Here is a 121,896-nt window from a genome sequence, read left to right on the forward strand (position 1 = left end):
TACACTTACACATACACATACACAATGTAACAAAACACAATGTAACAAAACACAATGTAACAAAACAAACACACAACAACGAAAATTCATAAATATATCAAATAAATTGTAAATGGCTACTGGAGAATGGCAAAGAATAATTTTACTTCATAAAACTATTCTTTTAAAGGGGGAAGGTGTAATAGTCTGAACACCACTGCATTCCCAACATACCCATTCACACTTATTTTCCATTTGTATTACCATGCCCGGACCTCGCACAACAAGACCAGGTTTTGTCTTTCAAAACACAAACCCTGCCTGGCTGTAGAGCCCACACACAGTTAGAACCACTTGGCGCAAGCATAATTGCTGATGCTTGCGTATAGCCTTTTTCGAACCATATTTCGGTTCATCGACAATTGGCCGGGACGCTGACTCCTGCTGAGCCAGCGCAAGGGTTCAACCCAGTACAAGCCAACTCCAGAAGTCTATACTGTAGCACGTAAGTGTCACCACTCAAATTACATGTGATGCAACAAATTTGACTAGTATAAATACCCGAGTTCAAATAAACAAAAATCAGTCTTTTCGGCTGGAACATCAAGGCGACTTGTCTACTTTATTTCGAGCTCCGAGCTGGTTACTGCTCCTCGCAGTCTACCACACCTTGGATAGCTCTTAATGCAAAGAAAGTCCCTGCAGGTTTCCCCGCGGTAGTGCCGAACGTTTTTTGAGATATTACATTAGACACCGATGTCAGAATTGCCAAGGAGGAAATACGGAAAGGATTTGTCCCCCATTTCAAGTCAGCAGTAGCCGAACACATCATCAAGGAGAAACATAACATCACAACTAGCGACGCGGTCATCTTAAGACACATCACGAACCCATCGAAGCTTGCTGTCGCCGAAAGTTTGGAAATTTTCAAGGCAGGCAACAAACGTTTACTCAACAAGGATTCAGGTAACGGCTCAACGTGGCTGTTTAAGCTGTTACCTATACAGGCACCAAAGAAGAACAAGGAGGTAGTACCTACAGTAACTACAAATACGGATACACCAGCGATGAACCTTCAGTCGAGAACAGAACACTGATGAAGTCTGCAAGTAGTAGACGAAATACGTATCTGTCAAGATATTAAAAATATATAGCGGAATTAAAAGGAACAACTCGTCTCTTTGTATTCATAGTAATGCATTCTGCTAAAACGCTCAACCAAACCACAATTTTTTAAAATGCTTGTAAAAGGAATAGCATAACTTTAATAAAAGTGAAAATAAACAGAAATGTTCACAAAAAGTTGCTCTACTCGTTGGTGTACTTGGTTTTACTGAATTTCAAGGAACACTCCAGATTATCCTGCATCATTCAAACAAGACCGCTAATTGGGCTAAAATGGGTTTATTTCCCCTAGTTAACCAAACGAAATGTGTTGGTAATTGTTTATATTGCGTGCTTTTTTTTTATTCAAGGTCAAATATTAATATGCGTTGCGTTTGGATGTTGATAAAAAACGTTACTTAATCCACCTTTAGGTGGTTGGTGCCTTCCTCACATTTAGCGGGTAATGCTATCCGAAATAGACACAAAAGGGCGGACCTTTCAATGTTCAATCAATTTCGTTCTGTATACCATCAGATTGGGTATTCAGATCATCATAATTCAGGGCACTTATGTGCTTACAACTTATGATAGGGTTGTCATATCTTCAATCTATTGAACACGTTAGAAAGGTCTTTTGATTACCTATTCAACGACAGGTCGCATGAAAGATCCGGTCAAAATATCTAAGATCCGGGCTCCGAAAAGTGCATAAATAACACTTTAGTGCTTATAACTTTTGATAGGGTTGTCTAATCTTTAATATTTCGGACTTGTTGGAAAGGGGTTTTGAATACCTTTCTAAAAATGCATAACACACCGGGTTTTTTTTTACAAAAACCACCCTTTTACAGTCTTCCGGACTTTTGTTTAAATCGTTTTTTAGCATAACTTTTGTAGTACTTAACTAAATTTTATAATTTTCAATAGCGACCCCAAGACGGATGGAATGAGACCATAACAGACAAAATCGGTTGAGCCAATGCCGAGATAATCCAGTGCATTTTTTTTTGATCAGCATCCCACCACACACACAGACATTTGCTCAGAATTTGTTTCTGCGTTGATATGTATACGTGAAAGTGGGTCCGGAAGTCAAATTATGCCAACAATCTGTGAGGTGAGGAAGGCAAAAATGCATCTGAATTTATCGGCTTTGACTAAACGAATTTTGTCCGGAATTGTTCCATTCGGTCCAGTTTCGTGTCCAATTGCTTGATATTGATAATTTTAAAGTTTAGTTAAGTTAGCCAGTAGTTTTGCAAACAGATTTTGTTTGGATATTAAAAAGGGTTTTGTTTCAGATAAACACCTTGACATTCGAAATCTTAACACTGCCCTTTTTAAAACTGATCAATTTTTGAAACAAATAGTACATATGACGGTACGTAATGAAAACTACTTTTTTGGGAAATGAGTTATTCTATGTAATGGGATAGAACCCCTAAAAATAGATCAAATGATTGTTCGAACATTAGATCATACTAACACATAGAAATTATTCCGATTTACTTATATCTATCGCCTTAATGAGTTGTATTATGGTATGTAATGTTTATATTTTTAATTAGTGCAAATAATTTGGGCACATCGTTGCTGTAAGCCTTTCCAAATTTAAAATCCATTGCCAACCAAAACCCCATCCCACAAAACATTGTCTATTTTCGGGCGCGTGTGCCACAAAATGAGGATGGCCCTGTGGGTGCCAATGTGGCCACTCTTTGCCATCTGTGCCACCATGAACATCAGAAGAGGCCCTGTTTCATGACGACAAATTTTGGCCACAGAGTTGTGTCTCTCTGCAGAGGCAGAAGCCATTACCTTAGGGTGAAAAGAGCGCCAGACCCACCCAGAACCCGATAGAGCATCATGATGTGGCGTGTGCGCCCAAAACACAGACGCACAGACACAGTCTGTAAAAACAATTTCTGCTACTTAAAAGTTTCTGATGCTGTTATTGTAGATGAAATTTTGTGGCTTTGTTGTTTTTAGGGAACTTAGTTCTCTATCGAATCGTTTGCTCTTTGTGGCCCACGATGTCGGTGCCGGCGGAGGATGGCAGATTTTTTTTTCTTTTTTGGGTTCTGCCAAAAATGTGTGCCATTTCAAAAGTGTGTCCAATTTCGAGTGGGGTGGAAAAAATTTGAAATTAGTTAGGGTGGCTTGAAAATTGGTCTATCAATTTTACTGTACACTGGTTTGAACCCGTTTTTAACATTCAAAAATCTGATAATTTTACTTTAGAATCAACTGGCATTTACCGAAATTGATGACACAATGAGCGAAGGCTATGCTCGCCTACGACTTGAACAACCAAACTTTCATCATTATCACCGTTTGCCATTTGCCCAGTTCAACTTCGAAGCAGCTGTGGACCGCCAACAAACGGCCGGTCACGAGTCCAAAGTTCGAGTGGCTTCAGGGAGGATGTTCGTCGAAAAAGTGTCCCCAGGGCAGCACTCCGCATCAGTCTCTTGAGCACTCTGGGTAAGACCCAGCTCGGCGGAGCCAGGTCGACGAAATTAGTCAATTTGTACACCACAAGAAGCACGACGACAAACACTTGGGAGAGTTTTGTTTTGTGGTGGTGGTTGATGATGATGAGGGTTAAAAATACTCGACAATTGACGAGGTAATTAATTTTTCGATTGAATTTATTCTAATTACATTACAAATTCAGTTTTTTAATAATCTGATACGAACAGTCAAATTAATCGTAATCTTCATAGATTATTTACTTCCACAGCTACCATCTGAAAGCATTATTCTCATAGGTTCATTTTACAAAAAGTTCACCTATTTTGGCATTTTGCTTCCATACAAGTCTCCAAATAGCTGTCCATACAAAGAAGTGCGTTAATATTCGAGAATGTGTATCTTGGGAAGGATAAGGACAATTCAGCACTAGCGTGCCCAGCTCATTGAAGAAGCTGGGGCAATAATACAGAGTTTTGAAAATTACTTCATTTATGGACACCCCCTGACCAAATTCATAACAAATTTCTAAGGATGGTGGGGCAGTTGCTCCACCCTGTGCACGCTGGTGCAATTCAGTAATATATAAAATATTATATAAAAAATTTACCCATTTTTCAATTAACGTTCTAACTTTTTTTACAACCGGATTTTTAAATCTTTATTATTTTTAGCCATTTTTCAATGTAAGACTTAATAAAGATCGTCTGGAAAATTTTGAAATCGTTTCATTTTTTAACAATAAAAATCAGACCAATAATTTCTGAGATATCGTCAGTTGAAAAATCATAGATAGGAAAACACTTAGAAAACTTAATATTTCTTATTTTAAATTCTTTGCAATCCAATTATTTGGACGATTTTCAAAGACTAAAAACAAACATTGTAGATCATATTCTCAACCAGGGTTACCAGGCCAAAGTTTGAAAAATCTGGCAAAGTATCGATAAAAAATCTGGAAAAATCTGGCAGACAAAAATCTGGCAGACAAAAATCTAACAATTCTGAATGGTGAAAGAGAGAGAGGATATGGATTAATTCTAAAGTTAGTAGTATTCAGGTGGTTGAAGTGATTTTATGCCCTCAAAAGTGTTAAAATTATGTTTTCTTTAAGAAAATAACATTAAATTTTTAAATATTTTCGTTCATTTTAATCAAAAAGTTATTCAAAATGGGCATTAAGTGAAAAATCTGGCAAAATCTGTCAATATCTGGCACAGAGAAGGATGAATCTTTATTCTGGCTGACACTTGAGAAATCTGGCATTCCCAGACCTGGCAACCCTGTTCTTAACCACTCGAAAAAAAAACAGGAATGGACATTGTTAACATTAACAAAAATCCAACATTTAAATATTATTACCTGAATGTAACCCTCAAATAGCTTTAAACCTGTAAGTGAAGCACGTTATCGACAAGGTACTTTGCAACCGCAAAATTCATTTGATTTTAATTTAAAAAAAATTAGGAAAAAATAGCCTGCATCTTTAATGTTTTTGTAAAATCATGAATTTTTCGAAATTTATATCTCCGTGATAAACACATTTTCCATTCTTCGCTGTTGCTTAAAAGTTAACTTTCCAAATACGGATTTTGGGAATTTCACTTCATAATAAAAAAGTTATTTAAAATAATGAGTTTTTTAAGCGTAACTATTTGTTTCTAAATTTTTATCATCATTACCAAGTTACAAATTTTGGAGTATTTACATACTATTTTTTTATGAACAGCTGCCAAAATTATATGGAGACTTTTATGTCAAAAAATACAATATATAAATACAATACAAAATCAGAAATTAAAATTTCTAGAATTCGGCCAATCTCTGATACAAATTACCCAAATTTTCTAAGAAAATTTACTTTTCATAATATATAAAGTAAACTTCGAAAATCGCAAAATTTTAAAGGGGTTTTTACAACACACAATTTTTTTTATAACATTCTCATAATCTCTCAATAATTCACGTTTTCAAACCTTTTTTTTAATTTAGAAGATGTTTTTTGTGTTTTTCAATATTTTAACACATTTAAAAAAAATACTTTGATGATGAATTTGGCTGGTATTTTTTGTTTTGTTCCAGACTACGTCTACAAGTTATATGGTAATGGTATCATTCTATAGTAAAAAATGTGAAAAACAAGCAAAAAATCAAAAAGTACTGTTTAAAGAAAAAAAAAAACTAAAAACGCAAAAGGAAGTGCTAGGAGATTGTAGAACTATCAAAAACAAATATAAACTAAACGAGATAGATTCAAATAAAAATATCAAAAAAGAACAAGAAAAAAATACAATTCTATTTTAAATCTGAGCAAAAAGGAGTTCTCTCAAATTCAAGTGTCGTAATCTTAAACCCATCTCAAAACAATCAACTGAGAGTTAATCCAGATAGAACAACATCTCATCGCTTTAAAGTACCACGTAAGGAATATCAAACAACGCGCTACTGTGTAATAAAAGCCATAAAACCCGTCATAAAAACAAACACCCTTCTGCCGCTTTGTGTAGCATCGGTCTTTAAAATTGACCGATCATTTTCTTTGTCGGCAAACACATTGTGCGTGAAATGACCACACGCACATTTGACTCTCTGTACCGAAAGATGCCGAAAAAGTCGGTAGAACAAAGTTCGATCGAAGGACTATAAATTTTTATGATCTGCCATTGAAAACAAAACGATATTGAAACGAAAAATTTACTTTAGAATAGTGCTGGCAACACTGCCCGGTACTATTAGGCAAGAGTGATGGCAGAAACAATCATTTCGGTGTGACAGTTATGTATGTACTGTAAAATAAACTTGGCCAAAATATGCGTACAATTTTGTGTAAAATTTAATTGACACAAACGAGACACAACGCAACGGAAGATTGGTTCCTCGGGTGTCAACCGAAATGGCCAACCGCGGTCGCTAATAGTCATCAGCCGGAAAGCCATAATTTTGGTGCACGAGAAAGAAATTAAAATAACACTAACGTGTCAATCAAAATAAACGACACTTTGTTTACTCTAACCGTCAGTGAAAACGAATAAAAATGGCGCGCGCGACGACGACGACGGCGTGAAGAGTTGCTGGCTGGCAGTTAATGGTGGATACTTTTTCCTCCGTTTTTTGACTGATTTTGACGATCCCCGCGAGTGGTTGAGGAAACCCATTCAGCCGGTTAAATTTGTTTCAATCTGACTTTTTTACTTGCTCTTGATGGCTACCAACAACCGAGCCACTCCCGGTTTGTTGAGGCTAACTTCCCCTTAAAGGTTTGCTTTTGTGATTCGCTTTTACCTTAAACCGGTTCACGCGGTTATCATTCGAGAAGACCATACAAATTTTATTTAAACACTATTTAAGGTTATTTTCATTTTAATTTACTTTATATAAAAATTACAATATATATTTCAAAACGTCCAATTTTGCACCAATTTTATCTATCCCCTTCAAACACAACCATTATTTCAACCCAACAATTCACCCACTTCAAGTACGCGCTGTACCTTAACAACGCCAGTTCAACCATTCTTGCTTGACTAGACCACAAAATGGTATCTATTTTTCATACAATAAATTGTTATTTTAATTCAACTCCCGCCAGCTAGCAGCTGTGGGAAATTGAACCATCTGACAACAATTGGTTCTGCCCGCTCTAGGTAGATACACTCTGCCAATTCACCAAAGCATCAACCATCGAAAGTTCTGCTCACCATCATCACCCTCGTCAACACCGTCATCGAGGATTTCGTTCAACGAAGGATGGTACTTTAACCTTCTGTGGCCGTTACAGAATCAAAATTTTGAAAGCTAATTGAATTTCTACCGAACAAGTTGTTTCAGCCATGATGGTTTGCCATTAAAACTTGGTGATTTCACATCGAGGAGGAACAAGTTACAGATTTTTACAACACTTGGACCATTGCAAATACGAATATTGCATTGGCAAGGCTAAGATTAGCCAAATAAATTATTTATGGAACAATTACGGAACCGTTGCTCAACAGTATTAAAATTGATGTGTAAGTACAAAAGGTCTTAAATCCCTATATTAGTTTTAACCTTTATTCGGTAAAGGGGTCCCTTCAGCATTTGTGAAAATAACATCGATATAATTACAAATAAAAGATTTTAATGCAGTGCCATCTGATAAGTCCCTTCCATAGCTCTACCGCGCGGAAGGCACGCGTTCAAATAAAAAAAATACTTTTAAACATGATCTTACCACTGGCCGTGGCCAGCGCCGGTGTTGATCAGGAGCCTTTGAAATTTGGACAGTTTTACACTTAGTACTGTTGAAATTATTTTTCTGTTTAATGTTTTGAGGGTTATACAAATATTTTCAGATTTTTAAGGCATTTGGAAGAACAAGATTATGAAATGTTAGTTAACTTAGCTGAACAAACATTCAATTGTTTTTTTTTAAGCAAACATCTAGAGCTTTTTTGAAAAGGTCCTATAAACATATGAAAGGCAAATTAAAAAAAAAACTCTAGACATTAATAGTAAAGGTCAATTTTAAGTAATTCAATTTGCAAACTTTCAGAATGAAATTTATCACAAAAATAGTGACTATCAAAGTCACCTCTGTTTATCAAAATATCAATTTTCAACAAAGCAATTTATTTAAGCACTATTAAAAAAAAATGAAAAAAAAGCACATGGACATTGTGTGGCCTACCCCAGTGCATGTTTAAAAAAGAGTGGTTTTTGTTTTGTTATTGTTGTTAGAAAACTAACTTAACATACTTTTATATTATTTTTTTATTTCTAAATTAATCATTAAAAATAACCATGCTAATGGGCTATGTAAGATAATAAATTCAATACCGTCATAAGAGAGGGAATGAGATTTGATCATACAAAAATGCTGAAATTTGTATAATCCAATCTCATCCCAGTCCCAATGTCAACCCTGTTGACGGTATGCTGAATTTTAAGCTGAAATTTGTAACAAAAATAGTGACTATCAAAGTCACATGTGTTTGTTTAAATATAAATTTTCAACAAACCTATTTCCAAACCAACATTGAAAACACTTTTTTTTGCATTTTGTGGCCTTTTTCTAATTCAAATTTAATTTTCAAATTCTACCAATGTCACTACAATTTACGATAGTTCTTTATTTTGAACATATAACCAGAATTGCTCGAAAATATTTAAATTACTACATGATAAACATTCATTTGGTTTTTGAACGCATCATAATTTTCCGAAAACGTCTGAAATATAGTAAAACCATTTTTTAACTGAAGATAGTAATTTTTCAAATTTTAAAACAAAAAGAATTTCTTTACTTTCTTTTCATTTATTTGATTATTTCTATAAAAAGTGTCTTTTATAAGCCAACAGTAGTCATGATCAGTTTCGATAGATGATACTTCGTATAGTAAAATACGTTACGGCCATAGTCTCACTATTTGAATGCAAAAAGTGTTTTAAAATGCATTTTACACTAGTTCAGTTGTTTTGTAATCATTAGTTTTCAAAAAAAAAAGTTTTGACGAAAACAAAAATTTTAGCGAAAAAAAACTTTTTGCGATACTAAACATCGAAAATTTTTAAAAATTCAAATGATTTTTAAATCAACCCAAACATGCTAAAAATGATTCTAAACGCAGGGGAATGCAATTTAAATTGATTTCAGCTGATTGCACTTGAATTTTCATTGAAATTTTGAAGTTTTTTGAAAAAATATTTTTTTTGCCCCTGATTTTTCGGGCCAATTTCGAAGGGGATGTGACAAAAACTGTAAATAAAATTTGTACCAGCCTTATTATCATTTAAAATTTGTGTATACATTACAGAACACATTCGTTAATTCCAAAAGAACTGAATTTGAAATGGAACAACTGACAGCTGTCGAAAGAACGAGTCCAAGTGTTTGGAAAACGAACGAACAAGGGGTCAAATGAGTCCTTTTTAATTCGAATACGTTTGAATTAGCGGACATTCGAAGCAGCGGAATTTGGATTAACGAATCCGCTCTGTAAAACAAACATAGCATTTGTCCAAAATAATTCAAAGGAACTATTAACAAAAAAAATATTTTTTTAACTCCACCAAAAGTTTTATTTTAAAAATGGCTTGCATTAAACACTTTTTTTAAATTTATATCGCAAAACTCTTTTAATAAAAAGAAATCAATTCATTTGGCATTTTATTGTGTTGATTGAATAATATTGTGATATTTGTTTATATGTTGTGTATTTTTTTATTAAAAAAATAATCTAGAAATTGAAAAGTGTTTTAAAATGCGTTTTACAAAACATATAGTTTTTTTTTCAAATTGTTTTATTTCCTCAAAAAAAAACTTTTCGCGAAACTGTACATCGAAATTTCATGAAAATTCTAAATATTTTAAAACAACTCAACCATGCTAAATGTTGTTGGAATCGCTGGAAAAGTGCATTTCAAATGGTTTTCACTTCATTAGACTTTCATATTAATTATATATTGTCGCCTGATTTTTCAGGCCGATTTGGAACGGTTTATCAGTCGAAATCCTGATTGTTTCCAGGTTTTTCCCGCCCGACTTTTCCCGGTTTTTACTGGGAATAAGTCTTGCAAACACAAGAACATAACGAAAGATTTTCAGACATGGAGGCACCACATCGCTCATCAATCACCCCATGACCCCGGTGCTAGCCCAGTTGAACACAGTGGGAATACCCCCTGCCATCGAATAACGCCTCCCCATGAAAAACTCATAAACCATTCATTGTTGCTTCCACCCAATCAGCACTAGCACGCCCACCGCCTAATTCCATCAATCATCACCCAATTAACACCTCCTACAGGGGGCAATCTGCGCCATTTCCGGTGACAAACTGCGCCTGCCATTTCACAAAAACCGGCGTCGCTTTTTTTTTTTGTTAAGTAATTTCACGTCCATCTGGAAGCGGCGTTCCTGTTGCCTCCTACTACTAAATACCTAAATGGACTTCCTGTTTGGGTGAGGGGAAATCGAGCAAATTTTGATCGATAGAGAAAAAAACAACATCACTTTGAAGGCATCAAAGAAAAACAACAGAAAATCTTCACTTCTGGCCGAGAAATTGCTCTTAATTTACTTACTTTATTTAGCTTAAAGTTACTTTTTGGTTAGATGAATGGCTTTAAATTTTAATTTAAAATTCAGCATAATTTTGAAAAATAAACAAATTTCATGAAATTTTTCAAAAAATCGGTTTCTTAACTTGTAATTGGCGCAAACTTTTGTAAAATAAATAGTAAATTGGAAAACCATCTAACCTCTGCTAGGTAGATACATTTATGACACCTCAACGTCTCAGAACGGATTACAGCCATGTTGCTGGAATGAATGAATCGATCAGCGGAAAAAAAGAAACCAGCGCCAAAATTTATTAACTTCCTCCATTTTCAGCCCAGAGTGGTGGGGGTCACTTCCGGTGAAGCTTGCTAAACAGTTGCAAACGGTGCGCGTATAAATCAAGATCCACGTGGCCATCGTACCGGGAACGCGGGAACTTTGCATCCGATTTGTTTTTTTTTTTTCGCTGCTCTAAATCTACTCGTCCACCGGATTGTTTAGATTCTGGTCGAAGCCAGTGGGCGATAATGTGTATTACAAGACACACCGTGATTGGAGCCGTGGGGAGAAATCGGGAGTGGGGAAAGTGTTTTAAAGATATTAAAGCAATTTCCGGATGCATTAAATGCGTGTACCTTCCCTTGGCCTCCGGACGATTTTACCGAAAACCAAGCTGCCACGTGGCTTGGCGGAGGCAGCAGCAGCCGGTTCGATCGTCGTGATCTTGCAAGACGGATAGACTCCACTGTTCTAATGGAGTGTTAGCTTATTTATAGACGGCGTGGTGCCCCTTCCCGGGTGGCTGCAAGCGAAATCTAGGAATGGTTTTTTAATTATTTTACAGCACTGTTGGATCATATTACATTTAACACGTTAATTTTATGAGCATAACTAAAAATTGCTATTAAAAAAAATCAATACATAATAAAGCACACAAATCAATAAACAATCCATCACACGGAAAGGGGATCCATCGCTAAAACGCGAGAAATTTCTGCTTGTTTTGATAAGTTTTCATACAAATTACCCTTTATACTATGGTTTTTGTTCACTTACGCGTTGAAATTGTTGACTTTTTTGATAATCCAGCAGATTATTATTACTTCACTACACAAATTTTGTTTCTTTGTTTCGCTTAGTTCAAAAGCTTATTGTGTTCCGTCAATCAACTCTGAGATGAAAATGACAACTGTCATTTCTGCCAGAGTAGTAGAGAACTACGCTGAAAACAGCGAAAAATTTCGCTAGTTTTTCTGCTGTCAGATATTTTTGGCAGTAATTAGCAAAAACAAATCAGCACAACAATTTTTTTATTTTGCTCAGCTGCTAGTTTTGGCAAAAAAAAATCGCTGGTCTAGCGAAATTTTTGGCAAATTCTTGATGATGGATTCGCTTTTCACAACCAAACAGACATAAAACTTTGAAAAAAGTAAAAAAGAAAATAATGTATATAATGTCAATAAAGGCAAACTAAATATGCATAAAAAAGATTTAGGAACGCATTATCACATAGAAAATAAAAACAAAAACCAAAAGAGAGAGAGGAGAGAGAGAGAGAGAGATGCAATAAAAAAATCATCCATTTTGTCCCATTTGTCTCTGAAAATCAATTTTTCAACTAATATGAACAAAATAGAGCAAAATAGAAAATTTTCAAGGTTTTTAGTGGTCCACTGGATTAAAATATCGCAATTAAATTTTTAAGGATTTTTTAACACAAATATCATTTTTTTTTTGTTTAAAAGCCCTACCTTTTAAACAAAAAAAAAATGATATTTGTGTTAAAAAATCCTTAAAAATTTAATTGCGATATTTTAATCCAGTGGACCACTAAAAACCTTGAAAATTTTCTATTTTGCTCTACCTACATCGGTCCATATTTATTAAAATTGAAAAATAATTAAATGACAAATGATGAAATGAGGCAAAATGAACTCTTACTTCAATCGATTGGTTATGATTTTTAGTTTTTAGGAGCATTTAAAAGTTTCAGATCTAAAAATAGGTGTACATTCAAAGTTTGCCGTCACCTACGTACGGCTAAAATCCGCTTTTTTTTTCTTTTGAAAAGTTTGAAAATAAAGTTTTCTCTCACATTGAGTTTCGTCAATTACTGCCAAGATGAAAAACACAGCTGAGCAATTCTCAACGAAATCGGTTTTTTGATTGTTTTTTTTTTTTTTTATTTTGCTCAAACTTTGTGGGAGCCTTTCCTATGACCAAAGAAGCCAGTTAGTTTCATTGGTTTATTCAAACTTCGGCAAAGTTGTAGGTATTGATGAGGACTATTCAGAAAAAAATGTTACACGGATTTTTTGCGAATTATTCAATATGTTTTATTTTTACCAAAAAAAACAATTTCTAGAAATCCGTATCTTACTTTTTTTTATATTTATAATAACGAGTTTGCAATCGAAAAGTACTTTACAAACATTTTGAAAGTACACCGTTTTCGAAATATGATCACTAAAAGTTTGGTTTAACTAAAAATTTGCAGTTTTTCGATTTATTTTTAGTGGCTATGAAGACCATTTCTAGAATACTTTTTCGAAAATTTCCGTCTAGGAAACATTGGAAAGATTGGACCTCTGGTTGCTGAGATACAGCGAATAAAATAGAAACAAACATGAGCATTTATGTTTTCAAAGTCTTACCCAAGTTTCACCCAAAAAACCCCAAATGGTCCAATTTCAATGCTAAAAATTAAACATGTGTTAAATTTTCTTATCTTTTCGAAAAAAAATATTAAAAAAAAATTGGAATTAAGACTAACCTTTCAAAAAAGCCACATATAGAATATATGACTATTTTAAAATTTTAGTCTTAATTCCAAAACTAAAAAAAAATCTCAGCGATCAGAATATTATACAAATATTTCATTTTTCTAACAAAAATTGTTTCCAAAATCATAAAATAAAATCCGATTTTTGAAACAATGTTTTCGACTTTCAAAATATTGACTGCAAAAGAAAATGTTTTTTATAAACATTTTTTCATTTGATTTTTGTTTTTCTGTAAGTTTGCTTAAACAAATCGTTCAATTCACATCAGATAATGAAATCTAGCTACAGTCAAAGATATTTATTAAAGCCGATAAGAGTTTTTTTTTTAGAACTTTTTAGTGAAATATATGTGTAACTAAACCATAACATATGAAAAATCGATTTCAACAGTGAGTTTGAGTAATTTGTACACAATTTCCTAGAACATAGCATATTTTTTTACACACACGCTGACGCGATACAGACCAAGGATCAAATATCCCCACCTTCCTCTATCTAGTTGAATTTAAATAAGGAATTGTTCTCAATATATCATATATTTCCAGGCAGCCAGAAAAAAAGATTGGTGTTAAATTTTGTTCGATATAATAATATTTTCTTTTCCATCGCTTTTTATACCATAATGAATTTGAATCTATTATTAAATACTAGGCATTATGTTAAACTGTTTTGCGGTGCACGTTACACAGATACGAATCCTCAAAGAATAGCGCATAGCGATCCTTCTCGAGTCCAGTTGAGTGAAAAAGCTTACAATTTACACAGAGAGTTGCGAACGAGAAAATTCATAATTCACACAGCAGCTTCCGTCGATTTTCCTATACAGAGTAGCTTTCCTGACGTTCAAACTTTTAAAATTTCACGTGCTGAATATATACAAAAGAAGTTTGGAGTGCGGCGGCGCGCTTCCCGCCAGTTGCATCTGTTCCGTTCCCGACCGGTCCCAAAGAGGGAGCCGAAGCTTGTAAACAAAGAAATGGAAATTAGGCCCGCACAAAAGATTCGCTTCGGTTTGGTTTTTTTTGCGCCACCAAAAGTATCTTATATGTATGTTCCGGATGCGGTTTCTGCCGCTGTTGACGTGCACAATTTCACAGATTCATCACTTGATTTTTTGCCTCTTGACTTTACCTTCTTTTTTTGCTAATGTACAATCGGTCAATTGGATTGTTTTGTTTGTTTCAAACAGAAAAAAAACCTTTTGCACGTTCAACTAATCGCTAAATTGTTTGTTCATTCCTTCGTTATGATGCTTCAAGTTTGAGTATTCTTTTTTTACATAAAGATAAGCTTGTTCGATTGCAAGTCGTCGATATTCTTTCTACTACTGAGCTATTCACTACTATGTACAAATTGCGTGTTTTTGAAAAATTGCTACGAGAACACGTACACTTTGCATCGGACATACTTTTAAAACCGTGCAGACATTTACAGATTCCAATGGAAAGTGTGTCTATTGAACAGTTATAACATATTTTAAAACTGTTTTATTTATGCAGATTCTACTATATGCAGTTAATAGCTAGAGGTGGCATATGTTTGTGTGTATGGATTCAGGGAATGAGATGTTCGATTTAGATGCCGCTTATCACTTAAAAACGTAAAATGGAAATAAATTAAGCTCGCGTCAGTCCATTGATTCAAACCTCACACCTGTACAGTTTTCTAGCGCGTTCCCACCATTCGTTGTTTACTCTCTACTTCGATCATGAATTGAATTCCAACGTTCCGTCTGATCGTACAGCGATTCAAATAAATAAACTAGCTAATCCACTCGGAACCCTACCAACTTTGGCCAAAGCTCCCACGGAAATATTTGCCAAGGCCAGCCACGCACGGCGAAGTGGCCCCTCGAGCTGGAGAGCACCTGGTCTAACAAGAAATTTCGACGAAAAATCTCAAGTCTTCTTCAATCCGTGAGAGCTCCTAGCGCTGAGTGCGAGATCTGAACATCGCTTATAGCCTAATATCGCGCGGGTACCTTTACACGCCGTACTTGATGCCGCAGTCCTGGTAGTAGCCGACGTGTGACCGATAGTGTCCTATGTGGCTGAGGTTCCCGGCGGACAGGTGTCCGGCAGCGGCGGCTGCCGCGGCTGCTGCTGCTGCGGAGTTACTCGTAGATCCCGGAATTACCGGTGGGCTGGCAGAGGTGAGACTGTTACTGGGACTACCCGTATCCATTTGGCAGTTGACCTGGCTGTGATCGAACACCATATCGCGGAATCCAACTGAGGTGGGCGTTGATGTTGGGATGGTTGGCGTCGATGCACTGCCTCCGGACGTGTTTCCGATGGATTCTGGTGGAGTTTCCGGCGTGTACCAGCCACCATGTGGTGGTGGATGATGGGCCGAGCTGTGGTGGTGACGAAGCTGACTCGATGTGGTCACCAGGTTGTCCTCGTTGAAGTGGTAGGGGTAGGAGGTATGATGGAGACGTGGATTGTAGACGTTCATCAAGGAATCCACCGTGAAACCGTGATCCGTGGCGGACAGATGGTTCATCTGGCTGGCAAGCGAATCGTGGCAAGAGTTGAGAATGGTTGGTGCGAGCGTATCCTTTACCATGCACTGCGTGGCGAGATCCAGGCCGGGTTCACGCTTGAACTGATGGCTGAGCTGCTTTCCGTCCAAATGATGATGATGCCCGTGGGTACCCATTATCTTGATTGGTTTGATATCACCCATTTTGTCCTCCAGCATCATGTTCTGGCGTTTGATCATCTCTTCCTTCTCTTTCAGAGCATCCTTCTTCTTGAACCGTCGTCGACGACGCAGGAACGACCCATTGTCGAACATGTTGTACGAGTCAGGATCAAGCGTCCAGTAGCTTCCCTTACCAGGCTTCTTATCATCGCGTGCCACCTTCACGAAGCACTCGTTCAGACTAAGATTGTGCCGGATGGAGTTTTGCCAACCCTGCTTATTGTCCCGATAGTACGGGAACCGTTCCATGATGTACTGGTAGATACCGTTCAGCGTCACTTTCTTATCAGACGAATTCTGGATAGCCATTGCGATGAGAGCGATGTACGAGTACGGAGGCTTGACCATCTCCTTGTTTTGATGAGGCGACGTCAAGGCGTACGCTGATCCGGCATACGTATACCGCGAGTATTGCTCGTATGGATAATGATGAGCCGGAGCCATCGTGGCGGTATTCGTCGGGTATCCCGGCTGGGCATGGCCGTAATGCCGGGAGAATGTATTCTGATCCGTAAATAAGGTATGCATGGTTGCGCCGCCGAAAAGGTCGCGTGCTGATGTCGTCGACTTGTCCACTCGGGCGGGTTGTTTTCAGTTTAAACAGTTCAACTTGTTATTCCCAACAATATTATCTTGTTCAACAAATTTGTGCAAATATTTTTCCCCGTCAACTCTTTGCCACACTCTGTTGGGGGATCCTCTCTCACTTTCACTCGCACTGTGTGTTGTCACTAATCGTCTTGCTTTCAATAATAATAAAATCCCGGAGCTTTTTACGAAAAAGGCGAGACGGTCGAAGGTAAATATCACACCGACATTGTTTTCAATCAAAATTTTACTTTATTATGATAAACAACAAAAAACACACATCCACCACCGGTGCGGCTCTGACACTGACTGGCTGCTGAGCGCTAGGTCTGCTGCCGTTCTGGACCCCCGAAATTGGGCACAAACAGCCACCTCCACACACACACGTACGTATTCACACGAACACCCTCGCACCGAAAAAAGCGGCAGCGACGGCTCAAGGGATCGAGAGCGAGCAAATTTTGCTATTGCAGCGACGGTTTCCAACGATAAAATAACATATCAACACACTTGGACGTCCAAAAATATACAAAAACAGTCCGGGAACCGATTAGCACCGAGACCGACGATGATGATGATTTTTCCTCACTTCTTGCTGCGACGACACTGATTTAACGAAGCGCAGCAACCCACGAGCAGCAGTAAAAACAGACCGACATGTATGAGTTGCCTCACTGGTGTGCGTGTACCATGGTTACGGACCGTGTCGTACAGCTCGTGTCGTCTCTTTCGCACTCATTCAGCCACACACCGTTCATTCACTCCACGAGAAGCCGCGCATTGGAGAGGGGCAGAGCCGAACGATAATTGCTTTGTTCCGCGCCGTCCATCTCACTCACACCTCTTGCTTCTCCCATTCGAAAAGAGCAAGACAGCATCTCAGCACTCTACCTGTCCGGCTACGCTGACTTCCATTCATTGATGAAGAAAGAGAGAGAGAAAGATCGAAATGCTCTATAGCTGGTTCGGCCCCTTTTGCTCACATAAATGGCTTCTCACTGCTGTCGTCAGCCAGGTTGACACAAAGGTGACTGTCACACACACTGACACCGACAAATGTCTACTTTCGAGCGAGAGAAAAGTGCAATTCGCTATGGCTACCGAAATCGGTCGAATAACTTTATTCCCTCGTCTTTTTTTCGCTATTACTTTTTTGCGCTAGTATTTATTTTTGCTATAATCACTGAAATAATATTATTTTATTATTTCAATTTTTTCCACCAGCAGTTTGGGTCTTCCTCGTTTGTTGGCTGGCACACGTTGGGCACTTTTTAGCACGTGTGTATGTGAGAAGCAGCGCGTCGAGCGACGGCTTTCGCTTGTGACTAAACTGCCAGAGTGTCGCACCCCTGGGTCAGAACGACAAAAAAATGTTATTTTATTTTATTTTCCAAAACAGTGAAACAAAATAAGAACCAAATCGCAGTTGGCTGAGCGTGCAAAACGAGGAGAGGTGGGGAAATATCAACAGAAAAATTGTCAATGAAAAAAAAACCGACGATGAATTGTTTTAGAAAGTAAACATCGGACCAATTAAAATACTCTAATAACATATTAGTTGACAAATTGATAAATACACATGCACTGCGCATGCACACACACACACGGACTCACTCGAACTCAAACAAAAAATGGCGTTTATTTATTTAACGTGCGCTGGTGGAGCGCGCGTTGTCAGATTTTCACTCGAAACAGGTGATTTTTTTATGATGAATTTCTTCAATGTTGGCAGCATTTATTATGCAGCTTGTTGAATTGTTTGTTATTGTGTATGTTGAACAAATAGCTCCCGTTTATGGTTCAGTTGTTTAACATGCAACTATTATGAATTTATGCAAATTTATCTTATTTCTTCTTCTTGATTCAATATTTTGATTTTTATAAGATTGCTTCGAACGTAACTTTGCACATTCTTCACGAACAACTTTCAACAACAACATACCACAGATATTTTCAATAATAATAAACCTAATACTTTTCAATATAACCGCCCTTCTTATTTAACAGATTATATTTCTTCAGAGAAAAGACCGTTATAAGCAATACAATACTTTGAGTGAGGAAAATTTAGAAAATATGAACACTCAATTTGCTGATTAAAAAGGTGGACACTGAAATCCTATTTTTCAATTCTAGATATTTTCTCGTTTACTCCGGAACCTTAAAAAAACAGGAATATTCAGCGTTTAGCGAATACAGGCCATAAGTGCCAATTGTAAATATAGTCGTTTTTTTACCGGTTCTCGATCAGTTTAGAAATTATTAAATTCAAAAATACTTTTAATTGTCCACATATTCTTCACTGAAAAACACTGGAAATTTTATTTGATTTAAAGAAAAGTCAAATAAGTGTCGGAGGTCGCGAGGGCTGGTACGACGTATTGCCAGAGATATGTACTTCAAAAAATTTCAAAATATCTCAATATTTGTGAGAAAATATGTTTATTAAAATTATCTTTTTGGTTTTAAATGATTTATGTTTCATTTCTTTGTGAAATTTTAGAGGTAACGACAGCGTTTAACATATTCGTAAGTTTTAAATGCAAATTTTCAAAGACAATACATTCAAAACTTGTTCTGGTTTCTTCCAATTAGTTTAAAATATGTATGAAATGAAATATGTTTTTCGTTTTTCAATCTCACTCAAAAAAAAAAAGAGTTCGCATAAACGTGAACAGAGTTCATATCCCAAGTAGCAATCCAAATGCTTCTAAGTTTTATCAGTTTTTATAAAACATTTGAAAAAAGATTCTTGCTTTTATAAAAGCTTTTATCAAGTATTTTTGGGCTTAGCAAAATACTCTTCTAGAAATATCTTGAAAAAATCTTGAAAAGTTCTCGAAGAGCACGGAGCAAAGTTTTTTCAATCTATTTTTTATTTACTTACAGTTATCTTAAAGAAGATATTCCCAGAACAAATTGACTTCACCAAATCAGTATTAAACCCAAGTTGTTTAGGGAAAGCTTTATTCGAAATCTTTTTGACTTGACCTTTCAAATGTCAAACTCAGTCTACTTTTAGCAGCAAGAAGATCGGATGTTTCCAAAGTGCTGGGCAAAAACTTTTATTAAATTTTTAAGCAAATAGATCATGCTGCTTTCGTAAATGTTATGTGAGTTAGTGATTAAATTGGGTCAAATTTTGATTCGTATGGTGATCAAACAAGTTAGTGTTGTGCTTCTTTCTGAGCTTCCGGCATTGAAAATTGGAAGACGGTTTATTAAGTGGAAAAAAGTGACTAGTATTATTTTCTGTTGTTATAAATAAATAAAAACGGTGAACTTAACGTAATCCTAGTTTTATTCAAGTATGACGAAAACTCACTATTCGTAATAAACGAAAATGACGAAAATTTGCCAACACATGTTTTTTTTATCTACCTCCAGTGGGCTTAAACTTGCATGCGCTACGGTCGCAGTATTGTGCATTTTACTCTGGGTTAAAACTATATCAAAGCTCACTTCAGTCTTGAGCCCCTTGCTTAATCTTAAACAAGAGCTTTGCAAGAAACGTTATTCTTGATCAAGTGTATCTCCAGAAAAGATGTTTTGCCTTCCTCACTGAGGTAAGGCTATAATCCTGCTCTAAAAATGAACTTTGTATAAAAACGTCGTAGACCCACCTTCATGTATACATATCGACTCAGAATCGAAAACTGAACAAATGTCTGTGTGTATGTGTGTGTGTATGTGTGTGTGTATGTGTGTGTGTATGTGTGTGTGTATGTATGTATGTGACCAACAAACTAGCTCATGTTTCTCGGCACTGGCTGAACCGATTTGACCCGAACCTGTTGTATTCGACTTGGTTTAGGGTCCCATAGATCGAGTTTTATACAGATTGAAGTTTCGATAAGTAGATAAAAAGTTATGTATAAAAATGTGTTTTCACATATATCCGGATCTCACTTAAATGTATGTAAACTATGTCCGGATCCACCATCCGACCCATCGTTGGTTAGGTTGTCAAAAGACCTTTCCAACGAGTCCAAAACATTGCAGATCTGGCAACCCTGTCTCGAGATATGGCCACTTAAGTGATATTGATGTACTTTTTGGAATCCGGATCTCACTTAAATGTATGTAAACTATGTCCGGGTTCATCATCCGACCCATCGTTGGTTAGATTATCAAAAGACCTTTCCAACGAGTCTAAAACATTGAAGATCTGGCAACCCTGTCTCGAGATATGGCCCCTTAAGTGATATTGATGTACTTTTTTGAAGCCGGATCTCACTTAATTGTATGTAAACTATGTCCGGATCCACCATCCGACCTATTGTTGGTTAACTTATCAAAAGAACTTTCCAATGAGTCCAAAACATTGAAGATCTGGCAACCCTGTCTCGAGATATGGCCACTTAAGTGATATTGATGTACTTTTTTGAAACCGGATCTCACTTAAATGTATGTAAACTATGTCCGGATCCACCATCCGACCCATCGTTAGTTAGGTTATCAAAAGACCTTTCTAACGAGTCCAAAACATTGCAGATCTGGCAACCCTGTCTCGAGATATGGCCACTTAAGTGATATTGATATACTTTTTTGAAGCCGGATCTCACTTAAATATATGTAAACTATGTCCGGATCCACCATCCGACCTATTGTTGGTTAACTTATCAAAAGAACTTTCCAATGAGTCCAAAACATTGAAGATCTGGCAACCCTGTCTCGAGATATGGCCACTTAAGTGATATTGATGTACTTTTTTGAAGCCGGATCTCACTTAAATGTATGTAAACTATGTCCGGATCCACCATCCGACCCATCGTTAGTTAAGTTATCAAAAGACCTTTCTAACGAGTCCAAAACATTCAAGATCTGGCAACCCTGTCTCGAGATATGGCCACTTAAGTGATATTGATGTACTTTTTGGAATCCGGATCTCACTTAAATGTATGTAAACTATGTCCGGATCCACCATCCGACCCATCGTTGGTTAGGTTGTCAAAAGACCTTTCCAACGAGTCCAAAACATTGCAGATCTGGCAACCCTGTCTCGAGATATGGCCCCTTAAGTGATATTGATGTACTTTTTTGAAGCCGGATCTCACTTAATTGTATGTAAACTATGTCCGGGTTCATCATCCGACCCATCGTTGGTTAGATTATCAAAAGACCTTTCCAACGAGTCTAAAACATTGAAGATCTGGCAACCCTGTCTCGAGATATGGCCCCTTAAGTGATATTGATGTACTTTTTTGAAGCCGGATCTCACTTAATTGTGTGTAAACTATGTCCGGATCCACCATCCGACCCATCGTTGGTTAGGTTGTCAAAAGACCTTTCTAACGAGTCCAAAACATTCAAGATCTGGCAACCCTGTCTCGAGATATGGCCACTTAAGTGATATTGATGTACTTTTTGGAATCCGGATCTCACTTAAATGTATGTAAACTATGTCCGGATCCACCATCCGACCCATCGTTGGTTAGGTTGTCAAAAGACCTTTCCAACGAGTCCAAAACATTGCAGATCTGGCAACCCTGTCTCGAGATATGGCCACTTAAGTGATATTGATATACTTTTTTGAAGCCGGATCTCACTTAAATATATGTAAACTATGTCCGGGTTCATCATCCGACCCATCGTTGGTTAGATTATCAAAAGACCTTTCCAACGAGTCTAAAACATTGAAGATCTGGCAACCCTGTCTCGAGATATGGCCCCTTAAGTGATATTGATGTACTTTTTTGAAGCCGGATCTCACTTAATTGTATGTAAACTATGTCCGGATCCACCATCCGACCCATCGTTGGTTAGGTTGTCAAAAGACCTTTCTAACGAGTCCAAAACATTCAAGATCTGGCAACCCTGTCTCGAGATATGGCCACCTAAGTGATATTGATGTACTTTTTGGAATCCGGATCTCACTTAAATGTATGTAAACTATGTCCGGATCCACCATCCGACCCATCGTTGGTTAGGTTGTCAAAAGACCTTTCCAACGAGTCCAAAACATTGCAGATCTGGCAACCCTGTCTAGAGATATGGCCACTTAAGTGATATCGATGTATTTTTGGAAGCCGGATCTAAAAAATAGATGAAACTTGTGTACAGCCACTGTTGTGAGGAAGGCTCCAACCACATAGGTGGATTAAGTTAGTTTTTCTAATAACTTTAAGTAAGAACAAATAGATTCAAAGAGTTTCGCCATGTTTTAATGAAAAAATAGCGACCTAGATGGACGCCATGATGGTGTTTACAGCTAAACAAGAAAAGTTTGCTTAAATTTTATGAAAAATGAGAGTTATAGAATAATGTATTCGGTGTCGGTGGCATGGATTTTCTCGATATGATTGGATCGATAATCAAACATTTATTCATATAATTATTATGTTCTTGTCACCGAATAAAGTTAACCATTTGCCGTTTAAAGTTTCAAAGAATAGTTGGATTTAATAAAATAAATCTTGCACCCATATTTTCTTGATAAAATAAAATTTATCCTAATCAAGAACAAACAAGTTTAAAATATGTTTTATTGCGGCTACGAAGAGATCTTCAATAAAGCTATAAATTTGATTAGCTTAAGAATAAGTTCTATTAGAACTCTTGAGAGTTTTTGGAGAGTCTGTTAAAAATAAACAGCAATACTGTTTGGCTCTAGAACTCTCCTGATATACGCTTTTGACAACCTCCTAAAATGGTTTATTTTACACTTAATGCTGCTTTAATTCTTCTTTATTGCTGCTTTCAGGATAAAGCGGTTTTTTGCTCGAATCTTTCAAGAGACTCTTAAAATATACTTCCAGAGTGAATTAAAGAGGAAATTGTTACTTGGGATGCCATTCGGCTGATAAAAATTCTGCAAATTTCAATAATTTTTTTTTGGTTGTCCCAACATGAGTTGAACTACTGCTAACTTTATCAATAACTTTTCTTACACAATTATGCTTAAATAACACATTTTTGCGTTTATTTTATTCAGATTTCAGAGAAGGGGAATTATACCAATTTTAATCAGTCTAAGCCGTCCGACCAATTCCAATCACTTTTGCTGTTTTCCGCTATCAAATCAACTTTTTCAGATAAATCAACAATGGAGAGTTGCTTGCTAACTTTTATTTGAGCTATTTATTACTTTGAAACAGTCAAAACACTTTATGAAAGCTGTAATTCATGTTCGAAGTGCTGATAGGCCGATAATAGAAATAGGCTGAGAAAGGGTATTTCCCCTGCTATGAAATATGCTGTGAAATGTATATGCTTTTATACTGGCATGCCAAATTTTGTGTTTTTTTTGCCATGACCATGACCTACCAATAACCATATTACTCGAAAAGTTTTATCCATCATTTTCTTTATATTTTTTTTTCAATATCTGTCGAAATTTTTATCGTTGTAATTTTCTTTTTACTTTTTTTGTACGATAGATTACATAATTTATTAAAATTTATCAGTTTTGTAAAGATAATTCTCAACCCTACAAATATTTGTTTGCTAATCTGTTTAGTATGTAAAGAGATTTTTTTAATAATATGTAATTTGTATAATAGTTTTTCAGGTGATTTTGTTTTTACGCTGACACAATAAAAATTTGTGAAGCCGATCAGCATATCAGTTTTCTTTCAAGTTACAACATAATAAAAGCATAGAATAAGTATATGTATTAATTAAACGAAACATTTGATGGAAAAAACTAAATACTTTTTTAAATTTTAAATGTTTGCCTTAATGAATTAAAAGCTTCAAACTACGTGTTCGGAAACAGTTAAAAATCTCAAGATAAATATTGTTCTAACTTATTAACTCTGGACACGAACCATCTGAAACGATTCATTCATACGATAAAACTCAAACTACATCGTACCGTAGGTCATGGATTCTCCGAGCAGGAACTCCCAAGCCGGGTTGTTGTTGCTACACAAATACGAGTTCATCTTTGCACCTCTAGGAGGTGGCCCGGAATCTGCTACACATGCGACCTCCTGCGGTTCGTGTGTACAAACATGAGCGGCGGCCGGCCCCGGCTCCGGTACGCGCGAAAAAAAGCAATTAAAATGTAAATATTTTCAAATCAAACAAAGACGCGTGGATTTGCTTTCGGTCTTCGCGCGAGCCAAAGGTTGTTCACCGAGACTGGGACTGGGACAAGACAGTACGGTACGTTGGACGAAATAAGACCCGGAGAGTGTTTTAAGAATGATTTTTGGTTGAGAAGAATGAGTTGAAAAATGATTTTGATTTTTTTTCTATGTTTTCTAATTATGAAAATGAAATTTAAAAAAAAATCGACATTTTAACCAGAACTCAATGAATACCAACATTCCCCTACAGCATCGCTTCCGTTTTGATACATGATCAAAGCACATTCGACACCTCGTCGAATGTCGCAGATATACCGACATCGGCAGCACTTTGCCTTTTCCGGAATTGTCTTTGATCTTTCCCAACCCGTGCCGAGGGAGAACTCAGCCGTGACAGGGCCACATGGCGCGAAAGCAATCCCACCTTTCAGCGCTACCACGTTGATAACTGTCACGCGGGCTCAAGGTGAGTGTAGAAGTAGGTGCGAAGAATAATAAATAGTGCATCGTCGGCGTCGTTCGCAGACTTTGAGGCCTGTCGGAAAGGAAAGGACCGCCGTTTGGCCAACTGCTTGTAGTGCATTGATTTGAATCGCTGATGGAATCTATAAATCTGACGCAGGTTCGACGAGGTTGGCTGTAGGACGTCTTCATACTTGGCGTGGACCCGCGGTCTATCCGCTACACAAGGCGAAATTGATTAGGTCAGGTGTCAGCTTAGGCTTGTACCGCGACTAGATTTTATAACAGAACAATATTTGGACTCTAAGCAATGACAGCGTCATTACGTTTTTAGCGATGACTAGAAGCTTTGTGGATACAATTTGCATCATGATTATTCTGAAATGAAAGAACCCGTTTTTGCTAAACTTGGTATCAAGATCATAGCAATAGACTATATCTCAACACAAATTTAGGACTAAAATTATTTACTTTACTCTTACCTGCAACGCAGAGTTCAAAAGTCAGCTCGAATTCACGATCTGCTGGGAATTCCCCTAATCTACACTACATGGCCGAAAGTTAATTGCCCGATCCTTTGTTGTACATTGTAGCTGACCACAAAATCTGATGATGATCCGCTTGGGCGTCCAGACCCCTCGCCGCGACCTTAATACCTGGGATTTCGCTCATGAATGAACCCGATTCGGATCAGGGGGCTCCACACGGGTATCGAGTCCCGTAAGTAGTGGGTAGGGAAACTTTTATGACTTTCTTTTCTTGTCCCTTTTGACTGAGGCCCACCTACTAATGGTAAAAAATCGATTTCAACGTACTAAAAAAGGACCCCTTTTGGGAGCATATTGGGCAGTACCAGCAGTCGGACGACACGGATTAGGTATAGCCGGCAGTTTGTTATTGTTTTGGTTTATCGGGCATTTCCAAGATTAATGGATATCTGCTTGCAGTTTTAGCACTCTCGCCATGATGGTCGTGGTCGTCGGGCGAAAGGGTTAATACTTCCTGTGCGTAAGCAGCTTGCGGTTTTGGGGGCAATAAAACTTGGCTCCGTAAAGGGATCAACGAAACATTTTTGTTGCGAGCATATCGGATGGACTGGGAATTTCCAGCTGATGTATAACACTCTTTTTTGTCTCGGATTTTGCAATTCGTCTTGTGTTCTTTACGTGATCTTCTGCAAACTCAGGTAATCGATCTTCACTATCTAAGAAAGTTTTCTTTGAAAAAACTTAGAGTATGAGTAAATCACGAAATATAAAACTTATCGCACAAGTTTGAACATGACGTCCCATTTTGAGGTAAATTCCATGAATTTTGAGAAACCGAGGAAACCAAAACCAGAAATATTTTTCTTAACCCTCTACAACCCAAACCCCCCTCTAGACGAGCTTCGATCAAAAAATTCGCCAAAAATCAATTTTCAACCAATTTTTGATCTTCAAAAAGCATTTTACAGAAGAATTCATGAAATTTAAGAAAATTTTAGGGTTGGAAGTTTCATTTTTTATGTGATTTAACCAATGTTTCTAAAAATGTCATTTGTTCAAGGGTCAACTTTGGCTGACCCAAAATGTTAAAGACAAAATATTTTTCCGTTCGCTAACCCTGTACTGCCCAAATTGTCTTTGGAAAATTTTATTGTTCAGGTGTTCAGGAGGCCATTTTGAGTAACTTTTGTTCTACACTCAAAAAAATGAGTTCGCGAGACGTTAACAGAGTTCATGCTAACAAGAACCAGGATAAAACTGTTCAACTTTTATGGTGCAATTTTGAATTTTGCACCATAAAAGTTGAACAGTTTCTTCCTGGTTCCCGTTGGCATGAACTCTGTTCACGTTTATGCGAAATCATTTTTTTTTTGCGTGTACTAAAAACTTAACTTTTTTTCTATACACTGTAAAAAATTGTGTAATTTTGAAAGGTTGAATATTACCTCTTTTATGATGTAATTTTACCTCAATTTAGACTGAAAAAGCGACATTACAACAGAAAAGTGGTAAAATTACACATTTTTTCTGACATAAAAGATGTACCCCTTCCCAGATGTAATATAACCATGATTTTTTTCTGTGTATGATATGTTTTTCTTGATTTATTTTTATCATTTTGAGTCGCATTTATCTTGTTTAGTTTTTTTTTTTGTTATTAATAGTTTCAGGACTATTCTACAACCAACCATTTAATGTTGCTGTTTTTCATAACGTTTCAGTCTATTTATAGCTTTTTTGTAATTTTTAATACAATGATAAACCTATCCATCAACTTTTACATCGCAACAAAGTGTGTCAAAATATTATTTGGGAAATCCCCAAAATTACAGCTTTTTTATTTGACCAAATATTCGGTATTAAATATAAATTGAAAATTTTAAACTCAGTCATGGCTAATTTTCCTTAAATCCATAATATTGATTTTTTGCTCTGTTGATAGTCTGGACTTAGAAGATTTTATTTTTTTATTTTCGAAGTTATCAGAAAATTTCATGATTTGTTTACAATAAAAATAAGGGCGGATTGTGACACACTTAGGAAACTTCAATTTTATTGTTTCTTTCTACATGAGTAGCTGTATCTTAAAATCGAGTAGACAAATCTTCAATGTTTCTTGAACGAATTTTTCAAACTATTTTCAGAAATTGATTGTTAAGGGCACCAATAAAAAAAAAACAAAGAATTCCGGAATAACTTTTCAATATGGCGAATCTATAGATGTAAACAAACAGTCTATACCACTTTCTCTAGTGACAGTTCACGTAAGTAAGTAAGAAAGGGGTAGGCTGCTGGTTTACATCATCGGATTCGCCCTATTAAAAATTAATGCGGAATTGTTAAGTTTTTTTTATTTTCTCAAAATCAACTTTAAAGTACCGTCATCTGGGGCGAATCGGGACTACAGTCTGAATAGGGACAGCAGTGATGAGAACACTTAAAGGTTTTAAATATGGAAATGGGTGTACACTAGCCTGTCCCATTTTGAGGTCATGTCGAGGAATTTCAGGTGCTCACTTCTTAAATGATAGATTATGATGTTAGGAACAATGTTTTCTTAGACAAGAAAAAAAAATAAAATACTTTCTCGCACCCCCTAGTCGATTTACTGAAAAAAGTCACTTTTTTGAACAAATTTTCTAAAATCGCTTGGAATCAATACAAAAACTGTTTCGATCAGGTATGTATTATCTTCAAACGATAGGTTTTTGTCCATAGATTAAGATGCACTATCAATATTGGACCAAAATTTAAGTTTTTGGACTCTCCCAGGCGTATTTGTGTCGAAAAAATCGACTTTTTTCGAAACTTTTTTCAGAAATGTTCATTTAATTTAGGGTAGCCTATTTTAAAACCAGTAAAACCAATACATGCAGCTTGTAGGAAATTTCATGGCGATCATTTTTTCCTCTGAGAAAATGCAATTTCGACACTCCAGAGCCGAGATATTTGAGTTTTAGTGAGGAAAAAAGTGCCAATTTTCAAAATTTCTCAGAATTCAGAAGCAAGGCCTACTAATTCCACGATGTAGGAAGCATATGTCTCAAAGGTCAGGGTATGCTTTTTTATAGTAATTTTGGCCGCTGAATCCGAATCTGAAATAAAATTTCGTGTAAACAGTGATGTTTTGGAGCTACACCCTTTTGGAATGTTATTTGCGTGTTTAAGAGGCAGTTTTTTGTAAATATTGCTCGGTTTGTTCTAGAGGTCGTATCGAGGTGCTCCGATTTGGATGAAACTTTCAGCGATGGTTTGTCTATACATGAGATGAACTCATGCCAAATATGAGCCCTCTACGACAAAGGGAAGTGGGGTAAAACTGGCATTGAAGTTTGAATTTTCCGAGGATTTCGAATATGACAAAAGTGAGACTAAAAAGTGCCTACAGGACAATAACTAACGTTGTAAAATGTTTGTTATAGAAAAATCGAAAAACTATGAGAAAAACTGCGATTGGCCAAAAAGTTATTACCGTAGGCTTATAGTCCATGAAATTCCCTAATTTTTGAACTAAAAGAGTATGGGTGTTGGAGGCTGTTGCAAAAAGATAATGAGGTTTAAAAAAACATGTTTAACAGTAATTTGCAAAAGCTATGAGAAAAGTTAAACCAATCCTGGATGCCTATGGCTCATTTTGAAGTGCTTCAAAAGACCTTTCGAATGCATCTAAGAGAGTTGGAATTGATGAAGTTTTACTAAAATGCGAGCAATTTTAAGATTTTTTTATGTTTTTTGGACCTCAAACTTCAATGCCCGTTTTACCCCACTTCCCTTTGTTGTAGAGGGCTCATATTTGGCATGAGTTCATCTCATGTATAGACAAACAAACGCTGAAAGTTTCATCCAAATCGGAGCACCTCGATACGACCTCTAGAACAAACCGAGCAATATTTACAAAAACTGCCTCTTAAACACGCAAATAACATTCCAAAAGGGTGTAGCAGATTCGGATTCAGCGGCCAAAATTACTATGAAAAAGCATACCCTGACCTTTGAGACATATGCTTCCTACATCGTGGAATTAGTAGGCCTTGCTTCTGAATTCTGAGAAATTTTGAAAATTGGCACTTTTTTCCTCACTAAAACTCAAATATCTCGGCTCTGGAGTGTCGAAATTGCATTTTCTCAGAGGAAAAAATGATCGCCATGAAATTTCCTACAAGCTGCATGTATTGGTTTTACTGGGAAAAATAGGCTACCCTAAATTAAATGAACATTTCTGAAAAAAGTTTCGAAAAAAGTCGATTTTTTCGACACAAATCCGCCTGGGAGAGTCCAAAAACTTAAATTTTGGTCCAATATTGATAGTGCATCTTAATCTATGGACAAAAACCTATCGTTTGAAGATAATACACACCTGATCGAAACAGTTTTTGTATTGATTCCAAGCGATTTTAGAAAATTTGTTCAAAAAAGTGACTTTTTTCAGTAAATCGACTAGGGGGTGCGAGAAAGTATTTTATTATTTTTTCTTGTCTAAGAAAACATTGTTCCTAACATCATAATCTATCATTTAAGAAGTGAGCACCTGAAATTCCTCGACATGACCTCAAAATGGGACAGGCTAGTGTACACATTTTGTTGGTCTGAGTCTGTTCTATCCGAAACCAACCAGAAAAATAAAAATATTGTGCCTTAACATGGTTAAAACTGCTGTCCCAATTCGCCCCATGTGTCCCAATTCACCCCAGTTGACGGTAGCTATAGTTCAAAGATGGTGCCCATCTCCAAAAGTTCTGATCGATTGCAAATTCGAATTTAAAATAATGTTTTTTAAAAAATTTTTTTTACTTGACATTTATTTTTTTAATAGGTCTATTTCTTAAAAAAAAAACATAACTTGCGGCAAACTTCTGGCTTTATTTCTCTACGACTCAATTATTATGCCCTATTTTGATCCTCTTAAAAAAATCATTTTTTTATTAGTTTTCACATGGATTGCTTCAAAATTGTATGGAGACTTGTATGGGCAACCAAATGATGCAAAATAGTTTCCTTGATCATACAGGGAAGTCCTAGACAAAGTTTTAGCCTTATCAAAAAATATAAATCTAGAGGTTTTTTGAAAAGGTCCAATAAACCAAATTTTCAGTTTTTGCTTTTTTGGTGTTTTTTAATACCCCTGACTCATGGCGGTTTCAAAAACACCCAAAAAGCAAAAACTGGAAATATGTTTATTGGACCTTTTTAAAAAAAAAACTCCAGAAATGAAGTCCGTTTCGTTTTCGCTGAGCCAAATAAAACAAATAAAAATATATATTTTCTAACTGCACGGAAATAAAATCGGATTTCAAAAACTTTAAATAGCATTTACAAAATTAGAAACCACAATTTTAACCGGATTTCTTCCTTATTTATTCTTTTTATTAAATTTTCAATATAAAAAAAATAAATTAACGTATATTTTCAAAACAAAAATGTTTTAAATATCAATGGAAAATTAGATAAATGACACCCAAACACTCACAGTATTTTAATATTTTCAAAGCTAGCCAAAAATCGAAGCAAAAACACCACTTTCGATCAAAACTCGCCTCACCGTCGTCCTTATCCGGGGAATTCCCAGCTCACCGAAATCCGGCAGGCATTCCTGCTGCTGCTTTCAGTTACGCCTCTCCATTTGTCAGTCAATTCCTGAAACCATAAAACCCGCATACGTATTCAACCCTTTTTTTTACTCCGAAGAAGCGGCTCAGCGTTCGAGCCGTTTCCGAAATTTATGCGCCACCATAAACCACAGCCACGACGACGATTGACTGGAACAGATTGGCCAGGCAGAGAAGCGAAGCAGAGCAGTGCTCAAAAGAAGAATTATGGAAAATAACTGCCTGGTGATAGAGAAGTGGGAAGTTCTTGTCCTGCCACCCATTTTTGGTGATTGGAGAGATTTAATTGGCGAATGGAAGTAGAATGAGCGTGCCATAAAACGATTTCAGGTGAATTATTATGCTTCAATTGCCAGACACAGGAAGTTGGCTGGAAGTCTTGTCTGGTGGTTTGTGAATGGATTTCGGATTTCCCCACTGTTTAAATGCTGATTTATTTTCTAATGAGTAATGAGTTTTATTAGCCCTTTAGAAAGAAAAAGACTTTAAAATATGCCCTAAACCTAGATACCGTAGACAGGGGCTGCATTTTCAGCCCGAAAAGAATTTGAAAGCATTTTTTATCGTAATTTAAATTGATTACTTTTTGGATGGTTAGGACAATGTGGTTAATCTAAAAAAAAAAATCAAAAAACTAACTATATCCAGCTGTCTGGTTGATGCCTTCCTCACTTCTTACACAAACACTGTCTGTCAGCCAATCGTTGCACGCTAGAATAAATTGTGAGTGTTGGAGTGCAGCAAGCCTTGAGTTTGGAATCGATCATAGTTAACCTTATTTGTAAACCTAGTTGAATAAACCATTCTGTATCTGAACTTCTTAGAAACCAGTCGCCTAGTTATTTCGCTCTCCGACAGTCTGTCAGACATTTATTCAGTTGGCAAATTTATCTATTGCAAATTTGCAAATCTTGACTTTTTTTTGATAAGGTCATATAAACAAATGTAAACATTGAGTGTATCCCTTTCACACCTTATGTCAAAGTCCATCGGAGTAAGCGGGATACACTCAATGTTTACATTTGTTTATAGGACCTTATCAAAAAAAACTCAAGAAATGCAAATGAATTTCAGAAAATATTTTCAAGTCTTTTTCCGACCTGTGATCCCAAAATTCAAAAAATGCAAAATCGTTGTCTTGTTTTTGATTGTCGAGGTTAAGTATAAGTATACTAAACGTGGTACGCTAAGGCCGTTGCAAATATTTTTAAAGTCACGCCTTCTATCGGATGGGGAAGTAAAACGTCGGTCCATTTACGTAAAAGAGGTTTTGGGTGACTCACCACACATAACTTTCGGACGCCTAGAAATGAGCAGAAACTTGCAACAGAGACCACAAAAGACCCGAGGGTCGTTAAAGTGGATTGCTTTGCTTTTTTTATGTGAATATAAAAATTGAAATAACAAGCCTAATCTCAAGCTTAAGAATGAAAAAAGTGTTACAAAATGCATTTACTAGTTCAGTTGTTTTGCAATCATTAGTTTGCAAAAACTAAAAGATTTGACGAAAGCATTCTTTTCGAAAAAAATCTTTTTACAGTTCTGTACTTCGAAAATGTTCCAAAATTCTAGAGATTTTAAAAAAATCCCAAACGTACTATAAATGATTCTAAACGCAGGAGAAACTAAATTTTTAATTTTAAATTGATTTTAGCTGATAGCACTTAAATTTCCATTAAAATTTTGAAGCTAATTGAAAAAAAAAAATTTGCCCCTGATTTTTTCGAACTAATTTTGAAGGGGGATTTATAAACACGTACTAGCCTAATGAAACAACAAGAACATAAATTACTCTTTTTGTCCGTTGTACAAGTTTATTATTTTATAAAAATTGATTTTACATTACTGATGTTTTTTGTATCAACCAAACTTTCTGACTTTTTTATTTGTCTCTTATAGTCTGTTAATTTCAAGGAATCACTTGAAAAACAAATTAAAATCAAGTTAGCACAACATATGACAACTGAACAACTCAGAAAAAATAGGAAAGTTCCATTTTATATGCAATGAATTAAAAAAAAAAAAGATTGATTGACTCTTTGCCATCCCACGGATCCCGGGGATTCAATTAGTTACGACTCTGTACACATTACTATTGGCTTAAAAAAACTTATAATGAAAAGTTTGGATGACAGATTATTTTTATTTTGTTTTCTTTTGTGTGTAGTAAATTCAAATCTTACAATTTTAAATCCTGCGTTTGATAAATATTGATTTGGTTCATAATAGCAGTGCTTATTCAATTTTTAGTTGAATTAGCCCAAATTTGTGTTAAAACAAACACAGAGCTACTCAGGTCAATCCTATGTTGGAACCTTCCAGTCTTCCAGTCTCTCTCTGAATCAACAAAAACAATTTTAGATTATTTTTAAATGACCACAAGCAATTTCAACACTTCTTTATCAATTTTAGTTCGAATGCAAATCACTCAAAACGATTTTTGCAACATAGATCTCAAAGCTACATTCAAGAACATACACTGGACCAGTTTATGACATTATTTTCTTCTTTATCACATGAATTCCATAAAATTCCTATCAACACTATTCATTCTTCACATCAACACCAGCCAGTCTCCACCAGGTAATCCTTCTTCCATTGTCCACACCACTCCAGCTCCCCGGCCTCTGCTGGACTCTTCCGTTCTCCGCGTGCTTCGGAACGACTCCAACGCCGAGAAATATGCTTTCACATCCAATTAACTTCCAACCAAATCCAAAGTGTCATCGAATCCACGAGAACCAGCCGGATTGCTCCAAGATCCAGTTTTCGATGATGATGGCCCTTCACGGGAACAACACACGCATCATCTTTGTCCGCAGCATCCGGCCACTTTCCCCGCTGAACAACGGAAGCTGCTTTGCTCTCTATTCCGAGGAAGGGTGTGGACTCGATTTCCCCTTTTGGATGTATTGGTTTTTATCTAGCGGAAAGAGATGGATAGACCATCCAAAAAGGGGCGTTTCCTTTCACCTTCAAAATAGTAGAAAATCTATAGTCTTCTCTTTCCCTCTTTCGATCAATTCCAAAATTGGCCCTATTCCTCGACTTGAACTCGACTTTCTCGTCAATCTCCTCGGTGGAGTGTGTTTGATCAGGGGTGAGTCTTTCTAGGGACTAACCGGGTGGCATGCGCTGTTCCGACAATGTCGTTGTGCGAATCAGGCTGATGGAAAAGCTACTTTTCCGCTTGAAAGACCCCTTTCCCTCGAAAATGAAAAACCGGTTTATGAAAAGAGTTTATGGTTCGCTCATCGCTACACTAAGTAGATTAAAGCCAGAGCGAACAAATTATTTGGAACAATATCAACGGCGTTTTTTTTTTATCTGTGGTGGAAATGTTGTTATTTTTAAACACATGGCGCAATTCATTGACATTGGGTTGGTAACTTTTTTTTCAATCGTTGCTTTCAAACAAGATTGAGAATCTTTCTTTTTTGAGATCATTACAATTTTTGCATCAAGAAGCTTTTATGGATTCATGCAGAAGTAATTTTCAAATTTAAACAGAACATTATGTAAAAATAGTTTGTTCACCATTAACTACAAAGTAAAAAAATATGATGGAAATATTCATCAGAAAATGGTGACAGATTTTGTGTCAAAATAAATGAGTATTATTGCATCAGGAACTGGTGAATTTTCATTAGTTTTTGATAAATTTTCATCAGGTTCACATTTTTACACATTGTTTATGTAAAATTTCTCAAAAATTAGGTAATATTCCACAAACCAAATTTTCAACCTTTCGAAATTCTACTTTTTTCTGTGATACAATATAACAAAACGGGTCAAATTTACGGCATTTTAGGACATGATTTCCTAAGTGCATTTAGTTCGAAATATGATACTTGATTGGTTGCGACAGGACCTGGCGGGGGTTTAACCCGTAAAATCGGTGCGTCTTGGTAGTTGAGATTTGAGTCCCTTAACAATTATTGCATTTTGCAAAAACCTCACGAGCTCATAGCTCATAACCAAAATGACCAAAATGACCCAAATGACCAAAATAATCAAAATAACCCAAATGACCAAAATAACCAAAATGACCAAAATGGTCAAAACGGTCAAATTGACAAAAATGTTAAAAATTACCAAAATTACCAAAATGACCAAAAGGACGTTGCAAATATTTTTCAAATTTTGTGTCGCCCTCGGCACAACATAGCTCATAGTTCGTGTTCCAGGAAACAACTTTGCCGAAGAGTGCAAAAAGATTCGTCAAATATTTAAAAAAATATTACAGAATATTACAGCTCTTCTGGCAACCATCAGCTTGCTTGGTTGCATGAGCTTCGCGACGCCTTCCTCAATCTTTCCTGCAGTAGTAAAAGTTTTCAGTGGTGGTGTTATAAATTCTGTAACATTCTTAAATATTTGACTTCTGAATCTTTGCACTCCTCGGCAAAGTTGTTCCCTGGAACACGAACTATGAGCTATGTCGAGCTGAGGGCGACACAAACTTTGAAAAGTATTTGCAACTGCCTTTTGGTCATTTCGGTCTTTTTAATCATTTTGTTCATTTTGGTTATTTTGGTAATTTTAAACATTTTGGTCAATTGGGTCATTTAGGTCATTTTGGTCATTTTGGTCATTTTGGTCATTTTGGTCAATTTGGTCATTTTGATCATTTTGGTTATTTTGGTCAATTTGGTCATTTTGGTTATTTTGGACATTTGGGTCATTTTGGTTATTTGGTCATTTTGGTAATTTTGGTAATTTTGGTAATTTTGGTCATTTTGGTTATTTTGGTCATTTTGGATTTTTTGGTCATTTGGGTAATTTTGGTCATTTGGGTCATTTGGGTCATTTGGGTCATTTTGGTCATTTTGGTCATTTTGGTCATTTTTGTCATTTTGGTCATTTTGGTCATTTTGGTCATTTTGGTCATTTTGGTCATTTTGGTCATTTTGGTCATGTTAGTCATTTTGATCAATTTGGTCATTTTGGTTGTTTTGGTCATTTTGGTTGTTTTGGTCATTTTGGTCATTTTGGTTATTTTGGTCATGTTAGTCATTTTGATCAATTTGGTCATTTGGGTTGTTTTGGTCATTTTGGTCATTTTTACCATTTTGGTCATTTGGGTCATTTTGATCATTTGATCATTTTGGTTATTTTGGTCAATTTGGTCATTTTGATCAATTTGGTCATTTTGGTCATTTTGGTCATTTTGGTCATTTTGGTCATTTTGGTCATTTTGTGTTTTGGTCTTTTAGTTATTTGGTAATTTTGGTTATTTTGGTCATTTTGGTTTTTTTGGTCATTTGGGTTATTTTGGTAATTTTGGTCATTTTGGTCATTTTGGTCATTTTGGTCATTTTGGTAATTTTGGTCATTTTGGTCATTTTGGTCATTTTGGTCATTTTGGTCATTTTGGTCATTTTGGTCATTTTGGTCATTTTGGTCATTTTGGTCATTTTGGTCATTTTGGTAATTTTGGTCATTTTGGTCATTTTGGTCATTTTGGTCATTTTGGTCATTTTGGTCATTTTGGTCATTTTGGTCATTTTGGTCATTTTGGTCATTTTGGTCATTTTTGTATCTTGGTCTTTTGGTCATTTTTGTATTTTTGTATTTTGGTCTTTTGGTCATTTTGGTCATTTTGGTCATTTTGGCTATTTGGGTCATTTTGGTTATTTGGGTCATTTTGGTCATTTTGGTAATTTTGGTCATTTGGGTCATTTTGGTTATTTTGGTCGTTTTGGTCATTTGGGTCATTTTGGTAATTTTGGTAATTTTGGTCATTTTGGTCAATTGGGTCAATTTGATCATTTTGGTCATTTTGGTCATTTTGGGTATTTGGTCATTTTGGTTATTTTGGTCATTTTGGTCAATTTGGTCATTTTGGTCATTTAGATCTTTTGATCATCGAAATAATCTTTGAAAAATATTTGCAACGGCCTTACTGAATATAAAAATCAAAACCTTCAGAAAATGTCCAATAAATTTGTCTAAGTAACTTTGAAGATTGGACCCCTGCTTGTTGTGTATCTCAAAGAATTAGACCTCTGATTGCTGCGAATTAAAGAAAAATAAACATGAAATGTTCTTAAGCCAATAACTCAGCTAATGGTCCAATTTTCAATTTTAAAGAAAGAAAAAATAGTGTAACTTTCTGAGCTTTTTGAGACAAATATTTCGAATATTTTTAAATCAAGACTAACATTTTGAAAGGACCAAACATTGATTATTATCATGAATTTTAAAATTATTATAAAGGCCATTACGGAAAGATTGTAAAGTATCGTTCATCCAGAATTTTACGTTTCTTCAAAGCTTTTAAAATTTATAAATTTCTTTTCTTAAAACCAGCACAATACCGAAACAAACAAACGGTGGGCATCGTCAAATCATCCCACGATGCAGACGGACTGGAGACTTGCCCCTCTCTACTTCTTTTCGTGGTGGGACCATGCGACCACATTAACATCTGGCCGCAGCCAGAGAAATGTTGTTTGTTTATTTTGGGGGGGCTCCACACTCAACTCCACACCACCACCAGACTGGTGGACGTCGCGTTCGTTCCGTTTCCGCTTCATTGTGCTGTGGCCGGTTCGATGCACTTATGCTGAATTCTTGTTGTTGATGTTACGGACGTAAACTAAAAGCATATTGGCCCATTGTGTGTGGGAAATTTATGTTTGATTTTGGATAACTTAAAATCTCATGGTATTTTGAAGAGTGGAACATTAAAGTTTGAGTTTTGTCTCTGAAGTTATAAAATTTAAACAAACGTTGAAAACTAAATGCTGCATCGCAATTTGAAATTGATTTTTAAGGCATCAATTAGGATCAAAAAACGAGAATACCTGTTCCCTTGCCTTCATTCTAAAAAAATAGTATTTTCATTAATAAACCCCGAAAACCTAAAATAACACTCCCGAATCGCAGATGACATTTTCGAAATTTCAAGCCGGGTGACAATTTTTAAATTCTTTCGTCCAGCACTGTTATTTTTAGCACCTTTCAAGTGCATTCACGTCCCACCCTCGCACCTTATTCATTAGCGTTTTCCCCTCTGTCTGCCTTTTTCCCGGTGATGGTGTTTTCTTTTCATAAATGAAGACTTCTTGAGTAAACACTTGAGGCAACCACACATTCGTTCGTCATTCTACGCTTCTGTGGTGGAACCATCGAACGTCATTGTCTTTTGATAATTTTTCATCCCTTTTTTTTGGGCTGGACCAAAGTCATGAAGAATCCGCAGCAAGTGATTCGCAATCGAAGATTTTCGAAGGGATTTATCTCATTTTACTGTCATTTTTGTGGTACAATAGGGATTCCAGCCTCGCAAAGCCAAGGCTGGAAAAGTTAATTCCTTTATTTTCTTTGGCCTTTCACATCACCACGTCCGCAAAGCTCGGGGAATTAACTTTAAAATCTTTTTAGCCATTTCATTATCATGTCCGTGATGTGCAAAAAATTGCACAGATATGTACGTGTGGGAACCGATGTGGCTGGAATTTGCAAGTTGTTTTTTATAATTTTAAATCTTTCATAACTCCTTTCACTGACTGTAATTATCCAGTTGCATTTTTTTCTAATGACAACAAGTGTAACAAGTGAAAATGACGAAACAGAAAAAAATAACCGTCCATTTATTTTTTCTATGATTCAGACAAATAAATCAAAGATCGCTATAAGTTCAGCTAAATTATTTTAAATTTTCTTTTTGAAGTAATTTAGGAGTTTCACCCTTCGACAATGTTTCCACTCTATAATTTCCCCCGGAATTCTCACCATCGATTCCACGAAAAGCCGGACCGAACCCAAACCACGGCCGGGGGTGACATCCTCGAGTGTGCGTCGTCAGGTGGGAAAATGAAACGAAAACATTGACTCGACAAAACATCCAGTAGATGTGATTTGTTTATACAGAGGCACACAAAAAGCTTCTCAGCAAAAAAAAAAGCTGAAACGGACAAGTTGGGTGGGATGCAAGCAGCAGTTCCCACAGAGGATGAAAAAAAAATGAAAATAAAAATTTATGTTAATGACTCAATCGCATTAATACCTCTTACTCACTGTTGGTGTGTCCACTGCCAGAATTTTCTGGTTACGATTCGGGGAAAGATTATGTGACGGTATGTGAAGGTGATGGATGATTTCTTAATGACAAAATGAAAAGCGATTGAAGCAAATAAGACATCATATTTGTAATAAGGTAAATACAAATTTTATTCTTTTTTGTATCATGGCTCTGAAAGTGGTTGAAGCGGTTAAAAAAATATATGAATTCAAATTTCAAGCCTCGTTTTCCAAATTTCGTAAAAAGTATGAGTAATCTCTGCCAACTCACACGAAATCGAAAAAAATGGCTCTGACCACTCTTCGATTTTTCGTGTATCGTGTGATTTTTCGATATCTCGTGAAGGATTTGGAAGGATTTTTGAACATGCGAGTAAAGACGTGCTTTTCAATAATTTACAGCCTGAAATTGTGATGATTTGGAAATTTGGTGTCAAAGGGACTTTATTTAAAATTTGACGCTTGATTTGATGACGTTCTCAGAATTCCTAAAAAAACTTTTAAAAACTCTGCAATTTTTCGTTGCTCAACTGAAACAATTTTTGGGACACGTCATTTCATGGGAAATTTGATGTACTTTTCAAACTGCTATAACTTAGAAGGGTCCTTTTTCATTAAGAACAAAATTGTAATCTGTAATTTATTGTTTTATTGGTTACGATAGCCTTTTAGTAAATTGTTCATTTTAAAATTCTATGTTTTATTTGTAACTTAGCAGGGTTATTGTTAAGAATTAAATTGTTTTAAAAAGTTGTAGATATGACAATTACATAAATTTGGATGCATAAATATAAAGAGTTTGCTTTCAACCAACACGAGTTATCACGATTTTAAGAAAAAGTTATTGAAAAAGTTGGTCGTCTACGCAGAAAAATATGTTGTAGAACAAACCCAATTTTTTTTTTTCGTGAAATCGCGATAATTTGTGATGGTTACTAGCATGTTCATATATCAACATTTTTGTAATTGTCTGATCTACAACTTTTTACAACAATATACATTCTAATAAATAACCTTGCTAAGTTACAAAAAAATACACGAAATTTTAAAACGCAAATATTAGTTCTAAATGAAAGAATGAGTTTTCAAATCGGCAATGACCCACGGTTTGAAAAGTACATTATTTTTTCACAATTGAGTAAACAAATTTTAAATTTTAAAATTAAAATAGTTTAATTGATTAAAGTTAGAATTGGTTGATGAAGACACCAAATTGATCACAGAATTCTTGTTTTTACACAGCTTTGAATATCTTTTTGAACTAGGTGAAACAATATGGTTTCTTTTTTCATTGGAAACGCTTATGCACTGCACAATTTCATCAAAATAAAAAAAAACTAAGACAAAATTGTTAAAACATCATTTTCAGAGAAATCAACAAAGGGTAATTGCTTGCTAACTTTTATTTGAGGTTATTATTACATTAAAAAAATAAAACAAACACTTAATGTAAGCTGTACTTTAAAGCGACGAGAAAGGGTATACATACATATTTCCTTTACTTTGATATGGCAGCAAAAAAAAAATGTTAAAAAAATAAATATAAGATATTGGTTTGATGCCAACTTTGTTGGTTTAAGGGGTTACATACATGTAAATCGGCAAAAATGTCAGAGGTTGGTTTGAGCACACACTTAATTTTTTTTCAAAATCTGTTTTCAGGGCATTAAAATATACATTTTCATCTATTAACAAAACAAATTTGAAGACATTTGGTTGTATCATTGCCGAGATATAGCTATTTGAAGTTAGCAGTTTCAAAAAACGGGTGCCACGATATCTCAACATTGCTTTGACCAAATCGGCTCAAAATTTAGGTGGAGACTCGTCAAACCGGTTCCGTGTGCATGACGAAGGCCGATTTGCAAAATCTGTATTAAAAAAAAAAGATAAAAATATTTTGCTGTTTTTCATATAAAAAATCGCCAGTTTTTGATTTTTGTATTTTTTTTAAATTCAAAATTTCAAAATCGGGCTTCGTCATGCACACGGGATATGTCTTGGGAGTCTTCACCCAAAATTTCAGCCAATTTGGTCCGTCCCATCTCGAGATATCGTGGCACCCGTAAATCAACTTGGTGTTCAGAGAAAAACGCTCAGAAAGTTAGACAGTTGGCTTTGCGCATGGCAAAATTCTGAGCTTAAATCGTCTCTAACTCAGTTTAATCGTGAAATATCTTCATGAAACTTTCAGGAGTGATTGAAAATCATCTTTTAAGTGGATTTAATAAATTTTCTGTAATATGCAATTTTGTGATTTTCTACATGTATGTATCCCCTTAATTAATTATTGATTTGAAAGAATTTGGAGTACCTATATCATAAACCTTGTAGCAAACTTGTTTAACAACAGTTCTAATAACCATTTCTAGTCGGACAGCCAGGAGAAAGAACTACAATGTAACTTGCTTGCTATTCTTGGGAAGCTATATTCAATGCTTTATCGTATAGCACATGGTAATGCGCCATCAGCTTTACATCTCAAACGAATGACCATCTTGCTACCGCATGGTTCCGGATCATCGCTACCCCTTTTCTAGCCCAGCGAACCGTCAACCGATGTTGTATCGAGCAAGCTCTTCTCTTGTTTAGACTCAACATATCTCCAGCAGCAGCATAAATATTATCATCATCATCCATTCATTCACGTTTCACCGACTCGACTCTTGTGGCCACCACCATCAAGCCAAGAGTTAAGAATCCAGAAGCGCTCGGAGACATCATGTCCGGAGATTGTATCATGTCGGGGACCTTTTATAGACGGGGAAAAAGAACCGACAAATCAAAAGACAAAAAACCTCCGACTGTGGAGTCGCGTGGCCGCTTATTAATATTGTTATTGTTTTTGTTTATGGTAAATTGAGCATTTTTCTCCTGATCTTCGGGCTCTTAAAACAAATAAATAGCGTGATATTTTTTCAACAAATATTGACGCAGACTTGATTCGTAAACACTGTCTCGGCCAAACCGATTGGAAACGAACACAACGTGGGGACTAAACTCTCAAGTGGTTAAGGGTAACTTTAAAAATAATTAGTTCTACATTTTTTGGTCGTGATTTTCTAAAGAATGTAGTGTATTTATTTTAAAAAGTTACTTATTGGGTAAATAATTTAAGGCAACTTCACATGCTCATTTTGACTTCAAATGTGTCTTGATTCAATGCAGTTCAATATGGCGTTAAACAATAAGGCAATGTAAAGTTTAAGAACTTCATTTCAATCAAAACGTCTAACAGTAGATCAATGTAATTTAAGTTGAGGATCTTAACAGGTAAAATACCTTTGAAGTATGATGAAATGCCCAATAAAGAAAATACTTATTCACCCAAAAAAAGGAAGTAAAAACAACAAAATTTCCCCACCAGACAATCTGTCGCCTTCGGGACTTCCCGTCAGAACCTGCAACTGTTTCGAAAAACCTTAATTAATTTTCCTTCAAAATGTTTCCACCCGTCATCATCGCTCTAACCGAAACGGACCGACTGTCACATTTCCCTCCAACGATGACGATCCAAACCTGAGCAACCAAGGGCTCTAAGAAGCAAGAAGCAGCGTTATTAGAAATAACAACTTAAAGGAATGAAGAGCATCCTATCACAATATTTTCTTTCAGTTACAAGTGGTCGCCTTGCGAAAACAGACTCATCTCTGCGCTGGATTCAGATGCTGGCCAACAGGCGTGATGGACATGTCGAACTGGGGATGCTGGACGAAAATGATTATGCTGGATGATGACTGGAAATGTGTAAAATACTGTGAAAATGTTTTCTAAGAAGAGGGATTTTAAAGCTGCTTGGTTTATAAGTTGACCATGGCATTTTTTAAATTCATAATTATTCAAATTCACAATTTTTATACTTAAAAAAATATTCGAAATGGAAAAATAAAATGCAACTCTAATTTTGAAAATTGATAGAAAGAGAAAGACTTTTTTTATGTAAAAAAAGTCCTTGGAATCGATTGGAGGGGGTTTCATCCTGGGTGGACCATTGGGAACCGAGATATGGTTGGATTTTTACCGGCACTTTTATTTCGACGATTTAAAAAAAATCCCTTGTGGCCAAATATCAAGGAAAAATTTTGCTCTTGACAAAATATGTCGTATAAAGATCCCCCAAGATAAGACCGTACAGCATTGGCCACAGGAACCATGTTTCGGTACCTAGTTTCCAATTAGTAAAACAATCAATTCTGACCTACTGTTACCGGTTCCAGGTGCCCCAGAAGAAGAAACGGACACTTTGGTTCAGTAAAAAGGGCAAGATACATGTCAAACTTCAAGATTTTTCAAATCCAATGCGCTCTCTTTTTTGACGATTTTCTACTTTTTACTTTTTTAGGCTTCATCCAAAAAGTACGTCACGCTAAAATCTGTCAAAATTTCCCCCCTCCCCCCTCCCCTTTGTCACGTTTTTGCTATACTTATAACACGTAATGTCACACTTGCTCAGACCCCCCTCCCCCCCTAGAGCGTGACATACTTTATGGATGACGCATTACTCGTATTGAACTAATTAAACCAAAATAGTTTCTTCTGGTTGCATTTTATAGGAAATTGTTCAAGGAATTCAATAAAATCTAGAGTTTTTTTAATAGGTCATATAAACATATGGAAGACAATAGCTTTGTTGATGGTCCCGTATCAGTGCATCGAATTGCAAATCCCTGAAAGTAGGCCTTGAACGCAAGCGTAGGTCTCGTGCATATTTTTGTAAGTAAATTCAAGTTTTTATTTTTTTAAGGCTGTTTCTCGGCCATGGTTTGGGTTAGTTTGAGATATGCATTGATTCTTATGTAAAACTGTCCGGGGAACACAATGGTGATCAAATAAAATATATATAAATATAAGGAACGGGTGAAAATCACGTTTGATACCTTTAACTGCAAAGAAACAATATTAAGAGGCATTGAGGGGTTGATATTTTTTTTTAATGAATTCCTTGGACAATTTCCTATTAAATGCAACCAAAAGAAAGTCTTTTGGTCTATTAGTAGTAAAAGTTACGAGTAAAAGAATAAAAAGTTTTTAGAAAATCGTCAAAAAAGTGGGCGTTTCCAAAGAAAGAGGGATGGTCCAATCGGCACTAAACTTGAGATTTCTGCTAACTATCAATAGATGAACGTTCCCTTCAAGTTTGGTCTAAATCGGTGAAGGTCGAATCCAAAAGTGTACCAGGTAGGCACGGAACAACCCATATGTTTTGTATGACGGAAATTGCGTTGCCAAAGTTATGATTTTTTGAAAAAATATTATTTTTGGTAAAAGTCCAAATCAAACTAAATATAATCTTGGTTCACTGTCTGTGTTTAAATTATGTTTCGATACCTTTTACCAAGCACACCAAGAATTTGCTTGCAAGATGCCTGTTTCATAAATGTGGAATGTTATTCTACCTCCCACGACTATGAAACACCAATATTCAACTATATTTTCTGTAAAAAAATCTTTGTATTGCTAACGCAACCATATTTGATTACGGAGACGCATGATTTTATCGCTCAATGTGCTGCTCCTTAGCATCGATATTTAAAAGTACCTACCACACATTCAAGTCATGAAATCTAACATGGCACTGCCCACCAAAATGTAACGAACCAAATCGATAAACAAACACTCGAGCCAGTCACTGCCTCTCGAGTGGGAAAACGCACATGTCCCGAGAACACAAATCCCAATCGAAATTTTATTGACGCTCTCCGATTTCTACCGCACACATCGTTTCCCAAATTTCAACCGGAACGACGACGACAATCGATGTGTTTATACGAGTTGGGATTGCACATGCAATAAAAAGCTGCTGCAGCATAACTTCCCATAACTTGGGAACTTGAAGAAAAGGGTTTTTTTTATTAACTTATGACCGATCGAGGGCTGGTTGCACTTTTATGAGACCACACAAACACACAGGAAAATACACGAACATTTGCGGAAAGAACCCATGAATGAGAGAGAGACACTCAAAAGCATGAATGATACTAAGTTGAACCGGAGGGTGGAATGTTATGAGAAAACGATTTGTAAGTAAATATACAGAAAATGCACAAGCTCAACATAAATAAACCAAGTTTGGACGGACGAGTGGCTTTCGGATATGCAATCAAGAGTTGAATTGCCTTTCTGGTCCTTGTTTCATAATATTGACATTTCTTTATTATATTTATATATCTGTTTGCTGTTTTTGCTCACTTCCAAATTTAATTATTCTTTAGTGTCGTCTTTCTCGTCACATTCACGTGCACTAAATAGACTACTATCTCCCTAATATACATAGTAGAACGGTAATGGTTTGATAAGTAATACAGTGTGTGTTGTTTTTTGCTCATTTGTTTTCATTTGCTTAGAAAGTATCTAGTAAGTGTGTGTACAATATAAATAATAAACGCTCGTCACTGCAGACTGCAGTTCCTGCGACAGGTTTTAATATCAAAATAACGTTAGAATTCCCGCGTGATTATCGCCTTGAATCACGTTAAACTCTGCGCTAAAAGCTTTTCCGTTCGTTATTGTTCACAAAACATTCCATTGCAATTATTTTATCATGTAAGATATCACTTTTTTTGCTGCTTGGTTCCACATTGTCTCTCGTTTACTTTCTCGAAAATAAAGTTCCACAAAGAAAAAAAAACCAATAAACAACTCGTTAAACCGGGGAAACCTCTAGAAAAGAACCAGATCTTGTATTGCGAATTGGGAGGCGGAAAAAGTTCTCACGGCTGCACTATTTACAAACTGTGTGGTGGAGCAGTTTGTCGGCGTCTCTTGTTCGCTGTAGTGTCCTAGTGTCGGATGATGATTAGCAGAATTATGACGGCCAGGATGGAGGCCGCAATCAGCGCCAGAATCAGCTTCTTCTTGCGGGCTTTGTTCTGGTGGGGGGAAACGGAAGAAGAAAATTTGGAATGGAGAGCGAGATTTTTTTAAGTTTGTGATAAATGTTAAAGTTTAGTTAATTTTTGCCTCTCTGTTCATTTCTGAAAATATATTTTTCAAAAAGCTGAGAAAATTCTCTATTGAGCTATCTACGTTTGCATGTATTGCGTGTTTGTACACGAAAAAAGTGAGGTTAAATTTTGACTAGCCAGCAAAATCACATGATGGGCTAGTGTGCGAACGCGTAACGTCATAGGTGTCGTCAAGGTGTCATCCATTCAGATTTTATTTGTCAATGTTGAAAAACAAAAATATTATTTTCGGAAAGATCGTAAAATTTCAAAAATGTTCTTTTGTAGTGAATGTTATCAGCTTCTCGATTTTTTTAAAGTACCAAGAAGCATACTATTTCAAAAATCTAGATATTCTTATTTATAACCCTAAATTAGGTTTTAAATTGTTATTACAGTCCAGACTCGATTATCCGAAGGCCCTGGCAAAATTTCACTTCGGATAATCGAATCACGAAAAAAATATTATTTCGTTGTCTTATTTTTAATTGTTAAACTTTAGTATGACCCCTAAACTACTCTGAAATGATTAAGAATTTTTTAAATCCAAGATGGCGACCGAAATGGCGGTGATGAATGTATTGAAAAATGCATTTTTTAATTTAATAGGCAATAATCAACCATTCAAATTTGACTTAAATGGGATAACAGAACTCGAATTTGATGTTAAAAGTAAGAAAATAAAAAAACGAAAAAGATTTTTTTTTTTTGTTCGTGATTCGATTATCCGAAGTCCCATACAAACCTTCGGATAATCGAAACTTCGGATAATCGAGGCTTCGGATAATCGAGTCTGGACTGTACTTGAAAATGATTTTAAATTTTAACAATAAAATGTAAAGTATTTTTCGATCGCAAATTTAATTTTACATTAAAAACCGAAATCATTTTTTTTTCTTTGGTTAAAATTCCTATTTTTCCAAAAAAAAAAACACAATTTTTGGAAAAACATAACTCGGCGAGCCAAGCACGTTAAAAAAAATCCAAAAATGAATGATTTTGGGAGTTTTTGATTTGTAATAAAAATTTCTGAAATTTATTTAAAAATCGAATTTTTTTCCGTGTACTTTTTTTCTGAACAGTCCACATCAAAACCTACAAGTTTGCCCAAGACTTAGATTCGAAGATTTTTGAATATTATACAAATCATGTATGTATGGACGGACAGCTTCCAGAATTTTATAAAGACTTGTGTGGTTTAACCAATTTAGTCATAAAGAAGGCCCCCACAAAGTTTGAGCTAAATCCAAAAATATAAATAAAGTCCACTTCGAATAATCGAAACTTCGGATAATCGAATCACGAAAAAGAAAAATTTCGTTGTCTTATTTTTAATTGTAAAGCTTAAGTATGATCCCTAAACTACGATAAAGTTATTTAGAATTTTTAATTCCAATATGGCGGAGACGAAATAATGAAAAAATGCATTTTATTATTTAACAGGCAATCAACTATTCAAATTTGACTAAAATTGGGTCGCAGAACTCGAATTTGATGTTAAAAACAAGAAAAAGAAAAACATTTTTTTTGTTCGTGATTCGATTATCCGAAGTCCCATACAAACCTTCGGATAATCGAGGCTTCGGATAATCGAGTCTGGACTGTAATAAAAAGGAACTAATAGGGCAGATTTGGTAAAAAACTGCTCAAGTGCTAATCTGACCCCAAAAATTGGTGGTGTTTACGAGGTATTATTTTATTTATAAAATTTGAATTTCGCTAAACAAGTAGTGCTACACACGAAAATGTATCGCAAAATTTACTGAACTATACTTTTGATTTCCGTTGAAAGCTACAAGATGCTACAAGATGGTCAAGATTTGCTTGAAAATTAGACAGCTATTTTTCGAAAACCTTTTGTTTTTCAATGTTGCACAGTTGAAGCTTATTGAGAAGTATTCTTATTCAAGGACAATAACATCTTGACCTACAAAAAAACGATCTACAAGATATTTTAAAGTATTTGAAAAAAAATTTTAGGTTAACTTTGCAAGCATTTCTTTGTTTCCCACTACTTTCTTATACAGTCCTTAGATAGAGTATTGTCATTTAGGATTCTGGCCAAATCTATTCTATCCTGATTATTCAACACTTTTTTTATGTTCAGTAAAGTTGAAACACTTTTTGACTTTTTTCAATATTTGTTACCTTTGGCCGATGCCAATATTTTTCAAAGTATATATTAAAGGCCCTTTGTTTGAAAATCGCAATTCGCAATTTTCAGTGTAAGAACGGGCCTTGACCGATCTTATGCACCAGGTTCCCGACGAACACGCACTGCCCTTACATCTACATCTCACCCTTGCTCTGAGTCAGTACGAGCAACACGCTAGAACACGCTTTGAGTGTTCGTGCCAGGCATGCACACCTTCTTTTCCGGTTACGCATTTTAACTCGGCCGGGGGTGGTACATTACGTAGGGTTTGATGTAGGGGGAGAGGGGGTAATATGCACCCCCGGGGCAAAATGCACCCCCTGCTTTTCTCGGTATTTGGAAGAATTTTCCGGGGTAAAAATCATAGAAATTGGAAGCTTAACATTGCTAAACCATGCTGGAAAAAAATTAGCATCGCAGTATAGAAACAGCTTAAGTTATTTGCAAAACTTTAAAATGTTGTGTTTTCATCTAATTTTCATTGAACCGTCATTATGATATTTGGACAATATGAAAAGCATTTATTGATATTGTAAGTGTTGAGGTATATAGTTTTTGCCATAATCTTCATTATTCTGTAGATAGATGAGTCCAAAAACATCAAAAAATGCATTTTTAATTAAATTTTCTGCAAAAAGCGTGGTCGGGGCAAAATGCACCGCAGTGAAGCTCCTTTGTAAAAACAGCGGTGTCATCTAGTGGTGACTAGTGAAAACTGCTTTGACCCGGTGCATTTTGCCCCATGTTGTGGTGCATTTTGCCCCGTTGTTGTAGTGCATTTTGCCCCAATGTTGCGGTGCATATTGCCCCGCATGGTTGTTTATAATGAATCAAAAATGTTTTTAGAAATTTGATATTTTCGAACAATTTGGAGTTTTTTAAAGACTTTTTTCACATGGATGACGAAGAATAATAGTTGTTTTAGAACATCGAACAAAATTCTTCCAAAGTAATGCTGTAATGGTTGAGAAATCACAGTTTTCCCTTAGGGGGTTTATATTACCCCCTCTCCCCCTAAGTATAAGCGCCTAATCATTTATAGTGTGCCTATCAATTTTTCATTAAAGCAAAAACTGTTTTATTTTTAGTTTGAATTCAAAAACCAGTTGTTGTTTTACTGTGTATTGTTTTCTCCTGAAATATTTCCTAGTGTTGAGTCGTGTTTATATGTTGCTATTTCTTTTGTCGCGGTGTTTTGTTACAATTTTTGGTCCTAAGCATGTTATATAAGTTTACCAAAAGTACAATAGTAATATTTGTGTTAATCCTTTAACCATTCCATAAATTGAGTAAGGGCTCAAACCTCATTTGTTTGAAAAAAGGGTGAAGATTGAAAACACAGTAAAAGAGAATATATTTTATAAAAATCAAGAATCAATAGTAAGAGAATGATGAGCGTATTTTAAAGAATAAAAATGAGAAGCTGGATGTATTAGATGTAAAATAAGACAATAGTTAATAAATAGAGATACAAAACAAGCTTGGATTATAGTAATGATAATTTATAGGACAGATAAAGCATTATTCAAATAAATAAATTCGCAATTAAATCAAAAAAGAAATAATAAATAGACTTGATATTACTAGTACATTAAGGAAAAGTATATTTTTAAGGAAAAAACAAAGTTTGTTACAACAGTATCAATTGGTAAAAAAGAGTGGAAAAGCTTTGAGAGATAAGAGAATCAAAAGTTTGTAAAATCAAAATCAAATGATGGATATTAAATAGAAGTCAGTGAAGAAGTGAGAATCAGTAGAGCAAAATAAAAATAGGAGATAGGTGGTAGCTGAAACCCCGGTGTGCGATGTTTCAGGTACATCCACAGCAGCAAAACAATACCGTCTACAATCACAAATTACTCCCCTTTCTTTCAGCCGTCTCGACTCTGACCCGCGGTGGTCAAAGAATTACGATCCGTTTCCACAGGCCACCAGCTAGGTCATCATGAAAACCAAGCCAACGTGGAGGTAAGAAAATAGGACACTTGCAGGGAACCAGAGCTATACTGTTCTGATCAAGATAATTCGGATGATCTAACAGAACTACGGATGTTAGTTAGTTAGTTACGCTCCTTCCAGGATGTTCCTACGTGGACGTCAACCGAAGAGCACGCAACAAGGTCAGTGCCATTGCATGCTCTTAGGTATCAATCCTTGGCCTGCAATTGCCCTTTGTTTGAAAATCAGAGGGGAAAAATATGCATTCCTGCGTTGGTGTTACATTTAAGGTGATGACTTCCATCATTGCCATGATTTGTCATTCGACGATATAAATTTTGCTTCGTTTACAATATTTTAACAAAATTCCTTCTATAAGTTGTTTGAAAATTACTCTGCACGTGTTGATACTTGTTGGTATTTTTCTCTTTCTAGCAAAGTTATGAAAATCATCAATAATCAATGACTATAAACCAGGTAGTCAATGATTGCTTTACAAAATTATATGACTTTTGAGACACATTTGATTTACAGTAGTTGTTCGGTAACTGGGCTGAACGAAAAATAACAAGGGGACCACCGATGCATAATATTTTCCTGACGAAAAATAAAAATAAAAGATACTCAAATTTATTTACAATGCTTACTTTTCATGCAGGCCAAGGATTGATACCTAAGAGCATGCAATGGCATTGACCTTGTTGCGTGCTCTTCGGTTGACGTCCACGTAAGGAACATCCTGGAAGGAGCGCAACTAACTACATCCGTAGTTCTGTTAGATCATCCGAATTATCTTGATCAGAACAGTATAGCTCTGGTTCCTTGCGAGTGTCCTATTTTCTTACCTCCACGTTGGCTTGGTTTTCATGATGACCTAGCTGGTGGCCTGTGGAAACGGATCGTAAACCTTTGACCACCGCGGGTCAGAGTCGAGACGGCTAAAAGAAAGGGGCGCGACAATGTGGGAAAGGGAAGTAATTTGTGATTGTAGACGGTATTGTTTTGATTCGCAGTATGTTGAGTCAACTGCTGTGGATGTACCTGAGCATCGCAGAACGGGGTTTCTCTTCTCTTCATTCTCAGCTACCACCTATCTCCTATTTTTATTTTGCTCTACTGATTCTCAATTCCTAAAAATATACTTTTCCTTAATGTACTAGTAATATCAAGTCTATTTATCATTTGTCTAATCTTTTTTGATTTTATTGCGAATTTATTTATTTGAATAATTCTTTATCTGTCCTATAAATTATCATTACTATAATCTAAGCTTGTTTTGTATCTCTATTTATTAACTATTGTCTAATTTTACATCTAATACATCTAAAATACGCTCATCATTCTTTTACTATTGATTCTTGATTTTTATAAAATAAATTCTCTTTTACTGTCTATTGTTTTCAATCTTCACCCTTTTTTTAAACAAGTGTGGTTTGAGCCCTTACTCAATTTATGGAATGGTTAAAAGATTAACACAAATATTACTATTGTATTTTTGGTAAACTTTTATAACATGCTTAGGACCAAAAATTGTAACAAAACACCGCGACAAAAGAAATAGCAACATATAAACACGACTCAACACTAGGAAAGATTTCAGGAGAAAACAATACACAGTAAAATAACAAGTAGTTTTTGAATTCAAACTAAAATAAAACAGTTTTTGCTCAAATGAAAGTTGATAGGCACACTTTAAATGGTTAGGCGCTTATACTTACATCAAACCCTACGTAATGTACCACCCCCGGCCGAGTTAAAATGCGTAACCGGAAAAGAAGGTGTGCATGCCTGGCACGAACACTCAAAGCGTGTTCTAGCGTGTTGCTCGTACTGACTCAGAGCAAGGGTGAGATGTAGGTGTAAGGGCAGTGCGTGTTCGTCGGGAACCTGGTGCATAAGATCGGTCAAGGCCCGTTCTTACACTGAAAATTGCGAATTGCGAATTGCGAATTGCGAATGCTTACTTTTCATATTGCAGGCCAAGGGTGCATGATACTGATGATACTCGTCGGTTGACACACCTAGGCGAGGAACATCCCGGAAGGAGCCCAACTACATCCGTAGTGCTGTTTGGACAAAACAGCATGGCTCTGGTTCCTTGCAAGTGTCCTATTTTCTTACCTCCACGTTGGCTTGGTTTAGTCATCATGATGACAAGGTGTAACCTAGCTGGTGGCCTGTGGAAACGGATCGTAAACCTTTGACCAGCGAGGGTCAGAGTAGAGACGGCTAGAAGAAAGGGGCGCGTCAATGTGGGAAAGGGAAGTAATTTGTGATTGTAGACGGTATTGTTTTGATTCGCAGTATGTTGAGTCAACTGCTGTGGATGTACCTGAGCATCGCAGAACGGGGTTTCTCTTCTTTCCATTTCAGCTAACAGCTATCTTCTGTTTATTTTGTTTCACTGATTTTCTAAAACGGCTTCTGTTTACTATCCTCCATTTGAATTCGATTTTACTTATTTGATTCTCTTATTTCTCAACGTTTTTCCACTCTATTTTACCAATTGATGCTGCTGTAACAAACTGTCTGCTTTCCCTTAATTTGGCAGCGATGTAAATTTGTTTATCATGTGCCTTTTCTTTGTTTATCTATTTGAATAATTTCTCATCTTCCCTGTAAATTGCCCTCAATACAATCTAAGCTTGTTTGTTAATTTCTTTATCTACTTCATAAATTACTATCTTTCTTTTTCTATTGATTCTTTACATAGTATATTTCCTTCACTGTCCATTGTTTTGAAACATCACCTTTTTCTTAAGCAAGTGAGGTTCGAGCCCTTACTCAATTTATGGAATGATTAAAGGATTAACACAAATATTACTATTGTACTTTTGAAAAACATTTCTAAAATGCTTAGGACCAAAATATTGTAACAAAACACCGCGACAAAAGAAATAGCAACAGATAAACATGATTCAACATTAGGGAAGATTTCAGGAAAAAGCAACACACAGTAAATAACAATTAGTTTTTGAATTCAAACTAAAAATATAACAGTTTTTGCTTTAATGAAAATTGATAGGCACACTATAAATGGTTAGGCGCTTATACTTACATCAAACCCTACGTAATGTACCACCCCCGGCCGAGTTAAAATGCGTAACCGGAAAAGAAGGTGTGCATGCCTGGCACGAACACTCAAAGCGTGTTCTAGCGTGTTGCTCGTACTGACTCAGAGCAAGGGTGAGATGTAGGTGTAAGGGCAGTGCGTGTTCGTCGGGAACCTGGTGCATAAGATCGGTCAAGGCCCGTTCTTACACTGAAAATTGCGAATTGCGAATGCTTACTTTTCATATTTCTTTAATTGTGACTTGAAATTTGAAACATGTTTGAAATAAGTTTTTTTTTTTGGTAAAAAGGCTTTTGGCATCCATTTACCCCTCGGTCATTTCGGTTTGTTTTGATTTTTTGACGTTTGTCTGCTTTTTAACTGGGCTACAGCCCAGTTATCGAGCGCCCAGTTAAAAAGCAGCCCAGTTAAACAACGCCCAGTTACCGAACAACTAGTGTAGATCAAAAATTCCTTCAGGGCCGTAAAGAAGGGTACAACCGGCATATGCTGATTCATTTTGGTGCAAAAAATTTAGATTTTAGTTCAATTAGTGAAGTGGTGGCGCACGGTCGATGACCGAAATTGTGTGTGTTGGAGGAAAAGTGTGTTATCCTAATAGTTTTGTATTCAAAGAAGTCCTACCTATACCATTGTAGATCGGAAGGCACGGCGTCTTGTGAATTGTTGCATGAACTAATTAAAATTTCCACTATAAAAAAGTTCTTTCTACATCATCGTTGATCGGAAGGCATCATGTGTTTATTTTTCTAAATTGCAAGGTTTATTTTTTAGATTGTGGCAATTTTCTACAAAGTTGTAGAACAGACAATTACAAAAATGTTGATATATAAACATAAGGGGTTTGCTTGTCGCCATCACGAGCTATCGCGTTTTAAGCTGGAAATGTTTCTTTTCAAATGTTCAAAAATGGAAGGGGTCGTACCACACCACCGTCACGACATATCGATAAATAGAGCTCGTATTCGTGATGTGATCACGGACAAAAATTACCCAGGACAAAGTTTCACGTAAATCGAAGAGGGGTCAGGGCAACATTTTCCGATTTAGTGTAAGTTGGCGGAGAATTACCCTAATACCTTATCCAACTTACAGAAAAAAAGAAGCTAACATTCACAAGATGCTTGGATGAGATGCTGTGGATTCAACGGTCTCAGCGGTGTCGTTAGGAATGGAGCTACAAACTCCATGTCTGATGAGTTTGCAAATTCTAGTAATGGACTAACATTCCTTCCTTTTATTGAACTGCAGGCTTTTTGGGAAGGCGCCGGTATTGACGAATAAAGTAAGAGTCTTCAGAGGTTAAGCAGTGAACGGATGATTTGCAAACCGCGATTCATCCTGGATGAGTATCCCTACCAATGAATTGCGTCTAATAAAAAGCTTATTTTATCATTTGTAAATTTTTGCCCTTTTAAAACTATAGTTCGATGGGCCAAATGTTGGTGGATTTTAGCGTGACGTACTATATGGATGACGTCTTAGCTGAAGTTCAGGCTAGAGGCCTCAAATTAATGTCTATTTCAGGCAGTGTGGTATGCGTATTTGATTCCAACTTCCTACAACACAATTGAAGTTCTTTGTACCTTCAAATTCCGGCACCAAACACAGCTGTTGCCCAAACATGTTTTTAAAACCCCAATTAGTTTGTTTCCTATGTCACTCACCTGATAATGGCTCGCCTGTTTCAGCTGCTGCACACCTTCGGCCACAAAGACGCTCGTGTGCTCCACCGACGCCTCGATCGAGTCCACCGTGTGGCTCTGCTCGTACACCAGCGCGCCCAGCTTTTTGTAGATTTCGTTCACGCTCACAATGTTTTCCTGTTTACAATGAATAATGGTTAATATGTGTTTCAGCAATCAACCTTTGCGAAACAAACCTCCAACTCGCGAATGGTCTGCTCCTGGTTCTCCAGCGCTTGCAGGTCGATCTCCTCCTGCAGCTGTTCCTGCGTTTGTCCCCCCCGCTGGCTCACAAAGTTGTCCTCGAACGCGTTGCTACTGCTCGAGTGGTTGTGGCTGTTGCCGTAGCTGCCCATGCTGGAATGGTTCGACGAGCCACCGCCCGGGGGTTTGTTGAGAACCGCTCCGGAAGCTCCGCGCGCTTGCCGGACGGCATTCTTCTCCAGATCGACCGTCTTCCGCTGGACCGACTGGAAGGCCGTTAGGGCCGCGGTAAACTCGTCCACCAGCCGGTCTCGCTGGATCTTCAGGTGGCGCTCCTTGCAGTTGATCAGCTCGTTCAGCAGGTTCGTCGTGTCCGTGATGAGCCGCTGGGTGTACGTGCGGATTTGGTGGCTGCGAGGGGTAGGGGGGACACATTTTATCAATAAGTATCACGATGAAAACATAAATGTTAAGTTACTTACAGTTGCTGCTTCAGCTCGGGGGAATCCTGTGCCGTTCCGAACTGATTCACCATCCGTTGCATCGATGAAACTGAAACAAAATAACACTGTCGTTAGAAAAGGCCCAACCTGGAAAAAAAAAGTTAGCTTACCATTTTGCAGAATCTTCTGAATGCTGGTGGCGATCGTTTGGGCCAACTTCTGGAAGTCGGCCTCGTTGGTAGGGCCCGCCGTTCCGGACCCATTATTCTCGAACGAGGAATAACTCATCCTACAAACAGACAATGTTGTTATTGCTCGCTGCAGGACTGCAAAATTTGTGTGTGGGCGCTAGACTTATTGACCCGGAGGTGGCACCGTATGGAAATTGTCCTCCTCGCAGCCGGACAAAAATAACGTTTTAATCCAATTAAGCTCCAGTGCACCAACCAGCGCAAATATGAATCATCGATAAGTCTGCTAGCTGTCTTTATCTTTACGGACGTGTAAACTATACCTTGCTCTTGGCTTGACTGTATTTATTGGCTCGTTCTCTTCTGGGTGTTAGTTACGGAATGGACACACTAAGCTGCTGTCCCCCGCTGGATGATGACAATGTCCGTGATTACGTCTTGAACCCTCCTTGGCCTACCACTAACTATATTGCAGCAGCAGCTGGTGCCCCAAAGTGTCGTAATGGCCTTCCGTCGTCGGTTTCCCCGCTAGCGCTCTTCAAGGTCTTCCGTGGTCTCTCTTCGCAGACTTAAACCTGTTTCTGGGTTTTCTCCGCATTAATTAGAACACGCACTCCACACACGAACACAAATCGACGCTGATAACAACACCGCGCTGCAGCTGTTCTGAAACGATTAGCGAGATCTCGCGCGCACACAATGGAAAGTTTCTCTGCGGATGATTTTATTCGACACAAAAAAAAATCTTTATTATTTTCGCAGCCAACCCAACGTCCACCCGCTACTCCGCCCACCACACAAAAACAGAATGACAGTTCCAGCGAAAAACATCGCCAGTTGCAGTGTCATCCGTCAAAACATTTTTCAGAAGCATAAAAAACATCGCAAGTGCGGTGCACCGTTTTGGAACACGTTGAAAGAAATCTATACAGAAGTGGAGTTGAAGTTTTACCTGTAACAACATCCCACCCACTGATAATTTTAGCTCGAGCTTCGACTTGATTCAGGCTCGGTCTCGACTCGAGGCTCGAGCAAAAATTCTCAGTGGGCAGTCACGAAATATTCTAGCAGAGCTGCCAGAATCCTGCTAGAACGGTGGAACATTTCTGCTAGAATTCTGTAAGAATTTTTTAGCTCTGTAAGAACTCTGCTAGAATCCTGCTAGAACGTCGTGACTGGGATTGAACTGATTTTTTTTACTTAATAGGGTCCTAAAGCCTAAAGTAAATTTGTATGTACAACGTAAAAAAACAAGAATAAAAACCATTTCTGATCACTTTTTTTCCTTTAAGGCTAGTATGCAGATCGGAAGGAAAGGGTCAAGAAAAAAATCAAATGGGCAGCAGCGGCAGCGCAAGCAAGTCAGAGAGTATGAAGAAAAGCCCCAAGAAATCGCTCCCTCTCTTTTGTTCTGCTGTTCGTATAGAGCTTAATGACGTTTCGCGTACACAACTAGCGCACCATTTGGTTTTGCTGGCCGGACAAAATTTAACCTCACTTTTTTTCGTGTACGTACACGCAATACATGCGCACGTAGATACCTCTATAGCTGTTTCTTGACCCCCTTCCTTCCAATCTGCATATCAGCCTTTAATGTAGAACAAATTTACAAGACACACTCAAAAAAATATTCACGTTGAGGTTACGTGAAAAGCTATGTGGTATTTTTCCACTAGAGTTTTCACGTAACTTCTACGAGGTGGCCCTAGTAGAAACGGAATTTGCTGGCCAGATCATTTCACGTTGTTTCTACGTGTTTCGCACGTAAAAGCTATATGAATCGATTGATAAATTCTACATGTCTGTTTTAGTAAACATTATATGTACTTTGCAGGTATGGGTGATAACTATAATTGATTTTTGTTTTGCGAAGAGAAATAAAAAGAAATTAAGTTTAATTTGCAAAAACTCATTTTATTCATTAACTAGATTAACTGATCTTGGTCCAGTCGCGCATGTGCGGAGCAGGAAGATGTTCGAGCGAAGCTTACTGATTCCGCTGGCCTGCATGGCCGCAAGGGAACCCGTCTCGAAGTCGTTGTCGTAGATGGTCGGGTTGGTCGGCTTACATCGTCGAACCCCAGTGGATGTCCGCCTTGGTTGTAATTTCCGATGCTTGTTTCTAAACCAATCGTTTATTTGGATACAGCTTGTTGCTTAGAGCACCTTCGACGCGGACACTAAACTGGCCAGGGCCGACGAGAGAGCGGCGGCAAAGTATCCGGCGTTGAAGATCGGACCACCAAGATCGCAATCCATACTCGCAATCCTCCGGAGCACACCCGGCAAACGCTGGCCATATCCGTGACATTTTCGGTGACGTCAATTAACACGGTAGCATCGGCCACTACTGTTGGAACGAGCCTAGAAATTCATTTGCCGCCAGGAAAAAGGATGCTGCTGACAAAGAATCGGCTTCTGCGAGAAAAATATTATTAATTATTGATCAAATTATTCTAACTTTATTTAACTTACCGTTCTATTTTCACTTCAATTTTCAGGCACAAGACCGACAGCAGGTCTTCACCGTACACCATCAATTTTCATACTAAAATAATCACGTAGAAATTTTGCGGAATGGTGCACTCCAGTCACGTTGGAATTACATTTTAAAACACATAAAAGCTACACGGAAAACCCTAGTGGAAAAATACTATAAGGTTTTTCACGTAATTTCAACGTGAAAATATTTTTTTGCCAGTACACTTTCACATTATTTTTACGTGTGTCACGTAAAATGGACCTATGGAGGGGAATTTTGGGGTTACGTGATTTTTCACGTAGCATCTACGTGTGGATTATTTTGAGTGCAACATTCTAATGGGCTATCTACAATCACTTAGCTTAGAACATCTAAGTAAAGTAGTTACTTAGGAAAGTACGCAACTTACGGCCGTCATCCACAATCAACTTAAAAATTTTGCTGGGCTGATATACGTTGCTATGCAGTTGTTTGTTTACCTTTGATATTGAAACGTCAACTTACCGTAGATTTTGAAATTTTTCAAACCATACGTCAGTTTCTAATTTGATTACTTTTCCATTGTAGAAGCTAGGCTTCATTTCCATTGATTCAAATTCCTAAGCTAAGTGAAATTTTCTAAGCTAAGTGATTGTAGATAGGCCATAAGGCTTTCTAGGCCCAGTGAAAAAAATATATTTTAACCCAAAAATTACGAACTTCTCGTCACAGTGTCCTGATGCAAACATTGATCGAGCTCGAGCTGTCACTGCCCTGTGAAGTATGTTTGCTGACATATCGGGCGGCCAGTCAAAAAAAACAGCTAGAAGTCGCCTGACAAAAAACTTTTGCTAGAAAGAGATAGGAAACCTGATGCAAACAAACGTCCAGCTGTAACGTAAACATACTTTGAATGTATTGGTAAATCTCTGACTAGAAAGCCTTCTACTATGGATCAATTAAATACAACGTCCAAAAAAATTTCTACGCAGGCTCAACTCGAAAGGAAGCAGGCATTTTTGTCAATTTTCATAGGTCAGTGTTATTGATTGATGCATAAATATTTATGAGAATTCATCATAAACGTGTAAAATAAATACATAATTATGATTCATACTTATTCAGTGTATAATTTATGAAAGCGCGCGGAAATTCTGTTCAAACGAATTCGTATAAACAAACCGTTGACAGGATAGCCCAGAAAGTTAAACCAAGGATCGTTTTCAGCAAGCTTTACCGGTAATTTTAAATTTATGTCAAAAGAAATCTAACGATTACTAACCACACAGTTTAATCATTCTAGCTTTCCGCAATGAAGCGCAGATCCGCAACCCGAAAAGCTAATTCCCAAGAGGCAACACTGCCCGACGAGATCTGGGAGTTAATTTTTGACTACCTGTACCCTCGGAACCTCAGATGGGTTCGGTTGGTCAGTCGGGAATGGAACAACATCGTTCGCAACTCGCCAAAGCTTTTGGGCAAGCTTACGCTCTCGATTCCCGCTGTTTGCACAACCCAGCAGCTGCAGCAAATGGCCCCGACCCGATACCGGAACATAACCGTCCGATATGCAACCGCCGAAACTGCGCCCAAACTGAAGCTTTTCAAAGTCCGCAAGCTGGTCATAAAGCAACCCTGGATAACGGCCGCGGCAGTGGTCCGCATGGTGAGCGGCTTGTCGATCGTCGACCTCAGTTTTGTTGCGGCTAAACACTTCAACTACGAGCTGTTCGACTCGGTGCCAACTGGCCAAATGCTGACCTGTCTCGAGAGCCTTCATCTGGATTTGGGAGACAAGGATGAGTTTCTTTGCGTATTCCAAAACATGTGTCCAAATTTGAAGCGACTGAAGCTGAAGGCGGTCATGAAGCGGTACTTGGGACAGGACTACGGAGCGAAGTTGCTTGCATTCATCAGAACTACGAGGCACACGCTGAAAGAGCTGGTGTTCGAAGGAATCGACTTCTGTAACGAATCTCTCTTGCGAGATATTATCGCAGTGGAGGGATTAGAACTTGACATACTGTCACTATTGACCTGCGAAGCTCGGGACTACGACATTATGGATCTTCGGGAATCGCAAACCTTAATTGACACTCTGCATCTACCTTATTCCTGTGTAATTTGCAACAATGTAAGTGTAGACATGGACAGATTTAAGATGTTTCTCTAACACTTTTACTTTTCTAGATTTTAACCGGCATCGTAATGTATCTTCAATACCTAACGACATTGAGCGTGACCGTTGATTTCGTTGACTTAGTGCCCATTTTGTCCAACATGGCACATTTGGATAGTCTAACACTGGTGTACGATGATAACGCACCCGAAGAAACTCTGGATCTCTCCGGCTACGGAAGCACACAACTGCGCACTCTCGTGCTGATCGGTTTCAGTTTGGACAGTACTGCGCTGCTGACTTGCTTTGAAAAATGTCCAAACATCCGAAAGTTGTGGATAAAGCTCTGTCCCAAGATCAGCGTACACGACATTCTAGTCATAGCTGGCCGGCTAGAAAACCTGTACGATCTAGCCGTGAAACGCCTCAGTGACGCGTCCTGTCCGGAAAACTTTGGCGAATACTCGCTGAGCCCCTTCCGGAAACTGCGCCTGCTAAACGTGATACGAGAGACATCCTGCAAACGGGTGTGCAACCTGCTCGAGAACTGCCCCGTCCTGTACAGCTTGATTTTGTCCAGCAGCATCTTCACCGATATCGAGCTGGCGTTGATGATCAAATACATGGGAAACGTGACGGCGCTGTGTTTGACCAACCTGCCCAACATGACAGTTATGACCGCCGAGCGAGCCGTCCAGCAGTGTCCCAAGCTGGAAGTGCTGCGGATTTGCCACAATCCCAACTTGACCAGGTTTGTATCGAAGCGAGCCACGGTGTCGGTCGAGTACGAGTAAATACACAAGGTTGCTTGAATAATTATTAGCCAGCAATCGACCTCAGACATGTGCGTATTAGTTAAAAGGCATCTCCACCGCAGAGATCTAATCCAAATTTGCCCCCGTATCCAAGGGAGCAAACCATCTGACGGATGATTATTTTTCTTAATTTTTCGAGTTTCGAGAAGTTTTCATCTTCTGTACTGCAAATCTGCAAATAAAAAGTTATAAAAAAAAATTACATCCAAATGTTGCCTTTTTGAATGCAATTGAAAATTAACAAAGGTTTAAATAATGTTTTTCGTTTTAAATAATGTTGTTTTCGGCATAATAAATATTAAAATGGGAACTGAAAATGGATGCTCAACATTCAAATGAGTTTTTATCAAAAAGGATGGTGTGTACATGATGCTTTTTGAAATGTTGGCATCGAATTATTTAATTTTCTGGCAGAAAATTATAATAAATAAAAGAAATCAAAAAATGAGAAAATTCAGCAATACTAACAATAAAAACCAAAATTCAAAAAATTTGGAGAAACATTTTTTTTTTAATTCAGAAATTAAAAAATTCTGCAATTTTTAAAATCTGAAATTAAGAAATTACAAATACATAATTCACATTCAATAATTCAAAAATTGTTAAGTACAAAATGTGAAAGCTTGAAAATTTTAAGAAATTATAATTACAAATGCTAAAAGAGTTAAAAATTTCCCTGGGCTTTGTCATAATGAGTGTCATAGGTTTGAGGCTTGTTTGGCAAAGAGTATGATTTGATTCGATGTGGAATTAAAATCGAAGTGTTCAGTATATTGCTGAAGCTTCCATTTTTACACATGGACACCACTTCATGCTGCGAGAACCCACTTTGGCGCAGTCTCAGGGCTTAATCGATGGCCGGTAAGCTGTCATCGAGACAAGGAGGTTCTCCGATAGTGGAAATATCACATTTGTACAATGAACCACTACATATGTGATTTTTCCCTATCTTAATGTGGGTGTCAGGTTAGGATGCGGGTTTAAAAAAAAAGTTTTTGTAGAATTTAGGATTTTAACTATAAATATCAACTTTTAATACTTTGCCTTTAGTTATTTAGGGACAAAATTAGTAACAGTGAATTTAGTAATTCTATCAGAATCGGTTATTTTCATTCAAGTAGCATAAAAACTATTATGATTTGTCAACATTTCCGTAGAGTCTCGATCAATCAATAGTGAAATGATATCGGACTAAGTTCGTTGATCTGTTGAACTAACGGTTGTCGGATTATGATTGTATCGACCATTGTTGCGAATCGAGGATCTACTGGAATGCTGACGATTCACGACTTGTAAAATATGAACTGTTAATCTATTTATTGTTTTTGTTTTTTTTTAAAGGAGCCAGACAGGTTTAATAGAAACGTTCTAGATTTTTTTGCTATTCTTTAAAATGTCGAGGATTTGAGATAAGAGTAGCTTTCGGATATGTTACTTTAAATCTTGTATTCAATTCAAGTTAGTTACGTTATCCGCAAATGAATATTTGGAATTATATGAATAATTGAACATTTTGGACTTATGAATAACACACAACTGTGCATTTATTCTAGAGTCAGATCCATACAGCGTCAGTGTTTATTTGGTCGAAGTGTACTAATTCATTGGCAGATCTGATTCTAGTTGTAATGTACGACAAGACTACTGACGGACGTGACAGGACGAGGGCCCAGTTTAGAGGTTTCGACATCAACGATGTGCGGCTGGATCACCCTCCCAAAAAAAAAAAAAAAAAAAAAAAAAAAAAAAAATGCTAAAAGAGTTAAAAATTTGAAAATACAGATATACAAGAAATCCAAAACAATATTCAAAAAAAAGATTTTTTTTTCTATTTGATATATCAAAACTTTAAGCAATTAAATTTAAAAAATAAATCTCGGTTTTAAAAACATAAATCAGTGCTTATACCAATATTCGATGTGCTCCTCAAAATTTCCCTCCGGATAATCAAATCTCAAAATTTGTATCTTTCTCTAAATTTGGGTTAAAACTATCCGAAAATATGACTCCAAGCATGCTATAAAGTTATCTAATTTTCCTTTGGATGTTCTGTAATTTGAGATTGGGATTTCGGGAAATTGATTTTTTGTGGAAAAAAGTTAATTAAAAAATTAGCAAAAAAAATCGTGTGACTATTATTTCTGAATAGTCCTCATCAATACCTACAACTTTGCCGAAGATACTATGTCGATCAGAAAGGTCCTTCAAAAGCAACAGATTTTCGTACCATTTTTGTATGAACAGCTGGCAATGCAGGCCAAGGATTGATACCTAAGAGCATGCAATGGCACTGACCTTGTTGCGTGCTCTTCGGTTGACGTCCACGTAGGAACATCCTGGAAGGAGCGTAACTAACTAACTAACATCCGTAGTTCTGTTAGATCATCCGAATTATCTTGATCAGAACAGTATAGCTCTGGTTCCTGGCGAGTGTCCTATTTTCTTACCTCCACGTTGGCTTGGTTTTCATCATGACCTAGCTGGTGGCCTGTGGAAACGGATCGTAAACCTTTGACCACCGCGGGTCAGAGTCGAGACGGCTAGAAGAAAGGGGCGCGACAATGTGGGGAAGGGAAGTAATTTGTGATTGTAGACGGTATTGTTTTGATTCGCAGTATGTTGAGTCAACTGCTGTGGATGTACCTGAGCATCGCAGAACGGGGTTTCTCTTCTTTCCATTTCAGCTAACAGCTATCTTCTGTTTATTTTGTTTCACTGATGTTCTAAAACGGCTTCTGTTTACTATCCTTAATTTGATTTTGATTTTACTACAACGCTTTTCCACTCTATTTTACCAATTGATGCTGCTGTAACAAACTGTTTGCTTTCCCTTAATTTGGCAGCGATGTCAATTTTGTTTATCATGTGCCTTTTCTTTATTTATCTATTTGAATAATTTCTCATCTTCCCTGTAAATTGCCCTCAATACAATCCAAGCTTGTTTGTTACCTCTATTTATTAACTATTGTTAATTTCTTTATCTACTTCATAAATTACTATCTTTCTTTTACTATTGATTCTTTATATAGTATATTTCCTTCACTGTCCATTGTTTTGAAATTTCACCTTTTTCTTAAGCAAGTGAGGTTCGAGCCCTTACTCAATTTATGGAATGATCAAAGGATTAACACAAATATTACTATTGTACTTTTGAAAAACTTTTATAAAATGCTTAGGACCAAAATATTGTAACAAAACACCGCGACAAAAGAAATAGCAACATATAAACACGACTCAACAATATGGAAGATTTCAGGAGAAAACAATACACAGTAAAATAACAAGTAGTTTTTGAATTCAAACTAAAATAAAACAGTTTTTGCTCAAATGAAAGTTGATAGGCACACTTTAAATGGTTAGGCGCTTATACTTACATCAAACCCTACGTAATGTACCACCCCCGGCCGAGATAAAATGCGTAACCGGAAAAGAAGGTGTGCATGCCTGGCACGAACACTCAAAGCGTGTTCTAGCGTGCTGCTCGTACTGACTCAGAGCAAGGGTGAGATGTAGGTGTAAGGGCAGTGCGTGTTCGTCGGGAACCTGGTGCATAAGATCGGTCAAGGCCCGTTCTTACACTGAAAATTGCGAATTGCGAATTTTTGTATGAACAGCTGGCAATGACCCAAATGGCTTCTTTGTTCATAGGGAACGACCCTAAAAAAAATTGAGCCAAACAAAAAAATACAAATATTAAAAATGGTCGAAATCCGATTTCGAGACCGAGACAGATTTCGTAGAGAATTGGTCAGTTTCAGAATTTTAGAATTTAGGAATTTGAGAATTTAAGAATTTAAAAACGTAAGAATTTTAGAATTAGGGAATTTAAGAATTTTAGAAGTTAAGAATTTGTGAATTTAAGAATTTAGGAATTTAAGCATTTCAGAATTTAGGAATTTTTAGAATTTATGAATTTATGTAGTTAAGAATTTAGGAATTTAAGAATTGAACAATTTAAGAATTTAAAAACGCAAGAATTTTAGAATTGCGAAATTTCAGAATTTAAGAAGTTAAGATTTTCAGAATTTCAGAATTTCAGAATTTAGGAATTTATGAATTTAAGAATTTATGAATTCAAGAATTTAAGAATTTAGCGATTTAAGAATTAAAGAAGAATTTAAGAATTTAAGAATTTAAGAATTTAGCGATTTAAGAATTAAAGAAGAATTTAAGAATTTAAGAATTTAAGAATTTAAGAATTTAAGAATTTAAGAATTTAAGAATTTAAGAATTTAAGAATTTAAGAATTTAAGAATTTAAGAATTTAAGAATTTAAGAATTTAAGAATTTAAGAATTTAAGAATTTAAGAATTTAAGAATTTAAGAATTTAAGAATTTAAGAATTTAAGAATTTAAGAATTTAAGAATTTAAGAATTTAAGAATTTAAGAATTTAAGAATTTAAGAATTTAAGAATTTAAGAATTTAAGAATTTAAGAATTTAAGAATTTAAGAATTTAAGAATTTAAGAATTTAAGAATTTAAGAATTTAAGAATTTAAGAATTTAAGAATTTAAGAATTTAAGAATTTAAGAATTTAAGAATTTAAGAATTTAAGAATTTAAGAATTTAAGAATTTAAGAATTTAAGAATTTAAGAATTTAAGAATTTAAGAATTTGAGAATTTAAGAATTTAAGAATTTAAGAATTTAAGAATTTAAGAATTTAAGAATTTAAGAATTTAAGAATTTAAGAATTTAAGAATTTATGAATTTAAGAATTTAAGAATTTAAGAATTTAAGAATTTAAGAATTTAAGAATTTAAGAATTTAAGAATTTAAGAATTTAAGAATTTAAGAATTTAAGAATTTAAGAATTTAAGAATTTCAGAAGTTCAGAAGTTCAGAATTTCAGAAGTTCAGAATTTCAGAATTTCAGAATTTCAGAATTTAGGAATTTAGGAATTTATGAATTCAAGAATTCAAGAATTTAAGAATTTAGCGATTTAAGAATTAAAGAAGAATTTAAGAATTTAAGCATTTAAGAATTTAAGAATTTAAGAATTTAACGGTGCACATCAACCAGAGCTTTTGCACCCAGATTTTTGTTACAGACTTTTTAGTATCTTCAAAACTACGGGTACTATCGAAATATTTTTTTATTCATCCCCTAAAGTACTTTCCACAAAGTAACTTACAACAAAGTTTGATTAATTTTACAATCCCGTTATTGCAGGATTGGGTCCGTAAGTTTGACAATTTTGGAATAAGAAGGCAACAACTTCCTTCGTTGCTGTGCACCCTTAAGAATTTAAGAATTTAAGAATTTAAGAATTTAAGAATTTAAGAATTTAAGAATTTAAGAATTTAAGAATTTAAGAATTTAAGAATTTAAGAATTTAAGAATTTCAGAATTTAAGAATTTAAGAATTTAAGAATTTAAGAATTTAAGAATTTAAGAATTTAAGAATTTAAGAATTTAAGAATTGAAGATTTTATGAATTTAAAAATGTAGGAATTCAGGAATTAAGGAATTTATAAATTTAAGAAATTTTGCATTTAAAAATTGAAGAATTTCATTATTTTGAAAAGAATCAGAGAAAATCAGAATTTTTGGAATATGATTTCAGATTTGAAGTATACAATCAAGATTTATTAATTAAAAATTAAATTTTTTTTTGTTGAAATTCCAAATTCCACAAATTTAATTTGGTAATTTTTAAGGCAATAACACCATTTAAATTTGACTAAAATATGGTCGTAGAATTCGAATTTGATGATAAAAGTGGCAGTGCGTGGCCGAATGGTTACGCTGTCCGCTTTGTAAGCGGATGATTCTGGGTTCGATTCCCATCTGCTCCAACCTTCCATCGGATGAGGAAGTAAAATGTCGGTCCCGGCCTTGGTTGTTGTTAGGCCGTTAAGTCATTCCAGGTGTAGGAGTCGTCTCCCTGCTATAAGTACAAACAACACACCAAACCAAACCTGCTCCGGTGGCATCGCTGGCGGCGGTTGGACTCGCAATCCAAAGGTCGTCAGTTCGAACCCTGGGGTGGAAGGTTCCTTGGAGTAGAAAGAGGTTTGGGTGCTCTCCCCATTCAAGCCTTCGGACTCCTAGGTTCGAGCAGAAACTTGCAATAGAGACCACAAAAGACCCGGGGGTGATAAAAGTATGAAAATAAAAAATACTAAATGCCCAGTCACGACTTTCTAGTAGAGTTCTTACAGAGCTGGATATTCTTACAGCATTCTAGTAGAAATGTTCCACCTTTCTAGAAAGCACTTGAAAACTTAAAATAAGCATTCTTTAGCATGTCTTCCTATTATGGTTAGATATTATGAAAAAGTACACTAGAAAATTACAAACATAGCTTGGGATATTTACTGACATTTATTGTTCAAGATCAAACATTAATCACACAATCAGTACGTTTACGTCTCAGTGAAAACTCCCTCGCCCACACTCTCATCCTGCTCCGTCGCCACCTCCCCTTGCTGTTGCTGCTGCTGCTGCTCGACCTCTCTTCTCTTGAGCAGCACGTGGCAGTTCTCCTTCAGGTGGCGATTCAGATTGCTCGGCCGGGTGAAGCGACTGTAGCAGTGCGGACACTCGACCCGCCCTTGGGTCGGCGAGTCGCTCCTCTTCGGGGACGCCCCTTCGACGTTCGCCGTTGCCGCGTTCGGACAGCCGTTGTTGAGATGGCGCGTGAGGGCCGCACTTTTGCCGTACCACGCGAGACAGAACTTGCACTGGAACTTTTTGCGCGTGCAATAGCCCAGGTTAACGTGGCGGTTCAGGTTGGAGGATTTGTTGAACGCGCGGCCACAGTTGGGGCACTCTTTTTTGGTGGTGCCCAGCGAGCAGAACTGCATGTGCCGGGACAGACCTGTGGAGTTGAACTTTTTGTTGCATTTGGGGCATTGCTTGGCGTTGGATTTGCGTGGTTTGTACAGCGCTGTGCAGCTGAACTGAAGGTGGCGCAGCTTTTTGGCTTTTGAGTACAGGACCATTCCGCAGTACGCGCACTGATGCTGGGGACTCTCTTCGTCGCTGGATTGCTGGTGTTGCTCTGCGACATCCATCGCTTCGTCGCTATCTGCTTCGTTCGGGGATGGTTCGAGCTTCACGGGAACCTCGACAAACTGGATCAAATTGTTATCGGAACTGGTGGCAGCCGGTTCTTCCGGTTCCGAAGCCGGCTCTTCATTGGCTGTCGCTTCTGCCGTTGAGCAAGTCACTCCCTCGTGGGCCCAGACTTGCTGATGTCGGGCCATGTTAAACTTTTTGTTCGACTGATAGCCGCATCCGTTACAAAACAAAACTTGGGTACCTCCACGTGGAATGAAGGTACTTTTTCGCTTCTTTTTACCACTTGCAGCGGTAGCGTCTTCCACCTCTTCTTCCGCAACATTTAACTCTTCCGGCTCGAACGTTTCTCCCATTGGTTCCTGCTCGGGCCACTCGTCCGAGGCATCCGAGGATTCGTCACCGCGTTCGTCCCGTTGGAAACCCTTTTTGCACACTCCGTGCAGCAGCATCTCGTGGACTTCCCAGCTCGCCAATGTTTCAAATCCGGCCAAGCACACGGAGCAGACATGCGCGTGGCAGCGGCTCCGGCGAAGCTCGAAACCTCGCCGTTTCAAGAAATGCTCCTGCTTGGCATGCTCTTCCAGCTCGTCCAGACTCGACGTCACTTTGGAACACTTCGGAATGCAGCAATGAAAGGTCATTTTCGGCATTGCAATCGGTTTGATCGCCGGGATTACAGCGCCATCGTCGTCCGGGTTAAGTGCCACTCCATACCGGAAGTTGGTGTCCGTTCGGCGGCACTGCTTCCAAAAGGTGAACGCACCGTCCAGCAGCACCAAACAGTCCGGACAAATGTGCTGCGGAAGCGTGTCGTTGGTCGAGAACTGTAAAAGATTCTCCCGTAAAATTGCATCAAAATTTGTGCAACACTTGCAAGAACTTACCTGCAACTGGGTGCAGTAAACCAGCATCAAGTAAATCGGCTCCTGGTGGCTTTCGGAAATGGAATTGACCGACACCCCTTGGAACTCATCACGGCGCGTACAGGTTCGGCAATTTGTGTCCATCGCGAACCGATTCTCTCTCTTAAAAACTTCTTTTGAGTTTATTTAAAATTGCGGAGAAATTTACGAAGAAAATTTAGGGCTTGTTTACATGATGCGTCTCACTTGACAGTTCTCGAAGCAGAATTCATCTCCGTTGAGTTTGCAATTTCACAGCAGAGCGTAAACTGGTAACCCTATAATCTGCCGGCAAGTCAAAATCGTCAAAACAAATCAGTTTGCTTTCGGTTCCTGCGGGCCAGCTTGCAGATTACGATTTTCCAGTGCAATTTCTGTTGCGACCATGTCCTCGCCGGCACCCAAATCACCGGAAATGTCGGACAAGAGCCGAAAGTACGACCGGCAGATTCGGTAAGCGCTGGCAACGGTTCTTCTAGCTCTCGTCGGATTAATTACGGATTTTTCCCCCCCTTCAGCTTGTGGGGCGAACACGGCCAAACCCTGCTGGAGAACGCCCAGATCTGTCTGATTAACGCGACCGCGCTCGGTACGGAGATCCTGAAGGGCGTGGTGCTGCCCGGCATCGGCGGCTTCACCATCGTTGACAGCGGGCTCGTTACGGAGGAGGACATCGGTTGTAACTTTTTCCTTGACTCGGGTTCGGTCGGGCAGTCCCGGGCGCGCAGTTGTATGCAGCTGCTGCAGGAGCTCAACCCGGACGTGAACGGAGAGTACGTGGACGAAGCGGTGGACCAGCTGATCGACGGCCAGCCGGAGTTCTTCAAGAGCTTTGACGTAATCGTGGCCACGGCCGTCAGCGAGCGGACTATCGTGCGACTGTCCAATCTGCTCTGGGACATGCACATCCCCCTGCTGGTTTGCCGCTCGGTGGGCTTCTACGGGGTCGCCCGGCTGCAGGTCAAGGAGCACTGCATCGTGGAATCTCATCCGGACAGTCACCAGAGCGATCTCCGGCTGGAGCATCCGTTCGAGGCACTTCGCAAGCACATGGCCGAAACGGCCATCACGTCAAAGGTGCCCTGGCTTGTGGTGATGTACAAGTGTCTGGAGGAGTGGGTCAGCGCGCACGACGGTCGTTACCCGGCCAATTACAAAGAGAAGACCGAGCTGCGAGACTTGATTCGGTCCAAGATGAGTGCCGACGAGGAGAACCACGAGGAAGCGATCAAAGCGGTCAACTCGAGCTTCGGCGGGGGCAAACCAAACTCCGCAATCAAGGAGATCCTCGCGGACGACTGTTGCATCAACGTGAACAAGGAGAGTAACGCTTTCTGGATCCTTGCTCGCGCCCTTCGCGACTTTGTCGAGAACGAAGGCGCCGGTCTGCTACCACTCCCAGGTGTCCTCCCCGACATGACCGCCGACACGGCGTCCTACATCAACCTGCAGAATGTGTACCGTTCGCAAGCCGCGCACGACTCCGAGATCGTCTACCGTCGCGCCCGCCAACTCCTGAAAGAACTCAACAAACCGAACGACCTCATCACCGAGAAGGACGTCCGACTGTTTTGCCGCGAAGCCGCCAACATTGCCATCGTCCGCGGGACCAAAATCGCCGTCGAGTACGACAAGGGCTACAAGGCGACGCAGATCTCGACCGGCCTGGAGACGCCCAACTCGTTGATGGCCCACTACGTGACGCTGCGTGCCGTGGACAAGTTTCAGGCCGAGCACGGCTACCTGCCCGGCGAGTGCCAGGTCGAGGTGGACACGTCCCGCATCAAGGGACTGGCGGCCAAAATGGTCAGCGAGTGGGGCATCAGCACGCCGATCAGCGACGATCTGGCGCACGAGGTGTGTCGTTACGGCGGAGCGGAAATTCACAGCATTTCTGCGTTCTTTGGCGGCTGCATCGCCCACGAGCTGATCAAACTCGTCACGCGGCAGTACAAGCCGTTCGATAATACGTTCGTGTACGACGGGGCCACTTCGCAGACGGAGACGTTCAAGCTGTGAGCATTGCGGGACTTGCAACGAGGGCATCTGAACAACTGGAACTGGATTCGTACTTGGTGATTTATCGTATCTCTTATTGGAACTTAGCTTGTAGGGGGCAGTAAAATAAAGCTGTTATCTGAAATTGAATGACTTGATTTTTGTTATGCTATTTTCTGAAGTTAATTAATTAATTATTGATTAATTTGCTTTTTAAAATTTTTCAAACGAAACTTTATCACTGAAAAGTTGTCCTGAAAAAATACGTCATTTTTTGATTACTCAATCATTAGAAAACCGTGGTGATTATTGCACTCGATCGTAATTTCTCGACTCACGACAAATTACGACTTACCATCGAGAAATTACGATCGTAATTTGACTGTTGAGAAATCTCGATCATGGATCGAGAAATTACGATCGTAATTTGTAATACCACTTTTTTGAATATTTTTTTAATTTATGCTCCATTTAAAAAAAATCTACTTATTTTTTTTAATGTGCAAAAATAACAAAATTTATATAAAATGATTTCAAAAATTAAAAAAAAAATTCAAAAATTTAAAAAACTTAAAAAAAAAACTTTGAAAATTTAAAACACTTTGAAAATTCAAAAAACTAAAAATTTTAAAAACCTTGAAAATTTAAAAGATTTTAGAAATTTTAGAAAAAATTGAAATTTAAAAACGCTTAAACAATTAAAAAAAATCAGAAATTTTAAAAATTTAAAAGCCATTAAAAATTTTAAAAACTTTCAAAAATTTAAAAAAAATAAAAATCTAAAAAACTTTAAAAAATTAAAAAAAAATAAAAATTTAAAAAAACTTTTTTTTTAAATTCGGAAATTTCAAAAATTTCACGGATTTAAAAAACTTTTTTTTTAATTTCAGAAATTTCAAAAAAAAAATTCAAAAAATTTCAAAAATTTCGCAAATTTCTTATTTAAAAAAATTAAAAAAAACTTCAAAAATAAAAAAAAACATTAAAAATTTAAAAAGCTTTAAAAATAAAAAAAAAATAAAAATTTAAAAAAAATCAAAAAAAAAATTTAAAATTTTTGAAATTTAAAAAAAAAATTAAATTAAAAAAAAATTAAATATATGAAATTAATGAAATTTAAAAAAAATTGAAACCTAAAAAAAAAACTTTGAATACTTAATTTTTATAAAACACGAATCGAGAGTAAAGAAATTACGATCGAATGCAATAATCACCACGAACAATTTTATTCAAATTCTCCAAAAAAAATCTCCAACTTGAAGTAAACACAGTATAAACAGCAAAAAATAGTGTCTCTTTGTAACTGTTAAACAACAATCCAAGTTTTTCAAATATTTCTGATTTTTACGAAATAGATAATATTGGTATCTTGCGCAATTTTTCAATTTTATAAATGATGCTGATAATATCAATACAGAAATGAAAAGAATTGAATTCAAACATAATGTATGTTTGAATTTGAAACAAAATCATTTAAAAAGAAAACAAAGAACAATCAAAACTAAAACTGAATGTTTCTAATTAAATGTTTTTTATTAATATGTGAAAATTTGATCTCAAGCTTGTTTTAGCTTTAGCTTAGCTTTATTTAGTTTAGACACTCAACTTATTTTCCATTATAGTTTGTCCATATAATTTTCTATACAAATTTGGCAGCTGTCCATGAAAAAAAATCAATATCTTTTGAAGAATTTTTTTTGATCGATTTGGTGTCTTCGGCAAAGTTATAGGTATGGATAAGGACTACACTGAAAAAAATGATACAATGTGAACAAAATTTGTGATTTTTAATTTCGCTTTTTGTCACGTAAACTTGATTTGCAAAAAAAACTATTTTTAATTTTTTTTTGCAAACTTTTAAGAAATTTCCAGAACGGGCAAAAATCTTTGATCGAGTTATGAATTTTTGAATCAACACTGAATTTTTCAAAAAAAAAATAAATATTGGTCGCAAAAATTTATCAACTTCATTTTTCTATCTAAAATCGAATTTACATTCAAAAAGTACTTCAGTGAAATTTTTGCTCCATTTTCAAGTTATAGCAATTTTTAGGTAAGTTTTTGGAAATAGTCGCAGTTATTCATTTTTTAAAATTAGTGCCCATGTTTGCCCTCTTTTCGAAAACAATATTTTCAATTATTTTTAATCAAGACTAACATTTCAAAACGACGTTATATTGAATGTTTGGCCCTTTTGAAATGTTAGTCTTGAAATGAAAATATTGTTTTCGATAAGATCGGAAAATTTCTCGATTGTTTTATATTTTAACATTGAAAATTTAGAATTTTTTTTAGAAAATGGTGGATTGTTTGTGTGAGACTTAGAAAACATCAATTTTCCAGATTTGAAATCTTTGCATGGCAATATCTCAGCAACTAAGGGTCGTATCAATAAAGTTCAAAAAGGCAAAATATAGAGAGTTTTCTCAGCTTCTCAAAAATATTTTTTCTAAAGTGGGTTAACATGGGCACTAATTAAAAAAAAAATTATAACTGCGACTAACTGAAAAAAGTTACCTAAAAAAAGGCTATAACTATAAAACGGTGCACAACATTACACTAACGTACTTTTTGATAGCGAAATTCGATTTTAGATCGAAAAATGAAGTTGATAAATTTTTGCGACCAATAATTCGATTTTTTTAAAAATCAGTATTGATTCAAAAAATCATAACTCGGTCAAAGATTTGGAAAAGTTGGCAATTGATGTTCCCAAAAACATATAAGAAAATAAGAAAAATAAAAATAGTGTTTTTTTGCAAAACAAGTTTTAGTGGCAAAAAGTGAAATTATAAATCACAATTTTTTACCGTGTATAATTTTTTTCAGTGTAGTCCTTATCCATACCTACAACTTTGCCAAGGACTCCAAATCGATCAAAAAATTCCTTCAAAAGATACAGATTTTTTTATTTTCATGCATTATTTTTGTAAGGCAGGGCTGTCAAGTTTGTATGGAAAATTATATGAACAAACTAATGATGCAAAATGGCTTCTTTGGGCATACCGAAGGCACCAAAAAGTTTCAGCCGGATTAAAAAATACAAAAATTAAAATTTTGAAAAAAATACCGATTTCGTAGAGAATTGCTCAGATATAAGACGAATTTGTTAACATTCCAACGCCCAAGGCTCCAAAAAAGTTGGAGAGGTAACTTCAACTCAATGATTCTCGGGTATAACTCAACCAATCAAGATGATTCTTCTTTCCAGTGATTTGTTAGGATGTCTAGATGATTCTAGGACTTTGCAGAACTTTATTTGATCAAATCTGTAATTTTTGCGATCAAAAACATCGTTCCAACTTTTTTTTTTCGCGTGTAAAAAAAATCGCCAAAAATTCCGCCGAGGCAGTCGTTTTGAAAAAAGGTGGAACGATGTTTTCGGTCGCAGAAATTACAGATTTGATCAAATCAAGTTCTGCAAAGTCCTAGAATCATCTAGACATTCTTACAAATCATTGGAAACAATAATCGTCCCGATTGGTTGAGTAATGCTCGCGAACCAGCGAGTTGAAGTTACCGTTCCACCTTTTTTCGGAGGCTTGGGCGTCCGTGTAAGTTGGACATGCGTTGGGCGTTCCAGTGTTAAGACAAGCAAGTCGTATTGCTTGATTAAGTCCTTCCTATATCATCGATGAGCGGAAGGCACGCTGACGAATATTTGTTAGGGTTTATGATATTAAAAATATTTTTTATTAAATGAAGTACTTCCTACATCATCGGACTTTGTCGGAGATTCAGTCGATTCAATCGATTCGATTGGGCGGTCTCCATCACTCTAGTGTCGGACTCATATTCCCATCCACTTCCCACTGACCCTACCACTGGTCGTAGCCGGGGTCGTTATTGATCAGCATGATAGGAGCATTTGAAAAGTTTCGAAAAATAATTGACAGCATCTTAAGTCCAGTACTCATTCATTTATTTAACTAAATACCATTCAACGATCTCCCTTAGCGCGTCCCACTCGTCGCGTCCTGCGCCAACGCCGCAGCTGCACGCTTCGCTTCCACTTGTTTTTCCAACAGAACCAGACAATGCTGCTGCAAGTGGCGCTTCAAGTTTTTCAAGATAAAGTGCTCAAAGCAGTAAGGACACTGGATCTTTTTCGGGTCTTTAACCGTTTTCGCCATCCGATCCTCCGCGCCACATCCGTCAACGATTTGATGCCGGCGCAGCAGTGCCTTCGTGCGGAAGCCTTTTCCACAGTGCTCGCAGTGACACTTCATTTTAATCCCGTTGGGTTCCGTGTTCAGCATGGCGCGACATTCGACCTTGCAGTGCCGGTTTAGGCTTTTCATGTCGGGCAACTTTTCAAAGCAATACTTGCACTGGTACGGATCACGAAGGCAGGCCCCGATCTTAAGGTGCCGGGAAAGGTTGGCCTTTGCGTTGAACACGCTGCCACAGTTTGGACAAGTGAGTTTTGCGTCAGGTTTGTCTGCCGTGCACAACGAAATGTGTCGTTCGAGGCCTTCGCTGGTGTTGAAGGGCCTTCGACAACGGGGACATTGTTTGGAGAGGCTCTGAACCTTTGAACTCCCTTCTTGATGGTGCAGAATTGGACATTCGCACACCAGGTGGCGTTGTTTTTCCTCATCTGAGAGAGTCTCCACTCCGCAGTGAGGACAATCAAACTTTTCCGCTTCACATTTGAGCGCATCTTGCACACTCTCGTCTTGCTCATCGCTTATATATGATTCTTCTTTAATTGGAACGATCTCGAACGGCATCGTACTGTTGGTAGCGAGCTCGTCTGCCGCATCCGACACTTCAAAATCCATTGCCGATTCCTGCTGCTTCGTCTCCTCCTCCTTCTCCCCGTCCTGCTGTTTCTCAGTTGTCTCACCTGCGCTAACACCAAACTTTGACCGAATCCCCAGCTGAATCATCCGATGGTACTCCAAGCTGCCGAGCGACGCATATCCGGCACAGCACACGGAACAAACGTGTTCGCGATTCGGCGCTCGCTGTACCTCGTTCGCGACCCGATCTGCGAAATGATCCTGCTGGGCGTGCTGCTCCATGTCGGCCAAGCTCGTCGTCACCGTGGGACACTTGCGGAAGCAGCACCAGAAGCTCTGGGGAGTCGGGGCAGCCGTCTCTGCCGGTGCTACTTCAGGCACTGGCGGAGCTTCTGGAACGGGTTGATCTTCCGGCTCTGACAGCTCTTCCGGAAACGACGTACGAGTTCCGCCCGATATTGCTCTACGGAGTTGGGCTTCCCTTTGGCGGCATTGCTTCCAGAAGCCGTAGGCAGTGTCGAGTGTCGCCAAACAGTCCGGGCATACTCGCTGCGGAAGTGCGTCGTTCGGTGAGAACTGCAAAACATTTGATTGTAAATTTACATCAAACTTATGTGGAAAACACCTGCACATACCTGCATTTGGGTGCAGTAGACTAGCATCAAATAAATCGGCTCCTCGTGGGTTTCGGAAAAGCCATTCACCGATATTCCTAGAAAGTTGTCTGTTCGCGGGCAGGTTCGACATTTGTTGTTTATTTTTAACTTGGTCTTTCGCAGCATTTTACGTGAGTTTGTTGTAAAAGTAAATTTTACGTCGAACAGCCACAAGAGTTTGCTAAAGTGCCAGTCAAAAAATAAACACTTTTTTTCGCTACTTTTAAACGGGGAGGTGGAATCTGCACCTTTTATGAAATGTCACTTAATCAAAGTTTTGGATTCGTTTTGTTTATTATTGGTTTTTACAATAATCACATGTAAAATGAGGAATATTAAATTTAAATTTCAACAAAAGTGTCGAACTTGCTCGCGAACAGATAAGTTTAAAGGAATATCGGTGAATGCCTTTTCCGAAAGCCAACAAGAGCCGATCTACTTGATGCTAGTCTACTGCACCCAGTTACAGGTTGGTTGGCAAGTGTTTTCCATAAAGTTGATGTAAATTTACAAGCGATTGTTTTGCAGTTCTCGCCGAACGACGTGCTCCCGCAGCGAATATGCCAAGACTGTTTGGCGTCACTCGACTCTGCCTACGCCTTCTGGAAGCAATGTCGCCAAAGGGATGCCTATCTCCGGGATTTAGTACTCGGCTTAATTCCAGCGTCGGTAGAGACAAATCGACCAGTACCGCAAATCCCGACAATTTCGCCGGAGCCGGTTGCCACTGCAGCTCCGCCAGTCCCTAAAATAGTAGCAACAGCAGCAGAGACAACTCTCGCGACTCCCCAGAGCTTCTGGTGTTGCTTCCGGAAGTGTCCCAAGGTGACGACGAACTTGGCCGACATGGAGCAGCACGCCAAGCGGGATCATTTCGCTGGTCGGCTCGCGAACGAGATACAGCGAGGTGGGGCTCGCGAGCACGTTTGTTCCGTGTGCTGCGCTGGCTACGATTCTCTCGGCACCTGGGAGTATCATCGGATGATTCAGCTGGGGACGCGGCCAAAGTTTGGTGTTAGCGCAAGTGCGACAAATGAAAAACCGCAGGATGAAGAGAATGAGGAGGAGCAGCCGCCGAAGGACGATTTTGAAGCTACAGAGACAACCGTCGTTAAGGAGGAAGCGGTTCTGGAGGAATCGGCAATGGATTTTGAAGTTTCGGATGCGGCAGACGAGCTCTCAACCAACAGTACGACGCAATTTGAAGTCATTCCGGTTAAAGACGAACCGTATCTCAGCGATGAGGAAGATGCGAGTTTGCAAGACGCGCTCGAAGGCGGAAATGAAAGGTTTGATTGCCCTCATTGTGGAGTGGAGATTCTCTCTGATGTGGAAAAACAACGGCACCTGGTTTGCGAATGTCCAGTTCTGTACAATAAGGATGTTCGCTACACGTGCGAGCTCTGCAAAGTAACGAGTTTCCAAAAAGTGGACGACTTGAAGAAGCACATGCAAACGGATTGTCCCGCACAAGAAGGGGGTTCAAAAGTTCAAGTCGTTCCCAAACAATGCCTCAATTGCCAAAAATCCTTCTACACAAGCGAAGGTCTCGAACGGCACGCTGTTCTGTGCACGAAAGAAAAAGACAACGTCGTCAAACTGACCTGCCTCAACTGTGGCGGCGTGTTCAACTCGAGATACTACTTTGCTCGCCACATTAAGCTTCGCGCATGCTTCAGGGATCCGAACCAATGCAAGCACTGCTCCGCCAAGTTCACCGACCAGAAAGGCCTTAAGCGCCACCGCAAGGTTGGATGTTCCGCCTTGCTGAACGCGGAATCGAACGGGCTCAAAACGACGTGCAAGTGCGAGCACTGCGGAAAAGGCTTCCCCAAGAAGGTGTTGGTGCGCGCGCACCAGGTCGTTGACGGGTGTGGCGCGGAGGATCGCGCTTCGAAACCGGCGGCCGGAAAGGTGAAATGTCCCTACTGCTTCATCCAGTTGAGCCGAGCGTGCAATTTGAAGCGCCATCTGGCGAATTTCTGTCTGGTTATACTGAAAAAGCAAGACCAGGCGGAGGCGGAGCGTGCGGCGGCGCAGGATGGACCGCTGGCGACGACAAGCACTGGCACCTAGACGGTCTTAGTGTAATTTTGAAAGTTAATTTTAAAATAAACTAATGCTGAACAGAACTAAAGACATTTTGAAACATTAAATAATTTATTGCTAAAAGATTCTCTAGAACTTCATGTACCTAATATAAGACAGAGTTGGAAGTTGCCCATCTTCTTATTCCTATCTTTGCTTGGGTCCAACAATCGGAATCCATCTCCATCTAGAAACATAAACCGACACTTTTATTTCAGTGTCCGCACAACTGTCACTTTCCCTCAAACTGTCAACATTTTGCTTTCCCGATGACAAAGGGGGGTGGTGGCGCGCGAGTGTGGGAGCGCCGGAGGATTTTTGCAACTGCGTGTTTTTCCTCTCTGCCGTGGCGCTCTGTCCAAAAGGGCATTCGCTTCTCGCTGCTGGCTGTGCACCCTGGCGAATGGAGAAAGAAAAAAAAGTTGCTTGTTTTTGTTTCGCGTGTCACTAGAAAACCCCTTCCGCGGAAGGAATAAAAACGAGCTCCCCCGGATTATCGAACCCGCACAGGTGAAAAGTACGATTTAATTGCGTCTACGACGGGCACGAAACGAAAACCTGCTGGAGGAAACGACGACGACGGCAAGATGTCCTATCGGATTTTGCGGAAGCTGCAGTCCGGCAATGAGCTGGAAATTAAGGAACCCATCGACGAGGTGTCCGACGGAGCCGACGCGGATTACGACACCAACAGCATTGGCAGCACCACCCGGAAGAAGATCAACAATCGGTTCGATTTGGTGAGTGTTTTGCTCTTTTTTTCGGAGTTCAATTAGGGTTGAGATAAAACTATTGATTATAATGTTGCGAAATGGGCAGGAAAGCTAATTGATTTATTATTATAATTTGACGTCATGGAATACCTCGAGCATAATCGGCTATCAATCAAACGATTAGGGAAAGTGATATAAATATTAGCCTGCAACAGATTCATCTGCGTTTTGATTAATCAAATTTGCAGGGTGTGAGCTCTCGTTACTTTTTTTTCTTTCCGCACTGTGGGCATAATATTAAATGACTCGGAAGAGAAACTTCTTTACCAATCTTCCTTTCACACAAAGCTAATTGCTGAAAGTTATGAAAAAATACAGTTTTTAGAAGAAAACGCATCATATGTATTGCCTTCAAAAAAATAGGCCTTCTTACTTTTTGGTTAAAGTGGTTTTTGTTGGTAAATATCTAATATAGAACCCGTCGTTGGATATGGAATCGGAAGACCTCAGCAATGGGTCATAACATATGAAGACCTGGCAAACCTTACAAGAGTGTTGTTCAACAAATGTGCACCACCAGTAGGGCGTCCCAAAAAAATGAAAAGTTGTCAAAACTTTGGTGCTCACCCCTAGAATGATAAATTTGGATGTCAGGAACAATGTTTTCATACAACAAAAAATTCCCAAAAATGGGTTACAACTCGCGCGCGGAGCTTGAATGAAAAAAGTGCATTTTTCGAGTATTTTTCACAAATGCGCGTAACAATCATACTAAAGTCATTCAAATTTGGTCGCCTTTGGCTTCAAGTTATACAGTAGTTGTTCGGTAACTGGGCGTTGTTTAACTGGGCTGCTTTTTAACTGGGCGCTCGATAACTGGGCCGTAGCCCAGTTAAAAAGCAGACAAACGTCAAAAAACCAAAACAAACCGAAACGACCGAGGGGTTAATGGATGCAAAATTCATGTTCAATAAATAAAAAACTTTTTTCAAAATTTTATTTAATTTCAAGTCACAATTCAAGAAATATAAAAAGTAAGCATTGGAAATAAATTTGAGTAACTTTTATTTTTATATTTCATCTGGAAAATATTATGCATCGGTGGTCCCCTCGTTATTTATCGTTCAGCCCAGTTAGCGAGCAGCATTCGGTGACTGGGCTACGTTTTCAGCCCAGTTACCGAACAAGTACTGTAGTTTAATGTCCCCTGAACAAATTCCTGTACAGACATAGTCCAAAAAAGCTTGTGTTTGGGCATGGCAGGGCGTTTTAGGGACCGTCAACAGGGGTGACATTGGGTCTGGGGGGTGAAATTGGGTCATACAAAAATGCCGAAATTTGTATGACCCAATCTCACCCCCCAGACCGAAAGTCACCCCTGTTGACGGGAGCAAAATTTGTATTTTTTAGCTAAAAAATTTCAAAAATCACTCTCCAAAACGTGCCAAAAAATGTTGCAGCCAAAACAATGCATTTTGCGGAGATCATTTTGCTTTTTTAACATTCAATTTATGTCCACGCAAAGCCGAGTTATTTGCATTTTAGAGAACAAAAAGTGATGAATTTTTTAAATTCTTACTATATAAGCGTTTTTAGCATAACACATGGGCTACTATGATTACAAACGGGAAGGCATATATTTTGGATATTTTTATTTTGTTCGCTCAAAAACGATATTTGTTTATAACATTTCATGAAAAAGCATGAGATTTTCTCACAAACGACAAATAATCATATATCAACATTAATTTTATTAAAGTTCATATCTCCAAGCTGTGAACGTGATTTTTTTTGCATGTACATTCTAATGAAACAAATTCATTTAGTTAGTCAAAATAGTTACCCATAAGAGATCTATTTGTTCATATAGAGAAGATCAGTACTTATTAATATGTCGTTTAAGTCACATTGTGAGAAAATCTCATATTTTTTCATGAAATGTTATAAACAAATATCGTTTTTGAGCGATCAAAATAAAAATATACAAAATATTGCGCAATTCTCACTAACTTGGACTTCGCACTACATTATTGCAATCGATCGCGACCATTGCGACTTGTCAAACTGCCTTGGGAAATTTAAATTTCCCTCAAAAACGATCAAAGCTAGCCGAGGCGCTCGCTCGTTTTCACCTGTCAATCGCACTTTTAAAGTGCTAAAAGTTCTGTTTGGTGGAAACTGCGACTGGAAATGTAAATAAACAAAACGTGGTTGCCTAGCTTTTTGAACTCTTGTCGTCAAAAGTGCGAGAAAAAAGTGCGGGCTAAATCCAAGTTACAGTGCAAGGATCAATGTATGCCTTCCCATTTGTAAACATAGTAGCCAATTTTTTATGCTAAAAACTCTTATACACTAAAACCCCCGATTACGCTCAGGCGTTACGCTTTTTGTTAGGTTGATTTATCGAAAACAGTGTAATGTTTCTACAATCTTTTGAAATCAATTTGTAGATCTGCACAAGACGTATTAATTGCTTTAAAAAGATTGCAAAAATGTTGCGTCGTTTCAGAGAAATCGACGAAATACAAAGCGTAACGCCTGAGCGTAATCGGGGGTTTTAGTGTATACTGAGAATTTTGAAAATTCGTCGCTTTTTGTTCACTAAAATGCAAATATTTCGGCTTTGCGTGGACATAAATTGAATGTTAAAAAAGGCAAAATGATCTCCGCAAAATTGCCTATAAGCAGAATGCATTGTTTTGGCTGCAATTTTTTTTGGCACGTAGGCAGTTCATCCGAAGACGGGACCCGCTCATCGGAGCGGTGGTGACCCACCTGAACAACGTCATCAGCACCAAAAGCGCCGAACATCGCTACAAAAACTTCGGTTCCATGCTGAGGAACCTGGACAATGTCAGCAACAAGTTCCGAAAGCTTACCCGCAATCTCCGGAACACGTTCAAGTACAGCCCCCCGCTGAACGTGAACGGAGACTTCGTGAGTGCGTTCGTCCCTGCGTACAACAACGAGCAACTAGCTGATCCCGAAACATCGGCCGCTTTGGAGAACGCGCTTGGCCACATCCGAACGATAACTCCACCCGTGCCTCCGGCCGCCCTTGTTAAGCCGAAAGAGGTCAAAAACCGGAAGCAGCCAAGAGAATCAACGCTTACCTGGCCTTGAGTTGCTTTCCAGTCGGCTGGAAGCACGCAAACGTGATCGCCATCCCAAAGGCGCACAAGGACATAACTATCCCAGGTAACTACCGCCCGATCAGCCTTTTAAGCAGCCTGAGAAAACTTCGGCTTCAAGCCGGGGTATTCGACGGTGCAACAACTCGCCCGCATCTCGGATATGGTGAAGAGTGGATTTCTATGACTCCTTGTGGCAGGACGCCGTGATGTACAAGCTCTCCCGCTCGAACCTGCAGTCGTTCCTGGTCAAGATCGTCGAGTCGTTCCTGGCAAACCGGTCGTTTACGGTGACGGTCAACGGCGAGCGTTCCTCCGTCCACAACATCCCCTTCGGCGTGCCTCAAGGATCAGTGCTGGGCCCGACCCTCTACAACATCTTCACCTCCGACGTGCTGATGACCGATGGAGTGTCGTACGCATTCTTTGCGGATGATACGATACGATAGCGTCGGACAAGGACCCGTAGATCGTCGTCACCCACCTTCAAGCGGCACAGAACAACCTCGAGGAGTTTTAGCGGAAGTGGCGCATCAAGCTGAACGCTGGAAAAACCCAGTCCATCTTCTTCACCAGGAGGCGTGCTGCTCGGCACCTTCCCCCGCAGATCGATCAGCCTCAATGGCCAGCCTTTTTTTTGGTCCTAAAATTCAAAATTTGTAAAAAGATTGAAAAGTCTTTGTTTGATAAAAATACGTAAAAAAGCATTATGCTATGTTTTTCTGTAAAAATGTCTAATTTATGGGACAAAAACCTGAAATAAAATTTGCAATGACATAGATCTAGGGGTTTTTCTCAAAAAATATTTTCCCTAAAAGAGCACTCAGCTAGCAAAGTCTAAACTTAGAAACATGTACACTCCCTGTAAAGGCTTATGAAGGTTCTCCAAATCTCTGAATTGCAAATGTAACATCCCGGAGCAGAACTGTTAAATTCTAATAAACCCTAATTGAATTGAATAAAAATTTGCAATGGTTTTATGTATCTGAAAGAGAGTTTTTAAACCAAACCAAAGTAAAAATTATCATCTCTTATAAAATTTTCTAAAGTTCAAATTGTTGCAAAATATTGAGTAAATTTGTGTAAATCTTCAACAGCTAAACCAGCAGCAGTCCCTGTCGGAGAGCGAAGTCAAGGAGGACGACAACGACGAAACGGAGCGGGACGCCCACCAGAACCCGAACCTGGCCGAGACGAAGCGGCGCAAAAAGAAGAAGAAGAAGAAGACGGGCAAGTACATGTCCAGCTCGGCACGGCGCAGCAGCGAGGACAACGCGGACGCCGAGGACGACTTTACGCGCACCGTCAAGGAGGTCGACAAGCTGTTCGGTGACTATGAAAAGTCGGAGAATAGCCCTGCGGTGGCGAACAGTGGCACGTCGGGGATTTTGACCAAGTCGCTGCTTTCGGTGCAGCACAAAAATCTGAATCCGCAGTACGAGATGAAGCGCATGTTTGGGAGTAAGGTGGTCGCCGATCAGCAGAACAAACGTCGCAACAACCGTGGGGCACCGCGCATTCTCAAGTCGACGTACTTGGTCAACCCGAAGGACAACTGGCCACCGGTGGGAAAGTCCGGCATCTACATGAACTTGGTGCAGGCACCGGAGCAGCCACTTGGGGGAAGTGGTGCAAAGACGGTTGAGAAGAACGCGGTTTATTTCGCGTTTGAGCACAGTCCGTCGTACCGGTTAATTCAGCAAAAGTTCTTGCAAGCGGTTGAGAGTATGGACTCGGACAACATCATCAAGATCATCAACCAGCATCCGTACCACGTGGACTCGTTGATTCAGCTGAGCGAGCTGTGCAAGATGTCCGAGGATCACGCGATGGCATCTGAGCTGATTGACCATGCGTTGTTTGCGTTGGAGTCTTCATTCCACACGATGTTTAGCCTGACTCAGGGCAATTGTCGGCTGGATTATCGTAGGCAGGAGAATCGAGCGTTGTTCGTGACCCTCTTCAAGCACTCACAATATCTGGAATCACGCGCCTGCTCCCGGACAGCCCTCGAAGTGGCCAAACTGATTCTTACCTTCGATCCGGTCAGCGATCCGCTCGCGATCATCCTGATCGTCGATTACTACGCAATTCGCGCCAAACAGTACGAATGGCTGGTTCAGCTGTACGACGAGTGGGAAGCGACCAACAATCTGTCCCAACTCCCCAACATGGCGTACTCTTACGCGTTGGCCCTCTTCCACCTGAAGCGGACGGACGCGGCTGACCGGGCCCTGCAGTACGCACTGCTCATGTTCCCGGCCGTGCTGCGAATGCTGCTGGACGAGCTGTCCATTCAGCCGGACCCGCGCGTCACCGGACACTCGTACTTTGGACCGGCCACGTACGACAAGGCCACCGTTGCACTGCAACAGCTCACCTCGATGTACGTCTGCCGGTCGAAGCTGGTCTGGCGCGACGCGGAGATACTGCCGTGGCTCGAGCGGAACGTTACGGCCGTGCTGGATCGGGTCGATGCCAAGGATGACATTGTTGCGGAATATACCGCCAAGCGGAATCAGAGGTAGGTGTTTGAGCTGTAAGGTATTTTGGACGTCATTACAAATGTGATTCTGTTCCAATTTAGGTACATGAACCCGCCACGCGCCATCCTGCGACACATCGTACTGTCCGACTTTAAGGAGAAGGTCCCGCTGGCCCAGTTCATCAAGAAGGAGACGGAACCGGTGTTGATGTACGACCCGCTGCCCCCGCTGGACTCGATCAACATTTACACTAGGTACTGTTTAGAATTTTAGAACTTCATAATTCAAGAATCTAAGAATTTTTATTCAGAAATTGAATTCTAAATTGAAAATCATAAAATTAGAATTTTGGAATTTTAGATCTAGAAGTACACATTTTTTTCAATTTCATAATTTTGGAATCTTAGATTTAAAAGGATCCAGAATTTTAAAATTTTATAACTCCAGATTTTTTTTTTTAATTTTAATTTAGAATTCCACAATTTTAAAATTTAGATCTCCAGCATTTTGGAATACATACTAGAATTTCTAAATTTCAGATTATTTTCTTTTGAATCTCTTCAATTTTAGACTTAAGAATTCCAGAATCTTAGAATGTGAGATTTTTAATTTTTTATTTCATCATTTTTTAATTTTTTAATTTTAAAACTTTAATTTCAAATTCCAGAGTTCAAGAGTTTCAGAATTCCAAAATTTTAGATTATTAGAATTTCAGAATTTTTAAATTCAATACCTTTATAATTTTTGATTTTCATCATTTTCCAATGTTTGTTTTTATTTTAGAATAGTTGAACTCCAAAAACCCAGAATTTTAAAATTTTAGAACTCCTGAATTTTATAATTTCAGAATTTTACAATTTTAGAACTTCAGAATTCCAAAATATTCAAATATTCAAAAATTCTGAAGTTCTAAAAGTCCAGAGTCCAAAATTTAATAATTTCAAAATATAAATTTTGGAGGATTCCTGAATTTTAAAACTCCAGAATTGCAATATTTTAGAATTTAAAGTCCTAAGAATTTTGAATTTTGAAATTTTTGAATTTTAGGATTTTAGAATTCCAAAATTTAAGAATTTTAGAATCTTAAAATTGTGGTATTTTAGAATTTTTAAATTCAAGTACTCAAGAATTTTAGAATTTGATATTTTTTGCGTAACCGGAAAAGAAGGTGTGCATGCCTGGCACGAACACTCAAAGCGTGTTCTAGCGTGTTGCTCGTACTGACTCAGAGCAAGGGTGAGATGTAGGTGTAAGGGCAGTGCGTGTTCGTCGGGAACCTGGTGCATAAGATCGGTCAAGGCCCGTTCTTACACTGAAAATTGCGAATTGCGAATTTTTTATAATAGATCTGGAATTTAAGGTTTTTTTTCAATGTTGAATTTAAGAATGTTGGAATTTATTATCATTAGATGCCCACAATTTTTATATTTTAGGATGAAATAATTGTAGAATCTTAGATTTTGTACAACTCAAAAATTTAAAAATTTTATAATTTAATGATGGGACCATTCACAAACCACGTGGACACTTTTTTATGGAAATCACAACCCCCCCCCCCCCCCTACGTCGTGGACAATTTCAATACAAATAAAATCTTTTTTGTATGGAGCGTGGACAATCGCCAAATTTAAATTTTTGAATTTTAAAACTACAGAATTTTAAAATTTTAGAATTTAAGAATTATAGAATTCCATAATTTTAATATTTTAGAACTTAACAATTTTAAATTTTTAGAATATCTGGATTCAAGAATTTTAGAATCTTAAAATTACAGAATTTCAGAAAATTATTTGAGAAAATTTGATTTCAAGAATATTTAAATTTTAGGCTTCCAGAATTTTTAAATTGTAGGATTTTAGAATTTCATAATTTTAGATTTATTTATTTATTTGGAGATTCTGAGGATTCCAGAATTTTTAAATCTTAAAATACAAGAACAATAAAATTTCGGAAGTTTAGAAATTTAGTTTTCAAGAATTTTTAAATTTCAGATATTTAGAACTTTAGATTTGCAGAATTTTTTTAAATTGTAGATTTTCATAATATTGCTTATTGCGAGATAAAATCACGTTTCTCCTTCGCTGTGAGTGACAGGAGATAATTGCCGCCTAACTGCCGCAGTGTAAAAATCAGCAAGTTGAACTGAAATTCTGCGTTGATTTGGCTGTCAACTTGGTTTGTTTTGAATATTTTCCAAAAAGTCAGCTGAAAACTCAAGGCAACCTTTGACAACAGCCAAAATTTTGTTCTGCGGTTGTCATGCGGCTGTCATGCGACCATTATCTTGCGGTCGTATCACCGCGCGTGAACTCTAATTATTAACGCCCGCAGTAATATTAGATTTTTAGAATTTGAGGATTCCAGAATCTGAGATTTCCAGATTTTAAAATTTTCAGCTTTTTCGAATTTATAATTGCAGATTTTGTGGATCCCACAATTTTTGAGTTGTAGATTTTTAAAATTTCTGAATTTTAGAAATTGTTGAAATTTCATAATTTAAGAAATAGTTGAAATTTTGAAATTTTAAAATTTGAGAATTCCAGAATTTGAAAATTTTACAATTTGAAAGTACCTTAGATTTTGAGGATTCCAAAACGTAACAATTTTAGAAATTCATAATTTTTAAAATTTGAGTAATTTCAGAATTTTAGAATTTTGACTTGACCACCACAACCGTGACTCAAAATCTTTTTCTCTTTTCACTTCTAGACCCGCCATCAGCCCCACGACCCGAACGATGATCAACGCGTCCCCGTTCTCGATGTTTTTCCAGTCACTCCTGCCCAGCTTCAGCCTTCAGCAACCGGGAGGAGCCGGAGTTGGCCACCAGCTGCAGCAACAGCGAAACCGCGAAGCCGGTGAAGGTCCGGCGAATGCTGCCGTCGCAGCCGCAGCCGCCGCCGCCGCTGCTGGAGCTGGGGCAGCAGCCGCCGCGGGAGACGGAGCGATTGCCGGCCTGCAGGCGTACACCAACTCGCTCAACTCGATCGTCGATGCGATGCGGGACTTTTTGTCGGACATTCGAGTGCTGGAACGGCCGAACGATGCCGACGTGGACGATGACGACGGGTCGGAGGATGAGGACGAGCAGAACAATTATCTGACGTAAGCTGGGTCGGGCGTTGGGGAGGCCCTGGTAAGTGTGGATTGAGTTTATTGTTTATTTATTTTTTTGTTTTATTTGCCCAAGGCTGCGGGAGCGAAATGAGATGTGATTTCAAGATTCTTGTACTATCATCACACAGACACAGTTACAAAACACGAGAGAAGAAAAAAAATCAAAATTTTGTTTAGGACGTAGGTTTGTTTTTGCTCACTTATTTTGATAATGCAAGCGATATTTTTTTTGTACTGATGATGTTGTCTTTGGAGTAAAATATATATTAAAAGCTACATATTATAGATGTAATATCATTGTTGAGTTGAGATGTTTACGGTAATAATCATTACGGCGGCAAAGGTTGTGTGCACTTGGCGCACGAAAAAAAAAATACAAACTGCACACCACTGCTTACTTTCATAAAAATACAAAATGCAACGCTTAGAAAAATCATGCAAATCAAAATTTAATAATTTCAGAATCTGAATTCCAGAAGCTTTGGTTTATTGGCCTTTTAAGCGGTATACGCACTTCGGAAGGAACCGGTCAAGAAAAAAATCAAATGGGCAGCAGCGGCAGCGCAAGCAAGTCAGAGAGGGTGAAGAAAAGAAATCGCTTCCTCTCCTTTGTTCTGCTGTTCGTAAAGCTGTTTCTTGACCCCTTTTCTTCCGATCTGCAGACTAGCCTTTACTGATGAAATAAGCAAATTTAACTGCTTAAAAATCTGTTTTCAGCCATCACACATAAAACTCACTTTGATAAAGTAATTCAATTTGGGGAAAAGTGTGTGTTTTCTTCTTTCATGTAATGTTACCGATACCGATTATACTTTCTTCCACTTATCACAAAATGATGTTGTTCATTGAATTATGGTGACTTTAACCGAAATGATGTCATTCGTCACCACCTTACAAAATGAATTCTCTTGTAAATTAAAAAAAAAGTCTTGAACTGTTAGTCAGAAAACACGTAAGATATATTTTTTTGTCCGCGATTGAGGTTTTGCACCGCGACTGTGTTTCAAATGTAGGTGGCGCCAAAATGAGGTTACATGCCAAAAATCGTATTCCTTTCTGCTGGATTGAAGAACAAAATCGCTTATTTCTCATGATTCCCTGCATCAATCTTAATGAAACTGGTTGCAAAAGACGAGAAAAATTTGTTGCTTTAAAATAATGAACATCATTTTTTTTGAGCGCAAAACTTTGTGACCTTTTTCTTTAAAAAACATGTTTTGAAACACGAAAAAATGAGTTTCCCCGTATATATCAATGAAATAAACAGTTATATAGTTGATAACAGATGTGTTAACGTATATTCAACAATTTTTATTGATTTTTGACAGACTTTCTTGCCAAATAGTCAAAATTACTATCTTTTTATAAATTTACAGTTTTCTCATATAAAAATCAAACATATATTGGAAAGTTGTACACCAAATTGTTGGAAATAATTTTTCTCATCCGAATCTGGCATAAGTTTTATAAAAATGTTGATTATGAAGGAAAAAACACATTTTTTCAAAAAATCATAGGTTTACACTATTTGTTTATAGGTGGCGACATGTGTCTTTTAGTTTTGCTGCAAATTCTCTATCGAACTGGCCATATTTAAACAAACAAATGTTTAATCCACGATCACAATTCTAGCAAAACCAGCTAGAGGTCGCATGCCAGATTTTGCTAGAAAGAGATAGCAAATCTGATGCAAACAAAACCGCAGCTGCTCACAGATTGTCAAGAGAAACAGATTGGCCGATGTTTGTCAGATCCAAACGCGCTGGACATCAACCGCCCTTTACGCCCAGCAAAACTGGCAGTGTTGCCAGTGCAGATTTATATTGCACCGACCAATCTATTTCCCTTGACAATCTGTAATTCAATCGGCATCACTGTACGCCACTTGAAATATTTCTCAAGAGAAAAGTACTGATTTAATGGTTTGAAGCATTATTTGCTGGTTTTAAATGTCATTATAATGCTGATTTAATGCCGCTTGGGTATAAGCATTTGAAATCTCACAAGTTATTTCTGGGCCTGCGGCCCGAGTTTTTTGGAATGGCACCCCATTTTTCTTAAATTGAGCTTTTATAAAAAAATATTTAGGGCCAATACGCACCTTCCAAGAAAAGGGGTCAAGAAATGGCTTCACGCACAGCGCAACAAATGAGAGGGAACGATTTCTTAAGGCTTTTCTACACCCTCTCTGGCTTGCTTTTGCAGCCGCTGCTGCCCATTTGATATGTTTTAGGGTACATCAAATGCCAACTTTTCAGAAATTTTCAGAACGGGCAAAACATCTTTGGCCGAGTTATGAATTTTTGAATCATTACTGATTTTTTTTAAATCGGTCGCAAAAAATTTTCTATTTCAATTTTTCGACGTAAACTCGAATTTGAAATCAAAAAGTAGGTACTTTGGTGAAATTTTGATTAATTGCACCGTTTTCAAGTTATAGCCATTTTTATTTAATTTTTTTTAAAATAGTCGAAGTTATTATTATTTTTTTAAATTAGTGCCTATGTTTGCCCAATGACAGGTTTTTTGCGAGTTGTTTTCCTGTTTTCTGTTTCCTTTACAACCAACTTTATTTGCATCCATTCTGATAAATGCCTTATACACAGCTGAAAGGATCCCCCAAAACTCTGTACTGCACTTACAAAACTACTAAACTAAAGAAATAAACTGAATTGAATTGAAAAAAAAGTTTGCCCAATTTTGAAAAAAAATTGAAGAGCTGAGAAAATTTCGTTTTTTTTAACTTTGTTGATACGACCCTTAGTTGCAAAGATTTAAAAACAGGAAAATTGATGTTTTCTAAGTCTCACCCAAACAACCCACTATTTCCTAATGTCGAAAGCTCAGCAACTAATGGTCCAATTTTCAATGTTAAAATAAGAAACATTCGTGAAATTTTTCGATCTTTCCAAAAAATTCCTTCAAAAGATACATTTTTTTAAATTTTCATATATCATTTTTTTAAGGACAGCTGCCAAATTTGTATGGAAAATTATATGAACAAACTAAATAAGGAAAATGGCTTCTTTGGGAATACCAAAGGCACCAAAAAAGTTTCAGCCGGATTAAAAAATACAAAAAAAAAAGGTGCAGGTGGTTATGTTACACATGACCAGTATGACAAAGAACTTTGCTAGATGATTGTTGAAATTTTCGATTAGAACGTCCGATCCAAATTTCCCCATGATTCCCTTATAATTACACAAGACAACTCTTTTGTGGTCTATTTCGTGGCTCTGAAACAGGCTGTTTAATTTGTAAAGTTTTAAGACATAATATCAACGTCCTATCGAACTAAGGGGATGAAAATTGCAAGTGGAGCTGAACTGCCCTATTCAGGGCTCTAATTGATTACGAAATAGTTATTCTAAATTTCCAGAAACAGATTTTAGAAGTTTAACAGTCATTTTTCCCCAACTCTTATGGTTCAGCAAATGTCCCCCCATCGGAACATCCCCGGGGCCTCCGGCCACTTCGGAGTGTGGCCGCTACTGCCGAAATTTCAAATTTCATGTCCAGTATCAAAATCCATAAAGTTTACTAGGGACCATCCATAGACCACGTGGACACTTTTTTGGGAATCTCAACCCCCCCCCCCCCTTCGTGGACAATTGTCCATACAAAAAAAACTTTTTTGTATGGAGCGTGGACAATCGCTTACCCCCCCCCCCCCCCCTAAGTGTCCACGTGGTTTATGGATGGTCCCATACCCATATTGCAACAACTCTTATGATTCGGCAAATGTCCCCCCATCGGAACATCCCCGGGGCCTTCCGGATTGTGGCCACTACTGCTGAAATATCAAATTTCATGTCCAGTATCAAAATCCATAAAGTTTGATACCCATATTGTACCAACTCTTATGGTTCGGCAAATGTCCCTCCATCGGAATATCCCCGGGGCCTCCGGCCACTTCAGGTGGTGGCCACTACTGCCAAAATGTCAAATTTCATGTCCAGTATCAAAAACCCTAAAGTTTAATACCCATATTGCCCCAACTCTAATGGTTCCGCAAATGTCCCCCCATTGGAACATCCGCGGGGCCTTCGGCCACTCCGTATTGTGGCCACTACTGCCGAAATGTCAAATGTCATGTTCAGTATCAAAAACCATAAAGTTTGATACCCATATTGCCCCATCTCTTATGGTTCCGCAAATGTCCCCCCATCGGAACATCAGCGGGGCCTCCGGCCACTCCAGGTGGTGGCCACTACTGCCGAAATGTCAAATTTCATATCCAGTATCAAAAACCCTAAAGTTTGATACCCATATTGCCCCAACTCTTATGGTTCGGCAAATGTCCCCCTATCGGAAAATCCCCGGGGCCTCCGGCCACTCCAGGTGGTGGCCACTACTGCCGAAATGTCAAATTTCATATCCAATCAAAAACCCTAAAGTTTGATACCCATATTGCCCCAACTCTTATGGTTCGGCAAATGTCCCCCCATCGGAACATCCGCGGGGCCTTCCGGATTGTGGCCACTACTGCTGAAATGTCAAATTTCATGTTCAGTATCAAAAACCTTAAAGTTTGATACCCATATTGCCCCAACTCTTATGGTTCGGCAAATGTCCCCCCATCGGAACATCCCGGGGCCTCCGGCCACTCCAGGTGGTGGCCACTACTGCCAAAATGTCAAATTTCATGTGCAGTATCAAAAACCCTAAAGTTTGATACCCATATTGCCCCAACTCTTATGGTTCGGCAAATGTCCCCCTATCGGAACATCCCCGGGGCCTCCAGCCACTCCAGGTGGTGGCCACTACTGCCGAAATGTCAAATTTCATGTCCAGTATCAAAAACCCTACAGTTTGATACCCATATTGCCCCAACTCATATGGTTCCGCAAATGTCCCCCCATCGGAACATCCGCGGGGCCCTCCGGATTGTGGCCACTACTGCCGAAATGTCAAATTTCATATCCAGTATCAAAAACCCAAAAGTTTGATACCCATATTGCCCCAAATCTTATGGTTCGGCAAATGTCCCCCCATCGGAACATCCGCGGGGCCTCCGGCCACTCCAGGTGGTGGCCACTACTGCCAAAATGTCAAATTTCATGTGCAGTATCAAAAACCCTAAAGTTTAATACCCATATTGCCCCAACTCTTATGGTTCGGCAAATGTCCCCCTATCGGAACGTCCCCGGGGCCTCCAGCCACTCCAGGTGGTGGCCACTACTGCCGAAATGTCAAATTTCATGTCCAGTATCAAAAACCCTACAGTTTGATACCCATATTGCCCCAACTCTTATGGTTCGGCAAATGTCCCCCCATCGGAACATCCGCGGGGCCTCCGGCCACTCCAGGTGGTGGCCACTACTGCCGAAATGTCAAATTTCATATCCAGTATCAAAAACCTTAAAGTTTGATACCCATATTGCCCCAAATCTTATGGTTCGGCAAATGTCCCCCCATCGGAACATCCGCGGGGCCCTCCGGATTGTGGCCACTACTGCTGAAATGTCAAATTTCATGTTCAGTATCAAAAACCTTAAAGTTTGATACCCATATTGCCCCAAATCTTATGGTTCGGCAAATGTCCCCCCATCGGAACATCCCCGGGGCCTCCGGCCACTCCAGGTGGTGGCCACTACTGCCAAAATGTCAAATTTCATGTGCAGTATCAAAAACCTTAAAGTTTGATACCCATATTGCCCCAACTCTTATGGTTCGGCAAATGTCCCCCTATCGGAACATCCCCGGGGCCTCCGGCCACTCCGGATTGTGGCCACTACTGCCGAAATGTCAAATTTCATATCCAGTATCAAAAACCTTAAAGTTTGATACCCATATTGCCCCAAATCTTATGGTTCGGCAAATGTCCCCCCATCGGAACATCCGCGGGGCCCTCCGGATTGTGGCCACTACTGCTGAAATGTCAAATTTCATGTTCAGTATCAAAATTCAAAATTCATGTTCAGTATCAAAATTCTTAAAGTTTGATACCCATATTGCCCCAAATCTTATGGTTCGGCAAATGTCCCCACATCGGAACATCCGCGGGGCCCTCCGGATTGTGGCCACTACTGCTGAAATGTCAAATTTCATGTTCAGTATCAAAAACCTTAAAGTTTGATACCCATATTGCCCCAAATCTTATGGTTCGGCAAATGTCCCCCCATCGGAACATCCGCGGGGCCTCCGGCCACTCCAGGTGGTGGCCACTACTGCCAAAATGTCAAATTTCATGTGCAGTATCAAAAACCTTAAAGTTTGATACCCATATTGCCCCAACTCTTATGGTTCGGCAAATGTCCCCCTATCGGAACATCCCCGGGGCCTCCGGCCACTCCAGGTGGTGGCCACTACTGCCAAAATGTCAAATTTCATGTGCAGTATCAAAAACCTTAAAGTTTGATACCCATATTGCCCCAACTCTTATGGTTCGGCAAATGTCCCCCTATCGGAACATCCCCGGGGCCTCCGGCCACTCCAGGTGGTGGCCACTATTGCCGAAATGTCAAATTTCATATCCAGTATCAAAAACCTTAAAGTTTGATACCCATATTGCCCCAAATCTTATGGTTCGGCAAATGTCCCCCCATCGGAACATCCGCGGGGCCCTCCGGATTGTGGCCACTACTGCTGAAATGTCAAATTTCATGTTCAGTATCAAAATTCTTAAAGTTTGATACCCATATTGCCCCAAATCTTATGGTTCGGCAAATGTCCCCCCATCGGAACATCCGCGGGGCCCTCCGGATTGTGGCCACTACTGCTGAAATGTCAAATTTCATGTTCAGTATCAAAAACCTTAAAGTTTGATACCCATATTGCCCCAAATCTTATGGTTCGGCAAATGTCCCCCCATCGGAACATCCGCGGGGCCTCCGGCCACTCCAGGTGGTGGCCACTACTGCCAAAATGTCAAATTTCATGTGCAGTATCAAAAACCTTAAAGTTTGATACCCATATTGCCCCAACTCTTATGGTTCGGCAAATGTCCCCCTATCGGAACATCCCCGGGGCCTCCGGCCACTCCAGGTGGTGGCCACTACTGCCGAAATGTCAAATTTCATATCCAGTATCAAAAACCTTAAAGTTTGATACCCATATTGCCCCAAATCTTATGGTTCGGCAAATGTCCCCCTATCGGAACATCCCCGGGGCCTCCGGCCACTCCAGGTGGTGGCCACTACTGCCGAAATGTCAAATTTCATATCCAGTATCAAAAACCTTAAAGTTTGATACCCATATTGCCCCAAATCTTATGGTTCGGCAAATGTCCCCCCATCGGAACATCCGCGGGGCCCTCCGGATTGTGGCCACTACTGCTGAAATGTCAAATTTCATGTTCAGTATCAAAAACCTTAAAGTTTGATACCCATATTGCCCCAAATCTTATGGTTCGGCAAATGTCCCCCCATCGGAACATCCGCGGGGCCTCCGGCCACTCCAGGTGGTGGCCACTACTGCTGAAATGTCAAATTTCATGTTCAGTATCAAAAACCTTAAAGTTTGATACCCATATTGCCCCAAATCTTATGGTTCGGCAAATGTCCCCCCATCGGAACATCCGCGGGGCCTCCGGCCACTCCAGGTGGTGGCCACTACTGCCAAAATGTCAAATTTCATGTGCAGTATCAAAAACCTTAAAGTTTGATACCCATATTGCCCCAACTCTTATGGTTCGGCAAATGTCCCCCTATCGGAACATCCCCGGGGCCTCCGGCCACTCCAGGTGGTGGCCACTACTGCCGAAATGTCAAATTTCATGTCCAGTATCAAAAACCCTACAGTTTGATACCCATATTGCCCCAACTCTTATGGTTCGGCAAATGTCCCTCCATCGGAACATCCCCGGGGCCTCCGGCCACTCCAGGTGGTGGCCACTACTGCCGAAATGTCAAATTTCATGTCCAGTATCAAAAACCCTAAAGTTTGATACCCATATTGCCCCAACTCTTATGGTTCGGCAAATGTCCCCCCATCGGAACATCCGCGGGGCCTCCGGCCACTCCAGGTGGTGGCCACTACTGCCAAAATGTCAAATTTCATGTGCAGTATCAAAAACCTTAAAGTTTGATACCCATATTGCCCCAACTCTTATGGTTCGGCAAATGTCCCCCTATCGGAACATCCCCGGGGCCTCCGGCCACTCCAGGTGGTGGCCACTACTGCCGAAATGTCAAATTTCATGTCCAGTATCAAAAACCCTACAGTTTGATACCCATATTGCCCCAACTCTTATGGTTCGGCAAATGTCCCCCCATCGGAACATCCCCGGGGCCTCCGGCCACTCCAGGTGGTGGCCACTACTGCCGAAATGTCAAATTTCATGTCCAGTATCAAAAACCCTAAAGTTTGATACCCATATTGCCCCAACTCTTATGGTTCGGCAAATGTCCCCCCATCGGAACATTCGCGGGGCCTCCGGCCACTCCAGGTGGTGGCCACTACTGCCAAAATGTCAAATTTCATGTGCAGTATCAAAAACCTTAAAGTTTGATACCCATATTGCCCCAACTCTTATGGTTCGGCAAATGTCCCCCCATCGGAACATCCCCGGGGCCTCCGGCCACTCCAGGTGGTGGCCACTACTGCCGAAATGTCAAATTTCATGTCCAGTATCAAAAACCCTACAGTTTGATACCCATATTGCCCCAACTCTTATGGTTCGGCAAATGTCCCCCCATCGGAACATCCCCGGGGCCTCCGGCCACTCCAGGTGGTGGCCACTACTGCCGAAATGTCAAATTTCATGTCCAGTATCAAAAACCCTACAGTTTGATACCCATATTGCCCCAACTCTTATGGTTCGGCAAATGTCCCCCCATCGGAACATCCCCGGGGCCTCCGGCCACTCCAGGTGGTGGCCACTACTGCCGAAATGTCAAATTTCATGTCCAGTATCAAAAACCCTACAGTTTGATACCCATATTGCCCCAACTCTTATGGTTCGGCAAATGTCCCCCCATCGGAACATCCCCGGGGCCTCCGGCCACTCCAGGTGGTGGCCACTACTGCCGAAATGTCAAATTTCATGTCCAGTATCAAAAACCCTAAAGTTTGATACCCATATTGCCCCAACTCTTATGGTTCGGGAAAAGTCCCCCTATCGGAACACCCGCCGGGGACTCCGGCCACTCCAAGTGGTGGCCAATTCCAATTCCCGCTCATGCCGGCTGGCATGTCTTGGCGTGTCCATGCCTCCAGGCTATCGGCTCCCGGGCCTCCAGGCCGTCTGCAAACGGGCCACCAGGCCATCTGCTCCTGATGTGTTCTCGTCGACGGCCAGATACAGAATGAATTTTCGGGACCGACCGAGCCGAGTTTTGTTAATTTAGATCGGGGACGTATGCCCCGCCTTTTTGCACCCATTCTCCTACATCTCCTTATTCGCTTTTTGCCGCGTCGACGATCCGAAAATTATGAGGTAGAGTGGGGGTGATTTTAGATACATCAATCTCACGTCTCTATATTGACTGATTGGGAAACGTTTGTTCAACCAACCAGCGTGCACCAAAAAGAGGGGAAATTTGCCGAGAGGGGAATTCGTCACGTAACGTTTTCGCTTCGCGAAAATTTTGGATTGACACCCCGTATAGAAACCTTAGGACAAAGTTCTTTGTCAAAAATCGAATGACCGAAATCCCAGAGAATTTTTCTATGACCACCAGCTAATTTGCAACACGCAGAAAAATGTTTTGTAGAGTCAGCCTGTACGAGGTTTGAATCAACAAAAATTTTGTTGAATATAATCAACAAAAGAACAAACCTTGATTTTCTCAATTGGGTCCTAAAATTAAGCTTAGATTGAGAGATTCGACAGAAATGTGCACGCATCCTGGTGGCGAGTAGAAGCACTACGCAACGATGTTCGGAATGACAGCGTGCTTGGAAATATTATTTTTTTTGCAGTTTTTGATTTTTATTTCCTTCAAATATGTTTTAACGTCGATGAAAGTTATTGTAAAGTGTGGCAATCGCATAAACGAATCGAATGATGTATAAATCATAGGGGCTGAGTTAATTTTTCATGTTTTTTCCTCAAATTTACCAAAAAGATCTTTTGAAAAATTGATTTAAATATGGTTTATTTGATTGATAATGCTCCTTATGTGTGTATTATTGATAGAACAAACTATTAGAGTCATATTACAGCATAATTACAATAATTTTCTCAAAAAATTGCCAGTAATTCGAATTTTTCCAAAAAATTCCAAAAAATCACCAAAATGCATTTTTAAGGTCAATATTTTGGTCAAAGGGGATGAAAAGTAAAGTTTAAACACTTTTACATAACATTTCATCATTACTTTTAACTTTTGCAACATATAACTCAAGTTATCCAAAATATCGATCATCTTTTTAGAAAAATCGTTTAAATAAAATACCAGCCACAATTAATCACTACAAATCACCACGCATTATGATCGTTAGCGAAATTGCCACACTTTGCAATACCCCACTTTTCTGAAAATGCTTGATTTTTCATCATAAACGCGATTTTTCCCTAAAAACTGCTCAAACTGTATGGGGGCTGTCATTCCGAACACCGCTGGAACAACAGCGAACCTAGCGGAAAAAACGTCGTCGAATTCTTCAATTGCTAATATTATTGTTTACAGCGATAAAGCTTATTTTTCTGAGTACAATAACCCTTTGTACGACAACAAAGAGTTTAATTATCAGAAATGGTTTTTAGGCGTGTTTTTAATCGTTGTACATAAAAATTTACATAGGGTATTAGGACCCTATTCCACAAAAGTCCTTTGTTGTTTTGAAAAAGCTGCTTTGACGTTTTGCATTGATTCCACAAAAATCATGATTTTCAAATCAACGAAACGTTTTGTTGATTCAAATATGTCTTATTTGATTTTTCCACAGAAAACATTTTTTCTTAGCACTTTTTTTATATTTGTAAAGGCGGTATTAGACTACGGCAAACGAACAAACAAACTCGCTCTTTTTGTCTTTTTGTGTTTGTCTGCTTTGTTTGTTTGCAGAAACGTCAGCCTGCATACATTTTGCCATGTTTGAAGAGCCGGTGCGGCACTGAGTGCCGCACTCGTCGGTGCCAGTTTTGGTTCAATCGAACGTCATTTGTCAGTGCGCGTGGAACTCGCATGAAACTGAAAAAATATCGAGTGCGGCACTAGAGTTTCAGCGACGACACGACAAGACACTCGGTGCAAAAATCTGAGTTGAAACAGGTCCCACCGTGAATCCCGTGAAATCACCGTGATTGACAAAAGTGACGGTAAATTGAAAGACCCCTCGGGTTTTGCTTTAATTTAAATCAACTCGCAACACTGTTTGAATGTAAATATTTACATTGGTCATAACCTCATTCATTTTTTTGGAAAATTCGCAGGATCAAGATTCTTTCCCGGCGTTTCTAACGCCGGAATTTGGTCTCATTACGGCATTGGCCGGTGCCCTGGCCAAGACGCGAAGACGACGGAAATTATGTTATATTCAAATAACACGCACAGCGCAAGAAGCATCCCTCCGATGACTTTTACGGCCTCTTCCGAAACACTTCCGTTTTTAACAGCGACCATTTGGCTTGCAAGGAGATTCTAGAATGTCTGGAGGACAAGGTACCAAAACGCTTGGAGCTGCTCAGGCCGTACGAAGTTCCGGAACCGTTCCGAAGGACTATTCATTTTTGTCCTAAGAATTCTAGCTTCCTGCTGCCGGAACTAGAACTTATCAAAAGCGGATCGGTTCGTTGAGGCTGGCGTAACCGGCTGCAGGTGCTTAACCAGATTTAACACGACAATCTGTACGGCATTTATCGGGACTGGCTCTTGGAAGCTAGGAAGGAGAACGATTGTGGCGCGTCAGCTGTCGGAAGCCGTGGATAATTCGCGGGATATTTGCTTCAGAAAAACTGGCTTTGCTGGCAAAACTTTTTTCCCGGAATGGTCTAGATTATGGGGGATTAGTTGATGCTCCCGAGAAAAACGACGATAGAGTAGATCGAGTTGTCGCGAAGGTTTCTTCCGTTGGTGTATCACGTTATAGAACTGCTCAAGAACAGCTTTATCGAAAAGGATCCCAAGAAGGTTCTGGGGAAAGAGAAGAACCGAATGACAAGTTTTGAGTAGTTCCAGCTGAGTGAGGCCGCCCACAACCATTGCCACTTCGAACGCGGCCGCTCGGTTGTTCAAGTTCTAGGGTGGGTTCTATGGGTGGAACAGGTACTTAAGTAACGTTTTCTTAGACGACTGTGGCAGTGCCAAGAAGATTAGCTACCTGTTCCCTTTCTCAAGCTTTGGTGCCGCGAAAGTGACGGAACAATGGCAGGCGACCCGAAACAGCTTTTACCGGTTATCCAGTACGATTTCCTCGACGAAATCAACCACGGAATTTCGCTGCTGGAACGCCTAATCGATTGCGGTTACTAGGACGAACCCACCGGATGCTACGATCAGCGCGTCATGATGCTAGAATGTCCGCTTTAGGGTGATCGCATCAGATGCGGGACAACTTCCGACCGTAAAATGCTCTGGTCAAATTCCCCGACCACGTGTTCTGCAAGGGTCACCGCGACAACGGTTCCACCAGTCTACCAGTACGCCGAGGACATCATATGAACGGAATCATTGTCAAGAAAACATCCCCCCCCCTCCACCCCTGGAGTTTTTATTGCATTCTACAACGCCTCTTAACGCACAGTTATCACCATTTCCTATTAAACTCCGTCGTCCACCTGTAGGTTCCCGTTGTTTCGCCTTCGCTACAACTTTTCTGCAGCATGATCTGTCCTTTCAGCTTCTCCAACTGCTATTTGATCTTCTCTTTTTCTCGTCCAACTGCTTTTTTGGGCACGGGCAGCCCACTCGTCTTAGCTGGTCGAGTAGACCATCGTCAGTCTACTCGTAGTGTCAGTCACAGGATAATCTACCCGCAGTTTATATGGCAGACCTCTACGACCGGTGTGCTAGCCTCGTCGGTTTCAGTTCCAAGATGGCGGCGAAACTCGTGCGGAACTAGCGCGAGTTTCTTCAAAGAAACACTTTGACAGCTCTGAGTGCGGCACTCAGTGTGGAACAAGCCATCAAACGAACGTACCAATAGTATAATACCTGCTTAACTTTGCTTTTGTTTTGTTCATACTTTTATTTAGCTCAAAAATTGCCCTTTATTGATGAGGTGAATTTAAATTGTCTGTGGTGAGTTTACCGACCATTCGAATTGACTGTTGATTTTTTTTATTGGCGTCATTAAATTGATGTTAAAATAATTTAAAAAAGAGATTACCGTTGCAACTAAAAACTTCAATTGGGTACTAAAGCCCTATGTAAATTGTTATGTACAACGGTAAAAAACACGATCAAAAACCATTTTTGATCACTTTTTTTTCATTTTAATGCAAAAAAAAAAAAAATAATGACAAGACAACATTTTTTCGATGGATCAACTATGGTCCCCTTGGAACGAGCTGTCAAGTAGGAACTTTTCTGTCAAGAAGGACCGCGAGGTTAATTTTTCAAAATTGATTTAAAAATCCATTTTAAACTCTTTGTGATCGTACAAAGGGTCATAATACTCAGAAAAATAAGTTTTATCGCTGTAAACAACAATATCAGCAATCTAAGCTTCATTTTAGGACCCAATTCTAGCTAAATTTTTATATAAAAGAAGTATTAGCTCTCGGATTCGAACTTTTGTAACGTTACATGAGAGGAGAAAACACACGAAAATATCAATTTTGTAATGAAGCATTTTGGTGTGTCCCCAGTAATCACATTCGTTTTCCAATAAAAGAAAAAAAAAGTTTACGTATCAATCAAATCAAATTAATATCACAATGCCATTTAAGATGAGGCAAATATTTTAAAATGTTGCAAATAAAACACACTCACAAACACAACTACACACATTCACATATTTATGGAAATCAATTGACTATAAAATAAAATACAAATTTCATATATTTTACGCTACGATGAAAAAAAAACAAGAAATTCAGTAAAATTAAATCAAACAACTGATCTTATCAGCAAAAAAAAAAAAATGATTATGCAAATACAGCATTTTATTGAGATCTACATATATTTATCAAAAAAACAATTTGTTCCAATATCACCAAACGTGTATTTACTGATATAAAACAGAGAAAAAAAAACATAATAAAATAAATGAGAATGGCAGCAAAACAAGGCTTGTAATCCAAATGATTTGAGACACTTCAGAAGGCAAATAAATTTATCGATTCTTACTTGATTGTAAAAGCTCGCTGGGGTGCCTTTTTTCTCTCTCAAGTGACCAATATCACATCCCTTTTCGCCCCCAAAAAAAGACAGTCGGTTTTCATGGTTTTAAATTTAACTTTATTACCTAGATTACGTTTACATATTTGATTTATATCCCATAGTTTGAATCGAAATTGCGATTGTTCAATCAAGTGTTTTGTTCATTTGTTTGTTTTAGATAAATTTCCCAAATGGTAGCTTCTCCTATAGATTTGCTTTCGTCATCCAACTAAACCTCGAAACTACCTAAAATATAATGTTAGTTGAATAAAATAGAGGGGGGATTTATTTTACTCGTAGAGAGGAATACTTTTTGTGTTACAAACGTGGCGGTGTTCGCTTAACCTTATACGTTTTTATTTTCTCAGTTGCTGATTTTATTTTAAATGCAACACTCTTCTGCTGCTACACTTTTGGCATTGTTTTGTGTCCATCACTATTGGGGTTTGCTCGTCTGCAACTGTTTTCTTACTACTCTGTGTTTCGATGTGAGAGAGAGAGATAGAGTTTGTGTTTGGTGAAAGATTGCTGTAATTAACTATTGAAGGTTTTAAAAATAAACAATTGTTAACGTTTATTACTTAACTCAAAATTATAATCGCAAGCTAACAAATGCAGATATCATAATGTCGCTAGAATTTGCCGTTACTTTACATGCAAGTAGTAGAAGTGGGGAAAGAAGTTTTAAATTGCTTGAAGGGAATGATGTTTGTGTTTTTTTTTCGGTGTCCACGATCGGCGGTCGCCAGAAGCACCCTCTTAACGTTTGTGTTTTTTGTTTGTTTCTTTCTTCAAAAATAAAAATGTTTCCTTTGCTGGTTTTTTTCCCTAGACAATTCTAGAAGCAGAGTACAACGAAGAAGAAGAAGAAGGGGCGATAAAACTACGTCATGGTTCCGAACACGGGGTTGTGACGGCAAATGCCCGGACCGTACTCCTCGTAGGCGGCTTTCGTGTGGCACACCTGGTAGAACTCGGGCTGTAATGATTAAGGTGTCATTAGATTAGATCAAATTCCTTCCAGGGAAGTACAGAACACTCACCGTTGAGGCCAACATGCTACCGCCGAACCAGACGGCGTATCTCTGCATGTGATGCGAAATCACCGACACGTCGATCGGTTTGGGCTGAAGGACAAAATATGATAATTATAATTTCAAAATGTTCTAAGGCAGTCTCCACGGCTGGGATGCAAATCGAATTTGATCCCGTTTTAAATATGAATACCGAGTTCAAATTTGCCACCCTATCAAAACTCCGTTTTTCCCAAGATTTTGATTGTTTTGAGCTTTTCTTTTTTTAAATTTGGTTTTTAATTTCTTTTATTTTTTTTTATTTTTTTTCTTGTTTAAATGATTTTTGAAGCTTTTTTATTTTTTCAATTTTTCCATTATTTTTATCCCCTGGGCCTTGTAAAGTCAAGGGGCATGATTTGATCCTAGAGCATTAGTTAAAATTTGGGTATACATTATTTTTTATAAGCACTATAGAGGATTCTACGTGCGCATGTATTGCGTATACGTACACGAAAAAGATTGAGGTTAAATTATGTCCGGCCAGCAAAATCAAATGGTGCACTAGTGTGTGTACACGAAACGTCATAAAGCTCTATGGACACCACTTCATGCTACGAGAACTCGCTTTGTCGCAGCCCCAGGGCTTAAGCGTTGACCGATAAGCTGTCTTCGTGAACTAGGTAGTTCTCCGATAGTGAAAATATCACAATTGCACAAGACACCGCTGCTTCTGTGACTTTTTCACTATCACAATGTGGGATTTAGGTGGGACTTCAGGATAGTACAATTGATTTGTTGCTTAGCATTAGCATTTAAAATAAATCTGTATGCTTTCCAAATCTATTTGATGATAAATTTAGTTGCAATTGTTAAGTTAGAGTAATGCTGTCAATAAACTTTGATTGATGTAGAATACTAGGCATTCTTTTATGTCAAATTGTCCATAGAGTCTCGATCAATCAATAGTAATTCTGTAATTCTGTAATTTCGGAATACATTCGTCCGGCTTCAGCTGAAGATTCATGCTGTCCCATGTTGCATGTTCGAGTGTAGACCTACGGAAAACCTTGCCGCGAGGAGAGGTGAGTGAGAAGTACACGAACCACCTACGACATAATTCCTCGGGCGGCCCAGGTCAACTCGAAGTTACCCCAGGCACCCCCAGTGCAGGACACATTGGGGGTAGAAAGTGGATAGAATTTTCAGTGAATACAATAATTATGACAATATAGTTTCATATAATCCTTATTCCTTGATCTTACCTTTTGACACTATCAAACCTAGCAATATTACTATTGCATCTTACCATTCCCTTTTGATAGTGTCAACTTCAAACCTTCATCCATTGTGAAATTAACATTTCCGCTATATTCTTCATGCGGAATCGTCGTCTACTTTCTTCGCCTTATTATCACTGAACCACGACGCGATATTGTTCTCACATTTTTTGAGCTTCTACGACCGATTGTTATTCACGCACTTATAAAAATACTTGTTCTGTTTCGCGGCTTTGTGAAAAATACACGTGTGTTGGCTGATACAATGACTTTTTCGGTCATCGTATGCTCGCAAGGTACATGAAAGAGAAAAAGAGAGAAAAAATGGGATTAGTGCAATGTAAAATAAAATCGAACATTGAATAACAGACTAACACAGAAAGAAAGAATAAAGAAACCTTCAGAACTACCAACATGTAACGAGAAGCTTACTAGAAAACAACTGAAGTTGTGAAATATGGGACAAGACAAACAAACTTGAATAGCTAACATATATAATAAAACAGTTTGAACGTACCTTTAATCATATTAACAGTTATGCCCAAATTTCTTACCAAATTATTTTCAGCAGTTACATTTCTACAATAATGTATTGCGATTCCAAGTTAGAATAATTGAGTAGTTAAAGTTTATGGGGTTAGAGACAAGTTATAGCAATAGAAAAATAAATAGATGGAAAGATTTTACTAAGTTTTGTCTTAAAAGAATAGGAAAAATCTAGCTTGTTTTTGAAAATAGCCAATGCACCAAGAGCAAACATACAGCATGTCACGTTCACACCGTATGGAGTAAATGTGATAAACTATATGTCCACATTCGGCGCATCACCTTTTTCGGAATATAGGAAATGATAGAAGGAAGACCCCATTCTGTATAGTGGAAGATTTCTGCAACACCTTGGACTCGGACCAGACATTTTGTCTGAAATAAGAGAGAAAGACAAATATTAAATTGTGGTATTATCACTAAATCCTATCATCCTTTCACCCCCCAAGACATGGTCTATCCTTCGTGCCTTCGTGTCTTGGGTGATGGCGAATTCTACCTTCTTCAATGATCTTCGGACCACCTCCAACTAGAATTCACAACAGGACCTCCCTCGGCTCCAGTTTACAACATGACAGCGACGAGAACACAGCCGAATGGGAGTTGACAGTATCAAATGCATGCTATACCCTTTGCTTTGCTGGATACTTACTAATAGCAAAGGGCGAGAGTCCTGCGACTCTCAGCAATCATGAATACTGCCCATTTGCCACATAGAGTCTCGATCAATCAATAGTGTAATGATATCGGACAAAATTCGTTGATCTGTTGAACTAACGGTTTTCGGATTATGGTTGTATTGACCATTGTTGCGAATCGAGGAACTACGGATCTTTTGACGTAAATGGTAATTTCTTTTACAAATCGCGATTTCTATCCTATTTGTATATCAGTTCACAAATTTGTATTGTTATTTGAAAGAAGTAGTACTACAACAGTTATAGGAACGTTTAGTTTTGAACATTAAGTTTAGAGGATTTTAGATTAAAATTTAGATTTTCAATCCAAAGTAGTTAGCAAATGAATATTTGGACTTAAATGAATAATTGAATATGTTGGACTTATGAATAACACACAACTGTGCATTTATTCTAGAGTCAGATCCATACAGCGTCAGTGTTTATTTGGTCGAAGTGTACTAATTCATTGGCAGATCTGATTCTAGTTGTAATGTACGACAAGACTACTGACGGACGTGACAGGACGAGGGCCCAGTTTAGAGGTTTCAACATCAACGATGTGCGGCTGGACCACCCTCCCAAAAAAAAAAAAAAAAAATTTCCATTATTTTTATTGTTTTTAAAGTTATATATCTGGAGTTTTTTTTTTCAATTACCCCTGAATCAAGGCGGTTTCAAAAACACTCAAAAAGAAAAAAAAGAATTGAGCCTTTTAAAAAAAACTCTAAATATAAATTTAGGTTTTTTTGATTTATTTTTTTTAAGTTTACAAATGTTGAAGAAAGTTTTTTTATTCAGGCATTTTTATTAAATATTTTTGAATTCTGTTTATTTCAACCTTTAAGGGAAAGCAGTCTACCATTTTCAAAGAAAATTTAAGCGCTGGTTTTTTGTTAAGTTATAAAAAAATATTAAATTTTAATTATTTTGAATCTTTGATTTTTGTTCGTTCTTTTTCTGTGCAACATTTCCCGTGTTTTTATTTTCGAAGTAATCCTGAGGGAAAAGCCTAACAATTATCATGCAATTGTCTAGCAGAAAAAAGCAAAAACTAAAATTTAGAAATTCTAAAATTATGTTAAAATTGAGAAATTGCAAAATATAACAATCAGAAATTTTAAAATTTTAGAACACAAATACAGGAAAAAATTAAAATAACAATATTCGAAACCATCAAAATTCTAAAATTCTAAAAATCCAAAATTGAAAAATTTGAATTATCAAAAAACTAACATTTTAAAATTCCAATGTTTTCTTTTCGTTTTCTTCTTTTTTCAAAATATTAAAAAATTTCAAAGTAAGAAAATTTAAACTTGGAAAGTTTATAACAGCAAAAATTCAAATATTTAGTAGTGCTACAATTAAAACATTCTAAAAAATTATAATTCCAAAAACATCAATAAATCAATCAATCAAGGAATTTGTTTCTAACCTAAATGACTCCACAAAATGTCTGTTTTCTGACTGCAATAATAATTTAATTTTAAATAATTTCAAAATTTAATAATTAAAGAAATTAAAAATTGAAGAATTCATGAATTCAATTATTCGGAATTTAAGATTTCAAGAGAAATTAAGAATTTAAGAATTTTGAAATTAAAAAATTTAAGAATTTAATAATTTATGAATTTATGAATTTAAGAATTTAAGTATTTAAGAATTTAAGAATTTAAGAATTTAAGAATTTAAGAATTTAAGAATTTAAGAATTTAAGAATTTAAGAATTTAAGAATTTAAGAATTTAAGAATTTAAGAATTTAAGAATTTAAGAATTTAAGAATTTAAGAATTTAAGAATTTAAGAATTTAAGAATTTAAGAATTTAAGAATTTAAGAATTTAAGAATTTAAGAATTCAAGAATTTTAGAATTTAAGAATTTAAGAATTTAAGAATTTAAGAATTTAAGAATTTAAGAATTTAAGAATTTAAGAATTTAAGAATTTAAGAATTTAAGAATTTAAGTATTTAAGTATTTAAGAATTTAAGAATTTAAGAATTTAAGAATTTAAGAATTTAAGAATTTAAGAATTTAAGAATTTAAGAATTTAAGAATTTAAGAATTTAAGAATTTAAGAATTTAAGAATTTAAGAATTTAAGAATTTAAGAATTTAAGAATTTAAGAATTTAAGAATTTAAGAATTTAAGAATTTAAGAATTTAAGAATTTAAGAATTTAAGAATTTAAGAATTTAAGAATTTAAGAATTTAAGAATTTAAGAATTTAAGAATTTAAGAATTTAAGAATTTAAGAATTTAAGAATTTAAGAATTTAATAATTTAATAATTTAAGAATTTAAGAATTTAAGAATTTAAGAATTTAAGAATTTAAGAATTTAAGAATTTAAGAATTTAAGAATTTAAGAATTTAAGAATTTAAGAATTTAAGAATTTAAGAATTTAAGAATTTAAGAATTTAAGAATTTAAGAATTTAAGAATTTAAGAATTTAAGAATTTAAGAATTTAAGAATTTAAGAATTTAAGAATTTAAGAATTTAATAATTTAATAATTTAAGAATTTAAGAATTTAAGAATTTAAGAATTTAAGAATTTAAGAATTTAAGAATTTAAGAATTTAAGAATTTAAGAATTTAAGAATTTAAGAATTTAAGAATTTAAGAATTTAAGAATTTAAGAATTTAAGAATTTAAGAATTTAAGAATTTAAGAATATAAGAATTTAAGAATTTAAGAATTTAAGAATTTAAGAATTTAAGAATTTAAGAATTTAAGAATTTAAGAATTTAAGAATTTAAGAATTTAAGAATTTAAGAATTTAAGAATTTAAGAATTTAAGAATTTAAGAATTTCAGAATTTAAGAATTTAAGAATTTAAGAATTTAAGAATTTAAGAATTTAAGAATTTAAGAATTTAAGAATTTAAGAATTTAAGAATTTAAGAATTTAAGAATTTAAGAATTTAAGAATTTAAGAATTTAAGAATTTAAGAATTTAAGAATTTAAGAATTTAAGAATTTAAGAATTTAAGAATTTAAGAATTTAAGAATTTAAGAATTTAAGAATTTAAGAATTTAAGAATTTAAGAATTTAAGAATTTAAGAATTTAAGAATTTAAGAATTTAAGAATTTAAGAATTTAAGAATTTAAGAATTTAAGAACTTAAGAATTTAAGAATTTAAGAATTTAAGAATTTAAGAATTTAAGAATTTAAGAATTTAAGAATTTAAGAATTTAAGAATTTAAGAATTTAAGAATTTAAGAATTTAAGAATTTAAGAATTTAAGAATTTAAGAATTTAAGAATTTAAGAATTTAAGAATTTAAGAATTTAAGAATTTAAGAATTTAAGAATTTAAGAATTTAAGAATTTAAGAATTTAAGAATTTAATAATTTAAGAATTTAAGAATTTAAGAATTTAAGAATTTAAGGATTTAAGAATTTAAGAATTTAAGAATTTAAGAATTTAAGAATTTAAGAATTTAAGAATTTAAGAATTTAAGAATTTAAGAATTTAAGAATTTAAGAATTTAAGAATTTAAGAATTTAAGAATTTAAGAATTTAAGAGTTTAAGAATTTAAGAATTTAAGAATTTAAGAATTTAAGAATTTAAGAATTTACAAATTTAAGAATTTCAGAATTTAAGAATTCAAGAATTCAAGAATTTAAGAATTTAAGAATTTAAGAATTTAAGAATTTAAGAATTTAAGAATTTAAGAATTTAAGAATTTAAGAATTTAAGAATTTAAGAATTTAAGAATTTAAGGATTTAAGAATTTAAGAATTTAAGAATTTAAGAATTTAAGAATTTAAGAATTTAAGAATTTAATAATTCAAGAATTTAAGAATTTAAGAATTTAAGAATTTAAGAATTTAAGAATTTAAGAATTTAAGAATTTAAGAATTTAAGAATTTAAGAATTTAAGAATTTAAGAATTTAAGAATTTAAGAATTTAAGAATTTAAGAATTTAAGAATTTAAGAATTTAAGAATTTAAGAATTTAAGAATTTAAGAATTTAAGAATTTAAGAATTTAAGAATTTAAGAATTTAAGAATTTAAGAATTTAAGAATTTAAGAATTTAAGAATTTAAGAATTTAAGAATTTAAGAATTTAAGAATTTAAGAATTTAAGAATTTAAGAATTTAAGAATTTAAGAATTTAATAATTTAAGAATTTAAGAATTTAAGAATTTAAGAATTTAAGAATTTAAGAATTTAAGAATTTAAGAATTTAAGAATTTAAGAATTTAAGAATTTAAGAATTTAAGAATTTAAGAATTTAAGAATTTAAGAATTTAAGAATTTAATAATTTAAGAATTTAAGAATTTAATAATTTAAGAATTTAAGAATTTAAGAATTTAAGAATTTAAGAATTTAAGAATTTAAGAATTTAAGAATTTAAGAATTTAAGAATTTAAGAATTTAAGAATTTAAGAATTTAAGAATTTAAGAATTTAAGAATTTAAGAATTTAAGAATTTAAGAATTTAAGAATTTCGGTAATTCGGTAATTTGGTAATTTCGAAAGAATTGAGGAATTTAAGAATTTAGGAATTTAAGAATTTAAGAATTTAAGAATTTAAGAATTTAAGAATTTAAGAATTTAAGAATTTAAGAATTTAATAATTTAAGAATTTAAGAATTTAAGAATTTAAGAATTTAAGAATTTAAGAATTTAAGAATTTAAGAATTTAAGAATTTAAGAATTTAAGAATTTAAGAATTTAAGAATTTAGGTATTGCGGAGTTTAAGAATTAGACATTTAAGAATTTAAGAATTGAGGAATGTAAACATTTAGGAATTTAGGTATTTTTGAAGTTAGTAATTTAAGCATTTTAGAATTCAGAAATTTAGGAATTTAGGCATTTTAGAATTTGAGTTTTAATTATATTTGTAAGTTTAAAAAGTTTTTTTTTAATTTGGAATTCCAAAATTTTAGAGTTTCTGAAATTCAAAAATGTTTAGTTTTCGGAGTTCTTATATTTTTATTTTTCTTTACTTCCTCAATTAGCTATCTCTTTAATTTTGAATATTTTTATCTTTTTTTTTTGTCTCCCAAGAAACCAAACTGTCACGAAAAAAAATGCACAACATTTTTTGACCGTGTTCCTACCCATCGCAGTACTTAGCTTTAAGAGGCTACTATTTAAAACAATTTTTTTTTGGGGACCTTATTTCTTTTGCATACTTGGATATACAAAGCTAGAAACTTTAAATAATAAATTATTAAAATACATTTCTTTTCGTTTTCCCTTTTATGTCAAAATTGAGTTTAAGGACCTCAACTTAGCCAAATTAGATTTGCGAAATTCTTGGCTCGTTCAAGTGTATTTTAAAATAAATATTAAAATTTGTTAACCACGGACTTTTTTGACAGAACGTATTGATAAAGGGTTTTAAGGGTGGCAAATTAAAACCCCGTGTTCATAAGTTTGATTTGCTCCCGGCAATGAAATTTAAGCTGTTACCTTAATTCGTCCTTCGCTCAAATTCTCGCTGATTCTCAAACGGGCATCAACGCTGCGCTTGATATCTCGCTGCAGGCGACGACCTTTGAATATAACGCAAAATTAATATGATTTATTTTCCTTTCATCCAAAGCAGACACTCACCAAAGTCCCGGAACATGGTCGAGCCTCCGCTCAACACGATATTGTTGTACAGCGGCCGCCGCACATCAATCGGACAATTCTGGATGACCGTGTCAACAATCTCCGACAGCGGCGTCGTAAAGTCCGGGTTGGAAAACTCCGGATGGAAGAAAATCTCCGGCCCCAGGAACCGTTCGTACCCGACGTCCACGCCGAACGGCGCCTTCGTGATGGCGTTCATGCCCTCGTACTGGCGCATCCACTTGGCCGGCTCGGCGTCGTACTTGGCAAACTCCTTCGCAATGTCCGGACAGATGTAGCAGAAGCGCTCCTTGATGGCCTTGGCCGTCTCGAGGCTCTGCTCGGGCGGAATGCCGACCTCGCGCTCCCGCAGCAAGCTCTGGATGAAGGACGTAATGTTACGACCGGCAATCGGGATGTGCTTGATGCAGGATCCGATCACGTAGCCCTCGGCCACCGGAATGACGTGCGTCACACCGTCCCCGCTGTCGACGACGATTCCCGTAAGGGTACGCTCCTCCACCGGACGGGACGCCCAACTGGCGGCCAGGGCCAGCACGGCCTGTACCGCAATGTACAACCCCGGCACGTTGAACGTCTCGAACATGATCTCCGCGGTGTATTCGCGGTTCTCGGGTGTATTCAGTGGCGGTTCCGTCAGCAGGAAGTGGTGGTCTTCCGGCTCGGCGCGCAGATATTTGAAGATGCACTGCTCCAGGAAGCGCTCCATCAGGTCCCAGTCTTCGACCAGTCCGTGGCGCACGGGGTACTGCGGATAATAAGATAATTTAACTTAACTGAAATGTTATGTCGACGTTGCATCGGCTGAATATCTTGAAAAACGAGATAAGCTCAACTTGCGCGCAGTGCAGAGTCTCACCAGATGACTCATCAACCGACTCACCTTAACCGAGTACCCGGTCGCGTCGAACGCCTCATCGCCGATGAAAAAGTCCAGATCCTCGACGCCCTTGGTCACCCGGCGGGCACTCTGGTCGCCCACCTTGGCCGTCTCCTTGATGGCGATCGCCGACGGAATGATAAACTGGGGCTCCTTGTTGGCCGCAAAGCCCAACTTTGTGTAGCTAAAAAAGAGGCAAGACAAAATTGTGATAAGAAAATTGCCCCCGCGCAGAGATAAAAACACCGTCGTCGCATGGCCCCCTTCTTCAAGCACTCACCCCGTTCCGACGTCGATGACACAGGCTGGCAATCTTCCGGACATTTTCGCCTACTGCTGCCGCTACCGTTTCAGAAAACAATCAAAAGCTACCACTACCGAACGTGTCCGCACCTACAATCTACAAATACGTCCCCCGGGGTTGTCGCGGAACCGATGTACGGGTTTAATTCGCAGCGATAAACGGCAACCACACCTCGAAATCCGGAAAAAACGACGAGAAATTTGTCACTCCACTCCCAGGTTTGACGGGGCGATGCAGGAGAGATGAGTTTTTTTTTTGTTGGCTTTTTTTCCTCTGCTGACACATCGGCTGTCAAACGCGGATTTGACGTTTTGTTTTGATGGCGGCGGCGATATTTGAAATGGGAGCAGCCGACGGCTCAGAGCGCTGGTGCTTCAGGCGGCTAAAATAAAACCCAGTCACGGAAAATTCCAGCAGACGTGCCAGCAGAGCTGTTTCTGCTAGACTTATAGGCTCGACTTGAAACTTTGAAAAATATTTGCAACGATCTTAACTAGAAATTTCCATTAAAGCAAAATCAAAAATTTCAAAAAATTCTAAAAAATATAAATAACAATAAATATAAAAATTGGGTTTTAGATTTTTTAAGATTTGCGTTATGTGACTGAAAATTACAAATATTTAAATAGTGTTGTATTCGATTTTAATTTTAAAATTCAACGCTATAAATTTGAAAAATCGGAAAATTTGAAAATTTTGAATTTAGACATTTACAAATTCAAAAATACAAAACCTCAAAAACTTAAAATCAAAATTTTCAAAAATGCAAAGATATAAAAGTTTTAAAAAATTTAAAAATTCAGAATACCAAAACAAACTTTAAAATAAAAACAAATCAAAATCTCGAAAGCGCAAAAACTAAAAAAATCTAGAAATTTAAAAAATAGGTTCCTAAAGCCGTATGTAAATTTTGATGTACAACGATTGAAAACACGCTTAAACCCATTTCTGATCATTTTTTTTTTATTTTAATGCAAAAGAAAAAGTTGACAAGACAATATTTTTTCGATGGATCAACTATAGTCCCCTTGGAAAGAGCTGTCAAGAAGGACCGCGAGGTAAAATTTTCAAAATTGATTTAAAAATCCATTTTAAACTCTATGTGGTCGTACAAGGGGTCATTGTACTCAGAAAAATAAGCTTTATCACTGTAAACAATATTACTGCGGGCGTCAATAATTAGAGTTCACGCGCGGCGATACGACCGCAAGATAATGGTCGCATGACAGCCACATGACATCCGCAGAACAATTTTTTGGCTGTTTTCAAAGGTTGCCTTGAGTTTTCAGCTGACTTTTTGGAAAATATTCAAAACAAACCAAGTTGACAGCCAAATCAACGCAGAATTTCAGTTCAACTTGCTTATTTTTACACTGCGGTAGTTAGGCGGCAATAATCTCCTGTCACTCACAGCGATGGAGAAACGTGATTTTATCTCGCAATATGCAATAATATCAGCAACCTAAGCTTCATTCCCAATTTGTAAATATAGCGGTAAACGCACTTCGGAAGGAACCGGTCAAGAAAAAAATCAAATGGGCAGCAGCGGCAGCGCAAGCAAGTCAGAGAGGGTGAAGAAAAGCCCCAAGAAATCGCTCCCTCTCCTTTGTTCTGCTGTTCGTAAAGCTGTTTCTTGACCCCTTTCCTTTTTTTCTCCTCATTTGAACTCTCAGCGCCGAACACGTTTCCGTGTTCACACACCCGCGATTGACATTTTCCTTTTTTCTCTCATTCCCGCTTCCACGATAATCCTACCGCAACAGCGTTTAACCACAAAAGCCGCCACAAAACCAATTTTGCAAACGCAGTTTAACGGGACGTCATGCGTGGTCGGCTCCTAATCGACATCTCGGAGAGATTGAGAGACTCAGCGGTGAGAGCGCATAATCGAGGAAAAGTGGAGGAGTGATAGAGAGAGAATGACATCGCTGGGAATCACGAGACACAAGAAGAGATCTCACAAGCTATAGTGACGGCCGGTATACTCTCGGATGTTTTTGGTGCAGAGATAATCAATTGATAGCTTTTCTATCACTCAAATGCAACACTGCATACAAGTGTGTAAAAGTTAACTGAACAGCGTCATAGAATAGAGAAAGATAGAATTGCCACTCATTTACCGACCGGGGGACAAAACTGTGCTGCCTAACTGATGCCAGCGGCAAAACGGGAAACTACAACACCCTGCGCATAATACTGTCAAGAATGTGGAGAACTGGTTGGCACATTTATATTATTCATTAAAAATGTAAAATGATTTTAAAAAACATGGAAAACAAATCAAAACAATTATGAAAATTCAAGATAAGTGCATCCCAGAATATTTTTTTAAAAATAAGATTAAATGATTTTTATTTCGCATCAGCATCTTTTTTTTTCTAAATTTCAAGATTATGCCAAATAAGTTGACACCCGTTTTCACTTCTCCAAGACATCTGTTTTGTCATGTTGACATTTCGCTGTCGCTGTCAAACCAAGTGAAGAATCGGAAGAGGAAATGACTATTTTGCCGTTCGGAGTGAAGAAAAGTGGTCGTGGTGTTCCAGCAATGACTCCGCATTCCAACTTAAACCGCAATTTGCACCCAATCCTGACGTTCAACCGCCTCCACTAGTCTCGTGTTTTCATCCGGCTTCCAAGCACCATTTCACATTTTTGATCGCCAACTGAATGTCAACAAGCCTTTTTCAATCTGTCACTGTCAAACAAAACGCACCCTCCAGAATGCACAGGGTAGTTCCATCAAAGTGCACAGTGCGCATTTCGACTGAAGTTCCCCGTTTCGAGCAGTGGTGGCGCTTTCGGCAGTGTCGCTTGACGTTTACAAGGGGGAATCGGCAAGTGGCAATTCTACCTATCTCTATTCTATGACAGCGTGTAATATTGAATCTCAGTGCAGTGCAGAGCTGGTTCTGCGAGAATTCTGCTATAGAATGCTGTAAGAATATCCAGCTCTGTAAGAACTCCTCTAGAATCCTGCTAGAACGTCGTGACTGGGAGGCCTTATACAGTCCTCCCTTTGCAATAGAGTTTTTAACGTGCGCATGTATTGCGTGTACGTACACGAAAAAAAGTGAGGTTAAATTTTGTCCGGCCAGCAAAATCAAATGGTGCGCTAGTGTGTGTACGCGAAACGTCATAAAGCTCTATGCTGTTTTTACTCATTTTTCAGTATGTTTAGTTTGCTAGGAACTGAGTGCTTTTGAATGAGCGTGTGCAGCACAAATATTGAACTTTCCCGTCACCGAAACACCAATTCCATCCCCACCGCGTTCCTTCTTTCCCGCGCGCTCAAGCCCGTCAACTGACAGCTTCCCCGTTCAAAATCCCGCCCGCCCGTCGTCACGTCAACGCTTCGGTACTTCACTCTCCGTCGTCGCTGCTGGTGTGGCGTGTGCGTTTTTTTCAATTTTAGCTCCGCGCAAGCAAAAGGCAATTTTCAGCAAGGTTTTTCTTTCGGCCTTTCGTGCAGAAAAAGCGTCGCGTTCTCGGTTTTGTTTTGCGGGTTGATTCCAGCAGGTTCGTGGTAGTTTCACTTCCGGTTTCGAGAGAGACAAGCTCCCAGCGCGCCCCTCCAAGATGGTCAACAACGACAAGAAGGATGCCGTCGTCGAGGACGAAAACACGATCGCGGACAACACGGTCGTGCAAAAGTACAAAGTGGCCGGAAATATCGTCAACAGTGAGTATATCCGGCCGTGGTGGCGTCTTAGTCTTGGGGGGGGGGGGGAATCGCTTCCTTCTGGATGGTTTTTGGGATGGTGCGGGAGGCTAGAGGGGGTTTATTTTTGGGATGTTGCCTTCTCGCTTGCTCTGCAGCGGGGGCTGTTGGGTGCACGAGCGAGAAGGGACGACGGCTTCGGCAGGAGCCACGTTTTTGGAAGTTCTGGCAAGTTTCGGATTTCCTGGGGGGCGTGCGATCCGGATGATGTTCGGAATCGTGTTTGGAAATGTGCGTTTGAAATCGGCAAGACTTTTTCGTGATTCCAAGTCGGTGAGAAATGCAATTTATTAGACGAAATCGCCCGACTCCGAAATTATAACCTAGAAAAACTGGTTTCCAGAGCTTGCTTCGTTCAGGGTGTAATCAACCTCAGTGAAAGTTGCGGTGTTGTCAAAATCGTGCGACACGATGGCAGCAGCAGCTGTGCGGTGGTCTCAGCAGGCCGCGCACTTGTACCGTACGAGCCCCGATTTGCGGACTGTTTTCAATAAACAAGCTGTTTTCATATTTCAGAGGCTCTCCAAACGCTGATCCAGGGCAGCAAAGTGGGCGCATCGGCTAAGGCCCTCTGCCAGAAGGGTGACCACATCCTGGAACAGGAAACGGGAAAGGTAAATCAAATTTTGTGTTTGGTTTAGAAGTGGTAGCTGTTAAATTGTAGCTATTTTAAGACTACTCGATAGTGCAATGCCTTAAGTCGGCACGCTGCCAATCGAATGGTCGCCGGTTCGAGTCTCGTCAGACTCTTTGAGTTATCCTTTGCCCAATGATTAAATCCAAACGGAAGAGCTAGATTGTAATTGATTAACCCGTGATTATCCACAATGATATATGAGGGCAATCTTTTAACGTGAAGACTTCCATCATTGTCATGATTTTTCGTTCAAAGATATAAATTTTGCGTCGCTTTCAATATTTTGACAAAATTCCTTCAACAAGTTGTTTAGAATAGTGCCCTACACATGCTGATTCCTTTTGGTAACGATTATCCCATTCCTTGTGAAGTTATGGAAATCGTCATTAATCAATGATTGCCAACTAGGACGTCAATGACTGTGCCACAAAATTATATAAATTTTGAAGCACAATTGATTTAGATCAAAAATTCTTTCAGTGGCTTCAAGAAGGCAACAACCGGCACACGCTGATTCCTTTTGGTGCTGAAATTCGTTAAATTGAATTTAATACAGAATATTTTATAGTGATGATCAATTTTCTTCGAAAATGATCAACGGCTTCACCTTAATGAAATTCGCAATTTTGACAAATTTTCCTCTTTTCCCAGAAATACAAAAATGAACCCGAAATGAAGAAGGGCATCGCCTTCCCGACGTGTCTCTCGGTCAACAACTGCATCTGCCACTTTTCGCCCTCGAAGAACGACCCGGACTACACGCTGAAGGCCGGCGATGTCGTCAAGATTGATCTCGGCGCCCACATCGACGGCTTCATCGCGGTGGCCGCGCACACGATCGTGGTGGGCGCGACCGGCGAGGCCAAGGCGACCGGCCGGGCCGCCGACGTCGTCCTCGCGGCGTACCACGCCAGCCAGGCCGCGCTCCGGCAGCTCAAGGACGGCACCAGCAACTACGCCGTGACGGAGGCCGTCCAGAAGATCGCCGCCGAGTACAAGTGCAAACCGATCGAGGGCATGCTGAGCCACCAGCTGAAGCAGTTCAAGATCGACGGCGAGAAGACCATCATCCAGAACCCGACGATCGCCCAGAAGAAGGAGCACGAAAAGTGCACGTTCGAAAAGTACGAGGTGTACGCGATGGACGTGCTCGTCAGCACCGGCGAGGGCCTCGGCAAGGAGCTGGACACGAAGGTTTCGATCTACAAGAAGACGGAGGAGAACTATCTGCTCAAGCTGAAGGCGTCCCGTGCGTTCTACGCCGAGGTGAGTGGTTCGGATGAGGCGGCACGGTCGTCGTCGAATGGCGCGACGTTCTGGGTTCGAATCCCGTTGCCGGTGGTGGTGTGTCCAATGATTACAAACAAGCGCTCGAGGATTCGTGGACGGGACGAGGTTCGGAAGGGGGTGTCGCGGGACAGTTTAACCGGATGTTTGCCTGTTTCGGGACATTCCTGCCGCGTGGGATCCCAAGACGTTCCGAGTCCTGAAAGCTTCCAATGAGTAGTAGATTATGAGAGCTGAGGGCGCACACACACTTTTTTCCAATAAGATATTACGTCGGTATAGAAGAGTCGCCTAATTTAGCTTTCTCTCAAAAGGTGAAAAAAAAGTACGGCACGATGCCGTTCAACCTGCGCAACTTCGAGGAGGAGGCCAAGGCCAAGATGGGGGTGCACGAGTGCGTCACGCACAAGCTGGTTGAGCCGTTCCAAGTATTATACGAGAAGCATAGTAAGTTCCAAACTCCCAGTTTTAGTTTTGCAAGGAGAATTACGCACTTCCCAACGCCCAGGGACTTGCTTCCAGACACCTTGCGACAGCAACGACGCGATTTGTGTCCCTCCCGGTGGGGTTTTCGCCCGGTTTCGGGGAAACCTGAGTCGGGCGAGACTCCGTCGGATTTGCAGCGGAACTTGTACGACTCTTGCAGGTTTCGCACTTTGGGGGACAATCGTACAGCTTTTCCACGTCAGAATCGACCAAACTAACAGCGCTTTAACTCTTGCAGACGAGATCGTGGCCCAGTTCAAGAACACCGTGCTGATCCTGCCCAACGGGTTGACCGTCGTGACCGGTTTGCCGTTCGATCTTAGTGTCGTGGAGAGCGAGCACAGCGTCCAGGACGAGGAGATGAAGAAGCTGCTGGCGGAGGAGCTGGTGCTGGCGGACGCGAAGAAATCCGTCGTGGCCAACCTGGTGGCCAAGGCGGCGGCGGCGGCAGACAAACCTGCTGCCTCCACGCCCGCCGAAGCCGGCTCGGACGCGGCCCCCAAGAAGAAAAACAAGAAGAAGAAGAAGGCTGCGGCGGCGGCCGCCGCGGCTGCTGAGGGTGGCGACGCTGCCGCCAACAAGGAGAACGCCTAAAAAACCGGGTTCTGTGTGTTTGTGTCGATTTCCATCGAACTTGGTAGATTTTTCGGGAGATTGTTGAGAAGTTTCGGCCCCCTCCCCCAGTGTGTCAGTACTTGGCCGCAGAGCGGCGCCGCGAGTTGTTGAAGGTTTCGTTTGTTTTTTTCCTTATTATTTTTATTTTTTGTGAAATTGAGCAATTTCTCCTGAAGCAGTAGGTTACACGACAGTTAGGCGAGCGTAAGGATGTGATTGATGAGAGCAAGAGTGCGGCAAGTACTGAAGAAATTTAAAGTTCCCTCCCAGTTGAAAGTAAACCCGTACTAGAATTTGGCGGTACTTTGCAACAAAAGTACACGCGCACCCCCCGATAATACACACACATGATTAAGATGAAAAATAGAAGCAGAAAATGTTTAGCCCTTCCCCCCCTCCGTCAGTAGTGATGCAAGTTTTGATGCATGTTGTTACGATTGCAGATAAAAAGAACAACACCCACAAACACATGCGAAATGCCAAGTACCTTTAAACATAACAAAAAAACACGCAAGTAACGATCGGTTGAAAGAGTAGTAATCATTCATTCACACACATTGTATAATAAAGCAAGCAAGCAAGAGAAATCCAGAAATTATTGATGAACCGTTTAAGAATTGTAATTCCGTTTTTTTTTTCGTAATAAATTTGAAAAGTAAGAAATGTTCAGTGAATTTTTAAACCAACTAAAACAAATGCGTCTCAGCTTGTCCCAAACATTCCGAAATCCTTGAAAAGCTCGAATTCTTCAATTTGTTGCATCTATTTGAACCATCTTGGTTTGCCAGCATTACATTATAAATACATCCAGTTTGCGCGTCGGCTCCGCTCTACTTCTTGGCCGGTGCCGCAGGCGCCGGAACGGCTGCAACCTCCGCCGGTCCGGCGTCCATCGCCTTCTTGACCGCATCCGTCGCCTTCTTCGTCCACTGGCCCAGGTAGCAGGGCATCATGTGCACGAACCGGATGGAACTCTTCACGCCCTCGTTGTAGTAGTGTTTGGTCAGGAAGCAAACCTCACCGGACGACGGCAGGGCCGGCACCTGAAACGATCCCATCAGTATAAACAAAAACCCCAAGAAATCTAAAAATAACTCACCTCGACGGGAATTTGCTGCTTTACCGACGCCAGATGGGGCTGCAGCGCCGTCGCGTAGCGCTCGTAAACCTGGTCCGTATTTTCGTTCCAGATGCCTTCCTCGCGCGAGTAGTAGACGGCTCCACCGGCCAGGCCGGTCTTCACGGTAAGCCTTCAACGGAAAAAAATCAATCTTTAGAAACTGTTCTAGGAAAATCGCACAGAAAAACTCACCGGAGCATGATCGAACGTTTGCTAATTTTGCCTCGGGGTCCAGCCAGGAGAGTGACACTTTGCGTTTTTTTTGTTGTTTCTTTTTACGTAATGCGATCGTCGCAAAGTGCCAAAAAACGAAAAATATTTTGACAGAACGGAACGGTAAAGTAGACCGGCGGCTGCGCGGTGCGACGGAATGGACACAGGTGGCAGCAGCTTTTAAAAATGGATTTGAAGCTGGTGGTGAAAGGGTGGTTCGCAAATCGGCGTTTTTCAAAAAGCTTTAAATTTGTTGAATTTGTTTGTTGCATTAAAATTAAAAAAAAACATGATCAGAAATGGTTTTTATCGTGTTTTTACCGTTGTACACAAGGTTGGACATAAAAATTTACATAGGACTATTTTTCATCAATTAATTGCTTTTATTTATATGCAGAAAACTAGCCATTTGAAAATAAGGTTTTTGTCTCGGTCCGATTTTTTGCGTTACGTAATTAAGGAACGCTCCCTTAGGTGTAAAAAGATGTTTGCAATTGCTTCAACAATCAAGCCTTCCTAGTTTCGAGTAGGAATCTCGCAATCGAGAACGCCAAGGCGCAATGCTGTAGAGCGAATAATTTGATTTGATTTTATTATACCAATCGAGAAATTAAAAGTGAGAGTGTGTGCAACATGGAGTTAAACTTTCTGTGAAGTTGCTGTGAAGATTACCACGGCACTTTGAAAAGTTTAACTCCATGTTGCACGCACACACTCTCACTTTTAATTTCTCGATTGATTTAAATCAAGTATTCCGAGAAAAAACGCGTTTTTGTGTTCGTCACCAAACCTTCGCCGAAATAATAAAAGACCATTAAAAGAAATGGATTTTTATATTTAATTTTATTAGCTGTAAGGATCCGGTGCGGTTCATGCAGTTCCCGTTACAGTTTACATATATGGAATTCCAATAGGAATGTAACAGAAAAAACATGCATCGGGACCAGACTGTTAGGATTGTAGGAGAAATAAGGCAATTTATTAACACATTCACTGCCCCTGATCGCATAAATGTCCCAAATGCATTTTCATCAAATTTGAGTTATTGATGCAGTTTGGTTCAAAATCGCTTGCTCATTCAAACAAGCCTACAACATCCAGTACTTTTTTTTCTAGAAATCAGGAAGAAA

The 121,896-nt window shown here is 38.2% G+C and overlaps 11 protein-coding genes across 12 annotated transcripts; 5 read left to right on the forward strand and 6 right to left on the reverse strand.

The window, feature by feature from the left end:
• Positions 1-13,948: 13,948 nt before the first annotated feature.
• LOC120413258 (fork head domain-containing protein crocodile) lies at positions 13,949-17,821 on the reverse strand. The gene has a single exon (XM_039573987.2). It carries the CDS (start codon positions 16,612-16,614, stop codon positions 15,364-15,366), a length of 1,251 nt encoding a protein of 416 aa, XP_039429921.1. The 5' UTR covers positions 16,615-17,821; the 3' UTR covers positions 13,949-15,363.
• A 27,594-nt stretch (positions 17,822-45,415) lies between these two features.
• Positions 45,416-56,726, reverse strand: LOC120413205 (syntaxin-7). Its single transcript, XM_039573921.2, has 6 exons — positions 56,248-56,726; positions 55,904-56,022; positions 55,773-55,842; positions 55,284-55,701; positions 55,069-55,224; positions 45,416-46,160 (listed from the first exon to the last, which is right to left on the reverse strand). The coding sequence occupies exons 2-6, from the start codon at positions 56,019-56,021 to the stop codon at positions 46,071-46,073; spliced, it is 852 nt and encodes a 283-aa protein (XP_039429855.1). The 5' UTR covers position 56,022; positions 56,248-56,726; the 3' UTR covers positions 45,416-46,070.
• Positions 56,727-59,384: 2,658 nt separating this feature from the next.
• Positions 59,385-61,443, forward strand: LOC120413200 (uncharacterized). Its single transcript, XM_039573915.2, has 3 exons — positions 59,385-59,624; positions 59,689-60,519; positions 60,576-61,443. The coding sequence occupies exons 2-3, from the start codon at positions 59,698-59,700 to the stop codon at positions 61,296-61,298; spliced, it is 1,545 nt and encodes a 514-aa protein (XP_039429849.1). The 5' UTR covers positions 59,385-59,624; positions 59,689-59,697; the 3' UTR covers positions 61,299-61,443.
• Positions 61,444-67,623: 6,180 nt separating this feature from the next.
• On the reverse strand, positions 67,624-69,477 carry LOC120413185 (zinc finger and BTB domain-containing protein 17-like). The gene is made up of 2 exons (XM_039573899.1): positions 69,232-69,477; positions 67,624-69,171 (listed from the first exon to the last, which is right to left on the reverse strand). Exons 1-2 carry the CDS (start codon positions 69,352-69,354, stop codon positions 67,690-67,692), a joined length of 1,605 nt encoding a protein of 534 aa, XP_039429833.1. The 5' UTR covers positions 69,355-69,477; the 3' UTR covers positions 67,624-67,689.
• A 42-nt stretch (positions 69,478-69,519) lies between these two features.
• On the forward strand, positions 69,520-71,397 carry LOC120413186 (nedd8-activating enzyme E1 regulatory subunit). Its single transcript, XM_039573900.2, has 2 exons — positions 69,520-69,702; positions 69,768-71,397. The coding sequence occupies exons 1-2, from the start codon at positions 69,635-69,637 to the stop codon at positions 71,266-71,268; spliced, it is 1,569 nt and encodes a 522-aa protein (XP_039429834.1). The 5' UTR covers positions 69,520-69,634; the 3' UTR covers positions 71,269-71,397.
• A 3,755-nt stretch (positions 71,398-75,152) lies between these two features.
• LOC120413159 (zinc finger protein 729-like) lies at positions 75,153-76,831 on the reverse strand. The gene is made up of 2 exons (XM_039573868.2): positions 76,628-76,831; positions 75,153-76,568 (listed from the first exon to the last, which is right to left on the reverse strand). Exons 1-2 carry the CDS (start codon positions 76,772-76,774, stop codon positions 75,201-75,203), a joined length of 1,515 nt encoding a protein of 504 aa, XP_039429802.1. The 5' UTR covers positions 76,775-76,831; the 3' UTR covers positions 75,153-75,200.
• A 75-nt stretch (positions 76,832-76,906) lies between these two features.
• Positions 76,907-78,798, forward strand: LOC120413158 (zinc finger protein 729-like). The gene is made up of 2 exons (XM_039573867.2): positions 76,907-77,117; positions 77,177-78,798. The coding sequence occupies exons 1-2, from the start codon at positions 76,974-76,976 to the stop codon at positions 78,722-78,724; spliced, it is 1,692 nt and encodes a 563-aa protein (XP_039429801.1). The 5' UTR covers positions 76,907-76,973; the 3' UTR covers positions 78,725-78,798.
• Positions 78,799-79,002: 204 nt separating this feature from the next.
• Positions 79,003-88,459, forward strand: LOC120413157 (transcription factor 25). Of its 2 annotated transcripts, XM_039573866.2 has the most exons (5): positions 79,003-79,476; positions 83,678-85,104; positions 85,168-85,320; positions 87,776-88,202; positions 88,257-88,459. In XM_039573866.2, exons 1-4 carry the CDS (start codon positions 79,324-79,326, stop codon positions 88,173-88,175), a joined length of 2,133 nt encoding a protein of 710 aa, XP_039429800.1. In that variant the 5' UTR covers positions 79,003-79,323; the 3' UTR covers positions 88,176-88,202; positions 88,257-88,459. The 2 variants fall into 2 exon arrangements, with proteins under 2 accessions (XP_039429800.1, XP_052566110.1); XM_052710150.1 differs by having other exon boundaries at positions 87,776-88,459.
• Positions 88,460-99,478: 11,019 nt separating this feature from the next.
• LOC120413195 (actin-related protein 3) lies at positions 99,479-112,942 on the reverse strand. Its single transcript, XM_039573910.2, has 6 exons — positions 112,664-112,942; positions 112,387-112,567; positions 111,483-112,251; positions 111,339-111,421; positions 103,437-103,520; positions 99,479-103,372 (listed from the first exon to the last, which is right to left on the reverse strand). The coding sequence occupies exons 1-6, from the start codon at positions 112,705-112,707 to the stop codon at positions 103,277-103,279; spliced, it is 1,257 nt and encodes a 418-aa protein (XP_039429844.1). The 5' UTR covers positions 112,708-112,942; the 3' UTR covers positions 99,479-103,276.
• A 3,100-nt stretch (positions 112,943-116,042) lies between these two features.
• Positions 116,043-120,102, forward strand: LOC120413183 (proliferation-associated protein 2G4). The gene is made up of 5 exons (XM_039573897.2): positions 116,043-116,369; positions 116,925-117,022; positions 117,697-118,311; positions 118,647-118,779; positions 119,057-120,102. Exons 1-5 carry the CDS (start codon positions 116,267-116,269, stop codon positions 119,410-119,412), a joined length of 1,305 nt encoding a protein of 434 aa, XP_039429831.1. The 5' UTR covers positions 116,043-116,266; the 3' UTR covers positions 119,413-120,102.
• Positions 120,103-120,172: 70 nt separating this feature from the next.
• Positions 120,173-120,893, reverse strand: LOC120413184 (MICOS complex subunit MIC13 homolog QIL1). The gene is made up of 3 exons (XM_039573898.2): positions 120,746-120,893; positions 120,533-120,683; positions 120,173-120,476 (listed from the first exon to the last, which is right to left on the reverse strand). The coding sequence occupies exons 1-3, from the start codon at positions 120,751-120,753 to the stop codon at positions 120,264-120,266; spliced, it is 372 nt and encodes a 123-aa protein (XP_039429832.1). The 5' UTR covers positions 120,754-120,893; the 3' UTR covers positions 120,173-120,263.
• Positions 120,894-121,896: the final 1,003 nt, after the last annotated feature.

This window comes from Culex pipiens, chromosome 3, assembly GCF_016801865.2.
Source record: "Culex pipiens pallens isolate TS chromosome 3, TS_CPP_V2, whole genome shotgun sequence".
NCBI classification, from domain to species: Eukaryota; Metazoa; Arthropoda; class Insecta; order Diptera; family Culicidae; genus Culex; species Culex pipiens.

Coding starts and splice junctions, on each gene's coding strand:
- LOC120413186 (XM_039573900.2), top strand. CDS start 69,635: ATGTCCTCGCCGGCACCCAAATCACCGGAAATGTCGGACAAGAGCCGA. Junction 69,703..69,767: donor AAGTACGACCGGCAGATTCG/GTAAGCGCTGGC, acceptor CCCCCCCTTCAG/CTTGTGGGGCGAACACGGCC.
- LOC120413157 (XM_052710150.1), top strand. CDS start 79,324: ATGTCCTATCGGATTTTGCGGAAGCTGCAGTCCGGCAATGAGCTGGAA. Junction 79,477..83,677: donor TCAACAATCGGTTCGATTTG/GTGAGTGTTTTG, acceptor AATCTTCAACAG/CTAAACCAGCAGCAGTCCCT. Junction 85,321..87,775: donor TCGATCAACATTTACACTAG/GTACTGTTTAGA, acceptor TTTCACTTCTAG/ACCCGCCATCAGCCCCACGA.
- LOC120413205 (XM_039573921.2), bottom strand. CDS start 56,021: ATGAGTTATTCCTCGTTCGAGAATAATGGGTCCGGAACGGCGGGCCCT. Junction 55,702..55,772: donor CCCGAGCTGAAGCAGCAACT/GTAAGTAACTTA, acceptor TACCCCTCGCAG/CCACCAAATCCGCACGTACA. Junction 55,225..55,283: donor AGACCATTCGCGAGTTGGAG/GTTTGTTTCGCA, acceptor CATTGTAAACAG/GAAAACATTGTGAGCGTGAA.
- LOC120413158 (XM_039573867.2), top strand. CDS start 76,974: ATGAGGAATATTAAATTTAAATTTCAACAAAAGTGTCGAACTTGCTCG. Junction 77,118..77,176: donor TCTACTGCACCCAGTTACAG/GTTGGTTGGCAA, acceptor ATTGTTTTGCAG/TTCTCGCCGAACGACGTGCT.
- LOC120413185 (XM_039573899.1), bottom strand. CDS start 69,354: ATGGACACAAATTGCCGAACCTGTACGCGCCGTGATGAGTTCCAAGGG. Junction 69,172..69,231: donor TTTACTGCACCCAGTTGCAG/GTAAGTTCTTGC, acceptor AATCTTTTACAG/TTCTCGACCAACGACACGCT.
- LOC120413195 (XM_039573910.2), bottom strand. CDS start 112,707: ATGTCCGGAAGATTGCCAGCCTGTGTCATCGACGTCGGAACGGG. Junction 112,568..112,663: donor GTCATCGACGTCGGAACGGG/GTGAGTGCTTGA, acceptor CCTCTTTTTTAG/CTACACAAAGTTGGGCTTTG. Junction 103,521..111,338: donor TGAGCGAAGGACGAATTAAG/GTAACAGCTTAA, acceptor TTTGTCCTTCAG/CCCAAACCGATCGACGTGTC.
- LOC120413258 (XM_039573987.2), bottom strand. CDS start 16,614: ATGCATACCTTATTTACGGATCAGAATACATTCTCCCGGCATTACGGC.
- LOC120413200 (XM_039573915.2), top strand. CDS start 59,698: ATGAAGCGCAGATCCGCAACCCGAAAAGCTAATTCCCAAGAGGCAACA. Junction 60,520..60,575: donor CCTGTGTAATTTGCAACAAT/GTAAGTGTAGAC, acceptor TTACTTTTCTAG/ATTTTAACCGGCATCGTAAT.
- LOC120413159 (XM_039573868.2), bottom strand. CDS start 76,774: ATGCTGCGAAAGACCAAGTTAAAAATAAACAACAAATGTCGAACCTGC. Junction 76,569..76,627: donor TCTACTGCACCCAAATGCAG/GTATGTGCAGGT, acceptor AATGTTTTGCAG/TTCTCACCGAACGACGCACT.
- LOC120413183 (XM_039573897.2), top strand. CDS start 116,267: ATGGTCAACAACGACAAGAAGGATGCCGTCGTCGAGGACGAAAACACG. Junction 116,370..116,924: donor GGCCGGAAATATCGTCAACA/GTGAGTATATCC, acceptor TTCATATTTCAG/AGGCTCTCCAAACGCTGATC. Junction 117,023..117,696: donor TGGAACAGGAAACGGGAAAG/GTAAATCAAATT, acceptor CTCTTTTCCCAG/AAATACAAAAATGAACCCGA.
- LOC120413184 (XM_039573898.2), bottom strand. Junction 120,477..120,532: donor AGCAGCAAATTCCCGTCGAG/GTGAGTTATTTT, acceptor GGATCGTTTCAG/GTGCCGGCCCTGCCGTCGTC.